The 144179-nt window shown below is 39.0% G+C and overlaps 2 protein-coding genes and 1 pseudogene across 2 annotated transcripts; 1 reads left to right on the plus strand and 2 right to left on the minus strand.

Moving 5' to 3' along the window:
* Positions 1–41989: 41989 nt before the first annotated feature.
* On the minus strand, positions 41990–115783 carry LOC143856181 (superoxide dismutase [Mn], mitochondrial-like). The gene is made up of 6 exons (XM_077366295.1): positions 115381–115783; positions 78748–78794; positions 78527–78652; positions 77920–77976; positions 57348–57425; positions 41990–42233 (listed from the first exon to the last, which is right to left on the minus strand). Exons 1-6 carry the CDS (start codon positions 115703–115705, stop codon positions 42141–42143), a joined length of 726 nt encoding a protein of 241 aa, XP_077222410.1. The 5' UTR covers positions 115706–115783; the 3' UTR covers positions 41990–42140.
* Positions 49813–51884, minus strand: LOC143856807 (uncharacterized). The gene is made up of 4 exons (XM_077367090.1): positions 51029–51884; positions 50556–50931; positions 50137–50468; positions 49813–50049 (listed from the first exon to the last, which is right to left on the minus strand). The coding sequence occupies exons 1-3, from the start codon at positions 51438–51440 to the stop codon at positions 50441–50443; spliced, it is 816 nt and encodes a 271-aa protein (XP_077223205.1). The 5' UTR covers positions 51441–51884; the 3' UTR covers positions 49813–50049; positions 50137–50440.
* Positions 86751–95682, plus strand: LOC143856605 (uncharacterized; annotated as a pseudogene).
* Positions 115784–144179: the final 28396 nt, after the last annotated feature.

Raw genomic sequence — 144179 nt, forward strand, 5'->3', positions numbered from 1 at the left:
TCAAGATACACATCTAGGATTCACATTGAAATTAGATTCTAGGATGCATGTCACTTAGTTCGCACATTAACATAGAGTTGAATGAGCCATTTAAAATAAATTTAAAAGAGTTAGCTTTTGGAATCGAAGACCGATTATCGGACAAGAATGGTGCATGTGGTGGATAACTCCCCATACCTTCCATTCTCGTAACCAGGTAGCGAGTCTAGATTTCTGGTTAATTACGGGTCCTAGATCCCACATCTAGGTGGCGACTCTGTCAGTCTCTTTCGTGTGGAATTTGGATTGCGTTAGTGATCCCAAGTCCACAGGAAAGACGAATTCAAATCAATATTAAAATGCACACGCCAATCGCGTGGGAACGAGAGACCAAAGGAGAGCGCGCGGCGGCTCGCGCCCCACGCCCCTCTCGCGGGATCATGTCCCACAGTCTGGCGACTCTGCTGGGGACCACCTAACTTCATTAAAATTTCAAAAGATAATTCATTTGAATTTAATTTAACTGGCTCATAAAAACTCTATACTTGTTAGATTAGTTTGTCTCGTTTTATTTTCTCATCACATTTTACTCGAACTTAATTTAACAAAACCTGAAGGCATCATAGATTGCGCGAACTTATTGCACACACTTACATCACTTGCATCTAAACCCTTGCATTTCACATGCACACACGTCCTATTTTAGGAACCCGGAGTGTTATCTAGCATGGTTGACTGGGATTTCATCACCTGGTGCCTCTGTGCTAGAGAAGCATTCCACCCTTAGCCTAGTACCTTTATGGTGCGTAAACGGATCTCTTGTTCACGTACTGATACGCCGGACACTGGTACAGTATATCGAACATGGATTCGCGCTAAGGGGACTCTTGGCCTTACCCCTAGATTAACCCACACATGCATGCAGTATACGAACACATGTGCACCACATGTGTGAGCCTAGTTTAGGATATCTTACCCATTTGTGTCTAGATTAGGCCGTAGTCCATCTTCCAATGGCTACGATCGGTCCTAGGTACACAAACAAAGTCATGAGTCGAGATCCTCTCTCCACTCCGCTAGATTAGGATTAGGGTTGATGCCTTCAGGTAACACTGTTAAAATGTGCGAAGACTAAAAACTTTTCCTTTGGGGTTAGGATATAAATCCCATCATTTCCAAAGATCTCATAGGATTAGTTATTCTTGATCTACCCGTTGAAAGTAATCCTATGCAATCTCACATTTTGATCATGTGTCTATCATTCGTCTCTTGTGGGATTCGATTGTGTCTTCATTGGCGGAAATTGTGTCTCAATCATTTGATCGTGCAATCTTGATGATCCAATCTTGCCTGTACCCTTGATCTCTTCCTCCTCTAGGGGCTACATTTTTCAAGAATATTTCTGCTAAATCCTTCAGAGTTTACTCTCATAATCCTTGAACTAAGGGCATTCCCCTCATCATTTGGATTCATTCTATTGTCCCAATTACTTGCTTAAATGTGTAATATTTTTCAGTCATTGAGAAGAAACACTCCATGAATGTCAAGCTCATATACCTCGTGTTCATTATTTCCATGACAGGGCAGTAAACACCATAGCTAACCCTACTATTCCTTGGGTTCGGATCTCTTCTCGATTGCAGAGGAAATCTGTCTCCCCGCCACCTTCTCTGAGGACCCCAGCATCTCCTTCTTTCCCATCCTCATCCTCCCCAATGGCAGAAAACCAGAACAGTAGTCTTCCACCCGCTGCTATTACCGATACTCTTACCTTGATTCTCCAGCAGCTTCAAGAACTCAAAGAAGAGAACCAAGTTATCAAGGCCCAGCTTTCTGAAAAGTTGGGGCCATCGTTGTCCAAAGATAAAGGGTCCATGCACCATACAGTTACTTCAGCCGCACCTGCCCAGCCAGTGTTCATTCCTATCCCTGACAAAACTGAAGAAGATTTTGAAAAAGAGCAGTACAGCGAAGATCGCAGCAGGCCTTCTCAGTCCATGGTTGATAAAGTAGTTATGGAGAAATTAGAAAGTCTTACCAGGAAGGTTCAGGACATTCAGTTTCAGGACCAGGGTGGTTTCAATCCAAGTGACCTCACACTGTTCCCAGAAATCCGTCTCCCAGCCAATTTTCAAATGCCGGACTTTGATAAATATGATGGTGTGGGTTGTCCAATCACACATTTGCAAATGTTCACCATCATGTGTCAACCTCAAGGCTTATCTTCTGAGCAAATGGCTCAATTGTTCCCGGTTTCCCTAACCAAGGTTGCCAGGAGGTGGTTCATGGTCTTGGACAAGACTCGTTACAGGACATGGAAGGATATCGGCGAGCAGTTCATCAGGCAATTCAAATATGATGACGGGACAGAAATCACCAGAAAGGATTTGGAAAGGACAAAGCAAGACTTGAGGGAATCCTTTCTGACCTTTGTGAAAAGATGGAGGAGAATAGCAGCTCAGATGATGGAGCGCCCTTCTGAGGAAGAGCAGGTCCAAATAATCATGAAAAATATTTCCCCCCAGCTCCAGTATCACATGTCGTTGCAGTATTATCCGGACTTCAAACACTTTATCGTGGCAGGCACCCAAATAGAGGAGGCTATGGCTCAAGGTGTGTTCAACCGAAGTAACCCGAATACCAAAGAATTCAGGAAGCCTCCACCAGCTGAAATTAATAACCTTTCCCGCTCCAAGCCTCAGCCTTCAAAACCTCAGAACCCCATGGTGATGGGTTATACCCAACCTGCTGTCACACCTCGGCCACAGGCCCAGACAGAATTTACCCCTCTCCCCCTTCCGCCATCTGAGATACTCAAGGAGTGTTTAGCCTTAGGTCGCATAATCCTACCCGACATTAGGGCTCTTCCTAATCCTTTACCAGCAAATTGGCGAACAGATCAACACTGCGAATACCATAGAAATTCTGGCCATCTCACTGATAATTGCATTGCCCTAAAATTCAGAATCCAGAGGTTGCTCGACAATAAAAGCCTTGTGTTTGAGCCAAGTCCTGTTGCTACCAATAACCCATTATCAAATCATGCAGTACTGCCGCCAGCCGTTCGCAATGCTTAAATAACTGAAGGTTCAAAGGGGCACAGGTCCGGTTGCAATGAAAAGAATCAGAAGTTGAAAGTACCATTTATGAGCCAGCTTTCGCCGAGCCTCCGAAGCTAGACAGTTGCGGCAGTTAAAGTTTTAGTCGTTTATTATTTTATTTTGAGTCAGCCATCATGGTCAGTACAATTGTTGAGTCCGGTTCTACAGTTCAAGGTTAATGCCTAGTCCAGGCAAGTTATCTTTTGCTTTTCTTTTAGAGTTGTGAATCATGAACATGTTCAGGATAGGTTGTGAGATGTAGTATCTTTTTCTTTAAATAAAATTTGAGTCCCAATAATTCACTTGTGTCCGTTTCTTAAGTGTGCTTCTGATCTTAAAATAAGACTCCCTCCTCAAATGAGGACAAAATTGATGAAACTTCACTTGGGTCACAACAATTACTTGAACAAGAGGAGGAGCGCCAATCCCAGCCTTTCAAAGATGAAATTGAAGTGGTAAACACTGGCACTGAAACCTTGATCCAGTAAATGCCGATTGAAAATACATTACCCTCTGAAGAGTGTGAAGAATTGGTAAACCCATTTTGAGGATAAAAAGATGGTCCGGTAAGCGTTACCATTAATGCCAGGAGAAAGACCCAGATAGAAGGTTCAAGAAAGAATGAAGTGAATATCATATGCTATGCAAGGGGCATGGAGTGGAAACAACTTTCATATTTCCAATGAATGACCTTGGTTCTCAAATTCATAACATGAAGCCATCAAATTCGAGATAAGAAGTTCAAGAGCAAGCATTGAAAAGTGATCATCAGATATCAAGAGTTACAAATCCATAGATGGAGGATGTCGAAGAACAAGTTTCGCTCTATGAAAGTCGAAGGCGCGTTTTAGAATCTTGAAAGAAGAAGATCTATTATCTCTTACCTGGAAATGCCGTCAAACTCCGTAAAAAAATAAAATAAAATAAAATAAATAATCAGTACCAGAGGGACTCTAGTAAACTAGATCGACTCCCAATCTAAACATCGGAAGGCCTTCTTTGGCCGAATAAATCCCAAAATCAGAACCCAATGTCAAAACAAATACATGTTTGCAAACCCTTTTGAGCCTGAATGAAATTTTCTTGAAAACCCATCAAACTAGGGGCATTCGCCCCGAACTACGCGATACCTGATCCCTACACTGGGGTACGTAGGCAGCTCGGTTAAACTGAGTTCGGTCGATTCAAAAAAGAAAAGCAATTCAATCAATCAAAAAAAAAAGAAATTCAATCCTTTCAGAAAAAAGAGGGACAAGTTCCTAAAGAAGAGAAGTCAATTATTCCAGAAAGAAAAAAAAAATCAATAAACCTTCGAACAATTTATCTTCAAACTAGGGGCATTCGCCCTGAACTACACACGACCTGATTCCTACCTTGGGACATGTAGGCAACATGTTCACAGGTTCGGTCGAAATCTTTGTTGAACCTTAAGCCATTCTTTGAAAAGCCCTATCCTACCTATAAAGTCCTTCCGGTGTTCAGAACTAATGATCTAGGTCCCGAAACAAAAAAAAAATTGATGATGAAATGGAGTTTGAAGATCTGCTAGACTGAAAACCTGAAAGGACGGTTTAGGCAAAATTTAAGATCATTCCCCTGCTAAGTTGAAAACCCGAAAGGGCGGCTTAGGCAAAAGCTAAGGGGATAGCCTGCTGAATCGAAAACCTAGAAAGGCGGTTCAGGCAAAAGTTAAGGCTAGCACGGTCCGCCAAGTTAAAAACCTTGAAGAGGTGACTTGGTCATGGTAAGAGAATCATTGTAAGAAGGCTACAGCCGGTATCAGGACTGAAGATCAACTGAAGTTCAAGCAAATTCAAGTGACATCCTCAAAACTGGGGGCATTGGAGCTAAGCAATCCTAGGAGTTGTAATTAAATCATTGAGGCATTACTGTTTAAGGGAAAAGTCCAGTGTTTACCAATTAAAAAAAAATATTCCTTGAAAGGATAGACTTACCAAATAAAATATTAACTAAGTCAGAAGCATTACTGTGTCTGTCAGTGTAGTTAATCAATCGTTGTTATTCTATGTTCACTCCTTCAGAGATCCTCAATCCTTTGAGTAGTGTCTTTTATCTAAGTTTTCTCTTTAAAAAGAGTCAATCGTCGTCCTTGTGTCCAAAATGATGCAACTGTCTCGGTGAAGGAGGCCCGACCTCGTCAACTCCCTGCGATTGTACCTGAAAGAGTTCGAGAATCTAGTCAAACAGCTACATTTCAAAGAAGATCAACTCAGAAGAGTTCAGAAGTAGAAACATCAGAAAGCCCAGCTTCCTTAAAAAGATCATACCTCAGGAAGGCATCTTAAGCTTGGAAGAGCCTCAGATGCAATGATGGTCGAGCCAATTTCTCACAAAGATGAACCGTTAAAATTCAGAATTTCCTTCCAGTTAGTTTGATTATATCCAAGAGAGCCGTTGTTCTAGATTACCAATTTCAAGTGTCTTGTTCAAGGTTTCAGTCATCCAAATCCCCAAAGACAAGACCAGCAGTCTCTTTGAGAAAAATCTTGTTGAAGTTTCATAAAAGTGTTTCTACTCCATTCTTGTTAGTAATGGTTCTTCGGTTTGCCGTTTCATCATTCGTCAAAGTCCTAGTTTCCGATATCTTTGTCAGGCACGATCTATAACATCCCCGATTTCATTAAGTTCAAAAAATCAAAAATTCATCAAATCCAATCCTATGTCAAATTCAAGTTCATGAAAAATCTCTAAATTCTTCGTTGTTGAATTCATCAATCAAAGCTATCTTGTTTCTTTGAGCCCGTTTGTGAATGGTGCCTCTTTTCTCGAGTCCATTTGTAAATGATCTCGTCTTCTCCTTGAACCCGTTTGTGAACGGTGTCTCATTTTTCTGAGTCCATTTATGGTCTCATGTCCTCCTTAAGCCCGTTTGTGGACGGTGCCTTATTTCTGAAAAATCAAAAATTCATCAAATCCAATCCTATGTCAAATTCAAGTTCATGAAAAACTCTAAATTCTTCGTTGTTGAATTCATCAATCAAAGCTATCTTGTTTCTTTGAGCCCGTTTGTGAACGGTGCCTCGTTTCTCGAGTCCATTTGTGAATGGTCTCGTCTTCTCCTTAAGCCCGTTTGTGAAGGGTACCTCATTTTCTGAGTCTATTTGTGAATGGTCTTATGTCCTCCTTGAGCCCGTTTGTGGACGGTGCCTTATTTCTGAAAAATCAAAAATTCATCAAATCCAATCCTACGTCAAATTCAAGTTCATGAAAAATCTCTAAATTCTTCGTTGTTGAAGCTATCTTGTTTCTTTGAGCCCGTTTGTGAACGTTGCCTCATTTCTCGAGTCCATTTATGAATGGTCTCATGTTTTCCTTGAGCCCGTTTGTGAACGGTGCCTCGTTTCTCGAGTCCATTTGTGAATGGTCTCGTCTTCTCATTGAGCCCGTTTGTGAACGGTGCCTCATTTCTCGAGTCTATTTATGAATGGTCTCATGTTCTCCTTGAGCCCGTTTGTGAACGGTGCCTCATTTTCTGAGTCCATTTGTGAATGGTCTCTTATTCTCCTTGAGCCCGTTTGTGAACGGTGCCTCATTTCTCGAGTCCATTTGTGAATGGTCTCGTCTTCTCCTTAAGCCCGTTTGTGAACAGTACCTCATTTTCTGAGTCTATTTGTGAATGGTCTCATGTTCTCCTTGAGCACGTTTGTGAACGGTGCCTCGTTTCTCGAGTCCATTTGAGAATGGTCTCATCTTCTCCTTGAGCCCGTTTGTGAACGGTACCTCATTTTCTGAGTCCATTTGTGAATGGTCTCGTCCTCTCCTTAAGCCCGTTTGTGAACGGTACCTCATTTTCTGAGTCCATTTGTGAATGGTCTCATCTTCTTCTTAAGCCCGTTTGTGAACGGTACCTCATTTTCTGAGTCCATTTGTGAATGGTCTCATATCCTCCTTGAGTCCGTTTGTGAATGATACCTCATTGTCTGAGTCCATTTGTGAATGGTCTCTTATCCTCCTTGAGCCCGCTTGTGAAAGATGTCTCATTTTCTTTAAAAAAAAAAAAAAAAAAAAAAAAAAAAAAAAAAAAAAAAACCGCTTGAGAACGATCTTTGTTCTTTCTCTTCGGAATCCATTCGAAAGTGGTATCTCATTCTCTCGTTGCTCGTTTGTAAACGGCACCGCATCAGGATTTCTTATTATGTTCTAATTCTAGGATTTCATTTAGGGCCTTGCATTAGGTAGTAAATGTTTGCGTCTAAGTTCCGTTTTGTGTAGAGTCTTTTGTCGATTAAAGCTACGCAAAATGGCTCTGTCATTTTGACTTTGGTATTCGATGACTACGTCATCTCTACCAAAGAGGGGCATCTGTAGACACCCCATTTTGCTCTACCTTAATCGATAAAGAAATTAGGGTTTGTTTTCCGTCGGTTTTCCAATGTCTTTCTTTCCCGCATCCGTTTGTTACATTTCTAAATATTTTTGGTCATTTCCGTCGTGTTTCGCATTTTCCCGCTAAATGTTGAGAAGGATTATTCAGAAAAATCTAAACTAGGGAGAATTTGTACCTGCTAGTGTGGGACCTGCTAGTGTGGGACCTGCTAGTGTGGGACCCGTTTGTGTGGGACCCGCTGGTGTGGGACCTGCTAGTGTGGGACCTGCTAGTGTGGGACCCGTTTGTGTGGGACCCGCTGATGTGGGACCCGCTTGTGTAGGGCCCGCTGATGTGGGACCCGCTTGTGCGGAACCCCCAAAGTGGGACTCACCATTAGCATGACTTAACTTTCTCTACCATTTCCACTAACTTTATTTTTCCCTTTTAAAATAACACCATTATCTCCATTACCATTATATATTCCATGATTCCCACCACCATTCCCACCATTCCATTATATATTCCATTATTCCCACCACCATTCCCACCATCCCATTATATATTCCATTATTTCCATCACCATTCCCACCATTCTCATTATCTATTCCATTATTCCCACCACCATTCCCACTATTCCATTATCTATTCCATTATTCCCACCACCATTCCCACTATTCCATTATATATTCCATTATTCCCACCACCATTCCCACCATTACCATTATATATTCTCCACCATACCCACCATTCTCATTTTTTATTTTCCACCTCTCCATCTTCTCCCACTAAGTTTTTCACTATATAAAGAGAGGAGAGGAAGAGGGGATGAGAGGAAGAAAAGAGGACCAAGGTGGCTCATCTCATAAAAATCCTTCTTCCAATCACTTCCTCTATCAACAGTGAGGGAAACAAAAAAATAAAAAAAATAAAAAAGAAGAAAGAGAAAGCGAAAGACGGCGGAGCGGATCGGCGGCGGCGATTGTTCTTAACTCTTGGATTGGGCGGAGATCTTCACCACAGGTAGGTACATTGTTTTTCGAATTTTTCCGAATTTTTCCGCAAATCGTGTTTTAAAAATAGAAAACTCTTCAAAAAAAAAACATCTTTTGACAAAGAAACATAAATTATATACTAAACAGACTCCAAAATTAATGCAATTTCGTGGAAAAATACTATGATACTGACACATTCTACCATGAATTTGTAACGATTTTTGGAGTTTATTTGGTATATTATTTAATACTTTCTTTGAAAATTATCAGATTTTGTGAGAATTGTTACTGACACTAGATCACCATTAAAATTCTTCCAATTTTTACAGTAGTCATATATTCCATATTCCTTGTTTCTGTAAAAGTTTCAAGTTCTTTGGATCTGTTTTCATATGGGATGTAGTGTTAATTCACAATCTGGTCTGAAACTTGTAAAATCCGAAATTGGTAGTAAATAGCCTTTAAAATTTATGAAATTCTCACAGCATGCTATGTCTATTCATATCTTATATCTGTAGAAATTTCATAGAATTTAAATTTCTATTTCTTGTAGTTTCTGTGTTAATTTGCAATCTGGTCATTGAATTGATAAATCAAGATTAAATATGAATTTAACATAAAAATCTATAAAACTCATCCAGTAAGCTACATACATTCCCATCTTGCTGCTGTTGAAATTTCAAATCATTTCGAATTTATTTTCAACAATTTCACTTGTAAAACCACTCATAGGCTTAAAATTGTTAAAATCCATTGAAAATTCGAAATTAATTAAAAATTATTGTAAAAATTCCTAAAGAACTTTTAAATTCTGTCACATGTTCACTCCTTAATCCATTGAAACAGAAATTTTAGGATCTTTAGATTTTCCTGGAAAAATGGCCAGTGCATCCATAATCGTATCCCAATTGCAACCGATCTTTGACAATTTGAATATTTAAGCTATAGCATGTTGTTGGCTCCGAGGTTACTGTCCACGGAAATCCTGAGATTTGCCAGGCAATAAGATGCCATAACCTAAGTGTAGACACCCACATTTTGCTTTACTTTAACCAACAATAACCTAATATATTGATCCGTAGAATTTCATTGGTAAAGTATGCATCCTCAAATTTTTTGAAAAAAACAAAATGATAAAGAGATGTACCTGGTGAGATGATTAGATCCGAAAAATTGAAAAATACCCTGATTGGTGAATTTAGTGTGTTAAATCCATGTGAGAACCCCCTCTATCATTGATTTATATGTTTTAGGTCATTAATATCTTGATCTGACATTACGGATCATCAATCGGGACAAAATAAGCTAGGGTCACTTCATAGCCCGGACCCTGATTCCATTCCGAGACCCGATTTCCGTAAATCGTTAGATCAATGGCAGATCTTGACCTGGGTCTAACCATCCAAAACCACCTAACCTCTCCTCTCATCCTAACCATCCAAACCTCACCTAACCTCACCTAACCTCTCCTCTCATCCTAACCATTCAAACCTCACCTAACCTCACCTAACCTCACCTAACCTTACCTAACCTCACCTAACCTCACCTAACCTCCTATCCCATTCTCCTATAAATACCCTCTCATCCCACCATCCAAAAAAAGAAGAAAAAAGAACCCCTCTCTTAGAAAATTCATCCCTCTCCCTCATCTCTTCAAGGGTTCGGCCATCCTTGCCGGATCGGGTAATTTTATACGTTGGGTGATATATATCAAAAGCAGTCATTATCAAGCAAGGAATCATCTTCAAGGAATTACCATCAAAGAAAAATCAAACACAAAGTGGGTTTCCAAAGAGGTAGGCATTTATTTCAATTCTATGTAGGGTCTGTTTTCATGCATATCTTTTACTTTAAAAGAAAAACCATGTTAGGAAGCATGTAGGGTCTGTTTTCCCCCTGGTTAGCCTCTGGTTAGACCCTGGTTGCACCCAGGTTCGCTGCTGGTTGCACCCAGGTTCGATGCTGGTTGCACCCTGGTTCCCTACTGATTCGCACCCTGGTTCCCTGCTGGTTGCACCCTGGTTCCCTACTGGTTCGCACCCTGGTTCCCTACTGGTTCGCACCCTGCTTCCCTGCTGGTTGCACCCTGGTTCCCTACTGGTTCGCACCCTGGTTCGATATTGGTTCGCACCCTGGTTCCCTGCTGGTTCGCACTCTGGTTAGACCCTGGTTGCACCCAGGTTCGCTGCTGGTTGCACCCAGGTTCCCTGCTGGTTGCACCCTGGTTCCCCTGCTGGTTCGCACCCTGGTTCCCTGCTGGTTCGCACCCTGGTTCCCTGCTGGTTCGCACCCTGGTGCACCCTGGTCCGCACCCTGGTTTGTACCCTGCTTCCTCCTAGTTAGACCATGGCTAGTCTCGGGTTTGCTCCTAACTTAGACCCGACTCACTTGACCCTAACCATTAACCCAATCCAACCAAGTCATATCCCAACACAATCCGAGTCGCATGTCTGAATCCATTTGGCCGAATCTCATAAGCCCGCCCACTTTGAATTCCGAAAATTCAAACCCTTGATGATTCCAATATGCTCAATTCTTTGATGCAAATTCCCAATTCCAAAATCCCATTGCTATATCAATGTTTTTGAATCTCAAGTCCAATGCTCAAATACAAACCCGATTCCTGATCCAAATACCAAACCTGTTTTCCAAAATCCAAGCAACCTCCCCAGTGGAACTACGTGTGGCTTGATCCCCATCACGGGGTACGTAGGCAATTTGGCACTCCCAAGTTCAGTCGCACCTTTCTCTATCTTTCCCATTCCCTCACACTATTCATCATCTCGATTCATCTCGTGTCTCTCGGAACCATTGGATTATGGTTTCCGTCGTAAGGACCCTTAGAGCCCAATTTAGGAACACCGGTGTCGTGTCGTGTCCTAAGTTTTAGGGAGTCTTAGGTTTTAGGGAGTCCTAGAGTTAGGAGTCCAGCCTCATCACGGACGTTTGCTATGTATAGCAACCGTGCCATAGGTCTAGTTACACTAGTCACCCAATCTTTCCCTAGGACAAGCCTAGTAAACTAGGATGTAGGCAAACCTGCATTAGTCTAAGGGACCATTTGCATTTAGATGAGAATCATATAGCATCTTAGATGAAATCCTAAGATAATAAAATCCTCAACTTGAATTAAATAACTTCTCCTAAAACTGTTGAAACAGTCAATCCCGTCTAGGTCGGTGTCCTAGTTGAGTTAGGCATAAGTAGCTTAGCTTAGGTGCACCGAACTACGTCGACTCTGATCCCAGTAAGGCTTGGGTACGTAGGCAGCTTGGATGTCTGATGGCATACCACCCGCGAGTCGGCACCACAAACAAATTGTGGTGTTTTGTATATTAATTTTCTTGTAAATGCTTAATCAAATCATTTAGGATTTTCCATGAAATTAGAATTCTAGGAGAACTTTCACTTAGAATGAATCCAGACAAATTAATAAATCAAGATACACATCTAGGATTCACATTAAAATTAGATCATAGGATGCATGTCACTTAGTTCGCACATTAACATAGAGTTGAATGAGCCAGTTAAAATAAATTTAAAAGAATTAGCTTTTGGAATCGAAGACCGATTATCGGGCAGGAATGGTGCATGTGGCGGATAACTCCCCATACCTTCCATTCTCGTAACCAGGTAGCGAGTCTAGATTTCTGGTTAATTACGGGTCCTAGATCCCACATCTAGGTGGCGACTCTGTCAGTCTCTTTCGTGTGGAATTCGGATTGCCTTAGTGATCCCAAGTTCACAGGAAAGACGAATTAAAATCAACAATTAAAAAACACACGCCAATCGCGTGGATACGAGAGACCAAGAGAAGAGAGCGCGGCGGCTCGCCCCACGCCCCTCTCGCGGGATCAGGGTACCACAGTCTGGCGACTCTGCTGGGGATCACCTAACTTCATTAAAATTCCAAACGATAATTCATTTGAATTTAATTTAACTGGCTCATAAGAACTCTATCTCTTGTATACTTGTCAGATTAGTTTGTCTTGTTTTATTTTCTCATCACATTTTACTCAAACTTAATCTAACAAAACCTGAAGGCATCATAGATCGCGCGAACTTATTGCACACACTTACATCACTTGCATCTAAACTCTTGCATCTCACGTGCACACACATCCTATTTTAGGAACCCGGAGTGTTATCTAGCATGGTTGACTGGGATTTCATCACCTGGTGCCTCTGTGCTAGAGAAGCATTCCACCCTTAGCCTGGTACCTTTATGGTACGTAAACGGATCTCTTGTTCACGTACTGATACGCCGGACACTGGTACAGTATATCGAGCAGGGATTCGCGCTAAGGGAACTCTTGGCCTTACCCCTAGATTAACCTACACATGCATGTAGTATACGAACACATGTGCATCACGTGTGTGAGCCTAGTTTAGGATATCCTACCCATTGGTGTCTAGATTAGGCCGTGGTCCATCTTCCAATGGTCACGATCGGTCCTTATATACACGAACAAAGTCATGAGTCGAGATTCTCTCTCCACTCCGATAGATTAGGATTAAGGTCGATGCCTTCAGGTAACACTGATAAAATGTGAAAAAAAAAAAAATTCCCTTTGGGTTAGGATATAAATCCCATCATTTCCAAAGATCTCATAGGATTAGTCATTCATGATCTATCCGTTGAAAGCAATCTTATGCTATCTCATCTAATCTTTTGATCGTGCGCCTTTCGTTCTTCTGTCATACGATTCGATCGTATCTTCATGCCATCCCCTAACTGGCAGATGCAGAATCTCACAATCTTTCGATTATGCGTTCTCATGATCTGATCATGCCTGGTCCAGATAATCCAATCTTGCTTGTACCCCTGGTCTGTTCCTCCTCTAGGGGCTACCTTTTTCAAGATTATTTTGCTAAGTCCTTCAGAGTTCACTCTCAGAATCCTTGAGCTAGGGGCATTTCCCTATGCGAATCAGTCATCATTGTCCAAAATTGAAAGTATCAGCCATGATGATGTTCAGAACGAACCAGCCTTCGCCGAGCCTTCAACGCCAAACAGTTGCAGCAGTTAAAGTTTTAGTCACTTACTATTTTATGTTGAGTCAGTCATCATGGTCAGTATAATTGTTGAGTCCGGTCTTACAGTTAAAGGTCAATGCCTAGTCCAGGCAAGTTATCTTCTGTTTCCCTTTCTTATTTAGAGTTGTGAATCCTGAGCATGTTCAGGATAGGTCGTCTGATGTAATAGCTTTTCTTTAAATAAAATTTCAGTCAGTTCCAAAAAGTTCACTTGTGTCTGTTCTTAAGTGTGCTTCTGATCTTAAAATAAGACTCCCTCTTCAAATGAGGACAAAATTGACGAAACTCCACTTGAGTCACAGCAATTACTTGAACGAGAGGAGGAGCGCCAATCCCAACCTTTCAAAGATGAAATTGAAATGATAAACACTGGCACTGAAACTTTGATTCAGTGAATGCCGATTGAAAATACATTACCCTCTAAAGAGTGTGAAGAATTGATAAAATTATTTCAAGAATAAGAAGATTGTCTAGAAAAGCTACAACCGATACCAGGGGCAAGACATAGATGGAAAGCTCAAAGAAAATGAAGAAAGTGAGAAGATATATGCTATACAAGGGGCATAGAGTGGAAACAACTTTCATATTCCCAATCAATGACCTTGGTTCTCAAATTCATAACATAAAGCCAACAAATTCAAGATGAAAAGTTCAAGAGCAAACAATGAAAAGTGATCATCAGATATCGAGAGTACGAATCCATAGATGGAGGATGTCAAAGAACAAGTTTCACTCTATGAAAATCAAAAGCACGTATTAGAATCTTGGAAGAAGAAGATCCATTATCTCTTACCTGAAAATGCCGTCAAATTCTGTGAAAAAAAAGAAAAGAAAAAATAAATAAATAATCAGTACCAGAGGGACCCTAGTAACCTAGATCGATTCCCAATTTGAACATCGGAAGGCCTCCTTTGGCCGAATAAATCCCAAAATCAGAACCCAACGTCAAAAGAATACCGGTTTGCAAACCCTTCGAGCCTGAATCAAATTTTCTTGAAAACCCATCAAACTAGGGGCATCCGCCCCGAACTACACGAGACCTGATCCCTACACTGGGGTACGTAGGCAGCTCGGTTAAACCAAGTTCGGTCGATTCAAAAAAAAAAAGAAAAAAAAAAAGAAGGACAAGTTCCAAAAGAAGAGAAACCAATTATTCCAGAAAGAAAAGAAAAAAGAAAAATCAATTAACCTTCAAACAATTTATTTTCAAACTAGGGGCATTTGCCCTGAACTACACACGTCCTAATTCCTACATGGGGATATGGAGGCAACCTGTTCACAGGTTTGGTCGAAATCTTTGTTGAGCCTTAAGCCATTCTTTGTAAAGCCCTATCCTACCTATAAAGTCCCTCCGGTGTTCAGATTTAATGATCTAGGTCCCGAAACACAAAAAGAAAAAAAAGAACGGAGTTTGAAGATCTGCTAGACTGAAAACCTGAAAGGGCGGTCTAGGCAAAATTTAAGATCATTTCCCTGCTAAGTTGAAAACCCGAAAGGGCGGCTTAGGCAAAAGCTAAGGGGATAGCCTGCTGGATCGAAAACCTAGAAAGGTGGTTCAGGCAAAAGTTAAGGCTAGCGCGGTCCGCCAAGTTAAAAACCCTGAAGAGGTAACTTGGTCACGGTAAGAGAATCAGTATAAGAAGGCTACAGCCGGTATCAAGACTGAAGATCAACTGAAATTCAAGCAAATTCAAGTGATATCCTCAAAACTGGGGGCATTGAAGCTAAGCAATCTTAAGGGGCGTAATTAAATCCTTGAGGCATTACTGTTTCAAGGAAGAAGTCCCATGTGCACCAATTGAAAAAAAACATTCCTTGAAAGGATAGACTTACCAAATAAAATATTAACTAAGTCAGAAGTATTACTGTGTCTGTCAGTGTAGTCAGTCAATCTTTGTCATTCTATGTTCACTCCTTCAGAGCTGCTCAATCTTTTGAGTAGTGCATTTTATCTAAGTTTTCTCTTTAGAAAGAGTCAATCGTCGTCCTGGTGTCCAAATGATGCAACTGTCTCGGTGAAGAAGGCCCAGCCTAGGCAGCTCCCTGCAATTATACCTGAAAGGGTTCGAGAATCTAGTCAAACAGCTACATTTCAAAGAAGATCAACTCAGAAGAGTTCAGAAGTAGAAACATCAGAAAGCCCAGCTTCCGTAAAAAGATCATACCCCAGGAAGGCACCTTAAGCTTGGAAGAGCCCCAGATGCAATGGTGGTTGAGCCAATTTCTCAGAAAGATGAACCATTAAAATTCAGAATTTCCTTCCGGTTAGTTAAATACTATCCTGGTCAAGAAATGTTCATCTAAGCACCTGTCAAAAAACAGATCCCGCTTTTCCATGTTAGAGAGCCGTTGTTCTAAATTACCAATTTCAAGTATCTTGTTCAAGGTTTCAGTTATCAAAATCCCCAGAAGACAAGACCAACAGTCTCATTGAGAAAAATCTTGTTGAAGTTTCATAAAAGTGTTCCTAATCCATTCTTGTTACTAATGGTTCTTCGTTCATAAGGTTGGTCGTCTCATCATTCGTCAAAGTCTTGGTTTCCAATATCTTTACTGGGCACGATCTATAATGTCCCCGATTTCATTGAGTTCAAAAAAAAAAAAAAAAAAAAAAAATCCAAAATTCATCAAATCCAATCCCCGATTCAAACAAATCCAATCTTACGTCAAATTCAAGTTCATGAAAAATCTCATGTCCTCTTTGAGCCCTTTTGTGAAAGGTGCCTCATTTCTCGAGTCCATTTGTGAATGGTCTCGTCTTCTCCTTGAACCCGTTTGTGAACAGGTTTCTCATTCTCTGAGTCCATTTGTGAATGCTCTAATGTCCTCTTTGAGCCCGTTTGTGAACGGTGCCTCTGTTCTCGAGGCCATTTGTGAATGGTCTCATCTTCTCCTTGAGCCCGTTTGCGGACGGTACCTCATTTTCCAAAAATAAAAAAATTTATCAAATCCAAATCCTTAATTAAAAATAAAAAAATAAAAAAAATCCAATCCTACGTCAAATTCAAGTTCATAAAAAATCTCTAAATTCTTCGAGCCCGTTTGTGAACGGGGCCTCATTTCTCAAGTCCATTTGTGAATGGTCTCGTCTTCTCCTTGAACCCGTTTGTGAACAGGTTTCTCATTCTCTGAGTCCATTTGTGAATGCTCTAATGTCCTCTTTGAGCCCGTTTGTGAACGGTGCCTCTGTTCTCGAGGCCATTTGTGAATGGTCTCATCTTCTCCTTGAGCCCGTTTGCGGACGGTACCTCATTTTCCAAAAATAAAAAAATTTATCAAATCCAAATCCTTAATTAAAAAAAAAATAAAAAAAATCCAATCCTACGTCAAATTCAAGTTCATAAAAAATCTCTAAATTCTTCGAGCCCGTTTGTGAACGGGGCCTCATTTCTCAAGTCCATTTGTGAATGGTCTCGTCTTCTCCTTGAACCCGTTTGTGAACGGTGTCTCATTCTCTGAGTCCATTTGTGAATGGTCTCATCTTCTCCTTGAGCCCGTTTGTGAACGGTGCCTCATTTTCTGAGTCCATTTGTGAATGGTCTCGTGTCCTCTTTGAGCCCGTTTGTGAACGGTGCCTCATTTCTCGAGTCCATTTGTGAATAATCTTGTCTTATCCTTGAGCCCGTTTGTGAATGGTGCCTCTTTTCTCGAATCCATTTGTGAATCGTATCGTCCTCCTTGAGCCCGTTTGTGAACGGTGCCTCATTTCTCGAGTCCATTTGTGAATGGTCTTGTCTTCTCCTTGAGCCCGTTTGTGAACGGTGCCTCTTTTCTCGAATCCATTTGTGAATGGTATCGTCCTCCTTGAGCCCGTTTGTGATCGGTGCCTCATTTCTCGAGTCCATTTGTGAATGGTCTTGTCTTCTCCTTGAGCCCGTTTGTGAACGGTGCCTCTTTTCTCGAGTCCATTTGTGAATGGTTTTCTATCCTCCTTGAGGCCGTTTGTGAACGGTGCCTCATTGTCCAAGTCCATTTGGGAATGCTTCTTATCCTCGTTGAACCCGCTTGTGAGCGGCGTCTCATCTCCTTCTAAAAACTGTTTGAGAACGATCTTTGTCCTTTCCCTTCAGAATCCATTCGAAAATGATATCTCATTCTCTAATTGCCCGTTTGTGAACGGCGCCGCATCGAGTTTTTTTATTCTAGGATTTCATCTAGGGTCTTGCATTATAGTAGGTTGCATTATGTCTAGGGAGTCATTTGTCGATTAAAGCTACGCAAAATGGTTCTGTCATTTTGACTTTGGTATTCGATGACTACGTCGTCTCTACCAAAGAGGGGCATCTGTAGACACCCACATTTTGCTTTACTTTAACCAACAATAACCTAATATATTGATCCGTAGAATTTCATTGGTAAAGTATGCATCCTCAAATTTTTTGAAAAAAACAAAATGATAAAGAGATGTAGCTGGTGAGATGATTAGATCCGAAAAATTGAAAAATACCCTGATTGGTGAATTTAGTGTGTTAAATCCATGTGAGAACCCCCTCTATCATTGATTTATATGTTTTAGGTCATTAATATCTTGATCTGACATTACGGATCATCAATCGGGACAAAATAAGCTAGGGTCACTTCATAGCCCGGACCCTGATTCCATTCCGAGACCCGATTTCCGTAAATCGTTAGATCAATGGCAGATCTTGACCTGGGTCTAACCATCCAAAACCACCTAACCTCTCCTCTCATCCTAACCATCCAAACCTCACCTAACCTCACCTAACCTCTCCTCTCATCCTAACCATTCAAACCTCACCTAACCTCACCTAACCTCACCTAACCTTACCTAACCTCACCTAACCTCACCTAACCTCCTATCCCATTCTCCTATAAATACCCTCTCATCCCACCATCCAAAAAAAGAAGAAAAAAGAACCCCTCTCTTAGAAAATTCATCCCTCTCCCTCATCTCTTCAAGGGTTCGGCCATCCTTGCCGGATCGGGTGATTTTATACGTTGGGTGATATATATCAAAAGCAGTCATTATCAAGCAAGGAATCATCTTCAAGGAATTACCATCAAAGAAAAATCAAACACAAAGTGGGTTTCCAAAGAGGTAGGCATTTATTTCAATTCTATGTAGGGTCTGTTTTCATGCATATCTTTTACTTTAAAAGAAAAACCATGTTAGGAAGCATGTAGGGTCTGTTTTCCCCCTGGTTAGCCTCTGGTTAGACCCTGGTTGCACCCAGGTTCGCTGCTGGTTGCACCCAGGTTCGATGCTGGTTGCACCCTGGTTCCCTACTGATTCGCACCCTGGTTCCCTGCTGGTTGCACCCTGGTTCCCTACTGGTTCGCACCCTGGTTCCCTACTGGTTCGCACCCTGCTTCCCTGCTGGTTGCACCCTGGTTCCCTACTGGTTCGCACCCTGGTTCGATATTGGTTCGCACCCTGGTTCCCTGCTGGTTCGCACTCTGGTTAGACCCTGGTTGCACCCAGGTTCGCTGCTGGTTGCACCCAGGTTCCCTGCTGGTTGCACCCTGGTTCCCCTGCTGGTTCGCACCCTGGTTCCCTGCTGGTTCGCACCCTGGTTCCCTGCTGGTTCGCACCCTGGTGCACCCTGGTCCGCACCCTGGTTTGTACCCTGCTTCCTCCTAGTTAGACCATGGCTAGTCTCGGGTTTGCTCCTAACTTAGACCCGACTCACTTGACCCTAACCATTAACCCAATCCAACCAAGTCATATCCCAACACAATCCGAGTCGCATGTCTGAATCCATTTGGCCGAATCTCATAAGCCCGCCCACTTTGAATTCCAAAAATTCAAACCCTTGATGATTCCAATATGCTCAATTCTTTGATGCAAATTCCCAATTCCAAAATCCCATTGCTATATCAATGTTTTTGAATCTCAAGTCCAATGCTCAAATACAAACCCGATTCCTGATCCAAATACCAAACCTGTTTTCCAAAATCCAAGCAACCTCCCCAGTGGAACTACGTGTGGCTTGATCCCCATCACGGGGTACGTAGGCAATTTGGCACTCCCAAGTTCAGTCGCACCTTTCTCTATCTTTCCCATTCCCTCACACTATTCATCATCTCGATTCATCTCGTGTCTCTCGGAACCATTGGATTATGGTTTCCGTCGTAAGGACCCTTAGAGCCCAATTTAGGAACACCGGTGTCGTGTCGTGTCCTAAGTTTTAGGGAGTCTTAGGTTTTAGGGAGTCCTAGAGTTAGGAGTCCAGCCTCATCACGGACGTTTGCTATGTATAGCAACCGTGCCATAGGTCTAGTTACACTAGTCACCCAATCTTTCCCTAGGACAAGCCTAGTAAACTAGGATGTAGGCAAACCTGCATTAGTCTAAGGGACCATTTGCATTTAGATGAGAATCATATAGCATCTTAGATGAAATCCTAAGATAATAAAATCCTCAACTTGAATTAAATAACTTCTCCTAAAACTGTTGAAACAGTCAATCCCGTCTAGGTCGGTGTCCTAGTTGAGTTAGGCATAAGTAGCTTAGCTTAGGTGCACCGAACTACGTCGACTCTGATCCCAGTAAGGCTTGGGTACGTAGGCAGCTTGGATGTCTGATGGCATACCACCCGCGAGTCGGCACCACAAACAAATTGTGGTGTTTTGTATATTAATTTTCTTGTAAATGCTTAATCAAATCATTTAGGATTTTCCATGAAATTAGAATTCTAGGAGAACTTTCACTTAGAATGAATCCAGACAAATTAATAAATCAAGATACACATCTAGGATTCACATTAAAATTAGATCATAGGATGCATGTCACTTAGTTCGCACATTAACATAGAGTTGAATGAGCCAGTTAAAATAAATTTAAAAGAATTAGCTTTTGGAATCGAAGACCGATTATCGGGCAGGAATGGTGCATGTGGCGGATAACTCCCCATACCTTCCATTCTCGTAACCAGGTAGCGAGTCTAGATTTCTGGTTAATTACGGGTCCTAGATCCCACATCTAGGTGGCGACTCTGTCAGTCTCTTTCGTGTGGAATTCGGATTGCCTTAGTGATCCCAAGTTCACAGGAAAGACGAATTAAAATCAACAATTAAAAAACACACGCCAATCGCGTGGATACGAGAGACCAAGAGAAGAGAGCGCGGCGGCTCGCCCCACGCCCCTCTCGCGGGATCAGGGTACCACACTAAGTACTAAATTGCACAAAGAAAGAAAGCACGATTCCCTTCCTTGGATGCTATTCTGGGCCGAAATTGGTGAACCCTAGAACCATTGGTAATCCTCAAGTGTCCATAAATCGAAAATCCATGAAATCTGAAATTAATTAACTTCAAGAATTTGAATTGATTTGTCTCGAGTCTTCCGGAACCATTGGATTATGGTTTCCAATCTAAGAACCATTAGAGCCCAATTTAGGAATACTAGTGTTGTGTCGTGTCCTAAGTTTTAGGGAGTCCTAGAGTTAGGAGTCCAGCCTCATCACGGACGCTTGCTATGTATAGCAACCGTACCATAGGTCTAGTTACACTAGTCACCCGATCTTTCCCTAGGACAAGCCTAGTAAACTAGGATGTAGGCAAAACCTGCATTAGTCTAAGGGACAACTTGCATTCAGATAAGAATCATATAGCATCTTAGATGAAATCCTAAGATAATAAAATCCTCAACTTGAATTAAATAATTCCTCTTAAAACTGTTGAAACAGTCAAATCCGTCTAAGTCGGTGTCCTAGTTGAGTTAGGCATATGTAGCTTAGCTTAGGTGCACCGAACTACGTCGACTCTGATCCCAGTGAGGCTTGGGTACGTAGGCAGCTTGGATGTCTGACGGCATACCACCCGCGAGTCGGCACCACAACAAATTGTGGTGTTTTGTATATTAATTTTCTTGTAAATACTTAATCAAATCAGTTAGGGTTTTCCATGAAATTAGAATTCTAGGAGAACTTTCACGTAGAATGAATCCAGACAAATTAATAAATCAAGATACACATCTAGGATTCACATTGAAATTAGATTCTAGGATGCATGTCACTTAGTTCGCACATTAACATAGAGTTGAATGAGCCATTTAAAATAAATTTAAAAGAGTTAGCTTTTGGAATCGAAGACCGATTATCGGACAAGAATGGTGCATGTGGTGGATAACTCCCCATACCTTCCATTCTCGTAACCAGGTAGCGAGTCTAGATTTTTGGTTAATTACGGGTCCTAGATCCCACATCTAGGTGGCGACTCTGTCAGTCTCTTTCGTGTGGAATTCGGATTGCCTTAGTGATCCCAAGTCCACAGGAAAGACGAATTCAAATCAATATTAAAATGCACACGCCAATCGCGTGGGAACGAGAGACCAAAGGAGAGCGCGCGGCGGCTCGCGCCCCACGCCCCTCTCGCGGGATCATGTCCCACACCACCTCCTTGTGAAAAATTGTCTCCTGGTCTCATCAGGATCATTGTAGCTGCTTGGAGAAATAAAGTCGTGGAAAAGAGATTTGCCTTACTATCTAAGGTCCGATGTGGGGAATTACCGGGAAAGTTCGCGGGCAAGAGGGCTCGGATTGGAGAGCCTTGAGGATTCTTTTTCATGAAATTGTCATTTTAATTTCTTCAAATTTCATTGCAAAGAGTTACTTTTATACAATTGTAATCAGAAGTTAAAATTTTCGCAGTCATACCCACAGTTTAATTTGAATTAATGAAATTTGTTTGAGTTTCAGCTTATCTCTATTTGATCAGAATATTTTGTTCCAATTATCAATGTTTTAATCTAGTGTTTATACTTCCATCTCAGGATTCTAAAGGCGAGCAGTCATAGCTCCCAAGAAAACCATCATCTCAAAACCAACCTGGTCCCATCAGTCTTTTGATTCCAGGCTGAGTAGGCAATCTTTGTCGCCCGTTTCATTTACGTCTCCTATATTACCTTTGTCAAAATTTCGGAAAGCACTTTCTCCTATTCAACCTACTCCTAGCACAATGGCTGATCCCGTGGACCCAATGATAGCTATACAAGAAATGTTGAGAAATATGTGTCGGGATATAGTAGGGCTGAAGGATGAAGTGATTCATTTGAAAAATCAAAATACTGAAAAAGTCTCTACTTCTAGAGATCTTGTCATTCAACCTCCTCCGACCATATCTCCTAACCTTACAAGACCGGTCATCCCTCCCGTAGAGATCGATCTGGAAGAGGAGCAATATGCCGAAGAATATTTTGTCTCTCAGATAAATAAAGAAAAAGAGTTGTTTGATATGTATGAGAAGATGGCTCGTGACATTGGGAGCATGAAGATTCAAGGTTCCAAGGGGTTCGATATTTCTGAATTCCTGATATCCCCCGGTGCCATATTCCCACCTAAGTTCAAGGCACCAGACTACGATAAATATGATGGAACTGGGTGTCCGAGAAACCACGTCAGGTGGTTTATCACTCTCTCTTAGCAGCATGGCTTAAATCGAGAACAGATGGTCCAGTTGTTTCCCTTGTCTCTTACAGGGGTGGCCAAAAGATGGTTTTTGAGGTTGAAACCCGAAGAGATTAGGACATTGGAAGAGATCTCTAACCATTTTGTTGAACAATTCTCCATGGAAGAAGGTATCGAAGTCACTAAAAGAGATCTGAAGCAGTTGAAGCAGTATCCTCAGGAGACATTCACATCATTCATCAGACGCTGGAGGCGCAAGTCTGCCCAACTGAGCCAGAGAATGTCAGAAGAGGACCAGATAAAGTTAGTCCTCAAGAGCTTGTCTCCGCAGTACTTTCACTTCTTGGCACCGCAGCACTACCAGAATTTGGTTCATTTGATCAAGACCGGCACCCAGATCGAGGATGCTATTGCCAAGGGTCTTAGAGCCAAGACTCTATCTGATGTCCGAGAAGGGAAGAGGCCTATGATCCAACCAAAGGAAGTTCATGTGGTCAATTATACCGGACCTATGGCCAAGCCTGTTGCGGAAGTTGTTAGACCAATGGTAAAGAAGCAACTCAGACAATTTGACCTATTGCCGTATCCACTGCCCATGATATTAAAGAAATTGATTAGAGACAGGAAGATCAGACTTCCAGATATCAGACCTGCACCTAGTCCACTACCTGCAAGCTGGAGAAAGGATCAATACTGCGAGTATCACAGAGGCCTGGGACATTGATTGAGAACTGTTTAGCTTTGAAGCACGCGATTCAGAACATGATCGATAAGGATGAACTTGCAGTTGAAAGGCCGAGTGTTACTCAGAATCCTCTTCCCAACCATCATGCCGTTGCTCCTCCGGCTATTAATGCCATCTTTGTAGATGAGCCCATCCTTGATCCCTCTACTCTCATTTGTGCTATCATGTCAGATAAATATGTTTTGAAGTTTGACGATGAGGAGCTCAAAGATTTCAAAGAAAAAGAGCCTTATGTGCTGTCGTTTGACGACGCTGAACTTGCTGAATCATCTTCATCCCAGTCTTATGCACTTCAGAATGATGGTATGGAAAAAACAAAGAGAGCCACTTATGTTCTAGGGATGGAAGACTTTGAAAAGGAAAATGTCAGTAATGCACCATATGTTTGCAGAATGGAGGAAGATGAACTGCTGTTGCTAGACGATCAGTGTGACGAGATGCGTCACATAACCGAGGTGGGCGAGTATTCAAACCTCCAGATTTGAGTGTAGAAAATCCGGCAGAGGTTGCGAGAAATACAGGAAATCAAAGGCAGAACAAAATGAGCACAGACAAAGAACATGAAAGCTTGTTAAAGTAGCTGAAAAAGACTCAGGCTAATATCTCAGTATGGGGTTTACTCATGGCCTCATCAAAGCACAGAAAGCTAGTCCTTCGAGAGCTTAATGCAGCACAAGTCTCTGTTAACACCTCACCCGATGAGCTTGTCAGTCTCGTAGCCATGGCTAGAGCAGCAAAGACTTTGTCATTAACTAATGACGATTTACCTCCTGAGGGCCGAGACCATACCAAACCTCTTAAAATTACAGTCATTTCTAATAAGAAGAAGGTGCCAAAGGTATTGGTCGTCAATGGCTCTGAATGTCTGCCCACTGAGTACTGCGACAACCCTTGGATTTGGTCTGGAAGACTTCATCCCATCTAAGCAGGGTATTCTGGCGTACGATGGCACTCGCAGAAATGTAATCGGGACTTTGGTCACTGAGATACAGATCGGAGGAGAGGACTTTGAGATAGAATTCCAAGTCTTAGATATTAAGGCTTCGTTCCTATTGTTACTTGGCCGTCCGTAGATGCACAAGGTCGGGGTTGTTTCGTCTACTCTTCACCAAAAGCTGAAGTTTATTCGCAGGAACAGAGTGATAACTGTAAAGGGGGATCCAGACCTTGAGATAGGGTAGATTACTCCAGACTTGACTGCGGGAAAGGCCGAAGATGTAAGTTTGACTGGGTTTTCATTAGAAGTGACTGCGATCACTTTCGAAGAGGCTATGAATGAGAAAATTTGTTTCCTAACCAGCACGAATTCGAATGTCATCAGGATGATTCGCCGACAAGGGTACATATCAGGTGCTAGATTAGGCAAATATCATCAGGGTTTGACTGAGTTTCCAGTGTTCAAAGCATTCAATGGTTTGTTCGGGTTGGGATACAAACGTACAGAGAAAGAAATCAGAGAGATGAAGCAGTTAATGCTGAAATGGGCAGAAAACCGTCGCCGTGGGTTGGGATTACCAATGGCACCTATTGATTTGAAAATGAACGGCCGATTCTGAAAAGAAGGCGCAGCCTTTCCTTTCTGTGGCTTTACAGAGTTTTGGTTGGATGAGAGTACAGGGCAGATGCTTCCGGGATTCGATATTTTCTTTGATCTTGAGTTAGAAGATGAGCTGATGGGTGACGATTTCCGGTCAGGCCTATGGATGGATCCTTTTAGATCTACGGCGCAAATTACAGAGATAGAGTCTGAGATTGACTGGGCTGACCTCATGGAGCCAAGCCATCTGAATTCACTTTTCCAAGAAGGGTCACAGACTGTGGCCATGATTGGCAGGAGCTCGCTGGTACTAGACCCAACTCGCCTTATCACCCCGGCTGAGGAACCTCTGACTAACTGGACTTCTCAAGTCCTACCCCAGGTTATTTTCCAGTACAATCGTATCCCTTCAAAAGAGTTAGTTGTCCGTAAGTATGTGTCAGTCTCCGAGTTTGATTCAGAGTCTATTTCTTCTAATGAGCCTTTTGATGCAAGTACCATAGAGGACTATTCCCCTGAGGTCGGTGGTGTCCTTTTTCTGGCGAGATTGAGCTAGAGGTTATTCCTAATAAAGCGTCTGATGCTGTTTTCTCACATAGTTCTGAGTCAGTTGACACTGCTGTCAACATATCCATTGAGTATGTAAAAATGAGTCCAAAGTTCATTGTAAACCCCGATGAGGGTAATTCATCTTCTGATGTACTTGATTCAAATTTCAATGAAATAAAGGATTCTCCTTCTTTGTACATTCCTGTCTCTATTTCTATTTCATCTACTGAATCTGCTTTAAAATCTGATAATCTTAACGATAACTACCAAGACTCCCCCTCTGACAAGGATGCTAACGAAACTCCCCCTGAAATCAGACATATGATTCAACAGGAGGAGAGTCGCCAGACAAAACCGCTTGAAGAGGAAATTGAGACCGTGAATATCGGTGATGAAACCTCGGCTCGGGAGATTCGCATTGGCAAAACTTTATCTCCTGAGGAGCGCAATGAATTGATCACCCTGCTTAAAGAGTTCAAGGAGTTTTTGCTTGGTCATATGATGACATGCCAGGATTAAGTGGGAAAATTGTTCAGCATCTCTTACCCTTAATCTCTGATGCTAAACCAAAGAAGCAAAAACTCCGAAAACTCAAAACTGAATGGGAGTTGAAAGTTTATGAAGAAGTAAAGAAGCTGTTAGAAGTAAAATTTATCCAAGTAGTTGAATATCCTGAATGGCTTGCAAATATTGTACTGGTGCCTAAAAAGGACGGAAAAGTTCGAATATGTGTCGATTTTTTAGACCTGAACAAGGCAAGTCCTAAAGATGACTTTCCTCTTCCGAATATTGATCTCCTGGTGGATAACACTGCTGGACATGCTCTTTTATCCTTTATGGATGGGTTCTCAGGTTACAATCAGATTAAGATGGCACCTGAAGACATGATGAAGACAGCGTTCATTACTCAGTGGGGTACTTATTGCTACAGGGTGATGCCGTTTGGTTTGAAAAATGCTGGTGCTACATATCAGAGAGCCGCTACAACTCTTCTACACGATATGATTCATAAAGAGGTCGAAGTTTACGTAGATGACATGATCATAAAGGGGAAGACTCGGCCTGAACACACTGTTGTCCTAAGAAAGTTCTTTGAGTGGATCAGGAAGTATCAGCTTCGCCTGAACCCGAGCAAATGTGTATTTGGCGTTACATCAGGAAAACTCTTGGGGTTTATGGTCAGCGAAAGAGGAATAGAGGTGGACCCGCAAAAGATCAAGGCGATCCAAGAAATGCAGTAGCCTAAAACAGAAAAGCAAATCCGACGTTTCCTTAGCAAGGTTCAGTCTCTAAGAAGGTTCATATCTCATCTGACGATGACGTGTGAACCCATTTTCAGGCTTCTGAAGAAGAATTCCTCGAAGAAGTGGAATGCAGAATGTCAGGAGGCCTTTGAAAAAGTTAAGCAATGCCTATCCTTACCCCCTGTTCTATCGCCTGTCATTCCGGGCCAGCCGTTGTTGTTGTACTTGTCTATCACGGATATAACGATGGGTTGCATGCTCGCTCAGCAAGATCCAGAAACTAAAAAGGAGAGGCCTATTTACTACATCAGCAAGAAGATGCTGGAGTATGAATTAAAGTACACAGTTTTGGAGAAGACATGTCTAGTATTAGTTTGGGCTACCCAGAGGCTTAAACATTATTTGCTGTCAAATAAGGTTCTTTTACTATCACGGATGGATCCGTTAAAGTATTTGTTCGAGAAACCCGCCCTTACAGGAAGGACTGCAAGGTGGTTGTTGTTATTGTTTGAGTTTGATATCACCTATGTCACTCAGAAATCGGTAAAGGGACGGGTTATTGCAGAGCAGTTTGCTGACGCTCCTGTAGAAGAAAATGCATTCTTGAAGGCAGATTTTCCCTACAAAGAGATAATGGATATTGAAGAAGAAACTCTGAGTACTAGGTGGCTTATGTACTTTGATGGAGCTGTCAATAATCGAGGACAGGGAGTAGGAGCTGTGCTTGTATCCCCTCTAAAAGAGTATATTCCTATCTCTATCAAGTTGCAGTTTGAGTGCACCAACAACATGGCAGAGTATGAAGCTTGTATTGCCGGACTCAAAGTAACCTTGGCTTTGCAGATTCAAGACATCGATGTGTTTGGAGATTCTATTTTGATCATTTGCCAGATTAATGGACAATGGAAAAATCGAGAAGATAGACTGATCCCTTATAATACGTGTTTGGAATCTCTGGTAAAGAAATTCAGGAACGTCACACTTACTCACTTGTCAAGGACCAGAAATCATTTTGCTGATGCTTTGGCTACTTTGGCCTCGATGTTAGATATTTCTGCTACAATGGAAGTTCAACCGCTAGCCGTCCGACTACAGTGGGCCCCTGCGCATGTGAATGTTATAGAAATTTTAGCCAGATGTCCAAATGGGAAACCTTGGTACACAGATATCAGAAATCTCATTTCGGACAAGGGACATCCTCTAGAAGCTTCAAGAAAAGAAAGGAAGACTCGTCAGAAGTTAGCTGCTAATTTCATCATTTGCGGTGAAGAGCTGCTGTACAGAAGGTCATTTGATGGCATACAACTCCTTTTTGTTGATGAAGATAAAGCTGCAGAACTCATTGAGCAGACTCATGAAGGTGTTTGTGGACCTCATATGAATGGGAAAATGTTATCCAGAAAGATTTTGAGACTTGGGTTCTATTGGCCTACTATGGAAGCCGATTGCTTTGCTTTCGTGAAGAAGTGCCACAAGTACCAAGTTTATGCTAATCTTATTCATGTTCCTCCTTCAAAATTGCACTATCTGACTTCGCCATGGCCGTTTTCAGTATGGGGAATAGATATCATTGGGAAAGTATTTCCGAAGTCATCCAACGGGCATGAGTATATTTTGGTTGCCATCGACTACTTTACGAAGTGGATAGAGCTGCATCTTATGCTTCCATCACTTCGAATACAGTTGCAAAGTTCATCCTACCAATATAATTTGCAGATATGGAGTACCTCATGAGTTGATTTCAGATAATGGATCACATTTCAAGAAAGAGGTGTTACACCTGTGTGAAGAATTTAAAATCAAGCACCATAAGTCATCTCCTTACAGGCCTCAAACAAACGGGGCTGTAGAGGCTGTGAATAAGAATATTAAAGTCATTATCAGTAAGATGACTGAGATATATAAGGACTGGTCGAACAAACTTCCTTATGCCTTATGGGCTTATAGGACATCGATCAGGTCTTAAACAGGTGTAACTCCATATTTTTTAGTGTACGGAATGGAAGTTGTTCTCCCTGTTGAGTTAAGAATTCCCTCCTTGAGAGTGATGATGGAGGCTAACCTGCCAGAGTCCGAATGAGTGAAGGCCAGACATGATGAGCTGCAGATGATAGATGAGAAGAGGCTGAGAGCCTTGTATCATATCCAGGGATATCAGAGACGGATTGAGAGAGCTTTCAACAAGAAAGTTCGTGTGCGAGATTTGAAGCCTGGAGATCTTGTCTTGAAGTCCTACAGGGCACCAGTGTTTCCCAAGAGGAAAGTTCAGATCAAACTGGTCTGGTCCTTACATTGTTGATGAAGTCCTGCCTGGAAAAGTCGTAAGACTCCTCAATGAAAATTGTGAAAAATTAAATGAACCTACAAACCTATATCAATTAAAGAAATATTATACTTAAGGACACCAGGAGGCCATCATTAGACGATTTGAGCTTCAAGCCAATATCCCAAATGTTTTTAAACCATTTGCAAACCCTTTGGGCCTAAAAAAAATGAATGATGAAAAACCCTTTCTGCTAAAAGCACTTTTAAGCCAAAAGCAAAATCAAAGTTTTCTTGTCAAACTTAAACTAGGGGCATCTTTTATGACTTTCGTCATAAAAGATTTTAAACCCGAACTACGCGAGACCTGATTCCCAATTTTTTTGGGGATACGTAGGCGGTCTGGAGGGTCCAGATTTGGTCCAAATACATGCAAAGATACCAAAGTCTAACCTTTTTGAACCTAAGCCTACCTGAAAGCCTTTCTGGTGTATTTTAGGCCCCGGTTTGTAGAGAAACAGAAAGAAAGAAAAATGATGGAGTTTTAAACACGCTAGACTAAAATCCCGCAAGGGCGGTCTAGACAAAAGTTAGGGTCATTCACCCGCTAAGCTGAAAACCTGAAAGGGCGGTTTAGGCAAAAATAAGGGTGCTGAGCCTGCTGGATAAAAACTCTGCAAGGGCAGACTCTCCAGGCAAAAATTAAGGCATGCAGTTCGCCGAATCGAAAACCTAAAAAGGCGATTTGGTCATGGCAGCGACTTCATGTAGAGAGGACATAGCTTTAAAGAGCTAGCTAAACTTTCAGTTTCCTTTGGCACCTTCTCAAAGTCTGAGTAAACACCATCAAGACTTCTTTTGGTACTCTTTGAGTTAGAGAGGTTGAAACCGAGCAATCTGAAGGGATAATAACCATGACGGAAATTCCGAAAAGAGGAATGAAACGCCTTTAAACACGTTATTCAAAAGACTCTAAGAGTGGTGGACTTTTAACCATTTTAAAACATTTATCAGCCTAAGAAGCAGATTTCAGTCTATCTTGGTATTTGAGTCAGGTGTCCGTCAATGTCCTCATTTGTTGTTTGTCAAAGTCTTTCTTTTGTCGAGCCGAAGTCAGTTTTCAGACAACTGTTTAGTCAGTATTCCTCCCAAAGCTGGGGTGATAAAAACTCAAAACTCAGAGAAGCAGAGAATTTGTGGCTCCTATGAACAAATACAAAGCAGAGCAGAGTTCAGAGGTTGATAGGCTTTTAGCCCAGTTCCAGCATTAGCAGATGGCAGTGATGAAGCAGAAGATTTTGAGCAGAACCATGTTCTTGTACTTTTGAAAAGCTTTTCAAGCCCAAGTGTTCATCAGAAAACTTTGTAACCCCAAGTGTGCATTAATGAAAGCCTTCGGCCTATTTTTCTTGTGTTGCTCTCCAATGAATTTGGTTATGGAAGTAATCATACTAGGGGCAATACACAATGATATTTGAGATGGACATTCTCCTCAAATAGAGACTAGAAAAGTTTGAACACACTCTTTTAGTTCAAGCTCCCCCGTCGAGATTTTTTCCTTTTGGAGTTAAGTTTTCAAAAATCTTATCCCCGGCGGAGTCTAAAGCTCACTTCTGCCATCTTTAAAATTCCGTAGAAATGCTCTACATCTTTTGAAAAAGGGTTACAACCTGAAAAACTCTGTTAAAATTGCTTGAGTTTGGTCTTTGGTAAAGATCATGCATTCTTATTATTCTCTTTGAGAAATGACTTTTTTCATCGGTGAAATTGATTAGTGTACTTGCTAGATTCTTATTCTTTGAGTATTTTGGTTAGTGTTGCTTTGGTAAATAAAAAAAAAGAGGGGGAAACTCTTTGAGTGTTGCAGACTCATGGAGTGGTGAAGACTCATTGAGTGTTGCAGACTCTTTGAGTGTTTGGTTTGAGACTCTCTAAGTGTTACAGACTCATTGAGTATCCGTAATGTGTCCCTACCTAACAAGTTAGGAGCCAGGCATATCTGCGAGGAGGTTTGTATGGATCTGTGTTGCATGACGGGCATACAAGTCTGGATTTATATGGAACCGTGTTACATCACGGGCATATAAACCTGGGTTCATTTGGGACAATTTAGCATTTTCTTTATTGATTTGAGACTCTTTGAATAGTTGAGACCCTTTGAGTGTTACAGACTCTTCGGGTGGTTGAGACTCTTTAAGTGTTTGCTTTGGATTCTCGGAGTGTTATAAACTCTTTGATTGATTGATTTGAGACTCTCTGAGTGTTACAGACTCTTTGAGTGATTGTTTTGAGACTCTCTGAGTGTTTATTTTGAGACTCTCCGAGTGTTACAGACTCTTTGAGTGATTGTTTTGGACTCTTTGAGTGTTGCAGACTCTTCGAGTGATTGTTTTGGACTTTCTGAGTGTTGAAGACTCTTTGAGTAATTGTTTTGAGACTCTCTGAGTGTTACAGACTCTTTGAGTGATTGTTTTGAGACTCTCTGAGTGTTACAGACTCTTTGAGTGTTTGTTTTGGAATCTCTGAGCGTCGCAAACTCTTTGAGTGTTTGCTTTGGATTCTCAGAGTGTCACATACTCTTTGAGTGATTGTTTTGGACTTTTTGAGTGTTGCAGACTCCTTGAGTAGTTGATTCACATTTGTTGAGTGATTGATTTATATTTGCGTGAATAATGGTTTACATTCTCTGAGTAATTTCATCGTGTTCATTTTCATAAAGCTTTGTTTTAGAGATAAAAGAGTATGTTTGTGTTTTGTGTCTGCTTACTTTAATAGAGTCCTTGCGTACTGGTTTAGATAGTTAAGTCGTGAGTATTAGAGAGAGGCTATCTCATTGAGATGTTGTGATTACTGAGTTAAGGGTCAGTGAGAGGTTATCTCCCTTTTGCTTTCGGGTCAGCCAAAATATGTTGTCTGTTCAGCTTTGGCATTCACGCGTTGTACACGCTCTGCCAAAGAGGGGCATCCGTAGACACCCCATTTTGACCGAACCCTTTTAGCGTCGTTAGGATAGAAACCCTATCACACTAGTGTTTTAGTGTCCCTAATTTATTCTTAGAATAGTTTAGGGTCTCATTTAGGTCCCCATAAAATTTCATCGGAATTCGTCTCGATTTGCCTAGCAAACGAGCGAAGTTTGTAGAGTAGTGTAGTGTAGATATAAGGGTGGCGATTTAGCCAGAGAAGGGAGTGCGCTTGAACCTGAAAAACCAGTTCAACTTTGCTGTGGTGGGCTGTCCAAGAGGATATGCAGGCGTGCAGATTAATGTGTATCATAATTAGGGGGTGCATTATCCGAGAGCAGGGCAATTTTATAAATAGTGAATATGCTTTTCTTCCCCTCCAAGTCACCATTAGGCCCTAAGCTAGGTTAGTGAGAGGCTTAGGACTAGGATTAGTTAGGAGGCATCTTAGGAAGCTTCCTTGGAAGCTTCCTAGGTGGTTAGGCTTCCTTTGATCCCAACCCTTGAACAAAAAGGTGATTTGAAGGGTTGGGATCAAAGGAAAGATAATATTTTTTTTTAAAGTCTCCCTTTTTGTTATTTTCTTGGGCACCCCCTGCCAGTATAAAAAGTGATCTAAATGCACTAGATTGGGCTGTCTGAAGAAAGAAAAAGGAGAGGAATATGTCATTATTTTTGCTCACCTTGTCTTACCCGAGCCCCCCGCCCCCGCCCCCCCCCCCCCCTTTGTAAGTTAGGAATGGTATAAAATGCACTGGAGATGGCTGTCTAGGGGAGAAGAGGGATGCAAATTTTTGGTCTTATAGAAAGACCATCGAATCAAGGGATTGAGGTTTTTCTTTTTTCTTCATTTTCGTAAGAGGTAGCAGAGAGAGGGAGAGAAAGAGAGAGAGAGAAGGAGAAAAAGGAGAGCCACCATCCATCACCTCCGACCATCTTCTCTGGCCAACCCCTCCATTAACAGCCACCTCCACCTTTTCCAACCCTATCACCATCTTCTTTTCCACGATCAACCCTCACCACCGACCCCCATCTTCATCTCCTTCTATCCCCATCTCCATTAACTTCGGCCAGCCACCACCATCAAACCCCATATTCGACCTTAAACCCATTTTAAAACCCACCCTCATCTCCTCCTCTCTATCACTGTCCAACCCATTTTTCTTAACCCCATCTTCATCCGACCAAGCCCCATTAAATCTGACCAAACCCCTTCAAATCCGACCCCATTTCCCTCCCCATAGCAGCCACCTCATCTTCACACCCAAACCCTCACCTCTATTACCACTATCCTAAACCCTCCACCATCACCATCCCTCAGCCACCTCTCATCTCTGTTTTCAAGCCTTTGAAACCCATTTTTATCCTCTTTCTCTCCGGCCAACAACCTCCATCTCTTCATCCACTCCTCCATTCACCTAGAACCCATCTCATCTCACCCATACCATCTCCGTCTCAGCCACTATCCTCCACCTCTAGCCGCCCACCATCTGCAACCCTCACCCCATTCCTACCAAATCCATAGTGATTGTGCATGAGTAGTTACAATTTTTGCTATAGCTGGAGGATTTGTTGTTAGAATCACCCAGATTTCTAAAAATTGTATTGATTGTTGTATATAGCTCTTGTATCCGATTTTCTTATGTTTTTCTTATTATAGGATCTTGCTTATCAGTGATTATTTTTGAAGATTTTATAATTATCTATGCCACTATTGTTTTGAATGGAAATGGCGACCTGAATTGAGTCTTACTTTGTTAATAAGAGTCTTTATTCTCTCAAGTTTTGTTTATTGTAATTTGCTATTGGTAAATGACTGGAGATTTGGAGATAAATTTTGGGAGTTTTTATAAGTGAATGGACGTTTTAAGGATCTAGCTGACAGTTGATTTACTAGGTGGATCTGCTAATTTCTTACTATGATCTGTGGATCTATGAAAATATATATATATATATATATATATATATATATATATTTTTTTTTTTTTTCATCAAGAGAGATAGGTAAGAGCTGTACATATTTTAGAATATTCATGGTGTTATTATACGTTTCATGTTTCTCAGGAAAATTTATGCATGCTTCTACCTTTTCACCTTAGTATGTGTTGCATATGACTTGAGGATTGTATTCCTAATTAGATGATTAGATTTTTTTTTCATTACTGTTTGATTTTTAAGTGCCTGACTGATTCTATAGAATTCTATCATTTGAATGGAAATTCAAATGATAAATGTTTCTTCGGGCTCTTGAAATTGGATGCTCGTAGTTATGTACATAATCATTGTTTTTATATGTGCTGGAAATCATCCTTTGTGTGAAAGATCAGTGTCAGCTTGATTATATTTGATAGTTGTGCCTAGTTTAGGTGTTAAGTCTTTATTTGATTCTGAAGGATTTGGATGCATATAATATGTAGATAAAGTGTATTATCTCCGTGTGGTTTATTATCTAGCTTTGATTTTTGATGGATGTTTTAGATTAAGTCATGTCTGTAAGTTGCATTTAGTCTTTAATTGTAAGCTGGTTCAGTTTTCTTTTATGTATGGAGTTAGAAGTTTGGCATGATAATATGATGTTATCTACTATCTCGTAGAAGGATTCAAATGGTCCTGGTAAGATTTTGTTAAGACCCAACTTGTAAGGTATCTAGGTACATATTTAGTTGACAATTCTTTTGTTTGAACTTGCCCGAGTGGAAAGTTCAGTAATACGTTCAGTAAAATATTATTCTTTTTTTCTAGCATACTGCACATGAAATTATTGTTTATTATCACACTCTAAAGCTGGTGCATCATTAATAATGTCTTTCTACTTTTGTATTTTAATGGTCATATAGGTACGCCTTTTATTTCCGAGTTCATGATGCATTTATGACAGTTGAACTGAAAGTGTGTATCATAGTGATGTCAGCATTTTCTTAATGATAACATCTATCTTACTATGTGTTAATTCCATAGTATTTGTCTCATATGTTGGCATGTGAGATATTCTCTTGGGCTGTAGAATAATCTAGCTGTTTAGATATCTAACTTATCATTGCAGGGGACGATGAAGGCGTTAGCCCATGCCCATCCTTAGGGGACTTGCTCAGTCCAAGTAGCATTCCCCTCCTTTGTATAGTAGACTTGCCTAGTCTTTTAGACACCTTTTAGATATTAGTAGCCCCATTCATTGCTAGGCCTAGCAATGAAAGAGTCATCTGGAGCCCTCATTTAGGAGACCATTGTGGTCTCATTAGTGCATTATATTAGGAGACACACTCTGTCTCATTAAGGTAGACCTTCTTTGAAGACATGCCTTGTCGATTGGAGCCCGCCCTTAGAAAGGTTACCTTAGTTTGGTAGGGAGTTTTCTCATAAGAGGCATGCCTTGCCTCATTTATAGAGTCCTTGTTTGGAGACAAGCCTTGTCTCATTTAGAGAATTCCCCTTTTAGGAGGCTTACCTAGCCTCATGTTAAATCCCCCCTTTCTTCTGGAGAGAGTCCTAGCTTATTTCCCCTCAAATTTTGGTAGCGTCATTAGAGAGTCATTGACTCACTTGCACCCCTTCTTTGGTTTTGGTAGCTGGGAGTTTCTCCTTTAGAGTTGTAGTCTTTCTTCTTTGTTAAAGACTAGCTCAGTCTTATTAGAGCTTTGCTCGCTTGAGATTTTAGGTTAATTTCTTTGTTCTTGCGATAATTGTTTACTTGTTTGTGGATTGTTACATCTTGTTTTGGAATACTTAGTTGTTGATTTGGGGGTTTTCCCCTTTACCCTAAGGGTTTTACCCTAGGGTGTTGCTTTGTGTGTTCCCTTTGGCCTTTGACCAAAACGGTGAAAGCTTTTGAAATTTTAAAAATCCATAAACATTAAAATCTTAAAATCACAAGAGCATTGAAATCATTTGAATTTACAAAAACTTTGAATATTTTAAAACTCAAAAACATCAGAAATTTAAAACATGTTAAAACATTTAAAAATCTAAAAAAAAATATTGAAGCATTTAAAAATCCAAAAACATTGAAAATATCTTAAAATTCAAAAAAATATTTGAAAACATTAAAAGCCTTAAATCATTTGAAGTGTTTGCTTTAATGGTAGTTAGGAGAGTTCGGTTTTCGAAGAGTTCGGTTTTCGAACTACGTTGGCTTGATCATCTTCCACGAGGTACGTAGTGCATCTTGGGATCTTTATCCCAAGTCCAGCCAAACTTTGTAAATAAATCATTCAAACTCTTTAAAAAGTATAAAAATATTTCATAAACCTATTTTAGAAAAATCTTCCTCTAAAGTTAGGACTTTGTCCTAGATAGAGAGTTTTAGAGTTAGGGTTTGGTCTTTGTTTTGTTGTATGCTTGTTTGTGCTTGTTTTAGAGTTAAGGGTTTGTCCTAGAGTTATAGGAACGCCTCCGTCCGGTCAGTTGGCGATCCACATCGCCGACTGATGACTAGAATAGGATGCGCTAGTCCGCCCTTTGTTTTCCTTAGAAAACACAGCATAGTTATACATAGGTTGTAGGAACCACCTGCATTAGCTTAGGGCCAACCTGCATTTAGTTAGGGCATATAGGGTGTCCTAAAATTCACAATTCACTGGAATCTAAATGATCGCTCAAGAAGCTTTAATAACTAGTCCGGTCTTTTAGATCGAGTCTACGATAGAGGTTTAGATGTCTTAGGCATCATAGCTTAGAATAGGTGTGAAGAACTACGTTGCTCTGATTCTCGTGGAGGCGGGGATACGTAGGCTTCTTTGGATGAACATCAGACCATCTCAATCATTAGAGTCTTAGGATTTGTTGTGTTGTCATGCTGTGTATTTTGCTGTGCTTTCTTCCCTTCCTGGGCAGACCTTATACCTTTAGCTGTAGCATGCATGTGTTTGTCCACCAGAACTTAGACACCCATTAGACTTGTCACTTATAATCTAGCAATGCTTAGGTGACACACTTCTTTTATTTATTTTGTATGTGCTTATTATCCCCGGGTCATGTATGTTTAGGTAGACGTTTTCCTCGGGAATATTTGTTCCCATTTCACATGATTTTCACCCAAAACTCTTCAAAGTTAATAAATAAATGGCATGGGAGACCAAGTGTTCGCACTCGGGCGAATTGGGGGTGCTCTTCGGACCTTCTCCATTCGTCATCAGGCACGGACCTTTTGTATCTCTGGTTATCCATTGCAAACAGAGCATTTATTTTTTGTTCCATGGCGTATCCATGGATGGCGACTCTGAGTTATTTTAGGTGCGTCTTGGTTTCGAGCATTGACTTCGGATCAAGAGGTATCTCATTCATTCTGTATCGCCACTCATACTATGCTATGAGAGTGTCACTTATTTTGAGAGTTCCTTGGTAGAGCTCTCCTTCACATGTGGAGATCTTTGAGGATTGTAGGTCATCTCGTGTCCTCGGCACTCGTCCTTCTCAGATCGGGGTCAACAACGGCGTTGTTGTGTTCCCAGGCCTTGTGTGTGACTTGGGGAGGTGACACATTTGGGAGTTTTTTGGCTATCACTTTACGAGATTTTATATGGTGTATTGGGGTAAAGTCTATTTTTCAAAAACATAGAGTGGGGCTCACTTTATATAATGATCCAAACCATTCGTTTGTTGGGCCACCACATAAATATGTTGTAACGCACCCCAATAAGTCATCTTCATAGAATGATCTTAACCCTCCGATCTATATGATGCTGCACATTATGGAAACCTCAATAGATCATAGGGTTAAGATCTTCCTATGACCCTAGAACCTTGATGCGTAAAGCTTCATTATTTTTCTTCTAAGAAATGTTAAATCCTTTATTTTTGTTGGCCTTTATCTTGCTAATGAGATGCCATTTGTGCATTGGACCGGGACCTTGTAGGCCCTCTCGTGAAATGCTATAAGATCAACGGTCTTAATAAAACATACATGTTCCTATGTGGGACTCAAAAATTGATGATTAGGATTGATCTCGATCATGATGAGTCGATTAGTCAGTCCTAAAGCTTTTTCCTTTCCTTTAGATACATTAAGGCCATGTTTGTCTGCGGTTTTGAGGAATGATTTTGAGTCAAAAAAACATTATTATTGGACTAAAAAGTGTTCATTTTGGATTTTGAGAATTGATTTTGAGTCCAAACTGACTATTAGACTATAAATTGCGTTTAATTTTGATTCCAATAATCAATTTTGACAAAATCAACTCCCAAAAACCAAAACGAATCACTTATTGATGTTGATTTTGATTCTTGATTTTACTTTTGGTTCTAATTCTGATTCTTTAAAAAAAATCATGTATGGGAGAAATTATATAGTGAATGGCCGTACAAACACGCACTCATCATCCCATTCGTTGATATTTGATCCAACAGCAGCTCACTTTTTAAGAAGCTGTTGTTGGATCAAATATAAGGGTGTTACTTCTATAGTACCACCTTAACGTGTTCATACGGCCATTCATCTTTTAATTGCTTTCGTGTTTGGTAACTTACATAAAAATGCTAGTTTCCCTTTGTTTTAGGACAGAATTACCTTTGGTTGATAAATTTAGGCAAATGATTTCCTCCCCCCCCCCCCCCCCCCCACAACACACACACAACAACAACACGCGCGCACACAAATACACAAATATAAGAGGACAGAAGAACTTATCTGCGAAAAATCCTGAAAACTCTGGAAAACTTGCCAACCTTCGTACGCTAAAACTAAGGAAAACACAACCGAACAAAACCCTGTGTGTTCGAGAAGCCCTAAATAAGCCACCGAGCTACCATCCATTGAAGGATCACGCTGCCCGTACCTGCGAGGAGTGCACCAAAATAACGTCTACTAGTCGACCCAGGTGTGTCGTGTGGTACAATCTTCACCGTATTTTAACATTGGGTGACGATAAATTCGCACCCCTGTAGGATAATTCCATCCCTTTTAACATGATTTGGTGTCAAAAAGCGTTAAAAGTCTGCCATAATTCACGTTATAGGGGTGCAAATTATCCTACAGTGGGTGCGAATTTATCATCTCCCTTAACATTTTATAGTTCATACGTTGCACTTAGATTTTAATTTAGTTCACTCCATTCCAGTTGATCGCGAAGGAGAGATAATGGAGAAGTCGCCCACTTGTGGCCTCGGCCTCATAAGCATTCTAGAGCAATGACTCCTCCCATTGACCCCACTCATTGCAGCCAACTCCTCACAAGGTCATTTTGCACACTCGGCAAAGAGTGGAAGTTCGCCCCTAAAATTCCAGAGCGACGTGCTCAATAGACTCCTTTTCATGGAGATAGTGTCTGCTGCGTTGACACGAAGCCTATTCAAACAAGAGGGAGAAGACGCCCCTCAGCAGAGTATAAGCTCATCTTTTTAGCAGTTTTCTTATTGATATTTAGGGTGATTTCAGCAATGCTTCTCATCGTTTCCGGGACCTTAGTTTCCTTATTTTCAGGGTCTTCACACTTGAAGATGCCCGATTTGTCATGAAAACAAATTCTTGGCAGCCAAACGTGCCCTTGGAAACGGACCTGGGTGGGTTGGGAAAGCCGAACAAGATTTAGGGATTCTATTTTTATTCACCTCACCTAAAAAAGAGGCTGAAGTCATTATCTCCAGAGTTGCCTTCACACAACCTTAGTTGATAAATAAATTTAGGGAAATGATAAATGAACCCCTTTTCATAACTTAGGACACCCAACTGCAGTGTACGATGCCAGGTCCCTTGATTCCTTCCCACGTGATGTACATCAGCGACTTTGCAGTCATAGATACAGTGTAGATAGGTCCGAAGCATAGTTAGTAAAACATGATTTGGCAAAAAAAAAAAAAAACGGGAAGGGAAAAATTCGAGTTTAATACGCCATTGGTTCAAAAAAACTTAGTTAAAAAACAGAAACACAAGACAATGAGTTTAGAAATTTGTCATTTACAAAATGGTAAAATTGAAAATTTGGCAAAAAAAAAAAAAACATGTTTAAAACGTTTAAAACTAATCCTAAAAAACAGAGTTTTATTCGTTGTAAAAGTTTTAAATGGCGTGTTTTTTGAAAAAAAAAACAAACGCCATTTAAAACGGAGCTGTGCTAACTATCTCTGAAGCAATGGAAAGGGGCGCATTTATCATTTCCCTAAATTTATATTAGGGATTTGCTAGGGTCCATTGCAAAAGGCATTTCGCGTCGCATGTCAGACCAGCCACCTCCTGAATGAAGACAACACCTTTTTTATCTCCATTTACGAGGTGGCTGGTCTAACGTGTGACAGACCAGTCGCAAAATGCCTTTTGCGATGGACCTAACAATTCCCTTTATATCAAGATGATGTGTTTGCTTTATTATGCGTCAGAGTTTAAAATAAGGAAACAGTGTCTAATATAAAACAAGAGGAACTATATGGTGGCATCAATATGGTTCATGTCCTAACACAAAATTTACCCAGTTTTTAAGTGGAGATGGGCATAAATTTTGTTTCATGCCCATTTTACATGAAAGAAACTAAGAAGCGGAGCCTTGGAAAATTGAATTTGAGTTCTACTTGGCATAATTCGAGTCGTGTAAAGTTTTCAAATTTTCGAATCTTTTAACTATAATATGATGCATACATGACTTAACTTCAAAAATCTAAATTGCATTGCTTTGTTGTCATTCCTAGGCTGTATTTACCTTTTGTCCGAGTATTGTAAGAGATTTGGAGTCCTTGATTGTGATTTCCAATCCATGATAGATTAGGGACATAACTAGTCTGGCCAGGTGCATTTAGTAGCGTAATGTCATGCTTTGCAGCCGTGAAAAATTATTCCATGTAATGTTCATGGGCCCAATTGTGAAAGAAAAGCTAACAAAGAGCGAGGGGAGACATAAAAGGGCACACGAATTTTTTCAGGAAATGATAAATGCGCCCCTTTTCATCACATGGAACACCCAACTGCAGTGCACGTGGCAATCAAATCCGTTGAATCCTTCTTACGTGAAGTACATCAGCCCATTTGCAGTCTTTGATACACTACTGCTGGGTGTCCCAACTCCCAAGGGATGAAAAGTGGCGCATTTATCATTTCCCATTTTTTTTCATGATAAATCGGTGTCCGAGTGGAGTTGAGGGTGATGTTTCCTAATTTTTAGCCAATTCTACCACTCGGAGACGCTAGTTCCTTGATTTTTAGCAACTTCACCCGCACAACCCCTCTCGCACCACTTGGAGACACCAGTTTTAACATGGAAAAAAAAAATCTTGGTCGCCAAATGTGCCCAAGGAGAGAGCATGGCAAATCCCAAAAAAGAAAAGAAAAAAGGAAACGATAAATGCGCCCCTTTTCATCACTTGGGACACCCAGCAAGTGTATCAATGACTGCAGAGGGACTGATGTACTTCACGTCAGAAGGAATCAAGGGATTTGATTGCCACGTACACTGCAGTTGGGTGTCCCATGTGATGAAAAGGGGCGCATTTATCATTTCCAAAAAAAAAAAAACGTAAAAAAAAAAAAAAATACACTATTTCAAATGAGGCATTTTCCAGTTATTTTCAGTCTTTTTCTTGCTTCCCAGACCCCACTCTCTCAACTGGCCACACTAATATTCCATGGAATATTTTTTCGTGGTTCCCAAACAAGCCCTGACCGTCTTTTTTAAGTTTCAACGAACCTTTGTAAGAAGGCCTTGTAGGCTTCTCCACCTAAGGGTAAGAGCCTAAAACGGATTTGCCCCACAACCACAAGACTCAGATTGTTTTTTTTTTTTTTTTTTGAATGGCTGAAAGACAGATTGTGTATGTCTGTGTGTGTGTTTGAGAAGCAAGACAGAGATTGTTAAGTCTTAATTTCTCTACATTAGTTCCCATGTCTCTATGAATCTGGCCTACTGTAATTTCGTTCAATCTTTAAATCAGAGACAAAGGGAGATATTCAGAGATGCAAAACAGTTCAAAAATTCAACAGTTATAAAATGATTTTAAGGAGCAGATAACATCCAAACTTACACGCGTATCAAGCAAGTAACATCACAAATGGCATCGATGTTGGACACTTATTCCCTTAGTAACCGGACGCTGTAAAGATCAGTGAAGGTTTACCTCAAGAGGACTCTTTCTCAAACACTTCACTGGCATATTTCCAGTTAATAACCTTCCAAATGTTCTTCAAGTAGTCTGGTCTCACATTTTTGTACTGCATCATTAAGAGCCAATGTTTTAAGCTACGTTTGAAAAGACTCAGGAAATCCCATTGATAACACACACAAATAATTTACTAATAAATGGAATGCATCAAAATGGTATAAAAAATGTGCATGGAACAAAACTTAGGCATCATTTATAGACAAATACTAAACATAGAGATTGAAAAATCAACAAACAATCCACTAAAATTAGAGAACTGAAAATTCAAGCCATCAATCCAATTGATCTTCACAAACAATGCTGGAGAATGATTAAAGAAGAATAAATTTTGGTTGCTAATAAATTCACCCTCAAAATTTTCCCATCCGCCCCCTTTGATGATAAGGTACAAGTGGGTTACTGACAGAGGTAAGCCGCACATAACCCCTATAACCATTTTTTTGAAAAGTTTGTCTCGAGTACTTGAAGGAAAATAAATGAGATAAAAAATTTGCAACGATTGATCAACCAGTTTTCAAAAATTATATTCCTCCATCCAGCTTCAAAACACATGCATGCATCATACTGCATGAATTTCCATGAGGGGCATGATTGGGGGTGTTCAATCATTAAGAATTAAGATCACACTTCTTTGTATTTCGGTCCAAATGAAAACTAAGACCTTGGATGTCTAGGATTTTGAGAATTGATTTTGAGTCCAAACAGATTATTGGATTCATAATTAAATGCAATTTTGCGTCCAATAGCCTGCTTAGTATTCAAAATCAATTCTCAAAATCCAAAACAAACAGAGCCTAAACTAAGTACCAAGCAATAACAAGTACCTCTCTTCCAGCCAATTGCATCTTGCACAATTGAACTCAACAAAAACCCTATAACCGGTTTCATCTATTGGGTATACATTGTAGCCTATCCCAAAACAAAATTGATAAATTAATTTCGATACCTTGATACATCCAAGATATTTTCATACAGAAAATCTACATGCATTTACGACGGAATTCTGGCATTCATGACTTAATTCCTAAGTCTTGATCCTGTTCTTGCAATAAAAAAACTGAATCCCATCACACAACTATCTTAAATCATAATAATTGCAATCCACCGTCACTCAACTCCCCGTCAACATCATTACTGTTTTCAAGTTATATCCACAGTCAATCCAAAACTGACATGATTTGATCTAACCTTTCCAATATTGCTTTGAGAATTTTCTCCAACCAGTCAATCATTTTAGGTGGATCAACAAAAGCCTTCTTGTATGCCATCTCAAATCTTAAAACGTTCCTGTTGGGAAAGTTGCCTTGTTTCCCAAGAAACCCAATTACGTTGGGAAGCTAAATTAGAAAGAGATGCTTTAGGTTGTTTCTAAAACCTTGTTAAGATTTGTGGGATCAGATACGGCAAAGTTTGATCGTTGGATCATCTAGGATTAGATGATTGGTAGTTTGGTTAGATTAGGGAATTAGTTTAGATTAGATTTAAGGAGAAGATAAATTCGCACCCCTCTAACGTTAAAAAGCGTTAAAGTCTGCCACAAAGTTTAATGTTAAATGGGTGTGAATTATCCTAAAGGAGGTGCGAATTTATCATCGCCCTAGATTTATCTTTTCCTAATCTTATCTTTATCTTGTTTATGTTAGTCTCCTTGTGTTTATCTGTAATTGCTTATTTAAGCAGCCTTTACTGTTAATGAAAATACATCCGATATTAATAGATAATCTCATAATTTAACATGGTATCAGAGCAAAACGATTGGGCCTACTACTGATCGGAATCCAGGGAGCATTGTTCTCCGGCGGACGACCGATCTAGCCGTCCACCCAGCCTCCAATTACCAACCTCCGCTCACCGCAAACCCTAATCTTCTCTTCTAAACATTTTATTTCCAATCTTCTTTACCTGTTAGACGCCCTGCTGTTGCCTGCGTCACCCAACCTTGAGTTTGCCCGAGCACATTGCGCTCCTTCTTTCCTTTGGGGTTTTGTTGAAGGTCTTCGTACCATGAAGCCGGGTTTCACCAGATCGGCGTCTTGCATTTCAGATCGGAGATGGGTGGATTGCATCAAGAGGGAGAAGAGGTCTTCAAATCTGAGGCCTAGTGGATCGTCATGTTAACTCCTCATCAAGGAGAACGATGGAGACACTCTTTTCTTTACAGTTTACACTCTTTTCTTTTTTTGTTTATAGATGTTAAATCTGCTTGACCATCTTCACAAGGCATGTCAATCAGAGTCAAGAGGCTATGAAGCTATGGTGAGGCAAGAAGGCTAAGAAGGCTAAGATTGCACGTGGCAGTTTAAATAGAAGTAGAGGGCTGAAATTAATACTCTTCTTTTACTCCGTACGCATCCTCTCATCACCTAAAAAAAAAAAGACTTCTATCAGATCACATTTTTTTTATTCTTAGTCTTTGTTGCTTTTCTCGCATGGTTACCAATGATAGCTAGCCGCACAGTCACACAATGCATCCCTCTTGACCTTGGCATCCTTCTATTTTTTGTCTTTATCATAATAGTTACCTTGCATCCCCTCTCTTTTCCCCAATGTTAATATGGATATCCCATATTTGACATTTGCACTCCTTTTTACACAATATCCAATTCCTTTTAATAAAGTTACGTGTGATCTTTGATGTTTGCTAATAATTCTAGTCCTTATTTAGCCACTTGTTATCGCTCTCCCACCTACTTTTCCTCAGTTTTTCGTTTCTTTCATTTAATTATTTCAGTTCAGGTATCACAGTTGAGGTGCGTGCCTGCAATAGAAATAGTCACTCTACGAGGTGTTTCAGTCCATTGAGGTACATGTCTCGGAACCTTGAAGTATGTGCCTGAGAGAGTCCTTCCAATTTCCATGACGATCAATACCACTAGCCGACCCGTGGTGTCTTGCACATCGAGGCTCTCTCAGGACACATACTTCAAGCTATTAAAGTATAAAAGATTAAATAACGCTGTCTCCTACAGCTTAAGCTATTGGAGTAACTGGCTGTTTCACATAACCTAGATATAAAGCGCTCATCATCGTGAAAGGTTATGATGTAGGATCGGGAAGAGAAATAGAAGAAAGGGGGGAAAAGAGAAGAAGAATAGAATAGAAAGAGAAGACTAGAAGAAGAATAGGGGAAGAAGAAGAAGAAATTAGGGGAGAAGAGAAGAAGAAGTAGAAGAAGAGGGAAAGAATAGAAGAATAGAAGAAGAATAGGATAAGAGAATAGAAGAATAGAAGAGAAGAATAGGAGAGGAAAAGAAAAGAATAGAGGAATTTAGGGAAGAGAGAACTGGGGAAGAGAGGAGAAGAAGAAATCTGTAGAGGAGAGAAATATCAATTCAATTCAATTCAATAATCATCCAACTTAAAAATCCCTAATACAAGAGGCCTATATATAGGCAATGGGATGGAAATAAAATTCAATGGAAAATAAAATCCTAAAACTAAAACATGGAAATATAAATCCTAGAAACTAAATAACATGGAAATAAATCCTAATGGGCAAATATGCCTCTTATTTGGCCTATTATCTGCATCAGGTTAGTGCGGTAAGAGGCTTGGTGTGTGTCGGCTACCTTAAGGGGAGAGTGAGAGAGAGAGAGAAGGAAAGAGAGAGGGGAGGCGAGAGAGGGGAAAGGGATTTTCTACAGGGGTGTTCTCTCGGGTTACTTTCGGTTTACGGTCTTGGATGAGAGAAACAAGTAAAGGGTCGCAGGTTTTTGGGTTTTGGGTCTAATCCATTGTAATCCTTGTATATTGTTTTTCACATAGTGGAAGATCGTGTTCTCGCGCGTGGATGCATGTCTTTGTGCTAAACCACGTAAAATCTCAGTGTCCATCTTGTGGCTTGCGTTTACTTTTACTTTTCCGTCAATTTGTGCACGATTGGATCAGATTTGCCCAGCGAATTTTCTCAACAAGTGGTATCAAAGCTCAAGTTGGAGTGATCGTCGAGGCCTTGTGGAGTGATCATGGGTGTTGTGTTTGGATCGCGGTTCCAGTGATCGTCGAAGGGTAGAAAGATTGTCCAAGAAAGATTCTCGTTCGAGGTGGAGTGCTACACCAAGAAGTACGGAGTAATCTGAGATGGCAGTGAAATCGAGTTCTACCCAGTTCAACATTTACAGGTTCGACGGAAAGGGCAGTTTCACCCTATGGCAAATGAGGATGAAGGAGATCTTAGTTCAAAAAGGCATGTCTAAGGCGTAAGAGGGAAATGAAGAGAAGCTATAGAAGATGACAGATGTTGAGTGGGAAGACATGGAGTCGAAGGCGGTCAGCAAAATTCGATTATGTCTGGCAGATAACGTTTTGTTTAACATTATGGAAGAATAAGAGCCTAAATTGTAGGAGAAGTTGGAAAATCTTTACACGTCAAAAAACTCGGCCAATCGATTGTATCTGAAGCGGCAGTTGTGCGGGCTAAAGGTGCATAAAGGCGGGAATCTTCTCGAACACATTACGGTGTTCAACGGGCTTGTAGATCAACTCCACAAGTTTGATGAAAAGTTGAATAAATAAAACAAGGCCCTCTCGCTTTTTACTTCGCCTCCTGATTCATATGACAACCCGATGACGACTTTATTGTATGGTAAGGATACAGTAAAGTTAGAAGAAGTCACGCCGTCACTCTTATCGAATGACATGCGTAAGAAACATATTTTTTATGGGAGTCAAGAGCATGGGTTGGTTGTTCATGAGGAGAATCAAAGAGGAAGGTGTTTGACAGGGGATCAGGAAAAAGCATGTCAAGATACTGGGTCGACGGAATGGGTGTGGAATGTTATCGTTGTAAGGAATACGACCACATCAAGCAGGATTGTCCGAAGCGAGCTGACCAGTCGGACATTGGTACTATGAATACGGTGGTGGCCATAACGGATGAGTGGAGCGAAACGGTTGGACAAGCTCACAGTTTCCACGGCTAATCACACTTCTCCTCATGATGAATGGATTCTAGATGCAAGGTGCTCTATTCATGTATGTACTAAGAGACGTTCTCGGAGACAAGGGAGGGTGTAGTGTCTTTGGGTGACTGGTCTACTTGTGACATCACGAGAATTGGGATAGTGAAGATCAAGATGATTGATGGAGTGGTTCATACTTTGGGTGGTGTGGCGTATGTCCCAAATGCAAAAGAATCTAATGTCACTTGGCCAGTTGGAATTAGGGGGTTGCAGGATTTCAGTGGCATGTGGAGTCATGAAAATCACAAGCGGGTATATGGTTCTAATGAAAGGAGAGAAGTGGTGAATTATTATATGGTTGGGAGCACGGTGACTAGTGTTCCTAAGATCTTGACGGCTAGTTGGAAACATAGTAATAACGTGCGCACACGTACGGTCTCTTTCGCAGTTGGTGAATAGAAATGTTTCTAGAACGCAAACAACGATGAGAAAGTGATGGTACCTGTGATGGGAGGACGGATCGAGACCCCTCTCCATGTGCATTGGCCGTGTTGATCAAATCAGGAGTCAGAAGCAGGATTATTTGATAGTGTGTAGCTGGGTCGGAAGGCCAATGGTGGTTTGCGCCTTTGCGGCGACAACGGGCTGACGACATCAACGAAAAATCTTCAGGTGGCTGGGAAACAAGCCGAGGTGGAGATTGTTGGGACAGTTGTCTTGTTCCCAAGAAAACCAATTATGTTTGGAAGCTAAATTAGAAAGAGATGCTTTAGCTTGTTTCTAAAACCTATATATCAAGGGCTTATCAACGTGAAAGATGAGTGCGACAAGAGGCTTGGGGTGTGTCAGCTACTTCAAGGGGAGAGAGAGAGAGAGGAGAGAGAAGAGGGATTTTCTATCGGGTTGTTCTCTTGGGTTTTCTCTCAAGTTACTCTCGGTGTACAATCTTGTATGAGAGAAGCAATGAAAGGGTCACGGGTTCGTGGTTTTTGGGTTTAATCCATTGTAATCCTTGGATATTGTTTTCTCATAGTGAAAGATCGTCTTCTCGCCCATGGATGTAGGTCTTTGTGTCGAACCGCGTAAAGTCTTGGTGTTCATCTTGTGGCTTGCGTTTACTTTTACTTTTCCGTTAATTTGTGCACGATCAGATCGGATTTGCCCGGGTGATTTTCTCAATAGTTCCTAGTACAACTTTATGCAAGTAAAGTACTAGACCAAAAGTAGAAAACTTGCAAGAGAATGTAACAATCACACAAACAAATAGATGGAATTCTAGAGATAAAACAAAAACAAATTTGATATGGATATAGTCATATAGATATCAACATAGACACGGAAATTGAGATACAACTCGACATTTCCTAATAAGTAGGACATGGATATGAATACCATAAAAACATAACTACGTTTAAATTTGATGATAGAACTAACAATAAAATTGTATTAAAATCTCACATATTAAATATTATAACTGCAAATATGCCACTCAAGAAAAGCCAAAAACATGATTGCTAATATGAAAAGAGTGACATATGTTTGAAACATGATAGCTATATTGATCAACATAAGTATGCATAAAATATCAAGTATGACTATCGGTGTCATATTGTGTCAAACATGATAAGTTGGGCTTCCACAAGTATCTAGGCTCATAGCTTAAACCCCTCATTTAATCTAAATAGTTGGTATAGTATCAGTTTCATCAAGTAGAAATTAGCCTAATTTCTATTAGAGCAGTCTAACAATAAAAGTTGAAAGTATTTTACATGTTGCCATCCAAGAAAACTTACAAACCAAATTCTAAAAGTAAAGTCCCTACAAGCTAAATTCAATTACTGACTCATTCCCGTATTATATGTTAATAATCCCAGGCAAAAAGTATCACTTTCTTAGCTTTGAAAACAATTCTGGACTGAACATATTATTCATGTTTTCCTTTCACAAGACCAATTTCAATTTCAACCAAAATTAAATATGACTCACTAAAAATCATCACAAAACATAACGACTCAGACTGCAAATCTTCGAGACAAGTAGTATCCATTAGCCCCACCATTGATGTCATGATGTTTTGGTCTCCTGAGTTCTACTTTGGTCTTGATCAGCCTTATTCTTCTCCCAAACTGTTTTGCTAAGTTAGGGGCTTGTTTAGAAGCTCTGCTTACATGAATATCCCATAATCATTTTGAAGAAAAAATCTAGCACAGACTTTTAGCATGCTTTATTAGAGTTACATAATAAGCCAATTCTCAAAAGGGAGATGATTTTTCCGCCCCCTAGTAGGATAATGAGCCCCCCTTTTAACGTGAATTGTGGGCAGACTATAATGCTTTTTGACGTCAAATCACGTTAAAAGGGGGGCGCATTAACCTATAGGGGGGCGAAAAAATCATCGCCCTTCTCAAAAAGGACTTATTTAATGGTCGAGTTGTGTTATGCATCTTCTCTTACACATGTAATGCTGTGTTTTCCACTTTGCATTGCATCAATACCAAGGTTGCCAGGGCGGGATTCGAAATCGGGATTCGATTCGGGAATCGAAAGCAGGATTCGAAGGTTCCGGGCATGGTTGGGAGCGGGATTCGATTTTTCGCCAAGGAGTCGCCGGAGAGTCGTCGGGGATTCGTCGGGGAGTCGTCGGAGAGTCGTCGGAGAGCGATAAAAAATTAATAAAAGATAAAATTTATGGAAAAATACCTGAAAATCAAAATCTAAGCATTCAACTGTACACCATTAAACATAAACATGATTCTCCAAATACTGAAATTATAACAGTTTTTCATTCAGGAGCCAGGAGGCCCAGGACTCCACCATTAAACAAAAAATTCAGTTTCCAAAAAGCAAAATATCAAAATTATTACAGAATTTCTCCAGTATTTTCAAATAAAAAGAAATAAAGTTAGGCTTTTCTCTTTTCCTTCGAATAAACATGATCATCTCGTCCTCTTCCTTCTACATTTTCTGTAAAGGAAAAGTTTAAATAAATGAATTAATATTTATAAGACTAATATCTTCACTGGGAAATTGCAAGTGTTAAAGATTTTGTACCTCCCCTTGTACGTTCTCCACGCCCCAGGAAACTAGTAATATGACCTTGAGTGTTGGATGGTCGTCCAATTTCAAGTTCCGAGCTAGTGACCACTCTTGGAGTCCCAGATCCTGCAACTTCGTCATTGTCATCTAAGTCACGAATAGTGAGTGAAGGACTTGAAGGTAATGACTGAGATGACGCACGAAATGTAGAAGGTCTAAGGAAATCATCATCGAGATCCTGCCATCGCATATCCTTCATTCTGATAGAGGAGTCATCCATAAGTGGGAGCTCTGGGTTGATGTCCCATTTTCTATTTGGTCATTCTTTGTATGCAGCCGCATTAAATCTAAATAATAGATTCGAAATTAAATAAATAATCTGACATAAATAATAAAAAACAATTATTGCATGCAAAAACGAAACAAACTTAAACCTGGATAGGAGTCGAAGATTTGAGTGGATGTACACAATGGTATCAGCACGATGTGAATTTAAGCGATTACGCTTTACATTGTGAATGAAGCTATACATGCTCCATACTCTCTCTGCAGAAGATGTGCTGATAGGCTGTGAGAGAATTTTGATGGCCACTGACTGTAACTCTGGTACATGACTTCCATGAAAGTTCCACCATTTGGTCACACACACATTGGGATCTTTCGCATCCTCCCTGGCAAATTTACTGGAAAACCTTCCAACCCTTCCTATGAAATCATATAACTGACGTCTAATCGTACCACTCATCTCATCATCAGGGGAGAGATCCGTAATGGCTTCATATACAACATCCATGATTTCAGGGTCTTTATCTGAAAATAAAATTGAATAATCGATCAGTTGATAACATAAATGAAGATAAATACAATTACATTATGAAAATTCACAGTATGAGAAACAATTACATACCTGGGGTGACTCGTTTACCACCGCCTGGTGCTGGAATATTGAGATATGCAGGGTCATAATATTTTGGAGTGAGTACATGAGCCAAGGCATGCATTTGATCATTCATCTTCCCCCATCGTCCCACCACAATACCATGAATATGATTGTACATGTCAGGCACATCTTTCAAGTTATCTTTTATTTGTCCTAACATATTGACCATGCCTTCGTACACTTCTAATATCAGACAGCCTTCCTGGTCAGTGAACTTAATCATTTTATAGACGGGCTTCGTAATTAATAATGCCAATTTTATGTTCGTCCAAAATTTATCAGAGACTACACAAGTAGTTGTCATCTCGCCCCTCTCTATCATCACTTTGTCGGTGCAAGCATTCAACCAATCTTCCCAAGCATCTGTTAATACTGTCATCTGCAACGCCTCCCTTACATCAAGAAGTCTCTTAAGTGTAGTATAATGAGTTGCAAATCTAGTCTTCGCAACTTTCAGCAACTCAAACTTCGAACTGCTTCTAAATATAGCAAGAGCCTGCGAATGATTGGTAATATATTTGACGACATCCTTGCAGGAACGGTAAGTCTCTCCAATCCAACCTAGGTGTTTATGCTTGGTCAAGTCTTTGAATATTAGATTTAATGTGTGAACCACACAAGGAGACCAAAATATGTGGGGATAAACTTTATTAACCTCTGTCCCAGCAAGCTTGCAATTGGCTGCATTATCTGTCAGCACTTGCACAACATTAAAAGGCCCTACTTCTTCAATGGCATCCAACAAAAACTTTGCAATGTTTTTCCCTGATTTCTCCACGGCAAAGAAGTCGTGCGCATAGGAAACATTGAACCGAACATATTCAATGCCAGTACATTAATCAGGGCTTTGTTCTTCACGTTTATCCATCCATCAGAGACAATAGAAAGCCCATGTTCAGGCCAGTTTTCTCTCACAACACCTAGATCTTTTGTTACATTCTCTTTCTCATGGTCCAATAAAGTTGTTCTTGCTTTCTCATAAGAAGGCAACTTGTATCCAGGCACAAAATTGGCGACAGTTATCATCTCTTGAAAATATGGAGATCGGAGGACGTTAAAGGGAATCCCATTGGCGGCAAAAAATCGCAGCACTTTATGATCAACATTGTCTCTATCCTTTGCTCTAAAAGACTTGCCAATTGGTGATTCACCAACCTTGCTTGAAGAAGTCACACCGGAGCTAGAAGACTTGCCAAGCATGTCTAACCGTGATTTCTTCAGTGGCAGTCTCCCAGGTAAATTCTCTGCTCTTTGGACTTGGCTTCTGATGTGCTCTTGTAATTGTTTGTCTTTTGCAACTGAACTGCAATATGATATTCCTTGATCTTGACCTCTTGGTGCTTTCACAAGGTGTGCGTGAACCCTTGTATAAGTTCCAGTGTAAACCTTCTTACAGTGCTTACATTTCCACTTTTTGGTTCCCCCATGTCCTTCGCCAGCTTTCTTTCCTTTGACTACGTGTGACCATAAAACTGTCACTAACCTTACGTTCGGACCCAACACTATGTCCTCATCATAATCTTCTTCCACATATTCTTCATCATAGTTGTATTCTAGGTCCCCTTCAAAAACTATGTCATCATCACCTACACCTTGGCCTTGAAATTCTTGGTTGACAGTCTCGTCCACCATCTTTCCTCAATTGCCACTGACAAAATCAAATTGTAAAATATTTGAATAAGTATGATAGATATTTTCTACTGTGAGTGTCTTACATGCATGGATGCAAGGGTATGCAGGGGTTGGGTTTCTGTGGGAATTCTTGAGGGTATTCACTATTTTGCAGGGGTAGGGTCAGAGTTGGGTTTCCCGTGGTACGGTGTCGAATCCATTGGATTTATATCCAACAGACCGTCTTACGTGGGAATTCCCGAGGGTATTCACTATTTTGCAGGGGTAGGTCAGGGTTGGGTTTCCCGTGGCGCAGTGTCGAATCCATTGGATTTATATCCAACAGACCATCTTACGTGGGAATTCCCGAGGGTATTCACTATTTTGCAGGGGTAGGGTCAGGGTTGGGTTTCCCGTGGCGCAGTGTCGAATCCATTGGATTTATATCCAATAGACCGTCTTACATGGGAATTCCCGAGGGTATTCACTATTTTGCAGGGGTAGGTCAGGGTTGGGTTTCCCGTGGCGCAGTGTCGAATCCATTTGAGAATACAAAATAGTAATCAACTAATTAACTATTACATAGATCTTATACCCGTTCAGCAAAATACATCATCAAAATACAAATAAATCACCCCCTTGCACCGCTCCTAGAAGTAGCACTTGCCTCAGCACTTGCCTCACCAGTCCCATACCATTCCCAAAAATAGTTGTTCACCTCTCCAGGGGTGGGGTTGTTCTAAACGACAACGATGGTTCGCCTATTCCAGTCTATATCAATCGCATTCACCGTCCTCATCTTCAACGATTGAGGGCGAATGGAGTCCGGTACTGAAACATCCATCATCGCTATGTGATGTTGGGCTCCAAAGTACTGTCGGAGGATCCGCAGAGGCAAGTAAAAGGAAGTGCTCTGGAAACCCATTATCCGAACGCACTTCTGACCAGAAGTCTCGAGGACTGCAGAGGAAATGGGAGCCCCTGGGAGAGTCCACTCAATGTCCTTACTTTCGCGACCCTCAAGCCATATAGCCCAACTGTCGCGATCATCGAATGAAACCAACACCTCCCGAGTATTAAAACTCCTCGTCCAGGCTCGTCTTACCAAAGGTGGTGGACCCAAAATTCGTAATCTCTCCACTAGCCAAACCTAAATAAAAAAAAAGTTAGAAATAATAATTATCCATAACCAAGTACATCATTCAAGCATTTTTAATAAACCAGCCAATACTTACATAAAGAATGACGGAACTTCCGGAGAAGTCAGATCCAGTAGATCGGTGAGCACTATCTAGGCTATCAAAAAGTTCCGCTAAGACAGTAGGAGCTAGATTTGCACCTTGGCGAACTTAATCAACCAAGTCTACAAAATATAATGGAATCAAGTCTGATGACTCTGATCGGCCCGGAAAGAGAAACATTGGATAAGCACATAATGCTAATGCATTTTCACGGGAACGACGATACTCCATATCCAGTTCTCTACTTGGTGAAAAGACTTGTACTAGCTTATGCACGAAGATACTACTTGCCTGACGGTAGTGACCTAGGGACTTCTGTGGCACGCCAATCAGACTGCTCAATGACTTATCATAGCCTTCCTTAAAGGAAGGCTTGAACATGGGACTATCAGGAGAAATGCGGAGCATCATGCAAATATCTTCATGAGTCGGACAAAGCTCTTGCATTCCAAAATTAAACACATGCAAATCTGGATTCCAACAACTGATTGCGGCACGAATCAAACCCCAATCAACACAGACAGTGGCAATATTGCTTAAGCTGCATAGGCCCACCGTGCCAAGATTAACTCCTTCCACTTGATGCAACCCATTGATCCATGCCAGTAAACCATTGTTGGAGACTTCAGCAATTCCGCTCGCCATCACTCATAAATGCCCCACGTAGGCTCGTATGTACTATGTAGTCTCGTTACTCGTACTATTATCGAATGACAAATGATAAACAATATCTTATTAGCTCAAAAGACAAGCTAGGATAGCATTGAATATCAAAATATGGCTGGGCTAAAATCATTTCCCCTAGGGAAATGATATTATCACTGCAATCCTTTTTATCTCATTAAGTCAGAGACAATTTGAGTTTGTACTTTGTACTCTGATGCTCTCCTAGCTTGTCTTCTCATAATGGGCTTGTGAGAGGTTGTTGGAAGTTGGAACCTTTTCAGTCGCAGCCCATTAAATACTAAAAAGTAAACAAATACTTATCATTCCCAGATTATTACTGTTTATACTTTATTTGCACAATCACAATCATAAAAATATTATTTTTGATAAAAAATCAGCACATTCATAAACAATATTTCATAAAAATATATTTGCACAACAATGAGCACATTCAATCTAATAATATTCAATGAACTCAAAGTCTCAAACTCAATTCTCAAATTCTAAAATTAATTGGGCCTAAATGCAATTTTGAATCAGTAAACACTTTGGGAATCAAAATTTACATCTCATGTGGTGTGTCACAACTGTCAAGTATAGTTTTTTTCAAAAAGGACAGTGGGGCTAACTTCTTAGGATGATCCAAATTCCAAAGTTCCAAACCATTTGTTGGGCAACTGAATGTGTACCCATTGATCAAATCAGTTTCATAGGATGATCCTACCATTTGTTTTTCAAAAAAGTTTATAGATCAGAGGGATAGGTCATCCTATCGAGAGATCGGGGTACAACCGTACAACACATTATGGCCCGACAAATGAATGGTTTGGATCATCCTATCAATTGGGGCTCCACTGTACTTTTGAAAAATGCTGGATTAAATTCCAAAAAATTAGTAATTCCCAAAAAACAAAAGCTACTGATGTTGGATTGGAGCTAACATGTTTTGATAATTGCACTAACTCATCTTGGCTTTTAACGACATTAGAAAAGAGTCAAAAGAAAATTTAAATGGAGAAAAAATGTGCAATAATTAAAACATGGAGTGCTAACCCTTTCACTGCCAAACCCTTTCACACAACCCTTCCACACAACCCACAACCCAAACCCAAAAGCCACTTCCAAACCCCACACAAATCGTTTAAGGGAAGGGGAGTTCATTTTCACAGAAATTGTGTGAGAGAATGGTGTGTGAGATGGTTTCTGAGAGAAACCATCAGAAACCATCCACAGAAACCGTGTGAGGGGGCGGGGGGATAAAGCCTTTTTAGTTTTTTCAAAAAAAATGAAAAAAAAAAAATACCTGCAAAGTTCTTCACTTCTCTTCTTCTTCTTCTTCTCCTTTCCGGCAGACGGTCGACGGTGGGGACTGAGAGGGGCGGTGGAAAGAAAGAGGGAGACTTTCAGTTTTTTTGGGTTTGAGCGAAACCCTCGTTTTATAAGGATTTTTAGGTTAAAAATGAAAATTACAAAAAAGCCCCCACTTAAAATTCCCCCCTCTTTAAAAAAAATGGTCAAAACAGTATTTTAATGTCAAAAAGTTGGGATTCGCGAATCCCATCACTTAAAGAACGGATTTTAAGTGATGGGAATCGCGGTTTTCATTTTTGTGATCCCCGAATCCAAATTAATAAAATCGCGAATTTTATTATAATAAAACGCGTATCTCAAATTTAAGAATCGCGATTCCGGTGGAAACAGAATCGCGAGATTCCCAAATTACGATTCGCGATTCCGATGAAATCGATTCGTGATTCCCCGATTCTGGGGATTCGAATCGAATCACGGTTCGGATTCTTGATTCGGGGATTCGCGAATCCCCAACTCCAGGTACGAATCCTGCTTCTCTGATCAATACTCTACTTGCACATGATAACCAAGCACCCTGAGAAATTGCAGGGTACAAAAGTGGCTACAATTCCCCTCTATGTGTGCCTAGCGTGTCTGTGTTTGTGTGTTTATATCTCTATATGCACAAATAGATATGTAAGTATAATATATATATATATATATATATATATATATATATATATATATCCTCTATCCTCTTATTATTTTAATTTATTCAATTTCTGTCAAGAAAGCATTAAAAACTTGATTAAGATCAAGTCTCGAGTTGACGCAGACTTCTCACTGAGTTGAAGTTGTTATATAGCCTTGCAAGTAAAATGTATAAATGTATGAATTGTCCAAGTATTTGCATTTTATAAGGGTCACATACTCATATATGAAGTCAATATATACTCTTACAACAGCAACTTGCTAGAGCAATGTAATAGCTAATTTCAGTGACACATCTAGTCAAGCAGTACAGGTTGACAAACAAATCATGCCTAAGCATTTAGCATCTTTAGTGCTTCTAATTATTTTAGAGAATTCTTTACCGCTACCTCATGTTTTCAATAATTAATATCATGCATATTTTATACATGAAGATTTTTCAGCCTCTTCTCTTTGGATGCTGTCGAACACAACTTCCCTTTGTTATGTAATTACAGTTCAATGTAAAGGTCCACACCATTCTCTCTTGAAGTAAATTTTATCTTTGAAAAAAAATAAAAACATCTAGTCCACATCATTTACTACTAATATTTTTCCTACTTCAGTTCAATTACTACTAACACAAACATCTTAAGTTCGTTGGAACCAAATCACGACTGCAGAAGGAAAGACAGAACTCAGGTGGGGCATCACAATTACTGAAGAAACCTAATGGAAATGATTCAAGCTATCACTCACAAGCACATTTCAGTGTCATTTTCAATTACCTGTAAGTAATAAGCGTGCTCCCATACATCTATTCCCAGCAAAGGAACTAAAGATGATCCTTTAGTTACCAGCGGATCCTGTTATAAGCTTGAGGTTACTCACTGAAAATAGCAAAATAGTGACACATGTACTACAGAATAATATCAATCCTAGATGATAAGTTAATTTACTAGCATAAATCAACTGGAAGCGAAGCAGCTAAAACAAGAGTAAGAAGAAGGAATCTTTCAAATGACCAATTACTCCATGTCAGTGTCGACACATGGCAATCGTGTCCGTTTCAAATTTCGAAATTCCCACCATTTTTCACCAAAATAAGGCAATAGTCTTAAAGATGATCTCCAATTACCATAATCAACAATGTTTTACAAACTAATAAGTGTTGTGATTTCTAGATGACAGAAAATTCAAACAATATAATATCTTCACAGAAAGAGAAAATAAAGACCACGATCAGAATCACTAAAAAAAGCACTAGCCACTACTGGACTAAATACAGAAAACAAAAACTATTCTAATTTCATGAGATGCAATAATCCAAACTTTCATACATAATTCTGAGATGCAATACTCCACAGTATGGTACATTCAGCTCAAATAGTGCAATATGGAACCAACATTAAGCAGCAGTAGCATGAAAAAATAAATGAGGGCGAGAACCTACGTAAATGCTCCATTTCAAATTATAGAGGATAAAAACCAAAAATTTAATCCTTACAGCATTCCACCATGGAGAACCTTTTAAAGTCCAAAACTCAAACTGCCCTCTTAGCTAAACTACTCATAACTGGAAAAGAAGAGGTTGACCACAAATATATATATATATATATATATATATATATTGTGTGTGTGTGTGTGTGTGTGCATGTAAAAAACCAAGCATCCCTTATAACTAAATGTATGAGATTGCATTTTACACACAAATGTCACTTAAAATGCAAGTGGATTGCACAGTCAAACACACCTAAAATCATGAGATAGAAAACCATAAACCTTAAATTCCAAAAAACATAATTGCAACAATAAAATCTAAACACTAACGAAAGCATAATTTAATCCCAGAAATTATTTTATTTGTCATCAATTATGACAAACCAATAAAGTAGAAACAACCATAAACACACATACTCAATCTAAAGGTCCTGAACAAGGAGATAATCACCAAGGCTCTCGACAATCATGTTGGACTGACCAGAAGTCAATGGCTCTTTATAGATGCCAATGGCCATGGCCCAGGAAACAAATTATGAGTAAACCGACAACTATGGCATAACCCACGTAGAGGAAAAATAGCTTATAGTGTTTTTTTTTAATAGCGAATCATAACTTATAGTTGTTTCTTCAGAAACGTAAAGAACACTGAAAAAAAAATTGTAGTAGTTTAAAGGTATGAGAAAGTTTTGCTACGCTCACAAAATAGGTATTTTGAAGCCCCAAAACCATCCATAAAATGTACGTCTAAATTCTCAAAACCTATGTTACACTTCTGTACATAGAGTATGATTATCAAGTGATCACCAATAATATGATTAAAAACATATTAATAAGATTTGAAACCATTGCAAATAAGCTACTATTTTGGTAAGTATCTAAGATTGAACTGTTTTAATAACAGAAAAGGATAGGATTTTAATATACACAGTAGGTACTGTAATAAAAATCTTATCATGTATTATCTTTGTATTCTTATTTTTTTTCTCAAGGAAATTGAAATTTTGACTACAGAAAAAACTATGAGATAGATTTCCTGGTTAATCTTTAAATATCTAAACAAACTATGTAATATTTTTTATAAAATTCGACTAAAAGTAAAGGTTCAGATTTATTTTTAATATGCATTTTCACTAATCTTTAAATATCTAAATTGTAAATATGGAGTTCGCAAACCTTAAAGATAGTCTGTTCATGAACAGACATTTGAACTTTGAAGAGAAAAGATGCAGAAGCCAAAGCTCTGCCAATTCAGAGAAGCTAAAGCTCAGCCAATACATAGAAGCCATTGATTCTGAAGCTAGTATTGAAGAACTTTCTTCCACATTTTAAACAGATAATTTTTCATTTTATATTGAGAAAAAGATATAATGTGGCCATAGATGAAAATGATGTTGAGCTAAATATAGATGATATCGACCTTGAAGATCCAGGCACTAAACCCAAGGGACAAAACATTAAAATGATAAGGTAAACTGAAATTGAGAAATGTCAAAAGCACAAACACTTCCAGAAAAAGTAGCATGGAGATGAAACAAATGTTGGTCCTGTTGATCAAATGAAGAAGAGATATGGATATCCACGGGATGGTGAGTCGAGTATTCCTAAAAAGGCTGAAAGCACGCTGAATGACAATTTGAGGAAATTAGAGGATAGCAACAACAGAACAACAGTAATGCAGGACAGTGCTCAGTCGTTCTCAGCATGGCGAAAGAGCTGCTACGAACAGTACCCCTCATCTTCAAAGGTTGAGGCCTTTTTAAAAAAAAAATGAAAAATGAAAAAGAAAAAAAGGGTAAGAAAAGAAAATAGAAACCCTCTTAGGTGGCATTCTCCTCAAAGCAATCAAAGGTGATAGATCTTGGTGAATCTTACACTCTATTGGTGTACTCCGAGGTCCCTCCTTCCTTCCCATTTGACTTCCAAAAAATGACACAGGGTTTAGGACTGATAAATAAGACCCGACCCGAAAGATCCTATAGCCGCCTTTTGGACATGGGATCCCAGGAAAGTGTGGTTAACCCACATCGTGATGTCTGAAAGGATCGCAAACAATGATAGTGTGGCTATTAATGAAGAAAGAGATTGGTTGGATTCGCTGAAACCCGGGTTGAGCGTTGATTTCATGGTTGGATTTACTGAAATCCTAGCATTCCATAGATATCCCGAGAATTGGATTTGCTGAAAGTAGTATCGACATGATGAGTTGCAGAGAAGAGAGACCAGTGGGAAGAAGATGGGCGACTTTTACCATAAACCCTGTTTCAACACGTTTCCATAGATCTTTTTACAGAAACCCATCTTCAACATCTCTGCAGAAAAACTAGCTTCAACATATTTCTGTAGATCTTTTTACAGAGATTCATCTTCAACATCTCTGCAGAAAACCCACTCCAACATGTTTCTGTAGACCTTCTTACAGAAACCAATCTTCAACATCTCTGCAGGAAACCCGAAATCCATCCTTAGCACCCATTTTTTACAGAAACCCATATGAAAAAACCCATCTTTAGCACCCATATGTCGAACGGATGTGAGCAGCAGTGAGGGAGATGCAGAGAAGGAGAGAGAGAGAATTGCCTTTCGATGAAAAAAGTGTTTTCCACCTAGAATCCAGACCTGGCAAACGGGCGGGTTGTGTTGGGTTACCCGCGGGTGCGGGTCAAACGGGTTGGGTAAAAAATGACCTGCATCCCTACGGGTCAGCATTTAGGTGACCCGCACCCAGTGCGGGTGGGTTGGGTCAACCCACGGGTAACCCACAATTTTTTGCCAACGAGTGATTGTTTTTTGGGCGGTGATAAATTCACCCCCTTCTATGTATGAATTCACCCTCTAATTTTCAAAATGGACGGTACAGCCCACACCATAGGATGATCCAAACCGCCCATTTGATGGGCCACAACGTAAATAGGTTGTGCCCCACAAATCATTTCCATAAGAAGATCCCAACCATACGATAGAAGTTTCCATAATGTGAGTCCCTCTTTAGATCGGAGGGTTAGAATCATCCTATGGTAACGATTTTTTGGGCACAACCTATTTACGTTGTGGCCCATCAAATGGGCAGTTTGGATCATCCTATGCTGTGGGTTGTACCATCCATTTTGAAAAAAAGTAGGTGTATTCATACATAGAAGGGAGTGAATCTATCACTGCGCTTTTTTGTATGGTTGATTAAGGAAATTATACCAACAAAAACAGGAAGAAGAGGCTTAGAAAAAAAACAAAACAAGGCCGGAGCCCTTACATAGTTGGTAGTAGCAAAACCTAGGCTAGAACCCTTAGTACATGCCGAGCAAACCGAACATAGGCTATTGCCCTTAAATCTTAATACAAACATGATCACGAGGGAATTTAATCCCCATAAAATCCATAAGTAAAACATCAGAATATAGTGCAGGAAGTATAGATAATAAAAAGGTCTTGCATTTGCTTGCCAGACTCTATGCTTCAGAGTCATCTCCCACTGCAGGTGAAGAAAGCTCCTGTAATTGCAAATATATAAAAACAAGATAATATCATACAGAAATATATAAAGCCAATATAATATGGCAGTAGTAGCCACTGATGGCAAAAGTGGCGGCAGAGGTGTTTAATTAATCTTCTGTTATTTGCACAATAGATTTTACCTCAACCAAAATCCTCATCAACTGCCAAGTCTATATGCTGCAAAAAATGGAAGGAAACAATATTGCTAACAAATAAGCTTTGATGTGGCTCTTCGCAGGTTGACTAGTTTGCTGAGAAAACAGGCCTACTTTGGCAAAATGCATCTGAGGTATTCACTAACAAAAAATAATAATATAAGCTATACCAAATCAAATGACATTGGTGGAAGTTGATCCTCTTGATTCCGAAAGAAAAAGCTTAGATAATGATACTACGAGTTATTCATCAGTAGGATCTTTACGTACATCTAACAAATGTAAATAATTAAATATCATAAGATCTTCACCTATTAATTATTAATAATCGTAAATCTAAAGAAAAAAAATATTAGTAGTCCTATGGACTATGGTAGGTAAACTAAATAATAAAACTTACATTGAAATTGATAACCAAACAACCAATTGCGAGTCCAAATTACGGCTTTAGCATTTTCCGATCTTAGTGAGCTTCGATATTTGGTGAGAACTTTAGCTCCAATACTAAAAGCTGAATCTGAATTAACGGTGGTTATTAGTACACTCATGAGATCACGTGCCATCCTAGAGAGAATAGGATATCTCCCACGATTGTCTTTCCAACACTCTACAACATCCAAATGTTGTTTATGATAACACTTTGTCTCCTCCAAGTATATGTACAACTCTGACTTCTTGGTGACACTAAATTCACTTTCATATTAATCAAATTCTTGCATCATTTAAATGTCAAATATATTTAAACGAATAGATATACAACTACTTAAAGAATTAAATACAATAAGAATATTAAAAAATGTGTAACTTACACTAAAGTCATCATCAATGCAAATATCGCCACTAGTGCTAGTTGGAGCATGATTCGAAGTATCGACAGAAAATTAGGAAACATATTCTTGAAAAAGTAAACTCAGCCTCCCGAACACAAGCCACATTTTTCTTGTGTGTCTTGTCATCAATCTTCTTATAACAAAATTTCACAACATTCATCATGTACCGAGGATCGAGAACAACAGTCATAGCTAGCACAACACTATAAGACTCCCAATATTTTTCAAACTTTGGGATCATTTGATTTGCCATGTTACTAATTACAACATATTCACTTTCCTTCTCTTCAAGTAAACGGATTTGAATTTTCCAAACACATTGAAAATATATGTTTGTCGTTGGGTACTCGGAACCCGATAAAAGCATTGTAATAAAATAAAACGGCTTTAACATTTTGCAAATTTCCTCCCCCTTTTTCATTTATCAATTAATGGACAATACTTGTACCTTGGTTCTATCAAAGCATAACGTTGAAATGCGAGACGATATTTGATGGCACTTTCAAGCATTAAAAAGGTGGCATTCTATCTAACAGGCACATCCATGTGCAAACCCATTGAGTGTCTCAAACCCATTGAGTGTCTCACACCAACTTGTTCACAATACTCGACAAACTTTATTATTCTACTCTCAGATTTTTTAACATTCTTAGCACTTTCTCTAATCTTGTGTATTGCTATATTAACAATCTTCAAACTATCTTGAACAATAAGGTTCAAGATATATGTAGAACATCGAATGTGAAAATAATCACCCTTACATAACAAAGCATCTTGCATACTAAGTTCGCTTTTCAAGATTTCTTTTATGTTATCATTACAAGATGCATTGTTTACAAAGAAAAACTTCTTCTCAATTCCTCACTCCTTCAAAAATTGAAACACTTTATCTGACAAAAGAACACCGTTATGTAGAGAAGGAAAGTACCAAAACTTTTTGGGCATATCTTGCACTTTGCTCTCTCTTCTCCATTCTCATCGTTATAAAATTGGAAGTCGCATAGTAAAATTCAAAAATTTTTGGGCATATCTTGCACTTTGCTCTATCTCTCTTTTCTAGTCTCATCCTTATATATTGGAAGTTGTATAGTAAAATTCTCAATTTTTGTCACTTTCCTCCTATATCTTGGACTTTGCTCTCTCTGTTCCATTCTCATCCTTATAGATTGGAAGTTGCATAGTAAAATTCAAAACTTTTTGGGCATATCTTGCACTTTGCTCTCTTTTCCATTCTCATCCTTATAGATTGGAAGTTGCATAGTAAAATTCTCAATTTTTATCACTTTCCTCCACACAATGTTATTCTTTTTTCAGATAAAGTGTTTCAATTCTTGAAAGAGTGGGGAATTGAGAAGAATTTTTTTTTACTTTCGACAATGCATCTAGTAATAATAGCATGCAAAAAATCTTAAAAAGCCAACTTAGTGTGCAAGATGCTTTATTAGGTAAGGGTGATTACTTTTATGTTCGATGCTCTACACATATCTTGAACCTTATTGTTCAAGATTATTTGAAGATTGCTAATGTAGCAATACACAAAATTAGAAAAAGTGTCAAGTATGTTAAAGGATCTGAGGGTAGAATAATAAAGTTTGCAGGGTGTTGTGAACAAGTTGGTGTGAGACATCCAATAGGTTTGCACATGGATGTACCTACTAGATGGAATGCCACTTTTTTAATACTTGAAATTGCCATCAAATATCGTCTCGCATTTCAACGTTATGCTTAGATAGAACCAGGGTACAAGTATTGCCCATTAATTGATGAATGAAAAACGGGGAGGAAATTTGCAAAATGTTAAAGCCGTTTTATGGTATTGCAAATATTTTATCGAGTTTCGAGTACCCAACGGCAAACTTATATTTTCAATGTGTCTGAAAAATTCAAATCAGTTTACTTGAAGAGAAGGAAAGTAAAGATGTTGTAATTAGTAACATGGCAAATCAAATGATCCCAAAGTGTGAAAAATATTAGGAGTCTTATAGTGTTGTGCTAGCTATGACTGATGTTCTCGATCCTCAGTACATGATGAATGTTGTTGAATTTTGTTATAAGAAGATTGATGACAAGACACACAAGAAAAATGTGGCTTGTGTTTAGGAGGCTTTAAATTTACTATTTCAAAAACATGTTTCCCAATTTTCTGTGGATACTTCGAATCATGCTCTAGCTAGCACTAGTGGCGATATTTGCATTGATGATGACTTTACTGTAAGTTACACTTTTTTAAATATTCTTAGTGTATTTAATTATTGAAGTAGTTGTATATCTATTCGTTTAAATATATTTGACATTCAAATGATGCAGGAATTTGATTACAATGACAGTGAATTTAATGCCACTAAGAAGTCAGAATTGTACCTCTACTTAGAAGAGACAAAGTTTGATCATAAACAACATTTGGATATTGTAGAGTGTTGGAAAGACAATCGTGGTAGATATCATATTCTCTCTAGGATGGCACATGATCTCATGAGTGTACTAATAACCACCGTTACTTCAGAATCGGCTTTCAGTATTGGAGCTAAAGTTCTCACCAAATATCGAAGCTCACTAAGACCGGAAAATACCAAAGCCGTAATTTGCACTCCCAATTGGTTGTTTGGTTATCAAGTTCAATGTAAGTTTTAATATTTAGTTTACCTACCATAGTCCATAGCACTACTAATATTTTTTTGTTTAGATTTATGGCTACTAATAATTACTAAGTGAAGATCCCTTACATTTGTTAACTGTAGGTGAAGATCCTACTGATGAACAACTTGTAGCACCATTATCCAAGCTTTCTCTTTTGGAATCAAGAGGATCAACTACCACCAACGTCATTTGATTTGGTCTAGTTTCTATTATTTTTTTGTTAGTGAATACCTCAAATGCAGTTTTGCCAAAGTAAGCATGTTTCCCCAGCAAATAGTCAACCTGCAAAGACCCAAATCAAAGCTTATTTGTTAGCTAATATTGTTTCCTTCCATTTTTGTAACATTCATACTTGGCAGTCGATGAGGTTTTTGGTTGTGGTAAAATCCATTGTCCAAATAACAGAAGATTAAACACCTTTACCTCCACTTTTGCCATCAGTGGCTACTATTGCCAAACTATCTTGCCTTTATATATTTTTGTATGATATTATCTTATTTTTATATGTTTTATATATATTTGTGTATGATACTATCTTGTTTTTATATGTTTTATATATTTGCAATTGCAAGAGCCTTCTTCACCGGTAGCGGGAGACAACTATGAAGAATAGAGTCTGGCAAGCAAATGCAAGACCTTTTTGTTATCTATAATTACCGGACTATATTATCATGTTTTACTTATGGATTTCTTGGGGATTAAATTCCCTTGTGATCATGTTTGTATTAAGATTTAAGGGCAATAGCCCCTGTTCGGTTTGCTCGACATGTACTAAGGGTTCCCAGCCCAGATTCTGCTACTATCAACTATGCAAGGGCTCCGACCTTCTTTTGCTTTTTTTCTAAGTCTCTTCTTCTGTTTTTGCTGGTATAATTTCCTAATTCACCCAAAAAAAAGGGCAGTGATGAATTCACCCCCTATTTTTCAAAATGGCGGTACAACCCACACCATAGGATGATCCAAACCATCCATTTGATGGGCCACAACGTAAATAGGTTGTTCCCCAAAAATCATTACCATAGGATGATCCCAACCCTCTGATCTAAAGCCTGGTATAATTTCCTTATTCACCCAAAAAAAAGGGCAGTGATGAATTCACCCCCTATTTTTCAAAATGGTGGTACAGCCCACACCATAGGATGATCCAAACCGTCCATTTGATGGGCCACAACGTAAATAAGTTGTTCCCCAAAAATCATTACCAGAGGGTTGGGATCATCCTATGGTAATGATTTTTGGGGAACAACCTATTTACTTTGTGGCCCATCAAATGGACGGTTTGGATCATCCTATGGTGTGGGCTGTACCGCCATTTTGAAAAATAGGGGGTGAATTCATACATAGAAGGTGGTGAATGTATCACCGCCCCAAAAAAACTCTTTGGCAAAAATTTGCGGGTTTACCCTCGGGTTGACCCAACCCACCAGCACTGGGTGCGAGTCACCTAAGTGCTGAACTGTAGGGATGCGGGTCATTTTTTTACCCAACCCGTTTGACCCGCACCTGCAAGACCCGAGGGTAACCCAACCCAACCCGCCCGTTTGCCAGGTCTAATACTTAGGGTGTTTTCTTTATTCCAATGATCCAATCTCAACCATTGGTTCTTTTCCATCTTTCTTCATTTAATATTTTAATTAATTCCACTATTCCAGCCACTTGAACAAAGAAAAAAAAAGAAAGAAAAAATGAAATGCGGGTACCCGCGGGTTCACCCGACCCAACCCCTGTTTTGGCGGGTTGGGTGACCCACGGGTCAATTTTGATAGGTTACTGAAATGTCAACCCGTACCTACAAATTTGTGGGTGGGTTGGGTCGACCCACGGGCACGGGTCGGTTTTGCCAGGTCTACTAGAATCCACTAGAGTGATGCAACATAACATACCCAAAGTTTCCTAGATATGGTTTTCTTCTTGTTCATAATTCATAGGGTTTGTTTCTGTTGTTTTAGTCAATATTTTGTTTAATATGTGCATTTTAGTACTTAATGCCTTTCTCCAAAATACATTAGGAAGGCCAGAGTGAGATAACTTGCACCTTACCATGTTAAGTAAAGTTCTATTCCTCTTTTCAGCCACACAATTCCGTTGTGGCATAAAAAGTATTGTGGTTTGTTTCTTACTTCCAAATTCTTGACACTATTCATCAAATTCTCAGGAATTATACCCATCACTCAGATGAGTTTTGAGCACCTTAATTTTTCTACCTAACTGATTTTCTACTTCAGTTTTGTAAATTTTCAACATCTCTAATGCCTAGGTTTTTTTTCCTTAACTGGTATACATTTCCATATTTGGAAAAGTTATCAATAAATGTTATGAAGTATTCTTTGTGCGTGTGGGTCTTCACACTTATGGGCCCACAAATATAAGAATGAACTCCTCCCAAGTAGTTCTCTTGGCTTCTCTACCACTGAAAAGAGCTCCTTGACCCTTTTGCCAGCCAAACAGCGTTCACATGTTTTATAATTAACTTTACAAAATCTAGGAATTAATCCCCTTTGACTTATTTAATTCATTTTCCTTTTGTCAGGATGCGCTAATCTAGAATGCCACAAATAATCATCCGCAATGTAAACACTATCAACATAAGCAAAATTAGCAATTTCTTTATTATCACTCATTAAAACATTATCTTCTAATACATTAAGTAAAAATATAACAAGTTCTAGGACAAATCGTCCCATAGCAAAAACAAACCCTTTCTTCCAATGGTAACACGCCCATTATAAAAACGGACCTTCAACTGCTTCTTCTGTAGTGCTGGAAAGAAAAGAAGGTTTCGCCTCATATCTAGGCATAAATGACATCATAAAGCACCAGATCGCTCCATCCAATGGTCAAACAGTAGGCTCCAATACCATGGTTGATTCACCTTAATTTGTCGGAACAATCTACAATAGGAATATACCATGGTTCTTTTTACACTGCATGCAGTCTTGTTCAGATACGAGTCACAAAGGCAGATCTTTCATATCAATCTTACCTCCATTGTACCTGATTGTAGTGGCAACCATGCTCCATGAAGGAGACAAACTTTTTAAGATAGTTGATACTTGCAACTTCTTAGGAAGCTTAGGGTCTGTTTGGCAACGAATTTTAAAATCATTTTGTGTTTTTTTCCCCGATTTTAAAATCTAAAAAACATAAAATCGCATTTGTCTTATCAAAATGGAAAGGTTTATCCTGATCTTATTTCGATCATGAATCGGCAAAAAGTGGACCGACTTTTTTGCGTTTTTGGCATGGAGTGAAATCGATGAAATGATTTGTCGAGGGCATCATAACTGGTCTTCTCCTCAAAATAGAAAACATAGCTCCTCCTCCAAAGCTCTTGCCGTCCATGCATATTCTCCATAGATCTATCTCATTGAAGTCGGGCTTTACAATGATCGCTTATCCCACCCAGGTCGGTGTCTCTCCCTCTCTCTCCATTGCAAACCCAGATTTATTGGTTTGGTTTTGCCGTCAAACATCCTACCCACTTTTAGCCGTCCAACCTTCCCACAAACCCTGATTTCTGCAGACCAGAACTCTAGGGTTCCTCTATTCTCAAAATCCAACTCAGAATCGAGGAATTTCTCGATTGGAAGAACCAGAAAAGCCCCTGGAGATGGGTCCAACACGCAAACTTAGAGTGCCTGATGTATGAAGAAAGGTATCCAGAACTCGACATGGCAATGATGATTCAAATGAAGAACACGAATGTTTCGTTGCTGGATTACAACGAAGGAATGATTTAGTTATCCGAGCTATCGGAGTGTTAGCAGCCTGATAAAGGAGGGGCAGCAAGAGCCGGTAATCTTCCTTAGGGTTGATAAGGAGAAGGGTTATATTGATCTCAGAAAGAAAAGGGTTTCCGAACACAGAGTAGTAACTTGGACTCAACGCCCCTTCAAATGTGTTGGGAGAATTAATTTCGGAATTCAGCTATTGAAAAGAATCCACTAGTTGGACAATACCAAATGCAGAGCAGTAACTCAATTCTCTCAACACATTTGAAGGACAGTGGGTCTTTTGAGTGTGTCTGATACATTATTAATCTGCGGAGGTTAATCGGGTGTTGAGTAGTTGATGAATAGCAATCAGGTTTTGTAATTTGTTTGCTTTTGTTGTTGGATGATGATACAGTTCTGTTTTTTATTCAGTGGAATTTCTATATCTAATGGCTTGGTTGAAATGGGTTGTTTGAGAATAGTAATCAGGTTTTGGAATAGTAATCAAGTTGTATAATAATCAGGTTTTGGAAACTCTCTCTCTATCTCTCTCTCATGGCTTCTTGTTGAATATTAATCAAGTTTTGGAATTTGTTTGTACTTGAAGCCACCTAGATTGACCTGTTTTTGTTTCATTTTCTCTGCCTTTGGGTTGGACTAGAGTATAATGTATACAGTTTTAAGTGGGGACTTCTGCAAGTTGACATTGGCCTTTACCTACTATGCACATGCTCTAGCTGTAGTTAGCTTTTGGTAAACACTGATGTCACTGTCCATATTATCTGATCTCACAAGTGTTTCAATTGAGTTGAATCGTTTGATAGTGGATTCTATAACTTGCTAGCTCTAAGATGAAAGCTTATCTATGTATGTTTGCACAGACTTTTTTATGCAATGCGCGGGTACAAGGTTGGAGACAAAGCATTTTGTGTCGCATCACTGTAAATTAAATTTGCATTCAACCACCGAACCTGCAATCCTGCTGATATGCACTTAAAATGGTTATGTAATAACATCAAAGACCCAAGTCTGTAATTCTGTTGTTGTTTGCCCCATCCCTGGAATTTCAGCTTTGGAAGCGTTTGGAGGATACCCACTACCTGTTTAGTCATTGTCATGCACCTTCGGTGCTGGTCCAAAGCCTAATGCTAGATATCTAACGCTTTCAATGGATGGTAATTAGCACTGACTAGTTAAACTATATAAAGGGCTGTATTGATCTATGCATGAAATTTCACTTTTATAACAGTCGGGAAGATGTGTTGTGGTTTAGCACTTAGTTAGACCTCATTTTATATATCGCTCGTGTTAACTTTACTCAGTTACTAGTAAAAAAAAATTTTCATCAACCAAACGCAATTTCATTTCAATCCATTTTGTCAGCCAAACGCAATTTTACCCCATACCTGGAATTTTGTCAGCCAAACATGATTCTGATTTTTAGATTTCAGAATTAAAATAAAAAACAAAATCAAGAATCGGATCAGAATCAAGAAACTGAATTAGAATCGTTTCCAAAAGCGCCCTTAGTTCTCATTGCCTCATGATACTCAAAAACTCGAATTAGATCCTCATCCACTTACATGAGCAGGATACTTCTTGTGATCTCATCATCTTCCATCCATTTGACATATTCCCATCTTTGGAATTTGTTGTTCTTAACTACATTATGGATTTTATTTTTTTTGAAAGATGACAAATTTCATTAATATTGGAATAGCATTCGGGACCAGTAGTCCCAGCCTGCTGTTACAAATACTAGATGTTTCCCGGATAGGTCAGAGATATTACAGAAAGGGGAGGGTATGTCTAACAATACCCTACTTTAATAGACTTCACTAATCACATATATGAAATTACATCAAAATCCTCCACGAGATCCCAAAGGCTCCAATTGCTCTTATCCACAAGTGGTAAGCAAAGGGGCAATGAAGCATTAAATGATCCAAGGTTTCTTCATCTTGATGGCACAAAACACACATGCTTGCCAAGCTGAAGTGTCTTTTCTTTAGGAGGTCACAAGTGTTAATTTTCCGGTGTATCAAGGTCCATCCAAAAGCCACCACTCTAGGTGGGGCCAATGATTTCCAAATACGCCTCGTCAGATAGCTGTGACCGCTATTCAACAGAGTGAAAAATGACTTGGCAGTGAAGTCACCATCAGAAGATGCTGGAATCCATATTCTTTCATCCTCCTTATACTGCGAGCAATATGTCGATTCTATAAGCAGGAGGAGGGTTTGAAATTCTTGGATTTTGTCGTCTTTAAGATTGTGACGCAGACGGATATCCCAGAATCCTCTACCACCCTGGCCTTCTCTGATCAAGTAGTCAGCAACTATAGCTTCAAGGGATGTTGCAATTTTGAATATTCGCAGAAATTCCAGGCAAAGCTTTGATTGGCCGCACCAAAGATCCAGCCAAAACCTTACCTTGGTGCCCTTATCCCACTTTGTATCGAATTGCATAATCGAATTCTTCTTTGACTGAACAAATGGATTTCCATGCACCTGATCCCTTGCCCCCAGAGGGCTTTTTGAAGATCCAGTCCCCCCATTCAGAGCCATATTTCAACCCTGTAACCCGATGCCAGAGAGCAGATTTCTCCTTACCGTATCTCCATAGCCACTTGCCAATTAAAGATTTGGTTCGCAATCTAATCTTACCAATGCCCAGACCCCCATTCGCCTTAGGTTGCGTAATTTTGTCCCAACTTATCAGGTGTGTTACCTTCTTCAGGGTGCCGTCTCCGTCCCATAAGAAATTTCTTTGTAGTCTTTCAATTGTCAAAGCTGCCTTGACAGGGATTTTGTACAAGGACATAAAATATACAGGCAGATTGGATAGGGTCTCTTTGATTGATGTGATTCTACCCCCAAAAGAGATATACTTCCTCTTCCAAGTAGCTAGCTTCCTCTCAATTCTTTCGATTACTGGGTCCCATTGTGAGGACGATGGAATATTGAATCCTAGCAGCAAGCCGAGACAGGAAACAGGAAAAACCCCTACAGAGCATCCGATAGACTCCGCAGGTCGTTGTACCTCTGTTTGCTCTAGATTGATACACAAAAGCATGCTTTTGTTGAAGTTAATTTTGAGGCCCGATGCAACCTCAAACCACTTGACGATCTTCATTATGTTAGGAATAGCCCGAGGGATGTAATGAAGGAACACTAGTATATCATCTGCAAATTGAAGGTGGGTTATTTCTTCAACTAAAGGGCCAGCTTGGAGGCCCCCTATCAAACCCATACTGTTTGCCTTTGTTAACATCAGACTCAGAGCTTCAACGATCATGATGAACAGGTACGGTGCCAATGGGTCCCCCTAGCGGATACCGCTTGAAGCTTTGAAGACTCCCTCCGCTGAGCCATTGATAATTACTGAAAAGGAATTAAAAGTTACAAGTGCTCTTACCCACTTCCTCCATGATGGCCCAAAACCCATTTTTTCTTGAATGAAATCAAGGACATCCCAATCAACATGATCATAAGCTTTTTCTATGTCAATTTTCAGCACCAGGCCCGATCGTCCACTTTGCTTAACCGAATCGATAAGTTCATTAGCTATTAGGACCCCATCTAGGATCTGTCTTGAGTCAACAAAGGCCCCCTTGAAATTGAGATATAATATCCCCCATATAGTTTTTCACTCTTCTGGCCAGTAACTTTGCCACAATCTTTGTGCATCAGACTGATCGGACGAAAATCCCTAATCCCAATCACACCTTCCTTTTTTGGGATTAGAGTGATGAAAGTTGCCTTCGCTGCTTCAGTAATGACTCCCCTGTGGTCAAACTCCAAGAAGAAAGCCATGATATCCTCTTTCAAGAATTTCCAGAAGTGTTGAAAAAAGGCCATAGGGTAGCCATCCGGACCTGGGGCCTTATCTCCCGCCATTGAGAAAATTGCTTGTTCGACCTCTTCCTCTGAAAAATTTCAATCCAAGTAAGCTCTTTGCCCAGCCGAAATCCGTTTGAATTGGATCCCCTCCATCTTCGGACGCCATTCCACAGTCCTGGAATAGAGCCCCGTGTAAAACTCCACAATTAAAGATTTAATAAGATTTGGGTCTTCAACTATCAGCTCCCCATGCTTTAAGCAATTAATCAAATTAGTCATTCTTCGTGCATTAGCTGTTTGGTGGAAGAATTTAGAATTCATGTCCCCGGCCTTTAGCCACAGAGCATGAGATTTTTGTCTCCAACAGATTTCTTCTCTTCGCAGAATCATGTCATTTTCGTCAAGAAGATTCAAGCGAGTCAATTTATCTTCCTCGGATAAAGGTCCTTCCTCCCTGAGTTCAAGGGAGGCCAAGAGGTTTAGGATGTTTTCTCATCTCTGTCTGGATTCTTCGTCAAAAGCTGTGTTGCATGGATTCTTTGCCCCCCTATGCCGAATTCGTGTCGACACATCTCCGCACCCGAATCGGACTTAGATTCACGTGGGACACACCCGGATTCTTGCTGTAGCCGTGTCCCGCACGAATCCTCTTTTTTCAGGCGAATCCGACTCATTGTTGTCTCTTTTAAAATGCGAATCCTATATATTTTCCCTCTTAAGTGTGTTTCCTTCTTAAATTTTTTTATATGAAAGCACAAGCCATACTCTTTTAATAAAAACCCTAGCGCCTCGACCCGCTTCCTCCTTTGACTCTCTTAATAAAAACTCTAACGACTCGACCCTACACCCTCAATTTTTTCACACACACACACACGCATATATATATATGAGAATAGAGTTCCTGAGGGTGCCCTCATATAGCTTATATGAGGTGGCTCTCACAAAACATAAGGGGCCCACATTGTTAGGATGATCCGAAGCATTCATTTGAAAGGCCCCATCATAGATAGGGTGTGTACAAAAAATCAGCTCCATTGGATCCATCCTAACCCCTCCAAAACTGGGGGCAAAAATGGATAAACACATTTTGTCCACAAATCTGCCCATTTTTTCCCCCACTTTTGGAGGGGTTAGGATGATCCAATGGAGTTGATTTTTTGTACACACCCTATCTATGATGGGGCCTTTCAAATGAATGCTTAGGATCATCCTAACAATGTGGGCCCCTTATGTTTTGTGAGAGCCACCTCATATAAGCTTATATGAGGGCACCCTCAGGAACTCTATTCTCATATATATATATATATATATATATATATATATATATATATATATATATATATATATATATATTATTTTTAATTTTTAAAATTTTCTTTTATCTATACATTACCGAATCTGAATCCTACTTCTTGGGGTTTACTGAATCCGACACCTCAGATCCGTGTCGGATCCCGACACGCGAATCCGAATCCATGCAACACAGGTCAAAAGTCTTTTGCCACTCTTTAATTTTAGATTTTAGCCCATTCAATTTTTGGCATAAGAAATAGCCTTTCCACCCTCTGATCTCAATTTCATCCCACCATTGCTTGACCTTTTCCGCAAATCCTGGTATCTCCAACAAATCTAACTCAAATCTGAATGGACGTGGACCCCCCAAGAAGCTTGACATTTCCAAAATAATGGGATTATGGTCTGATTCTGTCCTTGGGAGTGCCTTCTGAGAGATGAGTGGAAAGCGTTCCTCCCATTCTCGGGAGAAGAGACACAATCGAGTCTTGACATAACTAGGCGAGCCTGATTATTAGACCAAGTGAATTTTGCCCCGTTGAGCGGAATATCCAGCAATTCATGGCGTTGAATAAAGTTTGAGAAATTCCTTATGCTTGTCGTGTTCCTCCTAAGTGTATTCTTTTCAGATGGAAAATGGATTGTATTGAAATCGCCTCCAAGTATCCAGGGGCCCAGCCACGATTCTCAGATAGTATTCAACTCTTGCCACAACTGGCTTCTCTCGGAAGCATGAACTGGTACGTATACAATCGTGAGCAACCATTCTTCATTCCAGTCAGTTGAAGAGAAATTTATAGAAATCGAAAATCTCCCCATTCTGACTTCATTCCGGTGAAATCTACCTTCACTCCAAATATCAATTATCCCCCCTGCTGTACCTACCGCATCCTTCGCGACTCATTCTCGTCGGTTCCTACCCCATGTCTTATTAATGATAGTATTAGTTATCCCCATTAACTTTGTTTCGATTATGGCCACCAAATCTAACTGATTCTTGAAAATAAAATTTTTCACCGCCCTGAATTTTTTATCTACCCTTAATCCCCTAACATTCCAGAAGCCTATCTTCATTGGTAGCGGGGATAATTACTCCCAAGGCTTCTTTCCTCAGATAGAAATTGCTTGCCGGCCTTGGGGTTGTGAAGGGCCCTCCTTTCCAAGGCGCAGCAGAATTTTCGAAGTTTCTGGTGCAATGTAAGAGCCTTTTCCAAAAACTGTGAAGCTGGAGTTACTACTAAAGCCCTGATTTTGCGTCTCCCGTCTGTGCTTTCTTCCCTTGTCAAGCGTAAGGTTTGATGGGTATCTCGTTGAGGTCTTCCATTGACGTTTTAAGCCCTATTGTAAGATACCCAAAGCGCGGGTAACATTTATTTTTAGCCTTTGTGGAACAGAGGGCAGAGGAGTCTTTTTCATTTCTTGGCGAAAAGTCGCCATAATACCTGGTCTAGTGACTTTTCCAGATGGTTCTGACAGGGGCTTTTGAAATTTGAATTTTGAAATCTCTTCGTGAAACTCTGAGATGACGTCGGCAGTTACCAAAGGAACAGGCCGAGGCTGCCACGTGGAAGGAGCTACAACGGTGAACGGTCTTCTCACTAGCATTTGCATGATCACCTTGCCGGCACCGGCATCCCCCCCCCACCCAGTTTCTTACCGGCGACTACCTGTTCCGGACTACGGTCCTTCCCCTTGCCTTCCACAGATCGACCCTTCTTCGAAGATGGGGTTGGATTAAGGTTTAGGTGTACTACCTTTGACCTCCATGGTTCCGCACTCTCCTCTGCAATTGGTTCAACCCCTATATTAAAGCAGGTGCCATTTACCAGGAGATCCACCATCATCTTTTGGATTTTCCAAGCTGGAGCCATGATTTTTGCCGATGCGAAGCTCGTACAATCTTCATGGTGACCCTTCATATCGACTTCAAGAATTGTACCAAACAACGACCCCAAAGCTTGCACCGTTGAGGTGGCCCAGACGTGGAGTGGAATCCCTTTAAACTTAACCCAGATAGCCTCAGCACCTTGTTGATAGTTTGGAGTCCCTTCCGTGAGAGAGGAGAGGTGGTCGCCCAAGGCTTCACTACCTTTGCTCTTTAGAGTGGCCAGCATATGCTCCTCTTGAAACATGAAGAGAATATCTTGAGGGGTTAAGACAGATGGTTTTGGTAAACTGGGGAGATCCCATAACCATTTCGCCCATTGCCATATTTCATCCAAGTACCCTCAGGCCTTTTCAGCCGCACGATCAGACATTATTTTAAGATCTATTGTCTTTCCTCAATCTCTTTCCAAGAGATCAGAACGGTCGGAGTTCCATTCATCTTGGTTATAAAAGTTTTACCCGAGTCAGGCCATATCTTGTCTTCTTCAGAATTTTGATGCCGAGGGAGTTTAGTGTGAGACCTAGAGGGTATATCAAGAGGGCCACCTCTTCCGCCATTACAACATCTGCAAACAATACGCCATTTGAAGTTCTAATAGTTACACGCAGCGCAGCCCCAATCCCTTAAATGCTATGTTTTTCACTATGTGCAGTATGGATTATTTGGAAAGAAAGGAATGCTTAAGTCTTCAAAGGTATGACTAAGAGTTCCCTTTTCCTTTATTTCAAAGTTGTGGCTTTGACAATCCCTTGGCCGAAGTCTCTACCATGTTTCCGTTTCGTCTTTGCTATCGACTTATGGAATGGATGCATGAAGGTATGTCTTAGCTTGGAGCATAAGGCTAAGAGTGGGCTCCACCTCCCCTTGGCTTCTTGAAGCTTAATTTTGATGGATCAAGCTTAGGGAATCCTGAGGTGTGTTGAGGAATGATATTGGTAGAGTAATTTGGGCTTTTGCAAGTCCATCGGGGTCGCAGATGCCTCCGAAGCTGAGGTCCGAGCGGTCCATCAAGGTTTAAAGTTATTAGACAAATGCTTACTGCACAAGGTAGTAGTGGAAGGGGACTCCCTTCACGTTATTCGTTGGCTTAGGGGCCTCCCATAAGCCCCCTTGGAGATTTGATCGTTTTTTTGATGAAATGTTTGATTGGGAGGGATTTTTTTCTATTGTCTTTCAGCATATTCGGAGATCTGGTAAGTGGTAACAGGGTGGCTGATCGCCTGGCTAGAGAGGGGGTTTCTAAGGAAAATTTGGCTTTGTTCGATTCCCTCCCAAAGGCGCTCCGTAACTTTGCTTTTCTCTTGTTTGTGTGGCCCTCCCTCTTGGGCTTTTTCTATGTATTGACCATCTCGGTCTGCCCCTTCTTTTTTCAATACAATCGGCGACCATTCAAAAAAAAATTTGAGGTGTTTTAAAGAAAAGAATTCAAGCAATGGCAAGGACCCCGTTATCGGTACAGGCAAAAGCATAGAAAATGGTAGGAGATAAAGAATACTATGAGGTGGTTTACCCTAACCTTTTCTGCATATGTACCAATAACTTACAATAACATTTTCTGCATATGCACCAATAATCCAGCAAGCAAAGTGCAGTAATACATGTTTAGGAATATCTCAAGTCACTCAAGAGTCCATGCATTTTTCATTTTATTGCTACATTTTCTAAAGTTCTTTAAAATCTGAGAGATTTATCCTCAGTTTCTCACAAAAATCTTATAAGAGTGGGCCATTTCGTCATTTAGGAGTGAGATTTGAGACTAATGAAGAATATGACCTTTCCAACTTTGGGAACCGCACGTGAGCATAAGATATTCTAAGTGGGGTAATTATTGTGCACCTAAGGAATGATGTCTGTCCCAACACATCACCAATACATTCAGAACCAGATTGAGTTCAGAAAATCAAAGCGGAAACATTGCTAGAATCACCAAAGAGGATGCCATGCATATGCTATTATCATTATAATCCTCTAAGCAATCACTTTCTGAGAGAAGAATCTTAGAAAGGTTACCTGATTTGCCGTGGTTTCAACAAGAAGTTTCTTTGACTCCTTATCCAGGCCTAGCCACTGTTTAGGTTAGAAAGAATAACAAGAAAAGAAGAAATGGCCAATCAGAAGACAATACATTAATGTTTACAACATCCAAAAACATGTAATTACAATAAGTAGCAACACACAATTAAAAATAGGGAAATGTTATCAGCACTACTGTATTTTGATGAGGACACTCCTCACTTTATTAAAAGTACGGTATGGCCCGCACCATAGGATGATCCAAACCGTCCATTAGATGGGCTACATCCTAAATAGGTTGGGCCCCAAAAATGATTTCCATAGGTTGATCCTAACCCTCCGATCTGAATGTTAAAGGGTTGATCTTAACCCTCTATAGATCAGAGGGTTAGGATCAACCTATGGAAATTATTTTCCGGGCACAACCTATTTAGGATGTGGCCCATCTAATGGAGGGTTTGGATCATCCTATGGTGCGGGCCATACCATACTTTTAATAAAGTGAGGAGTGCCCTCATCAAAATACAGTAGTGCTGATAACATTTACCTAAAAATATATAGAAAAGAAACAAATATCATAATTTTTTAAAGCTGTAAAACTTACCACCCATCCAGAACCCTGTAAAGCAGCACCTTCAGCGTTGACCTTTTGCACAAGTGCCTCAAAAGAACCAAAATTTGTGTCAATAGCCCAACCAAGGGAACTGTGTGGAGGTTCACCACCACCTTCCTGCCAGGATTTTCAGTGGGAACATATTCATGGTCAGTAAACAGAACGGAAGAATAAACTGGAGTTCCCATGAGAAACAGAGAGAACACACTTACCTGAACAGGAATGAGATTTTTCCAGAAAATTGAGTGGTTGATATGGCCTGCATGAAGAATAAAACCTTCACAAATAAGTAAAAATATAAGTAAAATAACACCCAACCTATGATAGCGATATACTTGGAAAATAACACCCAACTTATGATAGCCATATATGAATACGGACAAGGACATGGAAATGAAGATACAATTGGGCATTTTCCAATTCTATGACATAAATATTGAATAGGGATTACGAAGACAAAAGACCTGTATAAAATATTATAGAACTTAACTAGATTTAACTTACAATATAGAAATAATAGTAGATTTAAAATAGAATCTATAAGACTAACATTATAGAACTTAACTAGATTTAACTTAGATATAAGAGTGACAAGTTTCAAACATTATAGTTATTTTGACCAATAGAAATATCCATAAGGTATCCGAGTAAGAGTATCGGTATCATAGTGTCATGTCAAACACGATATGTTGGGCCTACACAATTATGAGGACGCATAGCATCCAACATCATTACTGTTTTCCCCTCTCTTTGATTGGTGATGCTTTTTCTTTTTCTTTTTCTTTTTTGATGGAAATGGAATTTTATTAGCAAAAAAACAACAAACAAACAAAAGGACCTCGATCGAGATGATTGAGGTTATAGTCTTATAGACAAAAGCTACAAGAAAACAAAAGGAAAAAATTGAAAAGAGAATAAATATTAATAAAAAGAAAGTACTTGTAGGTGAAAGTAAAATGGTGGTTGCACTATGAATGATTATCCTGAATAAAGCAATTCAGTTGGCCATTCCCATTAAGTCATTTCATGTGATATAGACATGGTTTTAAAATTTTACCGAAACTGATACGAGACAACCACAATATTTCCTTTCTCATCCCCACTGAAATGCATACTGAGACTGAAACGCATACCAAAACCAAAACCGTAAATATATTCAAACATGTTATGTTTTTTATTTTTTTAATGGTATTCAAAAATGATATGTTGGGCCAACAAAATTATAAGGTATCATAGCATCCAACATCATTATTGTTTTCCCCTCTCTTTGGCAATGATTTTTTTTTTTGAATGGTAATGGAATTTTATTAGCGAAGCAACAATGACAAACAAAAGGACCTTGATCAAGATGATCGAGCATGTAAACAAAAGCTACAAGAAAACAAAAGGAAAAATGAGCAACAAAAAAATATTAGACAAAAGTCAAATGGTGGCTGCACTGAAAAGGATTATCCTCAATAAAGCGATTTGGTGGGGCATTCCCATCAAGTCATTTCATGTGATATAGACATGGTTTTAAAATTCTACTGAAACCAATACGGAACGAGCACAACATTTCCTTTTTAATCTCCATTGAAATGCACACCGAAATTGAAACACATACCGAAACCAAAACCGTAAATATATTAAACATGATTGCATGTGAAATATGGTGTATGTATAAATATTTATATGAACTACAAGTGAAATGTGGTATATATTGAATTATCAGACAGGAGTGACAACGTAGCGCATATCACTGGGTGTTCGATGTTGTTAAACCATTATAGAAATTTTTCTGTTTTGTATTATATGTGATGGTTTTTATACGATGTAATTATGTTTATTATCGCATTCACCTGAAAATCCATCTTAAATGTCCATCATTTGCACAAGTTTCCAGATGCTTTTATGATTTTACAAAATTTCTACCAAAATTTCCATCTGAAACCGATATGTTTCCGTTTCTATCAAGATCGAAATGCATACCAAAATCAAAAAGTATTATTAACCCGGTCCACATGTCTTGAAACCACAATTAGAGACCATGAAGTGTGGATTAGAATGGTTTTTTCTAGACCAAAGATTCCAATAAGCATAGGCGTCAACTCGTGACCAAGGTACCTGGAACGTGGTTCATTCCGGTACACGGTATGGGAACGAGTACGGGGTACGATAGTAGCCCGGTACACGGTACGATGAGGTAGGCGAAGTCTAGTTCGCTAAATGGGGTTACAGGTTGGTTTGGAGCGCTAATTCGGGTCGCTCAGGTGCTCTCTCTCTCTCTCTAGTTTAATGTTATGCCAGGAGATGCTAAAGCATTGTTAGGCCTTATCTTAAATTTGGCGGTCAAGCATATCAACTGGTGGCTTATCAACTGGTGGTTGCTGGCAGTTTTTGAGAAAGGTAATCACATTTGATAGCTATTTAAAAAAGAGATTAAAACTTGTAGTGCTAATATCAATTTTTGGGAAAGGTAATAACATTCGACAACTGTTTAAAAAAGAGATTAAAACTTGTAGTGCCAATATTAGTAGGATAGTAGGCACAATTAGAGACCATGAAGTGTGGATTAGAATGGTTTTTTCTAGACCAAAGATTCTAATAAGCATAGGCGTCAACTCGTGACCAATGAACCTGGAACGTGGTTCATTCCGGTACGCGGTACGGGAACGGGTACGGGGTACGATAGTAGTCCGGTACGTGGTACGATGAGGTAGCCTAAGTCCGGTTCGCTATATGGGGTCACGGGTCGGTTTGGAGCACTAATTCGGGTTGCTCAGGTGCTCTCTCTGTCTCTCTAGTTTAATGTTATGCCAAGAGATGCTAAAGCATTGTTAGGCCTTATCTTAAATTTGGCGGTCAAGCATATCAACTGGTGGCTTATCAACTGGTGGTTGCTGGCAGTTTTTGGGAAAGGTAATCACATTGGACAGCTATTTAAAAAAGATATTAAAACTTGTAGTGCCAATATCAATTTTGGGAAAGGTAATAACATTCGACAACTGTTTAAAAAAGAGATTAAAACTTCTAGTGCCAATATTAGTAGGATTGTGGTCGGATTTTTGTTTAGGATTCTTAAGTGACTGCATGCCTTCCACAGTTTCCCTTTTCCCTCCTCTCTTATGCCATTTACAAACACCCCACCCCCCCTCCCCTCTCCAAAAGCAAGGATGCAAGGAAAGAGGTTTTACAATACTGTACATGAATGTATTTCGATTGGTGATTTTCGATAGAAGTTTTTGTCAGACCACCATCTGTTTCAGGTTAGTCTCTTTACTTCTTCTCAGTTTCTTCTTTTTTCCTGCCTCCAATGAGGTATGATTAGATTAAAGCTCGGAAGGAGTTTTTTTTTTTTTTTTTTTTGGTTCTCTTTCTCCTTCTTCCCTCCCCGTCTCTCTTTATGCATCTCTCCCTTACCCGCGGGTTGCCCGGGTCGCCATTTTTGGCGATTCGGGTCGAAAACGACCCACGTTTGGCGTCGGCGACCCCAGGTCGTGGGTCGGAGGGTGGGAGGACGATCCCGGTAACCTTGCTCGTGACTCGATTTCTTAATTTTATGACTCATGACTCGACTCGACCCGTGACTCGTAAGAGTTTTTGACAAGAACAAAAAAAATATAATTATATATCAAAAGATTAAGTGTGTAAAAAATATAACCCAATAGCACATATAAGCACTAAGCTAAAAATATAATTAACTATATGCTTGTAACTTGCATGCACAAAAATAATTAAGTTTTGGTTGGAACTTATTCATGGGTGAAAACCTTTCCTTGATTTAGATTTGTATCCGCCCATGATTTATGGTATGGTTGAAGGAGATTTGTGGCGTTTCAGGCCAAGAACCCAAGATTGTCCAAGACTGGGAGCCTCCCGCACATGGTTTTTTGAAGCTAAACTTTGACGGGTCTCCTGCCTGAAATGGGGGAGTCTTGAGGGATGAATTTGAAGCTATGAAATGGGCTTTTGCGGATCCCATTGGAGTCGCAGTCGCAGATGCTAATTAAGCTGAAGTTCGTGCTATCTAACAAGGAATAAGGTATCTTGAGAATGAAGATTTGAATAAGTAGTGATAGAAGAGACTTGCTCAATGTGATAAGGTGGCATAGTGGTTCTCATTCCTTCCCTTGAAGATTTGCCTCTCTCTTCGATGGGATCCAAGACAGGGCGAGGGATGCAAAGATTTAGCAGCTAGCTAATGTTGTGGCAGACCGTTTAGCTAGAGATGGTGTCTCTAAAGAGAGAGTTGAGCTATTTGACTTTGTTCCTCCTTGACTCTTCCAGTGGGGACTTGTTTTCTTATCTTTCTTTTTCTTTTTCTTTCTCTTTATTTGTATAGATCCCCTCGGTGTTTTTTCGCATTTAATGTAATTGTCTACCATTAAAAAATAATAAAAATAAGGGGGCGCAGTATCTGAGCTCAACCTCAAATAGATTATCTGAGCTAGCCACTATAAATACACCATCTACCATGTTGTTTGACTCATCCAACCCATTAATTCCACAGCACCTGACGTAGATAGGGTGTGCCTAAGAAACCATCTCCATACAATCATCCTAACCATTCGATCTGTACAGGCACAAAATGGACCCATTTTCTAGCCGTCCATTTTAAACCTCCACAAATCAACGCTTATCATGATCCTATGGAGATGATTTGTAAGGGAGACCCTATCTATGTTAGGTCCTATCCAACCAATATCTAACATAACCCAAACATCATAGACACCCATCCTATTTAGAGACTCTAGCTCAGATAACCTATCTGAGAGCTCAGATACCATTTACCTTAATTATGATTAAGTTCTAAGTTCCAATTTCCAAGTTTTCAAGCATCAAAACAAGAAAGCTAAGGCCCACCGACTAGACTTGACTCGTAAGAGTTATTTTTTCGACTCGACTCGTAAGGGTCACCAGACGACTCCTAAGAGTCTTCAACAAAGGCAAGTCGCCCAAGCGAGTCGACTGGAAAGCCCAACGACTCGACTCGACTTGAGAGTTGACTCGTACGACTCGTAAGAGTTTAACAACTATGCCAATAAGTGAGGTGTTGACACTTAAGAAGGGAGTTAAGCTGACTATGTATTTTACCATTGAAGAGGATTACCTCCTTGTTTTATTTCTTGAAAAGATAACGAAGAGTGATATTAATAATAAGAAAAATTACAAATAGGGGGGCAAAGGTTGCCCCACTTGAGACCTCTCTATGAACACTCAATTTAGCCAAGCAGTCTACTAAATCATTTGGGCATCTAGGAATACAACTAAAACGAAAAGGATGATTTCTGCATATAGTCTCTAACTTCATCAATGTACCTAGCCAACCGCCACAAACCCATGTCATTACCACAATCACCCAAGAGATAATGTTGGAGGCATCACCTTCAATGTACAACACTTGTTACATTTCTCTAGTGAAGATCCTAAGCTTGGTTAGAAGAGAGCAAATTTCAGATTCATTTGAATCGGTTCTTCCAATCGAGCTAGTGTAAGTAAGACCAGACAGCATCCCCTTCATGGTTTCTAAACACTCATCCCACTATTGCCGGTCTCAAATTCCAAAGCGAACTCCTGTCGAAGTTAAGTTTGATTGCATTGATTGGGGAAGCTCTCCACACTGCTTATTTTCTTCTTTTTTAGGGAATGTTGCTATTTAAAATATCATTTCATTTTCTTATAAATCCTGGAAAACATAACCAAAGAATTCTTTCCTAGCCAGATCCAACTGGATAATATGTTCTTTGATCTTCCAAATTAGCACCTTAAATGAGCTATGACTGCAAAAAAGCCATATGCCATAGCATTCTCCCCAAAGATCCCGAATGGACACATTCGCCATCCAAAAACAGCTTCAAAATCATCTTTGGCATAACACACAACATACCAAACCATGTCATGCGTCTCCAAACTTTGCATGATAGGGGGCAATGGTTAAGAAGATGGTCCACAGTTTCCTCCGAATCCCAATACTTGCAAAAGCTACATCTGTTTATGAGGTGCAATCCTCCTCATTCGAAAATGATCCACTGAGTTGCTAAGCATTGTTGTCAAAGAGAAGCATTGAATGTGGGGAAAGGAGCCTTTGAAATGTTCTGCCATCAAGGATTGGCCCATCCTTTGTTGTGATGAACTTGAACATGGATCTAACTGAAACCTGTTAATTGGGATATGGGAACTAGATCTATTTCTCGTCGTAGCAATTTTTAAGAAGTGAAAGAAGCCTGAAAAAATCATCAAACTTAGCTTCCTTTAGGTTACAGAACTTCCTAACCCTCCCTCTTTAGTACTGTTGAATAACATGCAAGGGTAGTTTAGTTATTACTTGTAGTCTTAGGGGTATTGTAGTCGTTGAACATTGGATGCCCTATTTGGGGCCAATATATACCCAACCCTCCCTCTTTAGTACTGTTGAATAACATGCAAGGGTAGTTTAGTTATTACTTGTAGTCTTAGGGGTATTGTAGTCGTTGAACATTGGATGCCCTATTTGGGGCCTATATATACATCATTTACATGAGGAGCTCCCGAGTGGAGACTAACACTAACTCCATTTCTAACATGGTATCAGAGCAAAGATCCTTGGGAAGGAAGAAGGAAAGAAGAAGTCTATCCTTTCATCACGCCACTCTCTCTTTCTATCTCTCGCTCTTACGCACTCTCTCATGTATGCCACTCTACCTCCTCTGTGTGTTCACGGAAAACCAAATCCCTTTTTTCCCCTAAAATCTCTATATTTTCACTCTATTTTTCTTCTTGAAATCTCTCTAAATCTCCTCGTCTCCTTCTTTTTCTCCTCATCATATCCCTAAAATCTCTCATTCTCTCTCTTGGTCTCTCGCACTCTCTCCCTTTTACTCCCCCATTTCCAGTTGGAAAGATGCCTTGTTAATCGCAAGATGCGATTAATACTCCCCTGTTAAAGATGCGATTAATACTCCAACCTTCTTAATCGCAAGATGCAAAGACCTTTTCCTCCTCCTTGCAATTAAGTATTTTCCAAACCTTGCGATTACTTTTCTCTAGTAATCGCTCCATGCGATTATCAAATGTATCATGTGATTACAACTTCCTCATGCGATTACTCATTTACTCAAGCGATTATCTCGTGTTGTGTTGTGTTGTCTTCCATGGTCCTCTGTCTTGTGGTTGTCTTCTTGTATCTCTTTCTTTTCATTGTCTCTTATCTCTTATGGCCTTTGTCTTTCTCATCTCATCATCAAGGTGCACCCCAAGTGTTTGGTAAAATGTCTCAAAGGGGTTTTGTGCCTTGAAAGTCTTCGTTTCGTTTCAAGTTGACAGCCTTTAGCCTCAACTTGAGGGGGAGGGTTTTGTATTGTTTCTTGTTGTTCTCTTGTGATTGTCTTGTTGTCGCCTTCTTGTCATCTCTTTCCTTTGATTGTCTTCTTTATCTTTTCTGTGATGTCAAAGGCGCCCATTAAGTGTTTGATGAAATGTCCAAAAGAGATGTGGTGTCTTATTTGTCTTCGTTCCTTTCTCTTCTTCTTCAGGGCGCACGCCAAGTGTTCGATAAAATGTCAGAGAGAGGTGTAGTGCCTTACTAGTCATGTTTTCCTTTGCAAGTTGAAGGTATTTGACCTTCAACTTGAGGGGGAGTTTTGTCATGTAGTTCTTTGTATCTTTCTTTAGGGAGAGTGTTGTCTTTTTCTTAGTATTGTTTTCTTAGGAGAGTGTTGTTCTTTCTCTTGTGCTTGTGTATTTTCTTGAGGGCGAGTGTTATTGTCTTCTCTTTATGTTCTTCATTCGTCTCCTCCATGGTTGTTATCGTCTGCCTTGTTTTCTTGTTTCCTTGTCTTGTCATCCCCGGGCTCATGTCATCTCGCCCGAACGGGGGTGTTGTTGTGTTCTCCTTATGTTCTTCGCCACGTTCGTTGTTTCCATTCCATGTTCTTGGCGTAGTTTTACGGATTAGTTTCCGGCTTTATGCCTTATCTTTTCCGAACGATGGTTTCCCCATCGTTGGTCGACTCTCTTACAGGCGACGGCTTCGTTTTCCCGTCGACCTCTCTTTTCCGGGCGGTGGTTTCCCCATCGTTGGTAGGCTCCTTTTTAAGCGACGATGTTCATGCCGTCAACCTTGTCTCCAGACGATGGTTTCCCCGTCGTTGGTTGGTTATCTTCTCCCTCCTTTTCCTGGCGATGGCTTCCATATCCATCGTTGGTCGGCTCTCTTACAGGCGACAGTCTTTTCCCGTCGACCTTTCTTTTCCAGGAGATGGTATCCCCATCGTTAGTCGGCTCCTTTTCAGGCGATGATGTTCAGGCCGTCGATCTTGTCTCCATACGATGGTTTCCCCATCATTGGTTGGTTATCCTTTCTCTCCTTTTCCGGGCGATGGATTCCATATCCATCCTTGGCCAGCTCTCTTATAAGCGACAGTCTTTTCCGGGCCATGGTTTCCCCATCGTTGGTCGACTCTTTTTAGGCGACGATGTTCATGCTATCAACCTAGTCTCCAGACGATGGTTTCCCCACCATTGGTTGGTTATCTTTTTCCCCGGCGACCTTGTCTCCGATAGTTTCCCCAACGGTGGTTATCTTCTACTGGCGTGGTGCTGCTTAGCTGGTGTTCCTGCTCGTGGTGCTTCGTCGTTTCTCATGTGCGCGCCTTTGGTGTGCCCCTTTTTGATCGATGGATCGTTACTATTTCCCTGTCGAGGTGTCTCCGTTCAATCCTTCGTGGTTTGCAGATCAGTTCATCGGGCTTTCATTCAAGGGGAGGCCCTGTTCTGATCACTCTCGCCTCATGCTGCTTCAGGGGGGAGCTGTTTCTTTTTTGTGGCTACTGATCTCGACGATTGTACTCTCACGGAAGCCGTTATCTTTTATTATGCTTTCATTATGTATTCACCACACCAGCTTGAGGATGAGTGTTATTCAAGCTGGATGTGTGTATGAGATTATGTACTTTTTTGTTATTTTTAGTTGTAGTTTTCTTTGAACCAAGCTGGAGTTCCATGGCATATCCACTCCAACTTGAGGGGGAGTGTCGAATAACATGTAAGGGTAGTTTAGGTATTATTTGTAGTCTTAGGGGTATTGTAGTCATTGCACATTAAATGCCCTATGGAGACTCTCCATCTCTCCATTCCTCTTCTTCTTCCTCTCTAACCCTAACTCAATTTCTAACAAGTACTATAAATCTTATTCCAACAAGCAAGATGGTTTAACCTCTTTTTGCCTCCTTACCTTCCCATAAAAACCCTCTTTGGAGTTTTCAATCCGTCTAGCAATTGCCATCGTTATTTTGAAGAGCGACATGAAGTAAACTGGGGATTGGATAGTCAGATTAATGAGGCTGATTCTCCCAGCCAAGAAACTTGTCCTTGCCACAAGCCATGATATTTACTAACATGGCAGGAGTTATGATGGTTCGATTGCCTTCAAATGTCGACATTGCCAGACATTATACCCTGGATCCTACACTCGTGTACATGCCCATCTAATGGGTGCTCCAAGAGGCCAAATCATAGGAATCGTTTATTGTCGAGTTGTTAGAACAATAGAGAGCTACAGGCCAAGAACATAAGATAAGTAAAGAAGTTTGAGAATGCGCTGGAGGAACCCAAATTGAAGAAATCACGCCTTGACAGACCGGCCCCATTACATACGTTAGATAAATCATCTACATCAAGAAATAGTCAAGGTCCTCTTGCAAAAGCCTTTAAATTACAAGAGCGAGAAGTAGTAAATTATACGGCTGTGAGGTTCTTGGCTGCAAATGGAATTCCATTTAATGTGTTGAGGTCGTCGTATTGGGAGGAGAAGGTCTCTACAATTAGTCAAGTACTGGAATACAAAGCTCTGTCGTATGAGAGAGCAAGGACAACCTTACTTGACAATGAAAGAGAGGGTGAGGAAAAGTTTAGAGGTGATAACAGACAAGTGGGAACCAAATAGAGTTGCAATTGTTTCAAATGAATGGACGTGTGTGAAAAATAAACCATTCATTAACATACTCGTATCAAATTGATTTGGGTCAATGTTCTTGTAAGCACATGATTTATTTTTTTTCTTTTGCAGTGGAAAAATTAGGGAAGAACATATATGAATTCTTACTGACGGCTATTGAGAACGTTGGACCGTCGAATGTTGCTCAAGTGATTACATGCAATGCAGCAAATTGCAAGTTTGTAGGTCAAGATGTTGAGAAAGCATATCCGCTTATTTTTTTGGTCTCTGTGTGTAGTGCACACCTTAAATATGATATTTAAGGATTTGACTCGTGCATTCTTCTGGTTTGAAGATACATATACTTCAGGAAAAGATATTGTGAAGTATATAACCAATAATTTTTAAGCATTAGCCATTTTTAGATGTCACTCAAAACTTGTTATTAAAAGTTGCAAAGATTGGCATCACATTACATTACTTTAGCGTCTTCTTATTGCTAGGGAACCATTATTATAAACAGTGGTGTCAGATGTATGGAGATCGTGGACAGAAACACTTGTTGATGAAAGTTCTTAACGACTTTCTACAAAAGTTAAGAAAGAGGTGATGTCTGATACATTTTGGGATTCAGTGCAAATCATTTTGTCGATGACAAAATCGATCTATAGAATGATCAAATTTATGATCAAATTTACAGATCAAGAAGGGCCTTTGATTAGAGACGTGTATGAGGATATGGATAACATGCTAGGAGAAATTAAAGATAATTTACAGGTAACAAGGTTTTGAAGAGAATTATAAAATAATTCACGACTTTATTAGCTCGGGATGGGACAAGATGAATGTCGACCTTTCTTCCCTAGCATATGCCCTTACACCCAAATATTATGATCCAGAATATCTAAAGCTACATGCACCCGGTGGAGGAAAACGGGTGACTCCGAGTATAAGGTTTAATTTTGATTGTCATTTATAAATTACTTTTAAGGAAAAATACAGCTACGCCCCCTCAACTTTCTGACATTTTCAACTCTAACCCTGACTTTTAAAAGTCACCAACTACAACCCCTAAGGTTTCAATTTGTATAAGGTAGACCCCCTCTTTTGAAACACTACCAATGCTAATGAAGACCCCATACTCCCCTCCAAACCTATACCCGAATCCAAACACTACCAAAAACACAGTGGGCCCACATTTTTTGGATGACATAGATAGAGTGTGCCCAAAAAGTCAGCTCCATAGGACCATCTTAACCCTCCTATATGTGGACGGGCCGTCAACTGAGGGGGTCTACCTTATACAAATTGAAACCTCAGGGGCTGTAGTTGGTGACTTTTAAAAGTCAGGGTTATAGTTGAAAATGTCAGAAAGTTGAGGAGGTGTATCTGTATTTTTCCCTTGTTTTTAATTTTGCTTACTTATTTGTATAAAGTGGTAGAATACGAAATGAGTTTTATAATATAATTTTTATGTCATATTTGTTAGATCAAGATAATGATGTTGCTAATGCTGTCATGCGTTCAATGCAATGTAAAAAATGACGTCAGATATGAAAGTGGGTGATGTCCTTTGAGAATAATTTATTAGATTTATTGCAAAGAAAGGAAGGTTAGGTTCACCCATTGTATTAAGAAAAGCAAGAAATCCAAAGATATGTGTACTTGAGTGGTGTAAGTTTCACAGAGGCGATACTCCTAAGTTAAAAACTATGGCTATTAAAGATTTTTCTCAGAATATTAGCATATATCATCAGTTGAGAAGGTATGAAGCACGTATCTAAATCCACAATGTTAAAAGAAATCGACTGAATTCAGCTTGTGCAAATACATTGATTTATATTCATTCAAACTTGTGATTAATTTTGACATTCCATGAGAGAGTGGTTGTGAGATGACGATCCAAGACTTTTTTAGTCACCAGCGAGATAGATCCCCGGGGATTATTTGTCTATGTAGTGACATTGGATGGGGTGTCTGCAACTGTGGCTATAGGATCGAGAGCTTAAAAGACGTTTGCCTGGATCTTATAGAAGGTGGTTACGCAGTTTTTTATGCTCTTCAAGCCTTGGAGATTCATAGAGATTGCTGTAGAAAAAACCTCATCTTACTCGATAATGGGAAGAGTATAAATATCTCTCCTCGTTCCTTGCCTATGGATCGGGAAGCGATGAGGAGAGGCCAATATTTGACCTGAGAAACTTCTCAAGAGAAAGGGGAAAATCAGTTCAATGGGTGAAGGAGCAAGAATAGACATTGGTCCAGATAAGGCTCTTGTAGGTGACTAGAAATGTAAGCACTGTGGATAATATAATTTTGGAAGGCGTAGTTGTTGCAGGAAGTGTTTACTACTTAGAGAGAAAGGTATAGCTGATGTAAAGAGCACTCAAATGCCCCCGACTTGCAGCATGGAGGAGATTGTTCTAAAATCTGGAATCAGTGGTCGTTTTCTCGTATTCCGAAAATTAGCGTCTCTGGTAAAGAGATTGAGGATCGGAAGATGGTCCTCAAAATGTGCCTAGTGGGCTGTATGAAAGGTTCTAAATGGAAGCTTGAGGAGGTCTGAGAATGGTCAAAAAGTCATGGAATATCCCTCAACTCACAAAACATTTTGTAATCAATCCTCTGGAGATTCTATTCAGATTTGAATCGGAGAATCAAGCAAGCTGGGTCCTTCAACAAGGAGGGGATGCTTTGGGGTGTCACATCGCCTCGTTACATAAATGGAATCCGATTTTTCATACAGGTGCCAAGAGTATCTGGATAAGGTTCGATAATATTCATTTTCATGCTTGGACTTCCTCAACACTCAACAGTTGAAGCGTTAGGTAGGGTTTTAGGACAAGTTCTTCAAGTTAAATTGTCAGGGTATCATGACCATCGTATGGCCTTTGCTTAAGCTAGAGTCCTCACCTCATATTGAAACACTTTTCTCCATTTATTAGTTTAAAGGTAGAGAATAGAAGTTATTTAATAGGTGTTATGGGTGTTATGGCCATGCTAGATGATGGATCCAATGTTATTAAAATCGTACAATTTGCGATTCAAATCGTACGATTCAAATCGAATCGTATGCAAAACGATTTGAATCGGTTTTAGATTTGATCGTACGATTTGATCGTGAATCGTGCGATTCAAATTAAGCGTGTATTTTTTGGGAAAAAAGTGGGCCCCACAGCCACAGCAACTTAAAAACCCAAAATCATGTTTTTTCTCACTCTTTCTTCTCGACGAGTTAGGGTTTTGCAGAAACCCTCTACGGCTCTACGCCTCTACCGTCGACTACCCCTCCTCCACCGTACGGTCCTCCTCCACTGAAGAAGGAGAAGAAGAAGAAGACCAGGTACGTTTTTTTTTTTTTTTTCTCCTCTTCCTCTGCTCCTCATTTCTGCTTTTTCTCTTCTTTTCTTTTTCATTTTTGCTCCTCATTTTTTTTTCTCCTCTTCCTCTGCTCCTCATTTTTTTTTCTCCTCTTCCTCCGTACGGTCCTCCCTTCCCCTTCTTTTCTTTTTCATTTTTGCACCTTTTGTTTTGGATTTTGAGAACCGATTGGACTCCAATCAGCTCTTAAAATCCAAAACTGATTATCATACCCAAATTTACGTTTAATTTTGGGCCAAATAATCTGTTATGGACTCTCAATCTGTTTTCAAAATCCAAAACAAACATATCATTTTTTGTAACTATTTTTGGGGCGATGTTTGTTTTGAATTTTGAGAACTGATTTTGTGTTATCAGACCCAAATTTATGTTTAATTTTGGGCCAATAAACTGTTATGGACTCACAATCTGATCTTACAATCAGTTCTTAAACTGTTATGGGATTTTAGGCCCTGTTTGGATTGTTTGAAACTCAGTTCTAAAAAGTTTATTGTAATCGAAACAGGGCCTTAGGCTCTGTTTGTTTTGGATGTTGATAACTGATTTCGAGTCCTAAACTGATTATTAGAGCCAAATTAATGTTTAAATTTGGGTCAAATAACATGTTATGGACTCACAATCTGTTCACAAAATCCAACAGAAACAGAGCCTTAAATTTGATTGTATTTTGTTGGTCAAATTTGTTTCTTTTGGATTTTGAGAACTGATTTAGAGTCCAAAACTGATTAGGCTCTGTTTGTTTTGGATTTTGAGAACCGATAGGACTCCAATCAGTTCTTAAAATCCAAAACAAACAGAGCGTCAGAGCCCTTAATTTTGAGTTCAAAATCTTCAGTATTGGATTGCACTGGGGCTATTTGATTGCTTTAATGTGTTTTTGTTGCCTGTTGGATTGGTTTAATGTGGAACTATAAGGCTATTTTTCCTTCTGTCATCTATTTTTATTTCAAGCATTGGATTTACAAGTTTGTATTTCTTTGAGAAGTTTGAAGTGTAGTATAAAGAAAGATAGTTAAGGCTAGAGAAGTCGATGTGACATGGGAGCATTGTACGACGGCCGTTCCTAATAACAAGACAAGATTACGATGTAATTATTGTGGGAAAGAGTATTCTGGGGTGTATTTAGAATGAAGCATCATTTGGGACGTACAAAACAGAATGTAGCTGCTTGTACACAAAATCCGGATGACGTTGTTGATAAATTTAAGTTACTATTGAAGGAAAATGAAGAAGAGAAGGAGAAAAGAGATGGTGCAAAGTATGATGTGGGGCGGCCGGACTTCTATTATCAAGATAGAGAGGAAATAGAGAATGCACGTGTTGCTAGAGGGAAGAGGAAAATGGATGATTTTGTGGTGAGTGGGGACAAAAAAACCGGCAAGCAAGCAACTATCAATCAAATTTGGAAAAAGGGGGATAGGGATAAAGTTTGCCAAAACATAGCAAAGTTCTTTTACTCGAATGCATTGTCTTTCAACCTTGTTAAATGCCCGTTTTTTGACGCCATGGTTGAATCCATAACCCATTTTAGACATGGATTAAAAGTCCCAAGCTACCATGAGGTGCGGAATATATTCCTTAAAAGAGAAGTAGAGAACATAGAGTCTATGATGGATGGATATAAGAAAGAATGGAAGAAGACGGGTTGCACGCTTATGTCAGATGGTTGGACAGATGAGGTGAATAGATCCATTACTAATTTCTTGGTTAATAGTCCAAAGGGGACAGTTTTTTTGAGATCAGTAGATACCTCTGATATCTCAAAAAATGCAGATAACTTGTTTGCTCTACTTGATTCGGTTGTGGAAGAAGTGGGAGAGGAAAATGTAGTCCACGTTATCACGGATAGTGCGGCTGCATATGTGAGAGCAGGGGAGTTGTTAATGGAGAAGAGGAAAAAATTATTTTGGTCTCCTTGTGCCGCTCATTGCATAGATTTGATGCTTGAAGACATTGGAAAATTACCAACCCATGCAGAGACCATCACAAAGGCCAGGATGATCACAGTATACATTTACAATCATAGTTGGGTTTTGCATCTAATGCGTAAGCATACGAAATGGGAATTGACAAGGCCAGCTGTGACACGTTTTGCAACGTGCTTCCTGACATTGAAGAGTCTAAGAGAGAGAAAGGCGGGCTTGATGCAGATGTTTGCCTCGGATGATTGGCAAAAAAGCCCATATTCCAAAAAAGCCGATGGGAGCAAGATATGCGGAATTGTGTTAGGCGATTCCACATTTTGGCCCAGAGTGTATTATTGTTTGAAATGCACATCCCCATTGGTGAAAGTCCTACGCTTAGTAGATTCAGATGAGAGGCCTGCCATGGGGTACATTTATGAGGCTATGGACCGAGCTAAAGAAGCCATTGCAAAGAATTTGGGCAACATAAAGAAGAAATATGAGCAAATTTGGAATATCATTGATGAACGTTGGGACAGGCAACTTCATAGGCCCTTGCACGCAGCGGGTTATTTTTTAAATCCGCGGTTTCAGTATGAGACTTCAAATGACGTGGACATTGAAATTAAGGTGGGGCTATTGGATTGCTTAGAAAGAATGGTTCCAAGTTCAAAAGAGAGGGTGTTAATTAGTAACCAAATTGATAAGTTCAAGAAAGCAGAGGATCTCTTTGGACGGGAAATGGCAAAGTTAATGAGGAAAGAACAGTTACCAGGTAAATTCTTTAACTAAAAATTTTTAATTGAATTCTTATCTTATGTATTTAGAAATTATCATAATTATTTTTTGGAAAAATAGGTTTATGGTGGGACGCCTTTGGAGATGAATGTCCCGAGTTGCAAAAATTTGCAATTCGAATTGAAAGCCTGACGTGTAGTGCTAGCGGTTGCGAGCACAACTGGAGCACATTTGAGCAGGTAAATGCTAGTAAGTCTACTTTTTTTATTCGTATCTTTTTATTTGTATCCCTTTAATTTTTATTATTAACTTTTTTTATTTTAGATACATTCAAAAAGAAGAAACTGACTCGAACAAAAGAGGATGAATGCACTTGTTTTTGTCAAATACAATCTTCAACTTCGAGTTCGCAATTCAAAGAGGAAGGTCAACAAAGGATTTGATCCTATTTCGTTATCTGACATGGACTCGGACGATGAGTGGATAACGGAAAAGGATGGACCTGTGCTTCCAGAAGACACGACTTGGTTGGATATGGGTGAATGTTTTGTGGAAGAAGCTACAGGAGATGAGACGGGCGCCGGCTCCAGCCATGCGCCTCAACAAAAGAAAAGACGTAAGTTATTTGTAATTTCTTTTCTTAGTAATAAAGAGTTAAATACATGATTTATTGATATTCATTCTTGTAAATGTAAAAGGCGTTAGAAACCTCAACAAAAGGAAGGACAAGCGCCAATTGCAAGATGAAGAAGAATTTGGTTCTGCTTCCGACACAGATGATGGAGATGTGGGTGTTAATATTGAGGGAAGAACTACCGATGCCGATGACGAAGATAATGATGAGGATGTGAATGGGATCGACGACATCCACGATCTATATTTTATACAATCATGATATGTTTCATGTTTTGTTTTGTGGTTCATATGTGAGACTTTAAGTTTTTTTTATCTTTTTGAGATCGTTATAGAGAGAATGAATGGATTTTGCCATTTTGGTAATGAATGGTTAATTAATTTTAATCATGACAATCGGTTAAGTGGTTATCAAGCATTTCATGTTATTTATTTTAATGGTTTTGAATGGAAAATTGATAATTACTCTTTTTATTCTTATTTATAATTTTTCCTATTTTTTATTATTTATTTCTGATTTTTATATATAAACCTGAAAAATCTTACGATTTACGATTCGACCCCACTTACGATTTACGATACGATTCCGATTTTCAGAACATTGGATGGATCTATTAATAGTGAAAAGAACATTAATGGTAAGTCCCGTCTGGGAGTTATAACCGATTCTGAGGTAGGGGATCAATCCTATTCTGGTATATTGACATCGGAGGAGATGGTTATCTCCAGCGAAGCGAGAAAAGGAAAATCAATGCTAGCTCCGAAGAAAGGAAATGAGCAGTTGGAGAATCCAGAATTCAAATTTGAATTGGGGTCTAATCGAGCTGAAACATCATTGGCTAGCATGCTAAGGCCTCCAAAAGCTGGAAGAGAAGCAGGCGGGCTAGCGGATTTGGAAAAACAAAAGGAATTAAATGCGCACACACGTGGCAAATCTAGAACAAATAACCAAAGAAGAAGGGATTTTAAAAAGGATAAAAAGAATGATAGAAACCTAGCCCTAGTTCCGAAGTAAAGGATGTCAGAAATCTCAAAGATAAATATATTAAGGCGCTCTGGACGAAACAGAGACCTTTTATTAAGCGTCCTCCAGCTGGAAATAGTTCCCAAGACAAAATATGAAAGGATTTCGTAGGAAAAACGTCTCTAGTATGCACGGTGAATATAGGTTTGAGGATAATTATTACAACCCTGCGTTGCCAGTGGTCAATAGGGGCGGTCCTTTTCTCTACAAGAAGAAGGTTATAGGAAGTCATATTGATAGACGAGTTAGGAAAAAACAAAAGTTCGTCTCCAGCCTCCTTGCAATGCTAGAAAGCTATGTCTGGGGATTCCTCTTCTTCCGAGGAAGAGGAGCCTTTGGAGTTTAAAGGAAAAAGGCAAGCTACACGGGAGGAGGGTCTGGGTGTTGGAGAAAAACAAATCTTCAAGAGAGTGGGTCATAATAGAAAGAAAGCGCCAGGAGTCGGCTTCAAAGCGGGAAGTTGCCATCGAATATCTGAAACTTCAATGGAAGAAATTCAGGATGAGGCTAAAGGAAAGGAGAAGGAGATTGAAGAGCTTCCTGGCAAGAAATCATTAGAAGAGTGTTGTATTCCGGTCTATGAATTACCATATTTTAAAAAAGCTTTGGAGGAAGAAGAAAAAGCTCTTAAAGAAGGTTCTAAAGGAGGAGATAACTGCATAGAAGAGGCTAGCGAGACCCCTTGGTGTGAACCTGTGTTTCCTCGAGATTCTTAGGATGCAGATCTCAGCGGTAAAATCAAGACGTGCCATTTAAGAGCTGAGCAAGAATCTAAGGTGGAAAAGGAAATCTCGGAGTAAGAGGATACAGCTCTGTCAAATGAATTTGAGGAGATCCCAAAGATGGGAAGTGTTTTGGGTATTGGGTTTGAAGAGAATGTAGAAATAACCAAGAAAATGCTATCTGACATTGAGAAGAGGTATGCGGGAGAAATAAAGGGGAAAACACCGGGGCGAGGTAGTAGAGAGCTTAATGCTCTTATGGATTGATAAGGGGTTCTTGGGTCTGTCTATAACTTTTTGGGAGGGCTGTGGTGTTGTTTGTCTGTTGGTTGTTGTGCATATGCTCTGTAGGTGTTATTTCTATGGGAGGAATATTAAGGGTACCTGATTTTGGAAGCTTTTGGGATTTGCAGATTAGATTTGTTTCCTAGGTTTAGGTCTTCATTTGATAGGTTGATGGGGATGATCAGTACTGCAATCCGAGAGGTGCTTGAGGGACTTTGTGAAGTTGTTCCTTCGCTGCTCGTGATTGCCCCTTGGCTAGTGGTGGTATTGAAGGTTGGAAAATTAAAATGTTTGGAGTGTTGGTATTGAAAGTCTCGTGTGTTTCTGAGACCAAGGTTTTTTTGTTTTTGGAAGTGATTGCAATCACGATGGTCTCTGCAGGAGGTGCAATGTGGGGCTTCAAACGGGAGTTTTAAAGATCTCACTGATGGTGTTTTTTCATTTTTAATCTCTTTTGGGCCATTGGAGATTCCTCCTTGGCAGCTCGTGATGTTATGTAATGGGGTCGGACTACTTGTCCCCAAACTTTGTACAACTTGTTATTATAAATAGACATGTTATGTTTCAAAAAAAATAAAAAAACTTGAGATTACTTTTGAGGTAATTTCTTTTCTTTGTTTAATAGTTTTTTCTTGTCTTATTAATTTTTTAACCTATCATTTAATTCATATTTCTATTACAACTTGTTACTTTGTTACAATTATTTACATTTTTTAGTTATTTTTAATCTTTCATAGGTTTACTAGAAGTTACAAAGACGGACCACACTGCAAGTGGGATATAAATCCCGAGCTCACTTTGATTGATGACTCTGTTGTTAGGCTAGAGGATATGCGGTTGGAAAGTCTTGATGAGCCCTTAGAACCTGTTACATCGGAGGTTCCATCATTGTATGGTTCATTGAGGCCACAATCAGTTTTAGCACGACCACCACAGCCATCATTGCCTTCACTCATCATGCCTGACACGACGACCATATATCCACCACATACCGATGCTCCTACGGATGCACAATTTACTAGACAACATTCGTGATTTTGTTTGTGATGGTGGGTGTAGAGTAAGAGGACAAGGCATACGGGGTCTAGCTAGAGGTAAACCTTCAGATTCTAAGGGGAAAAGAAATTTTACATAGAGATATTTTTTATGTTTTAATAGTTTTGGACTTTGGGGGCATGTATTTAATTAAATGTGACTGATAATTTCCCATTGACTTGTATTTTGTAGGATACAGATAGTCATGGCATTGTGAACAGACTTTTAATGGACTTGAACTTGGCATATACAGATGATTGGAAGAGATACGGAGTGGTATTATTATTTAGCATATATGTCACGATTAATTGTAATAGAGTGGTTTGATTTGCATATGTTTTAAACTTTTACTTTATAATTGATATGATATGAAAATTGAATAGCATATTTATCACTTTGAATTGTATTTGATTTGCTTATGTTAGATTGCTTATATCTAGATTCCAGCACAAGCGTTTTCACACGTCAATGTATATTACCATCACATTTCTAATGTGTTTCCTTTAGGTTTCATGTACGTTTCACTAGTGTTTCCCTTAGGTTTCATGCGTTCCCCTAGAAGTTTCCCAATGTGTTTCCTTTCCCACACATTTCGCCTCCCACATCCGTTTCCCGACCTAGCAACTATGGTGTGGTCCATTGAGGCCACAAACGGTTACAGCAAAACCATCACAGCCACCATTGCATTCACTTATCATGCTTGCAACGGTGACGACATCACCTACTAATGCGCCTACGCATGCATGATTCAATAGACAACAAGGCATTCTTGATTTTGTTTGGGGTGGTAGGCGTGGAACCAAGGATTGAAATTTCGGTTTTGGCCTCGGCAAAATATGAAATTTCGATGGAAATTTTGGTGAAATTCTTATAATTTCAGTTTCAGTTTGTCCTGGCCGAAATCCGAAATTTCGGTATTTCAGCCAAAATATTAAACCATAAGCGGAACAAGAGAACGAGACAGAAGAAGTCTAGCTAGAATTAAACCTTCAGATGGGACTCGCGGCTCTCAAAAGAGGAGGAAGGAAGGGGTAAGTATAATAAAGGAAGGGTGCATCAAAAAAAAAGGTCGGGGACAAAAAAAGGGAAGCTCTTATGATATATCCCCATCGAGAAGCGAGATTGCAAAAGAATTCAAGAAACTCCAAATCTCAAAAATTAGGCAGGATGTCGCGGCTTTCGCAGACAGACCTTCAGAACCACCAGTCCGAGGGAATGAAGGTAGCGTCCCTCGGCCTAATCAGCAAAGCATCATTGTAAGGAAAAGAATCGGCATGTAAGTAATGAATGGCCGGAGGCTAATTGGGCTAGAGAAATGTCAAAGAAGAAGGAAATAATCCCCCTGGATGAAGGATCCAATATGACAAGTGGAACTAAGTGGGAAAATTAAATCTTGCATTGAGAGGGGAGAGCAACTATTAGTAGGAGGGATGGAAACTTCTGAGGCATAAAGGGAAATGTTGAATCATGGCGAGGAGACCTCAGAAGAGGAAGGGAAGTAACGCTTGACGCAGAAGAAAGGGTAACCTCTGAGGAGTTTGAAAAAATGACAAAATTTGGGGATCACCTGGGAATAGGATACTGGGAAAACATTGAAAAAACAAAGAAAATGTTCTTAGACATAGGAAAAAGGAATTCCAGATTAAAAAAAGGAAATACCCCAGGAAGAGGTAGAAGGGAACTTAACGCTCTCAGAAGTCAGAAGTTGGGGATCCTCTCCTTTTTTTTATTGGTTGCTCTGGACCAAAATTTTTAGGTCTTTAGACCATCTCGAGCTGGGATTTCTAATGATTCGGGGTTCTAATGTTGGATAATAGTAAAGCAAGTTGGCCTTGCTGTTTGAAGGTCTTTGGAAGATCTTAGACGAAGTTAGCCCACAGTGGAATGAAACGCAAATACCATGATCATCCCCCAAGAAGGATTGGAAATACACCTGCCTTCTATGGGGAGTTTTTGTGCTTGAAGAATTTGTTCGGTGATTTGGAAAAATGTAAAAGAAAACGTAAAGAAAATAACATAGCACTAGGGGGAATGGGTTTTCTGTTGGGCCTAGGAGAATGCTCCTGGGCAATTCATACTATGTACATCCAGTGGGACTACTAGACCCCATTGTATATTTTGCTGGTATGAAGATATTTGTCAATTTTCAAAAGAAAAAAAAAAACCTTCAAATCCTACGGGTTAAAGAGAGGTGGAGAAGTTACTTCGATAAGTTGTTTAATGGAGAACCCGTAGCGAATTTGGGAGAACTTGATAATGCCTTTGATGATACAAACCGGAGGTTTATTCGTAGAATCCGAGCATCAGAGGTAAGAGTAGCTATGGAAAATATGAAATTAATTAAGGATATGGGGCCTAACTGTATTCCTATTGAGACTTGGAGATGTTTGGGTGATGTGGGTTTCGTTTGGTTAACTAGATTACTTAAGAATATTTTGAAGACTAAGAAGATGCCTGATGAGTGGAGGATGAGTACAATAGTATCTGTTTATAAGAAAAAATAGGATATTCAGAGTTGCACCAATTATCGGGGAATTAAGCTAATGAGTCACACCATGAAGCTTTGGGAGAGGGTAATTCAGCATAGACTAAGAAAAGAGACTAAGGTGTCAGAGAATCAATTTGGCTTCATGCCCGGATGATCGATTATGGAAGCTATCTTCTTAATTAGGCAGCTAATGGAGATATTTAGAGAAAATAAAAGGGACCTTTATATGGTTTTCATTAATTTGAAGAAAACATATGATAGGGTGGTTCCCAGGAGTGTTATGTGGTGGGTCCTTGAAAGGAAAAAGTGCCAACTAAATATGTTGATGTGATTAAGGATCTGTACGATGGAGCAATAACTAGTGTCAAAATTACGGATAGCACGTCTAATGAGTTTCCAATTACAATAGGACTGCACCAAGGATCAGCTCTAAGCCCTTATCTTTTTACGCAAGTTATGGATGAACTCAAAGAGGGTATCCAGGGTGAGGTGCCATGGTGTATGTTATTTGCAGATGACATAGTATTAATTGACGAAACCAAAGCAGGAGTTAATGCTAAGTTAGAGTTATGGAGAACTACTTTGGAATCCAAAGATTTTAGACTGAGTAGGACTGAGAGGCGGGGCGAGGATATAGTAAATATGACTGGACAGGATGTACCTAAGAGGAATATCTTTCGCTATCTTGGTTCAATCCTGCATAAGGAAGGAGAAATTGAAGAGGATGTTAACCACAGAATAAGAGCAGGTTGGTTGAAGTGTAAGCATGCTTCAGGAGTTCAGTGCGACCGTAAAATACCTACCAAGTTGAAGGGAAAGTTTTATAAGACAACTGTGAGGCCAGCCATGTTGTACGGCTCAAAATATTGGGCCACCAAGAAGCAGCATGTGCATAAGATGAGTGTAGCGGAGATACGAATGCTTAGATGGATGTGCGGCCACACAAGGTTGGATAGAATTAAAAATGAAGACATTCGTAAAAAGGTGGGGGTGGCACCAATTGAGGAGAGGATGAGAGAGCACCGCTTAAGATGATTTGGGCATATTCAACGTAGGCCTTTGGATGCTCCAGTGGGAAGAAGTGACTCATGCCAAGTTGATGGAGTAAAAAGTGGTAGGGGAAGACCGAAAACAACTTGGGTAGAAACAGTGAGGAAAGGCTTGATGGCTAGGAACATAAAAGAGAACATAACTTCGATAGGTGAGAATGGAAGAAAATGATCCATGTAAACGAACCCAACTAGTGTCAGGATTAGACTTAGTCAATTTGACCTGCATAGATTCTTTCACCTTCTTCATGAAAATTTTCTAAAGGATTCATTAGCCGACCCCCCCCTCCCCCCCCCCCCCAAAAAAAAAAAAAAAAAAAATAGTTTGGGACAAAGGCTTAGTTGAGTTGAGTTGAGTTGTATGTTTTGGATGTTTTAATAGTTATCGGGCATGTATTTAATTAAATTTGGCCTGACAATTTCCCATTGACCTATATTCTGTGGGAACTTGGGTTTGATATAGATGGTCATGGTATTTTTTTTTTGGTAAAGAGGCTACCAATTTTATTAATAAAAAAAGCAGACCGGGATGGTCCGTACAAAGATAGATAAAACAACTATAAAAGAGTATACAAAGCGGGGGAAGTCAAGGCCGAAGAGAATCGTAAAGCGCCAAAGACTCCAAGGACATGCCCACCCTTGCAAGGCTGTCTGCCACGTCATTGGCGGAATGGCGCACATGATGAAACACTACATTGGAGGATTTGACTAAATCAAGCATCTCATCGAACAAACTATCAAATCTCCACGGCAGCTTATGGAGGCCATTAAGCCATCGAAAGACATTTAATGAGTCCCCTTCCACCACGACCTTCTCAATGCTATATCTTGCTAAGAGTCTCAAACCTTTGATGCGCGACACACACCTCAGCTTCCACGGCGTCCGCTACTCCTATGGGACCAGCAAAAGCTCAAACAAACCTCCCCAATATCATTTCTCAAAACTCCCTAAATCCCAGCAGGGCCCGGATTCCCAAACTAGAGCCATCAAAGTTAAGTTTAACAAAACCAGAAGCAAGGGGGTCCGTACTTGCACAGTTAGGTAGAGCACCTCGTTTACATGTGCGCCAATGCTTTTTTAGGGGAGTCCATCATGAAACCAAAAGCTCTGCCCTCCCTCTCTATCGATCCAAATGATGGAAGGGTAGAGGCCTTTGGTGTCCCTTCCAGTTAACAATTGGGGTCTCATAATCACTAGCCAATATGCTTTTCTCTCATGCCTTTCTTTGTTCATGGTTTGATATTTTGGTGTCCTAAGCATTGAGGAAACAACTTTCTGCTTGACCTCCACTCTCTCGCAAACTTCCTTCCACCTATCCCACAGATCATAGCTAGAAACAAACATGGAGCTATGAAGAGCTTTGGCCCAAGAAATCGTTAATGCAAAAACTTTGACAAAAAGAAAAGCTAAGTTTTTAGAGCTTCTTTTGAAAACTCTAGCATTTCTTTCCTTCCACTTCACCCAATTAGTCTCTAGGAAACAAAGAGTCCAAAGTACTTTTCCTTTTCTTTTCCATGGGACAGCAGACCATCCAATAAAGAGGTCCAAAATATTAGCCGGGAAGGCCTAAGAGATGCTAAATTTGCTAAGCACTTTACTCCAAATCTCCCTTACCATTTGGAGACTTTTAATCAATTTGGATTATTAGAGTGGTATTAATATTAATATTAGACTTTTAATAAACTTGGATTTCAGATGAATGGAAGTAATACTAGAGTGGTGTGAACTTGTCAACTATCATTTTGGGCGTGGGGACCTTAGCGCGCCTAGTGACACCCCCTCACATCCAGGCTTGCAAGTTCTGTGCCCGCAACTCCCCGCGAGTTCAGGCACCGGCTGGCAACTTGGGTGAATAACGAACCCCGACGCAATGGACGTCAAGGTTTCGTACTTAAAGGCAGATTTTGAATGTCTTAACTAGAGACCTAAAAAAAGTTATGCAGCAAGTGACCAGGGGTGAGACTAAGGCTAGGTCGAGCATATGGTGTGGCCGGAGGATGGGCAGTGTCTCTATTGCCATTATCATAATTTCAGCTGGCGGAAAAAATGCAAAATCTGCATGCAAACCAGACGGAAATCGGTATCATTATTTTTATTTTTTATTTTTTATTTTTTTTTGGGGGGGAGGATTCCTCAAAGGAAGAGCTAAATCAGGAGTAGGTACTACCCTTGCGAGTTGGTTGTGCTCTCCCTATAAGTATCTCAACTTCACCTGGCGGGATAACGTTGGTGTCGTTAGATTAGAAACCCTTCTAAATGGGTATCTCGTTCTAGTCCAATTCCACGCCCGGAGGCGGATAATGGGGAGGGTGATCGGTGGCCCGAAACTGGTAAAATTTGCTCACATGAGGAAGGAGAGACCTCGATCTTATCCATTTCGGGTAGGGAAGTGGATATTCGAATGAAAACCCTCAAAGCCTGTCTGATAGGGAAGAAGAAATAACATAATTAATCTTTAGAGGACTTTTGGCTTTGGGCACAAAAGTTTTGGGATATTTCATCCTTACAATGTCCATGCATCCTAGCGGAGGATGAGGTCCATTTTATGTTTGAATCAAAATAGCAGGCCTTACAGATCCTCTCCAAGGGATTCGAGGCTCTTGGGACTCAATTGCTTTCCCTCTCAACATGGAATAAGGAACTTCTTCAAGGAGAGGAAGCTCTATGGGTCAAGTTTTATGGTATCCCTTTACATTGTTGGGCCATATCAATGGTGGAGGCTATAGGAAATCTGTTTGGTAAGTACTGGAAACAAAGATGGAAGGTAGTCACTAACATTGTATGAGCTTTGTTTCGGCCAAAATACTAGCTCCCGGATGGAAGATTTCAGATTCCTCTGTTAAAATTAGGATCCTAGATAATGTCTACACCATCGGGGTTGAAATCCCAGAAAAAATAGGTTAATATACAACCAATCTTCAGCCTTCTTTGTTGTCACCGGTTGAAGACCCCCTGAAGATTCAGGGCTGCATTTCCAATGGCCTCTCAGACCCCTTACAGAATTCGAATTTCAAACAGTACCAATCAAAGCTCACTGACACGCCGCCCAAGGCTGGATCTGAAATAGGCCTTGAGAAAGCCGTGATTGAACCTGGAAACAAGGATTTTGGTCAGACTAGCCCGTCTCTGGTGGGGTCTGAGTCAAATGGCCTTCCTGCCCCTAGGCGGAAAGTCACGTGGCTGGATCTGCCCTCCAGGATGAGTGAAAAAGCTGGTCCTTATTCTAGGGTAAGGAACATTTCTTCTGGCAAAAGCTTTCTTGGACTCAAGGCCAGGGTGTCAAGATGAAAAGAAAAATTTAACACGAGACTTTTTGAGAAATATTCATGACCTTCTCTAGGAGGAGTAAGGACAAAAGCAGCAGCCGGCTTCCAAAAGTTATTAAACTTCTTGCCCACTCACCCAGGTAGGCTTTGCTTATGGATAAGTCTCTAGTAGCCTCCCCCAATTTCTAGAAGATAGTAGTCTCTTGGGTTTGGGGATCCCTCCTACTACCTTCAGTAGAAGGGAGTTAATAGAGGCTATATCGTGTTGTGGAAGTTTTGTTTCTTTATTATTTTTTGACATTCGGGATAGGGCCTTATTCCATAATTAAGCCACCTGTCTCTGCGCGTCCACATGTTTTGAGTGATTTTTAGTAGCAGGTAGTTATAAGGTCCTGGGACTGGAATTTTAGGGCTTCATTAGTTCAGTTTCTTGATAAGAAGTCAGTCGCGAAAAGGAGAGCTTTTTCGATTTTCTTGGGACTCTCTCAATCAAACAGGTATGGATAACGACTCTTCTTCTTGCACTGGTGGTAGGAGCAAACGACTATTCATGGAGATTCTTGTTTTAGAAAATATTCTCAAAAGGATGAAGATGATGGTCTATAATGAAGAGAAGGATCTCATCAATGACCCAACTCAGAAGGAGATGTCGGGAGACCTTCTTCGGAAACAGTGGAAATCATTCAAGTTAGAGGCTCAAGACTACCCCTTCACCTTGTATAGGCTCTGTGGGACTGGCTCGGTCGAAGATACCCATTCACCGCTATATAAGAACCCTTTCTTCAAATTCATGTTGAATAAGGAAAGGGCCGAGAGGAGGCTGAATTGGGAAGCCAACAAGATAGTAGGCATCCAGCTGGTGGAGGAAAGGATCGCTGGCAGAAAAAACTCTGGATACCTGGATCGGATTCCGAAGGAATTACTGATTGAAATGCAGGATTTCCAAATCCGGCACATCATGGAGGAGTTGGAGAAATGCTCGGCATAGTTACTTTCAAGATCTCCGTGGGAAGAACGCAAAGATTAGAAATGGTTATAGTTTTTTTAATCAGTAGGAGGGGGATAGGTATTTTAGGTACATAGTGGTGGAAGCATTTCGTGTTGATTCACAAGTGTTCTTGGTTCATGGTGTTGCTAGAGTCTTTGGGGTGGAGTTTTTGGTATGGTATAAAGAAAAAGTCAATCTATAGTATCTATAGTTAAGAGTGGATCTGTGGGTATTTTAGTTTTGTTCTTTTGGCTTAGGGTATACCCTAACCTATCATACTATGTTAAAGCATGAGGGGACTCCTGGTCCCAAGTGTAATCCCCAATGTAATTTTCACGGTACGAGTACAATTGTCAAATTTCAAAAAAAATACTAGAGTGGTATTATTATTTAGCATAAATATTACGATTAATTGTAATAGAGTGGTTTGATTTGCTTTTGTTTTATTTTATAGTTGATATGTTATGAAAAGCATATTTATCACTGCGAATTGTACTTGATTTGCTTATGTTAAATTTCTTATATCTAGTACAAGCATTTTCACATGTAACTGTGTGTTACCATCACATTTCTTATGCGTTTCCCCTAGGTTTCATGTAAGTTTCATTCATGTTTCCCTTAGGTTTCATGTACGTTCCCCTAGTGTTTCCCAAACATTTCCCAACGCATTTGACATGCGCTTTTCTATTTTTTCTCATTTCCCCTCTAATTTTTCCAAACGTTTCACGTTTTGCACGCATCTGTTTCCCGACCTGGCAACTATGGTTACAAGCACTTCATGCTCTCTCAGTGGATGATGTGCTAATAGTCTGAAAAAGAACTTTAATAGATATAGTTTTTAGCTTAGGAGCATCACCTCCGTGGAACCTCCAACACTAAAGTACATTTATTTTCGGATTTATAGCTTCTCTCGTTGCAAGGGGTGAACCTAACCTTCATTTTTTGTAACAAACACAACGAACTGATCTTTAAGAACATCACTCAATCAATGAATTGACCTTTAAGAACATCACTCATTGCCATATCTGATGCCATTTTATTTTATACATTGGATGTATGGCATCATCAATAACATCAGTCTTGATTCATAAAATGATGACATATAAGATTAAGTCATAAATCTCATTTGATAAGATATCATCTTATGAAAATAAGTAATCAAAATTCAAAATATTATCAAAATTCAACATTATCCCTAAAGTCGTCTTCTTTACCCTGTAAAGTTGCCTATTTTTCCCCACCTAGTGGTAGAAGTTTGAGATATTCTAATTCATAATACATTGGTGTAAAGGGCACACTAAGAAGACCATTCAAAAAAATAGGGGGCACGCTAAGATATGAAGGTAGGCATTCTTCTTATCCCATGTTGAATTAACAATGTCATAAACTATTCTGTAATGCTCTTCAAACTGTCAGTTCCTAGAAAATTATCTTTTATTTCTTTTAATATATTATTCCCTCATAGATGTTTCCAATCAAAACTTCTTCTTGATCTGTAAACATTATCATTCTATAAATTGGATTTGTCATTGACAAAACTGATCACACTGAATCTCAAAATGCATCTAAATCACCTCATTTTTAACTTTTGAGTATAGTTTTCAAGAACTTTCATCCATAAGAGCTTATGTCCAAGAATTTTCATGCATCTAACACCACTGTCTCCAATAACACTTCTCTACTACCAAGAAGATGCCTTAAAATGATCTAATGCGAAGCAAGCCTTGTCTTTGCAGTCTTCAATAAATCTAACTTCAATTATCTTCCAAAAATTGATTAAGCTTGAGTGGTTGGTGATTTACTTTAGAAGATCTTTGCCTGAAGTACATGTCTCTTCAGGCCAGAAGAATGCATGTCAAATTCTTAAATATCAAATTTATGGTGTGGACTACACTTGGTGACTACAAGATATGTGGGTATGCCTTCTCAACCTCAAAACCTATAAACTTACAATTAGATGCGATACTTGTAATCACTGGAACAACATTTGAAGGTCTCACATTCTTAACAGCTGTCGGTAAAAACTAAGATATGTTCTTTCCTGATTTTTCAATGGCAGAAAAATCATATGCATACAGTAACATTGACCCAAAGCAATTGGATGCGAGCACGTTTGTGAGTAGATTGTTTTTCGCACTAGTCCATCCAATTGAACAATTACAGTTGCATTTGTTAACCACTTCTCTACGATCACCTCTAAACGTTTCCTAACCTTCTTGTCATTGTCAAGTTCTCTATATCCTCTCATATAATGGAAGTTTGTATCCTGGTACTTGACTAATTGGAAACCATGTCATCTCGATACATCCACTTCAGCATATTTTATGTAATGTCATTCGCACATAAGAATCTCAAGACTTTATGGTCTACTTTTTCTAGCTCTTATACCATAAAGGATCATGCAAGAAGACATTGACTACCTCTTGAGGTGAAAGATCTTTTCTATCATTTGCAGTTATTGGGCATCTCAAGGTGTGATTTCTTCAACTTAAGTGCACCCGATATGTTCTCGAATCTCTTAACTTATCTGTTTATCTTGGCTTATAATTTTGTATTGTACATGACAATTTGACAATAAGATATCCATATACATAGGCTTCTTTGGGCACCCATGAGATGATCATATACACAAGTGTATGAGCCGTGATATATGTTCTTGCAACGCCGATGTTTGAAAATTATAGAACCGCTATGACTACTACCACATATTCTGCATTAAACATGTCTGCATAAAATGGACAATGTCCCTGAAGAAGATTTCCATCCTCATAAAGATCCAGAAGTAACTCATCTTCATTATCATAATATTCATCATCGTTATCTTCAAGCACATACCCATCATAATCATAACCCTCTAAATTTTTCTGTGATTTAGAGTGGATGAGGTCTTGATTGTCTTCATCTCTAAGATCGACCACATCCAATTCACTCTCAAAAGACATCCTATTATTAATTTCAAAGCATCTATAAAGAAAATTAGAAAATGTAATCACAAATAAAAGAAATACTATCATAAAATTAGAAGAATTACTGATTAATAACTTAAAATTAGAAGAATTATTGATTATAAACCTGCTAAATTTAAAAGCATAATGGATAGGCAACAAACAAAGAAAAAAAAAAAAAAAAGAACATAGACCCAAACGTAAATTGTTGCAAGTGTCAAACTTTTGATAAACATAACATCAAATCAAACACATGAGGTTGTGCGTTAATGCTAGGAAGCAAACAATATGCAAGAAAAACACATTCAAGAAAAGGTATACTAGTTCTCATAAACATAACAGTTACCAAAGCCTTCTACAAGGATGCAAGTAAAAGGCAACCTACAGGAACAGCTATATAATAATGTTTCACTATATTATAGACAATTTCGTTTCCAAAAGAGAACCATTTCCATATATCATTCAGGAGTGTCAGCTGGTTGGCATGCAACAGGAACAAGCATATTTAGTTTTAGCATTCTACAGGAAAAACCCGATAATAATGCTTCAGTATATAAACAATTTTCAGTTTTCTACAGGAACAGCAATGTCCTTTAATGCTCATAAATCATAACAAAACTACTACTCGGTCTTGCTGGTTTCTAGATCGACTGGTGATGTGTAAAGGAACAGATATGGATCCATTTCTTATATGTGCTGATTTGCATCTGATGTTCTCTAGGAGCATCTTAGCAATTAGGAAGCAGTCGATATTGTTCAAAACAAAAAAAACAAAAAAGAGGAGCCAAAGTTCTTAAATTTCAGAAACTTGACGGAAATAATAAACTGGAACATTCCAGATGAGAAAATAGAAAAGTAGACCAAGAAAATTGTGAGGGATTGTTTTCACATCCTTATTTATAAAACAAACATCTATAGTTCTCGATAAAAAAAAAAAGTATATATGCAAAACTAATTGCCTTCCTAATCTAACCCAACAACTGAAACACAGAAATTACAATCATGTGGCATCCAGGAAAATAATCAGTTTTAGGAATTTGGAGCAACACAAAAAGAAAAAACTGATGGAAAAACAAATCGAAAACAGAAAGCAATAGTTGAAAAAGCAATCAAGCAGGCAAACAGCATCAAAATTATAAAATAAAAAGAAAAAATGACAGACAAAAAAAAGACAAGAAAATGAAAATAAACCCTATAAATTCAAAGGAAGGGAAAAAATAAAAAGAATAGAAAGAGATTTTTGGGTATCAGTCGTCAGAAAATAAGCCGTTCTTATTCATCCTCTTCTACCTTTCCAATTGTTGGCCGAGTGCCAACTTACCATTCATCGTCCGAGAGAGGTAGTGTTATGGGACAGTTCATCGCAAGTGAGTTTAGGGTTGCAGGAGAAGGGAGACGTGAGAGAGGGTAAAATTAAAATAAATAGAAAGAGAATTTTATCCCCGAATTAAAAATGGGTAAAAAGATTGTCGGGAAACATGTTTCAAATAATTATTATGCATTTCTGAAATCAACAAAACATGTTTCTGTATTTATGGAAACCTGTTTCCATACTGATTCCCAGGTGTTTCCCAAGGATGCCTAGGATTTTTTATTTTATTTTATTTTTTGAATTGGGGCTTTGGAAATTATTCATTAAAAACTGACTTTTGGATAACAAAACTCTCAAGTGATTGATTGGATAATATTTTACAAAGTAGGGCATAATTGGCAAAATTCCCAAGAATTAATAGCATATGAATAAAAGTGATTTATATTAACAAATCAATGGCCTTTGTTTCTTCTCCCATTATTGTCCTCCTTTGTGTAAGCACATGGATGATTTAAGCTCCTGTATCAAAATGGGGGTCTACTTTCAAACTACTAGAGTTTTTTTTTCCCGTTAAAAAAATTTTCAGCAATTGGATCAAATTCCCCACTTCTTGTAAAATAATAAGTCATGAGATGTAAATATATTCGATGAGATGTAAATCAACTCTTACCAAATTCCTAGCTTTTCTCTCAGTGCCACAATTCAGTATCAACTAAAGAGAGCACGGGGCATAGTATATTAATAAAAACCTTCATAAATTTCGTCTCATCTATACCAAGAAGCACATACAAAATTACCATTTTCTTGCCCTGGCTTCAATATTTTTTGTGCATGTCCTAAAAAAATTCTTTCTTTAGGAGACTTTGATCTAGGAAGGTCTTTTATGTGATGCAACATAATATTTACACCATTTTGATAAAAGAATAGGTGTCACCATGAACTACAACAATAATAGTTGTTAGTGATCTAAAGACTACCACTAATCAACATGGAATAGGTTTGTTTGTTGATTTTTAAAAAAAAAAAAACACACCAAAAGGCAAGAAAAATAACAGAAAATAAGATTTAAAGAGTTAAAAATAAAAAATAAAAAATAAAAAGAAATTTAAAAAAACAAAAATATACATATTGATCTAGTCCAAAGAATGCCATATTAAATGTAAAAGGAAAATCAAAGAAAAAATGTAAAAAGGAGTAACAAAAACTGAGCAAATAGACCCACTGATATGTAAATCAATCACAAAGATAATTAGATTTAAATCAATGAGAGTCAAAATCAATACATATTAAATGAAACTAAAAAATGAACAAAACTATACAAAAAAAAAAGTGGAAAAAAGGAGAGAAACAAACCAAATAGATGCATAAACTCATGGATCTAGACTCGAAATTATGTCAGAGTTAAACAATGAAGAAAGAAGACACATTAAACTATAGACAGAAAATAGAAAAAAAACAGAGAAAATACCCATAATTAATCACCAAATCTCATGAAACCTCATATTGAACAAATAATGCATTTTTCTAATGATTTATAACTAATTCCTGGGGGGTGTATACTTACTCCTAATGGACATCCACAAATTTGATCGCTTTTTTAATGACACAAATTTGATCCCTTCATTGCCTAATAGTTTACTCGAGTAAAGATTAGTAAAGACTCCCTTCTAGATGTCTTCCATCGTTCAGCTTTGTATCAGCATTCGCCTTATGTGAGGGTTGGAGGGAAGTTTGCTTTAGTAGAGAGAGGAGTCACCAGATCGTGCAAAGGTGGGAGCCTCCTCCCCCTGGTATGGTTAAATTGAACTTTGATGGGGCTTGTTTTGGTAATCCAGGCCCGGCCGGGGTTGGCGGTTTATGTCGTAATGACCATGGAGAAGTTGAGTGGGCTTACTCTAGCCCTATTGGGTCATGTGATGCTTCGGAGGCTGAAGTTAGGGCTGTTTTTTATGGTATTAAAGGGTGAGATATTGGATAAAACTATTGTAAAGGGCGATTCCCTAAATGTGATTCGGTGGCTCAAGGGTGGGGTGCCTCCGCCTTGGAGATTTTCCTCTATATTTGACAAAATTGATGATCTTATCTCGGGCTCGTCTATTGTTTTTAAGCATGTGCGGAGATCGGCCAATGGGGAGGCGGAATCGTTGGCTAGGCGTGGGGTTAGGTGTTCGGATCTTGAATGGTTTGATTATCTTCTGCCGTTAGTTGTAATCTGTAATTCTATTTTCTTTTCCTTTTCTTTTCCGATCCTTGTATCCTTGGGTATGGTCCATCTTGGGCCCCCTGTTTCTCTTTCTCATTAATAATATCTATTTGTCATTTCAAAAAGAAATAAAGATTAGTAAGAAAACAGTGAAGAACAATCGAGTAAACAGGCTGGTACAGATAATATATGTTTTTACCGTTCAAAAAAAAAACAATCGAGTAAATGTCAAAAATGTGAAAAACATGGGCACAAAATTTGTAGATGTGAGAAAGAGGGGCACAAAATTGTGCATTTACGGAACCAAGAAAACAACTATGCAACGACATATCGGTGTCATATTGGTTGATACAAGTCTATATGCGCAATACAATACACTATGAAGCCAATATGTTTGATACACACTTTCCAGATGGAGATTCAAATCATATCGGACACCTAAAATCCAGTGTGTATTGTATCAAATGATATTTTAAACCATGCTTGTAATTTATATAATATCACCTGAAAATTTTGAACCATGCTACTCACTTGTTAGTCCCTCAATGCCCTCCTATCAAGGTTTCAAATTTCAAGTTTCAGTTTCGGTATGTCTTTTGATCATGACGAAAATGGAAACATCTCAGTTTCGGATGGAAATTTCGGTGGAAATACTATAAAATCATAGAAACGTATGGAAGCATATGCAAATAATGGACATTTAAGATGAAACCTCAGGAAGTACTAGAATAAGTGCAAATGCACACTCAAAAACCATCACAAAAGTAAAAAAATAACCATAAATACCTAGTGACATGTTGTCGCACATATTTGATAATTCAATTCTTATCATATTTCAAATATAATTCATATAATATTTACACATAATACAAATATCACATTTCAGATGCAATTCATATAAACATAATTATATAACACATGCAGGTATAGTCGTATAGTATACCAATAATAGACTTAACATTTTGTTTCGGCATGTGTTTCGGTTTCGGTATGCACTTCGGTGGGGATTGAAACGAAAACATTTCAGTCATTTCATGTCGATTTCAAATATAATTCATAAAATATTTACACATAATACAAATATCACATTTCACATGCAATTCATGTAAATATTAATTATATAACACATGCGAGTATAGTTGTATAGTATACCACTAATACACTTACATTTTTGTATCGGTATGTGTTTCGGTTTCGGTATGCACTTCGGTGGGATAGAAACGAAAACATTTCATTCATTTCATGTCAATTTTGGTGGAAATTTAAAACCATGCCTCCAATAACTCAAGCCATTCATCCTTCCTAAATAACAGGATAAAACCCCCTTTGAACTCTTTTTTGGGTTGCTTTCTCTAGTCATGGCATGCAAACACATTCTTACAACTCATTCACCTTTTATTTTTATTTTTGACTTTTAGATACATCTACATTCCTATTGTAGATTTTAATCCTTCAATTCCCTCCTCTCCAAGTCACTTTTCCCATTATCAAGGTTACCATATTTATATATGTTGCCCATATAAAGAGAGGCATCTTTTTCTGGTGCTGAAGTTGGTGGGTCCCTTCTTAGCCATAGAATGGATACTTTTTGTTTAACTGGGGTGACATCCTTGTTAGTATATTCAACATATAAGTTGCAAGCTTCGTCGTGGATCCAATATTCATTCATGACACAGTATCTATAAGGGGTTCGAACCATTTTTGAATCTCTTTGTTATTTCCTAGGCTTTTTTATAAATTTAGAAGATCATGTAAGAGGCTGGCTAGTGGGCCTCCTAAAAATTACAAATCATATCTTAAAGAGAGGGTCCTTCTAATTAGAAGTACATGAATAATAGGATTTTTGGGGTTGAGAACATCCATCATTCCCTAGATTCCATCTTTAGCACAAGAATTTCAAGGCATTAAAGTTCTTTGAGAATGGAAGGTAGTGATTGCAAATGGGAAGAGAGAGAAAATAAAATGATGGTGACGTTTAGGGAGCCTTTGACAAGTGCCACAAAGCTCAATTCTGATGGAATTTTAAAGTGGAAACTGAGTGAAGAATGGGCGGTGTTATCAGGGATGAGAATGTGGGACACGACAAGCCTACTCAAGGAAAGAGTGATTTTAGAGGGCATTAGGATTATTGTCCTCAACAATATCAAGTCATTTTAATGCAAAAAAGCAATTTATTAGCGTGCTTAGGTAGGCTTTAAATTAGGGGCTAGTTCAAGATCATCTTTCATTATTGATGAGTTTTTAATAATGTACATTATCTTTTACCAAAATATCATTTAGTTAAAAACTGAAAATTAAAATTTCTTTCCAAGAGAGGGGCGTGCTGCCCCCTGCACCCCAGCAAGATCATGTGTGTCGCACACATTAGTCTGTCAGAGTCCTGTATAATGCCACAATTCAAGACATCTACATAACAGGGTTACATTACACTAAGGCCATGTCTGGCAACCAGGATTTTTTTTCATGATAAATCTGTATCTTCAAGTGGTGAGAGAGTGGTAGGACAGTGGGAGAAAGAGAGAGATTTGAGGGGGGACAATCGAAATGAGCATGAAAAGTGGTTAAAAATAAGGAAAAAGTCGATCCTATTTGAGTATAGTTTTTTGTTTCCTGATTTTTTTGTCACTTCAAGCACTTGGAGACACTATTGTCCTGTTTCTTGTTTCCTGAATCCTGTTTTTGGTTTCCAGATTTTTAGCCACTTCATCCTCATCTCCACTCGGAGGCACCGATTTATCATGAAAAAAATATTCATGGTAGCCAAACGTGCCTTAAAAGTAAACAATCTGTCTACAAAAAAGTCATACAATTCAAAGATTTAGATTTGAATCTTAATTCCAACCAAACACAAGCGATAGATATCCCAAAAGCAAAACTAGGCTATCAGGTACAAAACTCTACAACTCAAGAACTAGAAATCAAGCCACGCATCGATAAATTAAATCCAAAAGAAAGAAAGAAAGAAGAAGAAAATCAGACCTCCACCGTTGAACTTGATGGCGTTCTGCAAACCAACGACGGCCGATGAATCTCCTTTGGCCATGGCCTCATGGAGCTGCTCAAGAGCTTTGTTATAGTTAGTGATGTAGGTTTGATGGTGCTTCTGATGATGGAGCTTCATTATCTCGCCACTAATGGCAGGTTCAAGGGCGCCATAGTCGTAAGAGAGATCTGGAAGGGTGAATGTCTGCAAATTCCTAGCATTTTGAAACCCTAACCCTAAACTTACACTTCTCTTACTGAATAGGGCCCGAAGCGCCATTTTGCCACTTCTGCGGATGAGAAAGAAGATGTATGAAGACATCCATTTATATGAGTTTTTATAGGGTGTACTGAGTTTTGGTCAGAAAATATCAGGTCTTAGATCTGACCGTTTGATCATCACGGCATCAGATTAGGCAAATGAGCTTAGAAGCATGAAAAATTATTCGATAGGATATTCACGGTCCCAACGGTACGAGAGGGGCAAAGGAAGAATGATAGACTGAAAATCCAAGATAGCATCAAAATTCCTAAAAACTAGTGAAAAAAAATACTACCTCGTGTATCGAGAGCAGGTTTGAAGCAGGTTTGAAAACCACGAAATATCTGGTGGGGGTCTGCCTAACCCCTGCTTAGTGGGATTTGAACCTAAGCCCCATCTAAATCCAGCGCCTTAACCTCTCGGCCAAACTTTCATTTGTCATAAACAACTCACATTCTTTTATTTTATATATAAAAAGCAAACATAATCCAAGCTTTAAAGCTCGGCTCGGCTCGTTTTATGAACCGAGCTTAAAAAGCTCGCGAGCTTTTCCAAGCTGAACTATACAAAGCTCAAGTTCGGCTCGTTTATTTGGCGAACCTAATTTTTAGGCCCGAGTTCGGCTCGTTTAGTAAACGAACGAGCCTGAGCTGAGCTTTTAACGAGCTGAACCCAAACATGTTCGCGAGCCGGCTCGGTTCATTTGCAGCCCTTCTGCTTACCCATCCAAAAGAAGAAGAAAAAGGTTTGGCAGCCACGAAAATTTATTCCAATGAATACTCATGGGCCGAAGTAAGTGCTACCATTGAGAGGGGCCAATCCGCTACTTCAAATTCGGTTTATTTCCCTATTTTTCAGTGTCTTTAACTCTCACAACAGGTACCACAAATATTCCATGGAATTATTTTCACAGTCGCCAGCAAAAGAACAGGATAAAAAAATTGGAGTTTAATACATGATGATGCCAAAATTCGTACCTGAGAATCGAGTACGAGCATTGTAGAAGAATCCGGTTGCTTGGGTTGGTAGAGCTCCAATCTGTGGGTGTTTGTGCTCACAAAAAAACAAGGTTAGAAGGGTTCCTGGAGTGGTGACTCGGGGGCACCCTCTGACGCTCAAGTTAAAAATCAGCATCAACAGTATCTAAGCAAAAGACTAACTCGAGGAGAGAGAGAGAGAGAGAGAGAGAGAGAGAGAGAGATTGAGCGTATATGGGGTGGAGGAAGATGATCACCTATGAGCGTGTGGGTTCCTTTTTATAGGAGAGGAGTTTCATGATGCCCACTATATTCATTATGCCCATGATGGTGCTGGTGTGTCTTGGATTGAGTGGCGGTTACCATTGTGGGGACATAATCTCAGGAATGATGAAGGAATGGAGGGCATGGTGGAAGCCCATGATCTCTCTCCCTCTTTCATGGAGGCGGGATTCCTGCAATGCTCAACGGGCATGGGCCCATTCTGGATGCAGCCTGGATTTGGGGGCGGCGAGGGTCGGTACCGAATGTCCCGATTTTACCTCCAGCAATACAGTATTAGTTCAAAAGAGAATAGTAAAATTTTGTCATTTATATACAAAATACAATGGAGTTAAAGTTGGACAGTTGGCCAAAAACGCGTTAAAATGTGTTTAAACCCAGTTTGGGCACGATCGGTCATAAGTGACCGAATCACCTGAGAACGATTTGGATGGATCGAGTCAGGGAAGTTATATGCCAGTCTGGCACTTGACATGATTGGAGGGTATGTGTGAATAGTGGAATCTAAAGACTAGACAATTATCAGGAGTTCACTCCTACTTATCCCTATCCTTCAACTCAATCGATCAAGTGAGACCAAGTTGTTAAATGATTACCCGCTTGGATTGGGTAAAATAAGTGGCACATCATTTGTCACTTGAGGGAAGGTGCAAAGGATGACATGCAAATAATAGAGCCTAAGACTAGCAGTTATCATAAGAGTTCCCTCCATGAGAACATGAACATGGGGTAATGAGGAACGGTTATCCAAATAAAGCTATATAAGGAGGAGATGATTGTCTCCGAGGAAGAGGTCCCAGAACCAAAATCAAACATGTTTAACATCTTTCATCTTTCTAGTATTTTACCTTTCACTTTTCCTAACTGTACCTTTTCAAACTAAGGAAGTAATGAATTCATCTTCCCAGGTGAGTCTCTCTTTTTAATTCAACTATCATTCACACTGGCATTTTGCTTTCATTGTTCTCTTGGTTAGCTAGATCGAACGGTCAAAAGCCGTTTGCATTCTGCATGCATCGGCGGCGGCGTTTGCGCTCTGCGTGTCTCCTTTCCATATGTGTAAAGGCAGAAGAGCCCAAGGAAAAAGTATCATTCTCTTCTCTCCAATCGCCTAAAGTCCAATCCCAGGGGATGAAAACGCTTCGGTCGTTGACTCCTTGAATTGAGTTTCCAATTTTGCCTCTCAAGAGACTAGCATGCCCGCGCTTTCCTCTCTCTCTCTCTCTCTCTCTCTCTCTCTCTCTCTCTCTCTCACTCACTCACACACACACACACAACGCCAAACCACATGATGGGGTGGTGCACTAACCGACCGCACTAGAGCATTTTAGACCGAGCACCACTTCCTTGGCACGTCCAGTGGGACTCCAATGCATTACACAACGTTAAATGGCTTCTAATACTAAAAGCAAAAGTGCAAGCACCGTCACTCTCAAAAATGCTAGAGGCTAACGTTTCTGAAAGTGTTCAAACACATGATCAAAGGACTTCTAATTGAGAAAATCCTTTGCCGAGTGGGGGTAGACCTGGCAAAGCCGACCCGTGTCCGTGGCTCGACCTAACCCACCCGCAAATTTGCGGGTACGGGTTGGAGTTTTAGTGACCCGTGAAAATCGACCCGCGGGTCACCCAACCCGCCAAAACATGGGTTGGGTCGGGCTAACCCGCGGGTGCCCGCAGGTTTTGTGGAATTTTTTGTTATTTTTATTTTTATTTTAAAAGAGAAAAAACCGAGGCTTAAGATCATATGATCAAAAGCCAAAACAAAAGGGGTTTTATTCTTTTTACTCTTTTATACTTTTATACTTTTAGTTAGGGACTTAGGATTTGACTATTTCTGTTTGAGAAGAAGTGAAGAACTGAAGAAGCCAAAACAAAAGGGGAGGAGGCCACCGCCTTCGTCCCCGGATTCGCCACGATCTGGCCACCATCCCAACCGCCGGCCGGAATCCGTCCATTGCCGACTCCCCCTTCATCTTCTTTGAGAAATACAGAGCGAGAGAGAGAGAGAGAGAGAGTAACAGATAGTGAGAAGAGAGTAGAGATCGAGAGAAGAAGAGAAATTAGAGAGAGAGAGAGAGAGTGGGATTGATCTTCTTCTCCGGTGAGATTCCAGGAGCTCTAATCTACCCTCAGGTTCCATGGCCTCATTTTCTTCATCTTCTTCTTCTTCTAATCTCTAGATCTCACCTTTGAATCCCATTTTTCTCTAGAAAAAAACCAAATCAGCCACTTCCATTACCAGATCTCTTAATTCCTCCATCAAATCCAACCCAAGCCTCCATTGATTGCCAAAATCCGACCACCAACTTCTGATTTCTATCCCCATCTATACAAACCCCTTTTAAACCCTAGATCTAAGCCCAATTCATACATAGAAGGGGGTGAATTTATCACCGCCCAAAAAAAAAACTATTTTGGAAAAAAATGAGAGTAACTCGCAGGTCAACCCGACCCACCCACACTGGGTACGGGTCACCTGATTGCTGACCCGCAACCTGCATGACCCGCAGATAACCCGACCCAACCCACCCGTTTGCCAGGTCTAAGTGGGGGAACCCCTCCAGAAGGGAGAAACTATGACGTACTCATGGAGCTTTCAAGAAGTGGTTACTAAGTTTAGGCACCACGTGAATCAAAATTCCTATCAGTTATCTCATATGGTAGCTCACCAAATCTCTGAAGTGATAAGACCCGTTCATTCCTCTAGCGATAATTTTTCCAAGAAGGTAGACAGATTGTTTGGTTTGCTTTCTAACAGAATGGTGCCGCAACGCCAGTACAACCGCCTCTTTGGAAAGGTAATAAGCCACTCCAGCAGCTATCATACATTGGAGCGGTCCTCAGCTACCATACATTGGATCCGCATTTCCAAGTGCTACTACCCTATCGGAGAGCAAAATTAGGATCGGACAGTTCTGGCTTTTAACTAGGCTGAATTCTACTCCAAGAGGTCGTTTTCCTGGCCCCTCTGTATTTGTACTGAGAGAACCAAGATGGAATTCGGCAGCAGGGTATTTGCCACCAAACATGATTGTTATCAATGACTTCGCCTTTACCATGCCTCAACAACAAGCAAGATCCTCAGTGCCAAATAGACCAGACCATGGAACTGCTAGGCCAAATCAGAGTGCGACAGATCCTAGCGATGGTGTGCAAAATGGGAATGGAATTGATTTACAATGGAACAATAACCAGAAATAGCTTCACACACCGCCTCTGAAGCCCCAATCTAATCTAGGAGGTCCACCCTTACACGGAGCTAAGGGACAACCGGTACCGCCTGACGCTAGGATTAGTCAACCTTTCGTCTGGCGCAACTACATTACTCAGAACATCAGCCTGAACAAAGACTGGGTCATGGAGATGATACAACAACAACTCGGTCCGATGTTCAAACTGATACACATGCCGGTGTATAGGAAATTGTATCCTAGTTTTTTTTACCTTTGCTGCCCATACCCTTTTGAATATAGGGTTCCTGAGTTCACTTTGTTCTCTGGGGAAGAGAAACAGTCTACCGTTGAACACATAGGTCGTTTCATTGCCCAATGTGAGGAGGCAAGTCAAGAAATCTATAAACTTCAGCTTTTTCCCAAGTCCCTCACCCGAGTTGCCTTTAATTCGTACATTAGTCTGCCACCCAACAGTATTGAGACATTAGTGAACATGGAACATACTTTCCATTCCTAATTCTACTAGACTGAATCTGAAGTAAATATAGCTTATTTGGTTAGGCTAAGCTAATTACCTAACAAATCAGACAAGTTGTACATTCTTCGATTCAAAAAGGCCATGAACATATGCCACTCCAGCTTACAGCAGGCCGGCTATGTGAAGTTGGCCCAAAATGGGCTTAGTCCGGAGTTAAGGAATAAGTTCGCGGGTCAATAATTCATAGACCTATACCATTCGACTTCTCAGGCCTTAGGATACGAGAGCCTTGTTAAAGAGGAAGAACAAAGGAAAATCTCGTCAAAAGGGACCTGCTATAGAGACCCTAGTTATGAGATCACTATGGTCGAGTCTGAGACGAATCCTATTGAGGATGACCCTCTCGACCAAACTGACATAAGTGTGGCTGAAATTGTTAGAGTTAGTGCCCCAAAAATCCAGTATATTTTGTATTTCCTTTGACTTAAGTATCAATAAAAGTTTTATTTCATGACATATATTGGGTTTTATACATTTGAATGAGTGTGATGTGCTTGTTTTATGATACATATTCGTCCTTAGATAGCAAAGTAAAAATACCATGCTCGAGGATTCACAGATCCAAGGGAGCAAGGGAATATGTCATCTCGGTTCTTTGAAGATCTTAATAGTTCCTGATTGGGGTAGAGATAGGACACCTTTTCTGTAAGATTTGGTGGCCTTACTTACTCTTATTAATAAAATAATATTTTGGCAATTCAATTTTTCTGGCATTTAAAGAACATGTTCTAACCAAGCATGAAAATGCTTGATGTCAATAGAGCAATTGGTAGCAAGTGTGTGTGCTACTTACCCTTGGACCACCTACCACACTAAGATAGAGATATTAGGGCAAAGTGTGGACAACTAGGTTGTCCTAAATGAGCTTAGGCCTATGGGAGTGATAGAGTTAGCTCCCTTAGTGCTAGTGACAGGTCAGTGCAGGCCATGTGTGAATTAGGATGCTGTCATGCTTCTGATGCATCCAAGTGCACGCTATGAGCAAGACATTGTGAAGAACTTTGGGATAGGACCTAACAAGCTTGAGAAGTCCCAGGACCATGGCTATTAAAGTCATGTTTTTGAAAAAAAATATTTGATGTAGGCCATGTGTGAATCAGGATGCTCTCATGCTTCTGATGCATCCAAGTGCACGCTATGAGCAAGACATTGTGAAGAACTTTGGGATAAGACCTGACAAGCTTGAGAAGTCCCAGGACCATGGCTATTAAAGTCTTATTTTTGAAAAAAAATATTTGATGTAGGCCATGTGTGAATCAGGATGCTCTCATGCTTCTGATGCATCCCTCTGCACGCTATGAGCAAGACATAGTGAAGAACTTTGGGATAGGACCTGACAAGCTTGAGTAGTCCCGGGACCATGGTTATTAAAGTCATGTTTTTGAAAAAATATATGATTTAAAAAATATTTATTTTATCCTAAGTTGCCCTCATATAAAAGATTATACATATATATATATATATAGTTCTAATCTTATATACTTAATATATATATATATATATATATATATATAAAATTTAATATTCTTAAAGTCAAACATGTTTGAATTTGTCAAAAAATAATGAAGAGGGCAAACTTGAAAATTGGAATCAAGATAAGGGGTATAAATGACAAAAGTTAAGGGTAAAAGAGTCATTGACTAATGGCATTTATTTTGGAAGAATTAGGCACATGTGAACCATGTATTGCATTTCATGTTCAATGTATGCATCTATTGATGTTGCAAATTTGGTTCAATGTGTGCATTTATTGCATGCATGTCCATGTTGAAAATTTAAATGCACTTATTGCATACATGAACATATGCATGGTTCATTCTCTTTACCCTTAACTTATTGGATTTATAGTTCTTAGCTCAGGAGACACTTTGGAACTCTATAAATAGCACACCCCAAGTCTCATTTGAGACAAGTTTTCATGTGCTCTCTCGAGTACTCTCTCTTTAAGTGTTCTTGAGTGATTTAAAGTGTTGACACACCATTTTGACCGAACCCTTAATAGCTTTGTTTGGGTAAAAATCATAATAAACTAGTATTTTAGAGTCCCAAATTGTGCCTCAAGGTAGGTTAGGATCCCAAGTAGGTCCCTTTAAAATTTTGTCAAAATCTGCCAAGAATTGCCTAAAAAGACGAGCCGAGTTAGATAGTGTAAAAGGAGAGTGAAATATCCTTTAAGCCAGCCAGTTTTTACACTAGAGCAGAAAGGGGGGTGCATTATCCCTGTAATGTCACCCATGAAAAAGTTTTACTTAAAATTACCCATTTTAGTCAAAACACAAAATATACATAAAAAGGGGTGTCTTGTAAACTTAAAGGGGTAAAAATTATGCTTAAAATCTATAAATAGAGGGTGTGGGCTCTCATTTGAGAAAAAATTAGGGTTCTTAATCTAATTTTAGAGAGAGGGAGAGAGAGCTTTATAGAGAGAGAGAGAGGATTCTAGAGAGAGAAAATTCTAGAGTGAGAAAGAGTTTTAGAGAGAGAAAGAATGAGATTTAGAGAGAAAGAATGAGGAGAATAAGTTTCAATGAGAGATCCAAGAGAAGAGCAGAAGGTTAGTAGATTTTGAGTTTATTTCGAGTTTTCTTTGAAAATCTAGCCTAAAATTAAGTAAAAAAATGCCTAAAAATGGTTAGATCTAGCAACCTAGAGCTAAGATCTATCAAAATATGTTTAAAAACATGTCTCATATAAAGATTTAAAGCAATTCACCTTAGATTTTGAGTTCTAGTTGAATTTTGATGTGAAAATGGCAAAACTAAGTGCTGTACAGGCTCATTTTTTTGTCACTTTTCATCAATTTTTGGTTGAAATTAGTAAAAATTTCTAGCTTGAAGGTGTAGAGCTCATTGAGAGATTTGATTTGGCGTATGATGGTCCAAAATTGGTCAAGAAACGAAGAAGTTATGTCAATTTTAAGATTTCAGCTGAAAATTAGGGTTAAAATAGTGAATTCTTGGATATTTTTGTGAAAATCTTTAGATCTGATGTGTTAGGCTTTGAAATTCAAAAATATATGTGTTAATGTGAGTGTGAAGTGAATATTTAATAAAATCCATGATAGATCTAGGGTTTTGATGTGAAATGCTTTTGTAAAATGATAAAAAACTTAAAAAATACATGTTGGCCAAATTTGTATTTATACTCTGTCGCTAAATTCCGGTTAGAATTCGTAAAATTAATATACATAAAAGTTGTAGATCTTTTCAATACCTTCAATTTGACATATTAGGGACTTAATTTGGCCAAGGAATGAAAAAAGTTATGACATTTTTAAGATTTCAGCAAAAAATACCCTATTTTCAGCTTGTGGTTTGACCGGAGATGACCGTTTTCTGGCTAGTTCCGGCCAAATCCAGCTTGAGTTGTCAAATAGGAAAGTTTTTCTCAATAAATTTTTTGAAACTTCGGTGTTTAACACTTTTCCTAAAAATGTGTTTTGGTTTCTGTGTTTTGCAAAATAAAATGAAAACTTTTCAAAAGGAAACTGCATAAATGAAATCTGAAATCAGCCCAAAGATGGCCATTGTTTGGCCACTTTCGGGAAGAACCGGACGAAGTACATAACTAATCAAATGTTTCCTGATGTGTCCCCTACAACGTTGATGTGTATCACTTTTGGTAGTTTTGCCATTTGGATAGTGTGATTTTTAACACAAAGTTTTAGCTTCCATGTAGAATGTAAATGCATGTTTTTTTATGCTTGATTCATGCTTAGCCTAGTTTGTGAAGGATGAGATGAAATGCTTTGAATGTTTTGATTTTAGTTTCTGATATTATACATATTATAGGCTTTCACTCATGCTTAAGTTAATTGTTTTGAGTCTTGTTATATTTGGATGCCTTGAATTCCATGCTTTGTGTAATGCTTTGTGATGCAAAAATGTTAAATGCATGCAAGTGGAAATCAAAATTGAAATGAAAGATGTGAAAATGATTAACTAAAAGATGTTATGAGGCAAGCTCAGTTACATTAGAAAGTTACTCATAGGAGGCATGCTTGGCCTCGTTTATAGAACCCTCTCTAAATTGTACCCCAACTTGTACCCCCTACTAGTTGGAGACCAACTTAGTCTGTTATTTGTCTTATTCCTATTTATCATTGCAAGGACAATGATAGGGATACTTAGAGCCCACCTTTGTGTCTAGAAGACTTGCTTAATATCACTAGTACTCTTATTTATTTCGTTTTCATTCAGGAGGCGTGTTTTGACTTATTTGCACCCCCTCATAAAGTTGTTAGTCATTCTTTGACTTATTTACACCCCCTTTTATAGAGCCGTTGACATGTTTGGTCTTATTAGTACATCCTTAGTGATGCCAGTTAGGAGTTTACCTTTAGTATTATTGCCACTCCTTTTTGTTAGGGACTAGCTTAGTCTTATTAGACCTTTACCTGCTTGAGATCCTACCTTTTTCATTTTACCTTTGGACACTAATTTATTTGTTTTGGGATCATTTCACTTTTAGTGAGTTTACTTGTTTATGGGTTTCCCCTTTTAGCCTTAGAGTTTGGCCCTAGTGTGCTGTTTTGTTTGGTTGAAAAATATTTTAAAATCCAAAAATATTAAAATTTAAAACTCAAAAACATCAGAAACTCTTAAAATCACAAAAACATTAGAGAGTTGAAACTTAAAAACATTGAAAAACTAGAAAATTTCATAGTTTTAGGAGTGTAGTTAAGAAGTTTGTTTCCGAACTACGTTGATTTGATTCCCTTCCACAGGGTACGTAGGCAGCTTGAGGTCGTCACCTCAGGTTCGGTCATCATTTTGTAAATATTTCAACTCATTTCGTAAATAAATAAACAAACAAAAATCCTTAAAATCATTAATGAATTCAAAAACCCAAAAAAAGAGAAAAACTATTAAAAATCAAATGTTTTCAAAAAGCTCTTCCCCTTAGATTCTAAGATGGTGTGAGAGGGGGTTTATATTGTTTAGAGTCTTATTTGTTGTGTCTTGTCGTGTGAGTGTCCCTAGAGTTAGGAGGCCTCGAGTCATGGTCGATTAGATACATAGTCGAGCTGATGGCTAGATTAGGATGCATTTAGTTAGCCCACTTTCTAGGGTCATAGTCGAGCTGATGGCTAGATTAGGATGCATTTAGTTAGCCCACTTTCTAGGGTCTCAGCCTAGTTGCACATAGGATGTAGGGCCCACCTGCATTAGACTATGTTGACTTACATTAGTTCAGGACCATATAGGCGTGTTTAAAATACTTAAACTTAAACATGAGTCGAGTCGTGTCGTGTTGAGTCTAGTGTGGTCTAGGCACATTTAAGCATTATAGTTTAGAATAGGCTACCGAACCACGGTGACTCTGATTCTTTCTGAGGCCGGGATACGTAGAGCCGCCGGGATGGCCATCCTGGTCCGAGTGAAACTTCACATTAGAGTCTTAGGGTTTGTTATTAGAGTTTTATGGGTTGTGGTCTGTTACTTGTCTATATTTCTCATATAGTGACATGCTTGAGTATTATCTCCCCTATTGATATATTTCTTGTATGATTTTGGTTGTGTGGCTTGCATGCCAATTATAATCTCATGTATAGGGACATGTTAGTGTTTATTCTCCTGATGCTTTGAGTGACTATCTTCTTTTGATGATTCACATACTTAGCTGTAGCTTTATACTGCTTTACTTATTCGCATTCTTAGCTGTAGCATTTACCTTCTTACTTATTTCTTGATCATATGATTAGCTGTAGCTCTTTACTATTACTGAATTATTACTTTTGTTATCATCTACTAACACTCGTTCACTGTGCAGGTTTATCTTTTTAGCTATAGATGTGCATGCGTATGTTTACTGCTTTCTTAGATGTGCTGAGTTAGGACTAGATGGGATGTATAGAGACCGGAAGCAGGGTTATCAGTTATTGGATTGACTCTAGTTTTCTCCGCCTCTTTGAGAGACGGTGGATTCTAGTGATCATCTAATGATAGATGATACTGGTTCTAGCTCTCTTTAGGCATGGATGTTAGATGTGATGTGTGGAGATAGGTAGCATGATTATCTGATATTGGATTAGCTCCAGTTTTCTATGCCTCTTTAAGAGACACTGGACTCTAGTGTTTATTACAATGTCAAATGATTTTGATATCAATTCTCTTTAGGATTTAGATGTTTTATTTTTCTTTTACCCATCCTCGGGTCATGCATGTTTAGGTAGACATTTTCTCGAAAAAACTACTTTTCGCTAAATCTTCTAAATTACGGTGAAACTACTTTTCCCGAGGCGATAGCTATACAGACCATTGCTGAAAATCCATATGTTTAACTATCCAGGTAACTCTGACTCCTTTCTTTCGAGGTAGCGAATCACCCCAGATTTATATGGTGCTGTGGGACCCGATCCTGCGAGAGAGGTGATGACGTGCGAGCCGTCTACACTCTCTCTTGGTCTCTCGTACCTACGCGAATGGCGTGTGCTTTTTATTATTGATTTTAATTACCCAACCAAGCAGGCAGCAACCAAGCCATAGGGTGCAAACAAACGTGCAACCCAGTATCCATAAGGGCAGGGGTAAGCCGCCGAGCCTAGCAAGGTGTGATTTAATTCATCTTTTCCGTGAACTTGGGATCACTAAGGCAATCCGAATTCCACGCAAAAGAGAGTGACAGAGTCGCCACCTAGATGAGGGATCTAGGACCCATAATTTATTAGAAATCTAGACTCGTTACCTGGTTACGAGAATGAAAGGTATGGGGAGTTATCACCACATGCACCATTCCTGCCCGATAATCGGTCTTCAATTCTAAAAGTTAACTCTTTTGAATTTCTTTTAAATGTCTCGTTTAACTCTATATTAATGTGTGAACTACATTACATGCATCCTAAGATCTAATTTCAGTGTAATTCCTAAATGTGTATCTTGATTTTCTTAATTTGTTTGAATTCAATCTAAGTGAAAGTTCTCCTAAAATTCTAATTCCATGAAAAGTCCTAAGTGATTTAATTACTTTTAATTTAAGGATTAATGTACAAAACCCCACCACTTATGTGTGGAGCCGACTCAGACTTGATATGCCACTCAAGTATCCAAGTTGCCTACGTATTACAGCCTCACTGGAATCAGAATCGATCGTAGTTCGGTGCACCTGAACTAAGCTAATTATGCCTAACTCATCTAGGACACCGACCTAGACTAGATTGACTGTTTTAACAGTTTAAGAGAAATTATTTAATTCAAGTTTGAAATAAACAAGAGGGGGGGGTGAATTGATTTTAACACTAAATTAGCCCATTTGAAAATTAATTATGAACCCTAATTTGAATTTTCTTCTCTTGATTAAATTTTTGGTTAGTGCAAATAAGATTAAAAGAAAAAAGTGAAATGCTAAACCACAAAGAATGAAAGTGCAAGATAATGGAAGAGACACATCGATGTATAGTGGTTGGGGCAAAGCCCTACTCCACTCTTCTTAAGATCGTCCTTAAGGATTTCCACTATGCGAGACCTCCATGATGCCCGGCTCCGAGGCGGTTACACTTCCAAGGGATATTAAATAAGGATGCCCTTACACCTTTACAATGACTCTCCTTCTCCGCCGAGTTCTAAGCGCTTGCTCTCTAGGGAATTAATATAGGATGCCCTTACACCTTTACAAGAAATGAAAGAGAGATAGCTTGGCTTCTTCTTGAAAGCTTGATGCTCTTTGTAGTCCCTTGATTGCTCTTCAATGATGGTTGCAAGTGAGAGCTCTAAAATCCCAAATCAAAAGATTTGCAAGTTGCAAGGCAAGTTTGGGAAAAACAAATTCTTAAGCTTGAAAGGATTGCAAATGTGTTTGAAGGCTTAAGGAAGTTTTTCAAATGATCAAGAGAGAGGAAATAATCCTCTTGTATGAGTATATATAGTCTCTTGCAAAATTATGACCGTTTGGGCTTAAGAAAATTAAAAACCAATTTTTAAATCAAATCCCAACGGCTCTTTTTTGAGCTGTCGCGAGGTTCTCGGAGTTCCGAGAACCATTCTCGAAGCTCCGAGAAATTCTTGGAGTTCCGAGAGAACGGCCAGAAGATGGAATTATTCTACTGGACCATTTCTCGGAGTTCCGAGAAAATGGCCAGAAGCTACTGGACCATTTCTCGGAGTTCCGAGAAAAATCTCAGAGTTCCGAGAAGCCTAAAAATCAGCATATTTTGAGATTTTATTGCTTGTTTGATTTTTGGCTTTTGGAATTCAACTCCTGTGATAATTTTGGAATGTTTATGAGGGTCCCAATATGTTGGTCCACCACATAACCATTCACTAAACCTTTAAAGCTCTTTAAGTGTTTTTGAAAACTATTTTTAAAACACTTTGCCTTGACTTGAAAATCTAAAGAGAAAGGATGTACAATGATACCTATGCAACCTTCAATTTCTCTTTAGTCTTGGTCTTCAATTGATCTTCCATTTTGTGTATGCTTGCTTGAGAGATGTTGTGAGCTTCACTTAGCTCCTTTGGCTCTTGTTGGGTACATCTTCAAGCATGACCATGTAGTGTGTTGGTTCATCAATGATCAATCATATCTTAAACACAACACTTCAGAGCAAATTGATTAGTATTCAATAACACAATCAATTATGTTTAGAATCATCAAAACAAGTAGGAGTGTATCTCCCCCTTTTTGATGATGACAAACAAAATTGATTATGAGGTGTGTGTGGAGTGACATAGTAGGCAAGTGAATGCTGGAACTCCCCCTCAAAATATGCACATAGATAAATTATAACAATTAAAAGCATATGGTGCATATAGGCAATTGAATAGATAATTAATTTCAAACTTCTCCCACTTTTGTCATCGACAGAAAGGGTGTACTAAAAAGTAAAGCAATTTAGGAGTAGATGAAGATTGAGTTAGGTACTCCCCCTAAATCAATGCTTATGGTATAAAAATATATAACCAAGTATTGCACATATACCTGTTCATGATCGAGATGTTGACAAATGTCAAATTATTAGGTATTTTGAATTAAAGTGAAGGTACCTCTCCAACTTAGAAAACTAAGAAGGCTAAGAGTACCAATTGAGTGATTTTTAAGATTAATATTTGACATCTCATTCATGCAGATACTACCAAACAAGGATGATATATATATAAATACTATATAGATAAGCTGGTGAAAGGCACGAAGTATTTATTTGGCAATATCTTTGACTTGATCCGCACTCCAAATGTTTAAGGCACTTCGGATATAACAAATTCTATCATCACTAAGGGGTTTTGTAAAGATATCCGCCAATTGATCCTCAGTATTGATATATTTTAAGCAAATATCCCCTTTTTGTGAGTGACCTCTAATGAAGTGGTGCCTAATCTCAATATGTTTTATTCTTGGGTATTGTATGGGGTTCTTTGTTAAACTTAAAGCACTAGTATTGTCACATTGGATGAGAATGTTTTCCATTTTAATTGCATAGTCCATCAATGTGCTTTTCATCCATAGGACTTGTGCACAGCAAGCTCCAGCTGCCACATATTCTGCTTCTGTTGTGGACAAAGCTACTGAATTTTGTTTCTTGCTAAACCATGAAACAAGTGATTTTCTCAAGAATTGACAAGTCCCACTAGTGCTTTTCCTATCCACTCTACATCCAGCAAAGTCTGCATCTGAATATCCAATGAGAGTGAAGGCAGATGATCTTTCATACCATAGTCCTAGACTTTGGGTTCCTCTTAAGTACTTGAAGATCTTCTTGACTGCCGATAGGTGAGACTCTTTTGGATCCGATTGAAATCGAGCACAGAGACAGACAGTAAACATAATGTCTGGTCTGCTAGCTGTCAAATAGAGTAGGCTACCTATCATACCCCTATACATATTTTGATCTATAGATTTGCCAAATTCATCATTTTCTAGTTTATCAGTTGTACTCATGGGAATTCTTGATGTCTTACTGCTATCCATGCCATACTTCTTTAATAACTCCTTCGTATATTTTTCTTGATTTAAAAATATCCCATTTTGGTATTGTTTAATTTGGAGTCCTAAGAAGTAGGTTAATTCACCCATCATGCTCATTTCAAATTTATTTTTCATTAGAGTTGCAAATTCATCACACATTTTTTGATTAGTTGAGCCACAGATGGTGTCATCCACATAAATCTGGATAAGGAGGATATCTTGATTTTCTCTTTTGATAAATAATGTTTTATCCACCTTTCCCATCTCAAATCCTTTTTCCACTAGGAAAGTGCAAAGCCTCTCATACCAAGCTCTAGGAGCTTGCTTTAATCCATATAAAGCTTTATCAAGCCTGAAGACATGATTTGGATGTTTGTAGTCCTCAAAACCTGGAGGTTGCTCAACATACACTTCCTCTTGGATATAGCCATTTACGAAGGCACTTTTGACATCCATTTGATATAGTTTAAATCCTTTATGAGATGCATATGCCAAGAGTATCCTAATGGCTTCCATACGGGCAACATGAGCAAATGTCTCATCATAGTCTATTCCCTCCTCCTAATTGTACCCTTGGGCTACAAGCCTAGCTTTGTTTTTAGTGATAATTCTATTTTCATCCAACTTGTTTCTATACACCCATCTCGTGCCAATGACTGGATGATCACTAGGTCTAGGCACTAGCCTCCACACCTTGTTCCTTTCGAATTGACTCAACTCTTCTTGCATAGCCATCAACCAATATTCATCCTTTTCGGCTTCCTTGATGGTTTTAGGTTCTAATTCGGATAGGAATGCCAAATTGTTACTCACACTACGATAGTATGATCTAGTTCTTACCGGCGATGTGGCATCACCTAAGATTTGGGATTCAGGATGATCTACCAATATTCTCATATCCTTAGGCAATGAGTCATCATCTACATTTTCTACTTCCTCACTAGGCAATGTATTACTTGTAGATGCATGGGAAGGAACATTTGTCTTGGGTAATAGATATTCAATAGGTTCATCCTCATCATGTGACATTTCTTGAGGTGTTGGCTCTCTCTCATCAAATGTCACATGCATGGATTCTTCTACAACTAGAGTTATTCTATTAAATTCTCTATATGCCTTGCTATGTGAAGAATACCCTAAGAATATGCCATCATCCGACTTCTTATCAAATTTGTGCAAATTATCTTTAGTGTTTAAGATGAAGTATTTACATCTAAACACTCTAAAATAGCTTATATTTGGTTTCAAGTTTTTCCAAAGCTCATAAGGTGTTTTCTTAGAAATTGGCCTTATATATACCCTGTTTATGATATAGCAAGCGGTGCTAACCGCTTCCGCCCAAAAATATCTAGGGAGATCATTTTCATGCAACATAGTTCTAGCCATTTCTTGGAGGGTTCGGTTCTTTCTTTCTGCAACCCCATTTTGTTGAGGTGTCCTAGGTGCCGAAAAATTGTGTTTTATGCAATGTTCATTACAGTAAGTGTCAAAATGTATATTTTCAAATTCCGTTCCATGATCACTCCTAATGTAAGAGATGGCAATACCTTTTTCATTTTGTATTTGATTGCACAATTTAAGGAAGTTTTCATAAGTTTCATCTTTATGTGCTAGAAATATGACCCAAGTAAATTGTGAGTAGTTATCCACAACTACAAACACGTACCTCTTTCCACCTAGGCTACTTGTCTTCATTGGTCCAAAAAGATCCATATGAAGTTGTTCCAAGGGGTAGGAGGTTGAAATCATATTTTTAGGGGCAAATGAGCTCTTCAATTGTTTTCCTAATTGACAAGTTCTATAAATGTGATATTTGGTGTATTTGAACTTAGGCAATCCTCTAACAATTTCTTTTGAGGAGAGGGTCAAAATGAGATTAATTCTGGCATGACCCAACCTCCTATGCCACAACCAAGAATCTTCACTAATGGCATTAAGACAAGTCACATTTTGGAGTCTAAGATCATCTAGTCCAATAGTGTAAATGTTATTGTTTCTAGAACCTATGAATTTCACTTTTCCATCTATCTTATTTTTAACAATGCATTTATCGGGGTTGAAGACTACTTCAAAACCATTATCACATAATTGACTAATGCTAATAAGATTATGGGATAAGCCATCAACATAAAGCACATCATGTATGGGAGAGGTAGAGTTACCTATGGTGCCTTCTCCTTTGACTTTTCATTTCTTGTCATCTCCAAAGGTAACATCTCCACCATCCTTGAGTGATAGGGATGCAAATTGAGTGAGGTCTCCCGTCATATGTCTAGAGCATCCACTATCAAGGTACCATGTGTTCTTCTTGTTATGGCTTTTAAGGCATACCTACATATGAATAGGCAAGTGAGATCCTTTGGGTACCTAAATCTTCCTAATCTTGCTATGTTCATTTGTTTTTACTTTAGAGTTCAATTTGATTTTATCTTGTTTAGCATGCATGCAAGCAACTTTATAATGACATTCTAAACCACAATAAAAGTAAGTTTTTGTACAATTAGAAGAAGCCTTTAAAAGTTTGTTTTTATAGTTGGATATTGTAGTATTCTATTTATGACCAAGTCCAGTTTTATCATGTGGCATTCTTTGAATGTTAACAAGCCTATCCAATTTCAATGAACTATGTTCAAATTTTTCAAATAGTTTCTTTAGTTCATCATATTCAAAAGATAGTTTGCTATTTTCATGCTTTAGCTTATTGTTTTCAATAGAAAGCTCTTGACGATTTTCATTTAAGATTTTGACAGAAGCATTTAAATCATGAATTTCAATTTTGTATTTTTCATTTTCATCCTCTAAAAATTCATGGTCTTTCTTTAACCAACCAAATTCTTTTGTCATGTTAGAGAGAGAATTTTCAAGTGATACATTTTTATCAAATTCAATCTCAAGTTCATCATGTGCATTTTGCAAGGAATCTAGAACTTCTTTTAAAACAATGACATTATTTAAAGTATTTACCTCTTGATTGTCGTTTGTTGAGGCCATGAAGCAAACGTTTCTTGCAATCAAGCAACCTTCTCCATCATTTTGTTCGCCTTCACTTTCAATTTTCTCATCACATGTGGCGGTCATTCCTTTCTTGCTTTCTCTTCTCTTGAAACAGTTGTTTGAAGAAGGCTCATTGTTGAGTGGACAATCCGGGCGAATGTGTCCAAGCTTCTTGCATCCATAGCATCGGGGTTGAGACGATCCATCACCGAGCTCTTATTTTTTCTTGAATGGAGGATTGGTCCTTCTATTTTTCATGCCTCCCATGTTCCTTTGCAAGAATTTGATCCTTCTTATTAGGAGGGCAACTTCATCTTCGATGTCTTCCTTTGCATCTTCATTTTCACCTACATTGCAAGCGAAAGCAACTCCTTTTCCTTTTTCAATTTTAGTTTCAATTTCGGGTGCTTTTGTTTTGAAAATCATCTCATGGGTTATCAAGGACCCTATTAGTTCATCTAGGTTCAATGTATTCATGTCCTTGGCTTCGGTGATTGCGGAGGTTTTGGATTCCCATGACAAAGGTAGGGACCTAAGGATTTTGGTCACTAAATCTCTATTTGAAAATTATTTTCCAAGTCCTCTTATTTCACCTACATTGCAAGCGAAAGCAACTCCTTTTCCTTTTTCAATTTTAGTTTCAATTTCGGGTGCTTTTGTTTTGAAAATAATCTCATGGGTTATCAAGGACCCTATTAGTTCATCTAGGTTCAATGTATTCATGTCCTTGGCTTCGGTGATTGCGAAGGTTTTGGATTCCCATGACAAAGGTAGGGACCTAAGGATTTTGGTCACTAAATCTCTATTTGAAAATTGTTTTCCAAGTCCTCTTAGTCCATTTACAAGGTTAGTGAATCTAGTGTACATGTCGGCAATTATTTCATCGGGTGTCATTTGAAAGAGTTCATATTGCCGAAATATATGGTTCATTTGAGATTCTTTGACTTGGTTGGTTCCCTCATGGGTGACTTCTAAGGTGTCCCAAATTTCCTTAGCCGAATTCAAATTAGACACTCTATTGAATTCTCCGGGAGACAAAGCACAAATTAAGGAATTCATGGCTTTGGTATTATAATTTGAAGCTTGTTGTTTGGCTTCGGTCCAATCATTTAGATTTCTTGTGGGTAATGTATATTCATTATTAATGGCTCTCCACATTTGGTAATCTTGGGTTAATAAGATTTTTATTTTAGTTTTCCAAAAACCATAGTTTGTTCCATCAAAATAGGGTGGTCTAGTGTTTGAGTAACCTTTATGGTGTTGAGGATGGTTTGCCATTTTAGAATATTTACTCTAGACCGGTTAGGGTTTTAAAAGATTAGAGACGAGGCTTTGATACCAATTGAAATAAACAAGAGGGGGGGGAATTGATTTTAACACTAAATTAGCCCTTTTGAAAATTAATTATGAACCCTAATTTGAATTTTCTTCTCTTGATTAAATTTTTGGTTAGTGCAAATAAGATTAAAAGAAAAAGTGAAATGCTAAACCACAAAGAATGAAAGTGCAAGATAATGAAAGAGCACACCGATGTATAGTGGTTCGGGCAAAGCCCTACTCCACTCTTCTTAAGATCGTCCTTAAGGATTTCCACTATGCGTGACCTCCACGATGCCCGGCTCCGAGGCGGTTACACTTTCAAGGGATATTAAATAAGGATGCCCTTACACCTTTACAATGACTCTCCTTCTCCGCCGAGTTCTAAGCGCTTGCTCTTTAGGGAATTAATATAGGATGCCCTTACACCTTTACAAGAAATGAAAGAGAGATAGCTTGGCTTCTTCTTGAAAGCTTGATGCTCTTTGTAGTCCCTTGATTGCTCTTCAATGATGGTTGCAAGTGAGAGCTCTAAAATCCCAAATCAAAAGATTTGCAAGTTGCAAGGCAAGTTTGGGAAAAATAAATTCTTAAGCTTGAAAGTATTGAAAATGTGTTTGAAGGCTTAAGGAAGTTTTTCAAATGATCAAGAGAGAGGAAATAATCCTCTTGTATGAGTATATATAGTCTCTTGCAAAAATATGACCGTTTGGGCTTAAGAAAATTTAAAACCAATTTTTAAATCAAATCCCAACGGCTCTTTTTTGAGCTGTCGCGAGGTTCTCGGAGCTCCAAGAACCATTCTCGGAGTTCCGAGAGAACGGCCAGAAGATGGAATTATTCTACTGGACCATTTCTCGGAGTTATGAGAAAATGGCCAGAAGCTACTGGACTATTTCTCGGAGTTCCGAGAAGCCTAAAAATTAGCATATTTTGAGATGTTATTGCTTGTTTGATTTTTGGCTTTTGGAACTCAACTCCTATGATAATTTTGGAATGTTTATGAGGGTCACAACATGTTGGTCCACCACATAACCATTCACTAAACCTTTAAAGCTCTTTAAGTGTTTTTGAAAACTATTTTTAAAATACTTTGCCTTGACTTGAAAATCTAAAGAGAAGGGATGCACAATGATACCTATGCAACCTTCAATTTCTCTTTAGTCTTGGTCTTCAATTGATCTTCCATTTTGTGTATGCTTGCTTGAGAGATGATGTGAGCTTCACTTAGCTCCTTTGACTCTTGTTGGGTACATTTTCAAGCATGACCATGTAGTGTGTTGGTTTCATCAATGATCAATCCTATCTTAAACACAACAGTTCAGAGCAAATTGATTAGTATTCAATAACACAATCAATTATGTTTAGAATCATCAAAACAAGTAGGAGAGTAGACCCTTGGGCTTACAAAGTTGAAGATTTTATTATCCTAGGACTTCATCTACGATGCTATATGGTCCTATCTAAGTGCAAGACGTCCCTTAGACTAATGCAGGTTAACCTACATCCTAGGTAACTAGGTTTGTCCTAGGGGAAAATTGGGTGACTAGTGTAACTAGATCTATGGCACGGTTGCTATTCATAGGAAACGCCCGTGATGAGGCTGGACTCTTAACTCTAGGACTCCCTAAAACTTAGGACACAACGTGACATAAGTGTTCCTAAGGGGCCCTAAAAGTTCCTACGATAGGAGACCGTAATCCAACGGCTCCTAAGACGCGGATCGAGTTAATTCGATTTGTTGAACTTAATGATTTTTTATTTTTGAGAATTTTCGATTCCTAAACATCTAAGGAATACCAAAGGCTCTATGGTTCGCAAGTTTCGGCCTCGAATCGCAACCATGGAAGGGAATCGTGCTCTCAACACTTGTATAATTTAGCACGTAAATTATAGTATCTTATTGCCTGGCATATTTCTCAGGATTTCCGTGGACAGTGGACCTCAGAGCCAATATCATACTATAATTTACGCACTCCAATTATACAGGATTAATCGCAACTAGTATACGATTACGGTTGCGATCTCGGCAGTTAAACTATCGCGGTACAACGAATTTACAAAGGAGATCTACGAACCCTAAGGTTTCTGTTTCAAACAAGTTAGGGATTAAATTAATGATGTAGAGTTAAGATTTGTTGGAGGTTTTTACTGACTTAAAGTGTTGATTTGCTAGTAAATTATGATTTATTAACATTAAGATCAGATTGCTAGGATTACACAGAAACCCTAAGCAATCAAACCCCAAATCAGCGAAAACTTTTCCAGTAACTAGATATAGATGATTGTGGCTTACTGGAAAAGTTTCATGAATTATCATTAAGATTTGATATTAGTTTCTGATTTTCTAAAATTTAAATCAGATTATAAATTAACACAGTAACTTATAGCATATCAATTTAAAATTAATCCAAACTTTCATAAAATGGAGATCTAGATTATTATAGCTTATTGAAAAACTTATATGAATTTTCATTAAGATTTGATATCAATTTCCAATTTCTCAAAATTCAAATCAGTTCATAGATTAACACAGTAACTTATAGCATATCAATTTTAAATTAATCCAAACTTTCACAGAATAAAGATAATCATGAGATTAGACTACGGTATGATTTTCATGTACTTTTATAACGATTTGATGTCAATTGAAATTCACACAAAAATCAGATGAAACCAAAGAATTACTTAAAAAGCAAACCTAATAGTATCCTAAAATCAAATAAAAAATTCCAGTAGATATATAATAGATTATAAAATTTTATTTCAAAATTTCAAAACTTAAAAAATTAAATATCCTCCATAAAATTGATTTTTAAATAGAAAAGGAGAATTTGTTTCCTAGGAATTGAAACCCATTTATTAAAATAAATTACAAAACCATATTAAAACTTTGCAAAACCAATTGAAATTTTTTATCTAACATTCCAGTAACCAAAGTTACTAGTTTTTAAAGAAATTTTTTAAAAATTTACAAATTTAATATGAAAACGAATTACGGCACGTAAAACGAAGAAGCGATTAGAAAACAAATAAAAAACCTTTTTTTGAAAAAAAATTCATTAGAAATTCAATTTATTATTGAACGTTAATTCTGGAGAGTTTCATCAATTTTTAAAACATTCTGTTATTTATTAAAAATGGCCGAAATTTAAAATAATTTAAAAACGGATTAAACAAATTTAAAAAATCTGAAATTTTTTGGGTCTTCTGGAAATCAAAACATTGGTTTGGAAACAAGATTTCACAAATTTTGGATATGGTTTGATATACTTTTGGATTCGTTCATCAAGAAATAACCCCTTCCGGGGTTATTGTTTGAAAAATAGAATGAAAATTAAAACGGCCAAATCGCGATTGGAAATTAAGTTTCCAGTTGTATTTTATTTTATAGAAATCTCAAAAAATATCAGTTTTTAAAGAAACCCACGTTTTCTAACACTTGCTCTGATAATTCGATTTTAATCAATATTGAAAAAAACGAAAGAAAATCATTATTAAATGGAGGAAATTTAATTTTTTGGTGAAATTTTGAATTTTGAAAACTTATAATCTATATTATAATATACTGGAATTTCAAGGAAAAATTCATTGATTTGATCTATCAAAAGTAAAATCCTAGCATGCTTTTCTACCTTTGATATTACAAAGATAAAGATCCTACCGTTGATCGTGCTCCTTGTCTCTAGGGTGCGTAGATCCGAGGTATACGCTTTGTCGCACCCTTTTATATGATGAAGAAGACCCAAAGAACACCCCAAAGATTCTTGATGTGTGATTTATTGAGGAAGGAAAGGGATTTCAAGAATCCCTTTTGTGAAGAACCCTTGAGAGATATGAACACACTTCAAGAGAGGAGAGGTTTTTTTTTCTTGGGAGGAGAGAGAAAAAGGACGAATTTGGATTTTTCCATCTTTTCTAGGATTGGTTCTTTGATTTTTATACAAAAAAAGCTAGGGTTAAGAGAGAAATAGTAATTTCCAATGTGAGAGCTCCCTTTTTGGCTTGTTTCGAATTTTCCCTCTTGCTTTCTTTCTTTTTTGTTTCCAAATTGGATTTGATTCCAATCTTAATTTCTTGTCAATCAAGACATGCTATTCTCATTCCACATTGCTTCTTTGGAAGAAAACCTTTTAAGCAATCATTCATCTTTTCCTTCTTTCCTTCTTTTCATTTTTTATTCTTTTTATTTTTCTTCTAACAAATATGATGTCACCATTGTGACATCATCAAGGTTGGGTGCTTAACTCATGTAGGTCAACCATGTGGGCCGCTCACCATGGTGGTTGACCCATATGGGTGAACCCACATGAGCTCCATCTTTGCGGGCTTTAGCCCAATGGGCCATTTCACACGGGTTTCGGGTTTTTCCGTAAAAAATCAATAAAATCTTTCTAAATTCAACATTCTTTATATGGACCCAACCCATTTGACATTTATGGTGCATTCCTCACACATGATCGGACCATTTTTTTTGGAAAATAACTTTTCAGACCAAAATGCCCCTATTTGACTGTTAGACATCCAAATGCGACTAAAATACCCTCAGATTGGTTCACCCCTAAAGGAAAAAATTAAAAATGGAAAGTCTTTGTAGTCAAAATTCAAAAATAGAAACTTTTAAAATTGGGTCCTTTCGGTGAGCAATATTAAACAGGATCATTTGGTATCCCCTGAAAATACCCAAAATGCCCTCATCACTTAGAATTTCCAAATTAAGCGAAACTTCTGAGAAATTCTAAATTTAGCAAGTTTTCCAAAATTCAGGAAATCATTCATAATCTCTCAGACATATTTCGGAGATCAAAAGAATTACACAGGAAAAGACCAAATTACCACGAGGTGCTAGAATTTGGCGAGACTAGGGAAAACCCTGAGAAATTCTAAAAATAGCAGATGTTCGAAAATTTATGAACTGACTCAAGATTTCTTAGACATAACTTAGGGACCAAATATGATATGTTTGGAAATATCTAAAATACCCCCGAAGTGCAAGACTAAGAGAAAATCTCGAGAGATCTAAATTTAGCAGGTTTCCCAAATCTTACGAAATTACTCATAATCCATCAGCCGTACCCTCGAGATGGTTTTGGACATATGAGAAATGATTGAAATATCCATAAGATGATGAAAATGTGGAAGCCCCATGAGTTTATAAAAATAGCAGCTTTTTCAAAATTTGTAAAATCGCTCAAGATTTCTCAAATATAACTCGGGGGGTCAAACGAGACACATCGGGAATGACCAAAATACCCCTGCAGTGCAAAATAGGCAAAAATGAGGGAAACCCTGAATATTCTAAAAATAGCAGGTTTTTTCATTTGCATGGAAACTTGAACTTTCATCTTTCAGAGGCCAAAGGAACCCCCTAGACACCTTCAGGATCGCGAATCAACTTCAAAACTCCTATAATAAAATGAAAACTACCATAAAATGCATGGATGCCTAATCTAATGCTGAATACGGATTCAAAACTCGATGATACTACCGAATCTTTTGCTTTTTAAAGCGTAGCAAAATGGGGGTGTCTACAGGTGCCGCATAAACCAGCTCCATGTAAATCCAGAGTCATATGATTCCGCATAAACTAGCTCCATATGAACCCTTCGCAGATATACCTGACTCCTAACTTCATTAGGTAGCGGCACATATACTTGGTTGATCCGCCAATCCATTTAACAGGTCACTACTTGACATTTAACTGTTAATTGCAAGAATGACTAGACGCACCACTACTTAGCACTTCACCGACTAATCATCAAAATATTTTATTTTTTTTAAAAGGGCGACCGAGCCTGAAATGATCAGGCTGCCTACGTACCCTGTAAAAACGGATCAGGTTAAACATAGTTCAAACCAAAAAATAAACTGCTCCTAGTTTAAGTTTATCAAAGGAAAAAAAGTTTTTTCTTTAGGCCCAAAGGGTTTGCAAACATAATTGATGGGTTTATCGATCTTTTATCGATTGATGGAATAACTATCTTCTGCCGAGAATAAATGGGAGTGCATGATTTCTGTCGAAGACTAAACTCGAGTAACTTGAAGAAATTTTCGAGTATTGACTCTTTGTTTGAAAAGCATTCTGCTGAGGTTTGACGATTGCAAGAAAGAATTCTAGACTCCGCTGGGGATAAGATTTTCTGAAACTTTTACTTTGAAAGAAAAAGATTTGACTGAGAAATTTAACTCAAAGAGTGTGTTCAAGCTTCTTTTGTCTCTATTTGCTGAGAATAATTATTTCAATTATCTTATTTGTTTGACATCTTTTATGACGCAAGTCATAAAAGATGCCTCTAGTATGATGTTTTTTAATGAAAGGATTTATTGGAGAACAAAACCAGGATAAGTAAGAAAGTTCGAGCTTGTATAGGTTCTTTCTTTAGTATATGAGTAAAATGTTATCCACAATGGCTGAGTCTGCAAAATTTTCCTTCACTGTTCACTACTTGAGGCTTTGATGTCTCTGTCAAGTTTGAACAAAATGCATCTTGCCTCTTCCTTGATTCCCAAACAAGGATCCACTTTGAATTTTCTTCGCATTTCGGAAGGGTACTCTTGCTCTTCAGACACTTTGGACTTTAAGAAGAAAACGTATATGAATGAGGAATAAACTTCTAAGGGCTCTATCAAAGGAAATTGACATTTTTCAAGGGACTCAACTCACTTTTGATTCACCCTTAGATAAAATGTGTTATTTTTTATGGAAAAGTTAGCCACTTTTAGAGTACTCTCGAAAACTATGTCAAAAGGCTCTAATTTTCTCTATCGAGACATCCGTCATGATTATTATCCCCTTGGGATTGCTCAGTCTCAATGCCCCTAATTTAAAAGGATATCAAAGCAAGTCTCGTCGACACTACTTGGATTCTGGGATTTTACCGTGTTTGAAGACTACTTCTCCATCTCATTGATTTCTCTCTTTGCAGGAAGTCACAACTATTGCTCTTCCAAGTTTTCAGTCTAAAAGACCACTTGTTTCAACTTTTGTTTGCACTACTTGCACTCAAACTTTGGAATTCTTCGTGACTGAGGAACTCCTCTTGCATCTCATGAATTCACTCTTTATGGGATGTCTTTGCCTCTGACTAGATTGCTTCTTCAAGTTTTTCAATCCAGCAGACCGCTACCCTTACTTTGTATAAGCCAATCTCCTTAGTTATTGACTTAGCAAGTACATGACTTTCACTTTGGTCTAGGTCGCCCTTTCCGGTTTTCAACCTAGTAGGTCTTCAGACTCTCGTTTTTTCTTTTCTGTCTGTTTTTGCTTCATACGCCTTGAAACTTTATTTGTTTTACCAGAAGGACTTTCTAGGAAGGCTTGGGTTCAAAAGGGTATGATATCTTTGGTTCAAATGATTTGGACCGAATTTGGCCTTGCCAGACTGCCTACGTACCCCAAAAATGAAGGATAAGATCCGCGTGGTTCGCTTTTTGGGGTTTAACAAAGAATGATTTAGGTTTTAGCTTCAAAATTAAAAAAAGAGATTTTATCCCAAGGTTGACCGAACCTGAATAAATAAGGTTGCCTACGTACCCCTGAAGAGGTGGGGATCAGGTCCGACGTAGTTCGGGTGCATAACATCCTGGGTTTATAATGTGTTTGAAAAAATGTTTGCTTTTCAATTGTTGGTTCAAAGAGTTTACAAAAGAAATTTTAAACGTTGGGATTTTAACTATAACGGCTCAAACGTCCAAAAATGACCTCCTGGTGTATTTGACATACAACCTCTTTTGCTTAAGGTTCAAAGACTTTGAATATTTTTGTCAAGAAGTCTGGCGGTTTGTGCAGGCAAGACTTCAACCACAATGCTCATCTCTTCATCTCTTCATCTCGAATTCTTGTTCAAGATTCTACAGTTCTCATTTGTCTCCAAATGTTGAAGAATTTTCTCATATGCAATCTATCTCACTGACTCCACCATTTGGGTCTTTGATATTCTTAAGGAGTTTTTTTAGAGACACATTCCCTTCTCCTTCTTGTCTTTCTCTCATATTCCTCTTTCTTTCTCTTGGACACACTCTTTCTTTCGGACATATGAATTGTCCCTACTCTCTGAATATAGGGACTTGAAATTCCTCCAAGATGTACAACCCAAATGTTATTCTTCAGGATCAAGTTCTATGAATGCGACTTTGTGTATGAAAGTTTTCTCTCAATGTTCTCATCAGCTTCACTTGATGCTTGATGTTCATATCTCCCTCGAATTTTGCCTTTTGATTGAATGTCTAAAGCTGATGGAGTCTTGCTTTTCATCACAACAGGGCATTCCCCTGGTTTATCCTTATAGGATAAAGCAAGACTACTTTGAACCCCTCAGATAGGTTTATCAATTCTTCGCGCTCCTCGGGAGATAAAGTTTTGCCAGTCTATCTTTCCTGACTTTCGGATTTTGATACTCCTATCGATAGGCTCGATTTCTTCTTCAAGTGGCTATGCTAAACGTCCTTCCTCTCGTTTGACCATTTCTCAAATCTCGAGGGGAATTTCTTCTGCATTCTCATCCGAGAAGGGTGTCTTTAGTTATTTAAACATTAGATCTAAGAGTGAATCATAGAGTATCAAAGATACGAAACTAACTGTTTTATTGAATTGAAAACTTTAAGTACATTGATGATTTTTGACGCGCCTCAATGGACTTTACATTGAATTTTAACAAAGAGCTAAACACTGACTCTGAACGAGAAAGACTGATTGACATGACACATTTTTTTAACAAACCTCACAAGGACTAAATATTGACTCAATGAAAAGGACTAACAGACTCAATACACACAGGACTAATATTGACACAACTTGACTTGCCAACTTTGAAATGAGAAGTGACATATACTCAACAAAAGACATACTCTCAAAACACAAGACACTTCTTCAAAAGTAATGATCTGGCACTGAAGGTTCACAGGAAGCATACCTTCCTCCATGACAATAATGACTATAGAGTTCGATCCCGGAGTAGGAATCTCAGAAAAGGCAACTCTACAAGGTTTAAGTTAAATGAGGCAACAAAAGGCTAATGTTGACAATGTGGGTAAAATAATAGACTGCCTAGATTGAATGAATTTGTGAATAGTTAGCCTTTTGAAAAAATGGTCTTTCGCTGGACACAGACTCTTGAATTGAAAGCACACACACTAGATCAATAGTCATGGGATAAAAATTCTAAACAAATGGAGGTAAAAGCAATCTTGAGCGTATCTATGGGTATTTTGGGTTGGAAGGTCAAAGAGAGACTGTTTATGAAGGTCAAAGGAAAATAGGCAGTGATAATATGACTTATATTAACAGGGTCTCAAGGAATCCTCAATCCACTCATTTAAGTCTCCTTTAGGTATAACTATACTTCTTTTGG

The sequence above is a fragment of the Tasmannia lanceolata genome, unplaced genomic scaffold (genome assembly GCF_043159265.1).
Source record: "Tasmannia lanceolata isolate RefF3 unplaced genomic scaffold, GAP_Taslan_0.1 ptg000023l, whole genome shotgun sequence".
Classification (NCBI taxonomy): domain Eukaryota; kingdom Viridiplantae; phylum Streptophyta; class Magnoliopsida; order Canellales; family Winteraceae; genus Tasmannia; species Tasmannia lanceolata.

Bases quoted from the DNA above. Each gene is read 5' to 3' on its own strand.
- LOC143856807 (XM_077367090.1), bottom strand. From the start codon at position 51,440: ATGACAGTATTAACAGATGCTTGGGAAGATTGGTTGAATGCTTGCACC. The intron at 50,932-51,028 runs GTATGTAATTGT...TTTTATTTTCAG, and splicing joins TGGTAAACGAGTCACCCCAG to ATAAAGACCCTGAAATCATG. The intron at 50,469-50,555 runs GTTTAAGTTTGT...TCTATTATTTAG, and splicing joins AATCTTCGACTCCTATCCAG to ATTTAATGCGGCTGCATACA.
- LOC143856181 (XM_077366295.1), bottom strand. From the start codon at position 115,705: ATGTCTTCATACATCTTCTTTCTCATCCGCAGAAGTGGCAAAATGGCG. The intron at 78,795-115,380 runs GTCTGATTTTCT...TTCTTCATGCAG, and splicing joins CATCAAGTTCAACGGTGGAG to GCCATATCAACCACTCAATT. The intron at 77,977-78,526 runs GTAAGTTTTACA...TAACCTAAACAG, and splicing joins TACAGGGTTCTGGATGGGTG to TGGCTAGGCCTGGATAAGGA.